At 32.0% G+C, this 144,179-nt stretch overlaps 4 protein-coding genes across 6 annotated transcripts; 3 read left to right on the top strand and 1 right to left on the bottom strand.

The window, feature by feature from the left end:
* Positions 1-7,010: 7,010 nt before the first annotated feature.
* Positions 7,011-62,391, top strand: LOC139518049 (tyrosine-protein kinase RYK-like). Of its 2 annotated transcripts, none has more exons than XM_071309697.1 (15): positions 7,011-7,195; positions 43,510-43,643; positions 45,281-45,380; positions 47,297-47,431; positions 48,297-48,413; positions 50,130-50,292; positions 51,097-51,191; positions 51,964-52,086; positions 52,642-52,734; positions 53,080-53,282; positions 54,038-54,147; positions 55,096-55,255; positions 55,956-56,092; positions 57,757-59,835; positions 60,172-62,391. In XM_071309697.1, the coding sequence occupies exons 1-14, from the start codon at positions 7,084-7,086 to the stop codon at positions 57,866-57,868; spliced, it is 1,794 nt and encodes a 597-aa protein (XP_071165798.1). In that variant the 5' UTR covers positions 7,011-7,083; the 3' UTR covers positions 57,869-59,835; positions 60,172-62,391. The 2 variants fall into 2 exon arrangements, with proteins under 2 accessions (XP_071165798.1, XP_071165799.1); XM_071309698.1 differs by having other exon boundaries at positions 50,130-50,286.
* A 6,785-nt stretch (positions 62,392-69,176) lies between these two features.
* Positions 69,177-75,007, top strand: LOC139518050 (spliceosome-associated protein CWC15 homolog). The gene is made up of 6 exons (XM_071309700.1): positions 69,177-69,282; positions 70,971-71,111; positions 71,974-72,077; positions 72,503-72,594; positions 73,377-73,591; positions 74,309-75,007. Exons 2-6 carry the CDS (start codon positions 70,981-70,983, stop codon positions 74,427-74,429), a joined length of 663 nt encoding a protein of 220 aa, XP_071165801.1. The 5' UTR covers positions 69,177-69,282; positions 70,971-70,980; the 3' UTR covers positions 74,430-75,007.
* Positions 75,008-79,570: 4,563 nt separating this feature from the next.
* Positions 79,571-112,271, bottom strand: LOC139518055 (NF-kappa-B-activating protein-like). Of its 2 annotated transcripts, none has more exons than XM_071309708.1 (9): positions 112,159-112,271; positions 106,101-106,506; positions 105,629-105,712; positions 105,336-105,391; positions 104,883-104,958; positions 101,285-101,406; positions 95,045-95,123; positions 94,021-94,170; positions 79,571-79,795 (listed from the first exon to the last, which is right to left on the bottom strand). In XM_071309708.1, exons 2-9 carry the CDS (start codon positions 106,484-106,486, stop codon positions 79,630-79,632), a joined length of 1,119 nt encoding a protein of 372 aa, XP_071165809.1. In that variant the 5' UTR covers positions 106,487-106,506; positions 112,159-112,271; the 3' UTR covers positions 79,571-79,629. The 2 variants fall into 2 exon arrangements, with proteins under 2 accessions (XP_071165809.1, XP_071165807.1); XM_071309706.1 differs by having other exon boundaries at positions 112,167-112,259.
* A 118-nt stretch (positions 112,272-112,389) lies between these two features.
* On the top strand, positions 112,390-133,949 carry LOC139518054 (X-ray radiation resistance-associated protein 1-like). Its single transcript, XM_071309705.1, has 14 exons — positions 112,390-112,521; positions 118,994-119,205; positions 119,767-119,911; positions 120,470-120,567; positions 122,899-123,044; positions 123,558-123,659; positions 124,001-124,335; positions 125,282-125,496; positions 125,763-125,975; positions 126,698-127,291; positions 128,025-128,178; positions 131,443-131,555; positions 132,103-132,273; positions 132,932-133,949. Exons 1-14 carry the CDS (start codon positions 112,422-112,424, stop codon positions 133,052-133,054), a joined length of 2,721 nt encoding a protein of 906 aa, XP_071165806.1. The 5' UTR covers positions 112,390-112,421; the 3' UTR covers positions 133,055-133,949.
* Positions 133,950-144,179: the final 10,230 nt, after the last annotated feature.

Genomic DNA, 144,179 nt, shown 5'->3' on the forward strand with positions numbered 1-144,179 from the left:
CATGGGTAATACCTCCAATATCGGTTTTTGATTTTTCAACCCCAGTTATGTTTGTAGACGAATTTTAGATGTAGGGCACTCATTATTTTATAAGCATACCAACGAACATTCACACAAAGTCCGACTTATTGTCTTAGACGACTATTTTGTCCATTCTTTGCGAGTTTTGTATATAATCTTAAGAACTACAGAAGAGAGAAGCTTTAAACAGCTAAATGGTTAGCTAATAAGACCTATTGTTGGTAAAAACTGATGGAGATAGATAAAAAAAAAAACCTGTAGACAGCAAGCTATGATAAGCAAACGGAATCTACAAATAAGTCAATATTATCGAATATGTAAGTCGTCTCCTTATAGAATTTATTACATTCCACAATGCGTTTTTATTTATTTTGGCATTTTTGCTATAATCTTGAAAACTACCACATTATCATCAATATAATCTATTATCTAGAGAGGGTATATATATAACACACGGTGTCTGGTCTAGTATTCCAGAACACCAACATACAGGCACTCCTTCTTCTAAGATTGCAAACAGTTGTGGAACAGCGTATCGTTGGTAGAAAGCAGTGGCATCAGACAGTTGGACAGTTTTTTTGTGTCACAGCCAAAAGAACTAATTAGCTAGACACGCCTACAACTTACACAACAGGGACAAAATCATCAGTTTGTCTTATTGTCCATCAACTACTTTTACCAATTCAATTTATTATCGTCATGCTTAGCGTAACCTACAGTCGAAAGACAGAGAGGATACCTACCACTAAACAGTTATATCAGTAATAGAAGATCTATAAATAATTTGAAATGACAGAAAATTCTAATCGACTCGTTTTAGGAGTTCATATATCGATTTGATTCATTTTGGTTTGTATGGCTATAATCTTAAAGACTCTAATACAAATGGAAAATGTTTCGTTCTTAACTGATCTGGAAGATGAGATCTATAAACAATTGAGTTGCGAAAACTGAAAGTGTCAATCGACACCTTATATGCATTAGTGCTATTTTTATCCATTTTTGTTGGAGCTGGGTTGGTTGGTTTTTTTTTTTGCCGTTATTATACGAAAAACAATACATAGTGAGAACCAATAAAACAATCAAAGTACTGAAGTACTGAACATCGGATGACCGCAGGTTCTTGTGGATGGTCAAGCGCATGTCACAGAAACAGATCACATCTCTATACCTGAAACTTGGGTTAATTTACAGAGATATTTTTTTCTGATAGAAGTTCGTGCTTGGATGATGAATAAATGACAGGAAATTCAACCTCACCGTAATAACTATTATATTGTAGTGCAAGAAATCAGTATACCTTGGACTATTATACTTATATAATAATAGTCGTAGAGAATACACTGGTTTGTTGTTATATATATTATTAATATTACGATTGCATGTATATATAATTTTCATCTATTTGTATATGATAATTCTATTCTACTATTATTATAGTGCAGTGCAAGTGCATGGTGGACACTCTTCTGTAAAAAAAAATCAAAGCCTTAAAGGCTGTAAAAGCAATTGCTGCCATGTTAATGTTTTGGGGACTTTTATTTTTCATCTACATATATAAGAATTAAACCTGACAGGACATGGTTGTCTAGTGAAAAGCAAGAAGGTTTTGACTTTATATCAATAAAAAAACTTAAGCAGGAAATCATTTTTAATATGTTTTATATTTCACAAGGAGACAACAAGTTTACCAGGCTAAAGTTGGGGGTAATTATGGATTATCCCCTGGTAGTGTTTGTAACAGGGCAATAATTACTTTTATTTATTTAATTTTAACAATTTTCATAATTAATTTAAATTAACCATTCAGTTAAAACATTTCACCTTTCGAGACGCTAATATTGAAAAATGGGACAGAAATAAAATAACTTACAAGACATAAACATGTAAAAAATAAATATATATTTCAGCTTACTAAAAATATTTTCATAGTGTTACTTTGACATCATTTCTTAAAACTAAGTCCCACACATAATTGTTCATTTGATATGTGTCATCCTCATGCGATACGAGAAGTTTTCATGTCGCTAAATAGTCTTCTTGTCGCTTAATTTATTCTACTTGTCCGTTCTTGACGCTTCTTGTCGTTATTAGTGAGACCGCTATTTTTAGATTACAGGTGGTCATTTACACTACACGTATAATCTGTGTAGTGATTTTTATTTTACGATAAATTTATGAATGAACGATAATTTTATGAATGAACAAGAGCACCTGACCTCTTTCTGAAACACCAATTAAACATATAAAATCGTATTTATTAAGATATAATTCAGTCAAATTTTCACCACTAAATCAACAACTGAAATGATTCCATATTTTGTTGAAAAATCGTACAACCGGAGAACAGAAATCGCAGGTATGAAAATGCACTTTTTTCACTGGTGTTGAAAACCCAAAACTAATTTGACTATAATTTATGAATGACGGAAATTTAAGCGATAACAATACATCGGAGTGACCTCAAGGTCATCCTCTGTAATAATGATACTTTTTTGTAAGAATGGACTATTTATACTCTTAACTTTGTTAAAGACTTGTTCTCATCGTTTGTTCTTAACTTAGTCTGACAATTTATATCAAAATTATATCAAATAATGGCAACAGTGGTATACCGCTGTTCAAAAGTCACAAATCGATTGAGAGAAAACAAATCAGGGTTATACACTTAAACCGAGGGAAACACATCAACTATAAGAGGAAAACGACGAAACAACAGAAACACTGAAGCGAAAAAACAAAAGACAATGCAACATACAACGAACTTTTAGTTAACAACTGCCATATTCCTGGTACAGGATATTTTAAGAAAAAAATGGTGGATTGAATCTGGTTTAAAGGTTAGCCATAAATCTCGAGCTTTATGGCAATGTTAAATACACCGCTAAAATGACAACCTTTCGTTCCAATTTTTTTTTTAGTAAAGGTGACATAATGGTTTATTTTTTCTAATGATAATTTGCGGAGTCTGAATCACAGGCCTTTGTCTATGAAAAAAATATTAGCTGTAGACTTTTAATATAGCACTATTATATCAAATAATATAGGTAAATATCTCAGAGACAGGTGTCTGTGATCTCCATTGATCAGCATTTAATGTGTTCTTACTTACTCTTATGTTGATAAAACTATATATCATATATAGGTTTACATCTATTGATTAAAAAAATCTTTTACACATCTTTTTATTCCAATTCTCTGTTAGTTCTAAATTGGTTTCCATTTGGATTATATTGGTCATTTCAAAATAGATTAAATCTCCAGAAATCTGTGAATTCAGATCTCATCGAATTCTGTATAGCATCTTGTTTCTTTGGATCTATATCAAACCAATCCAGTCTAACAAAAGTGTGCGAAAGATAGCAGCTGTGATTAAGTTCCAATGAGAGTATCTATAGCTAACTATTAAAGCATACCTGCAACTTTTCAAAATGCCCATGGGGGTTTTGCATGCAAGATGGCTGCCAGAGTCCTAAAAAACCTTCAAGGGGGCATTGAAATAAATTTTAATGTTGTTTTTTGGCTTCTTCATACTTTTATAAGGCAAAAGTCATTGTAAAATTAATTGTTTTGTTTAAAATTGTGGACAAAATTACTCTTTCAAAATTTCAATTCGGGAGCCTCCTTGGGGGAAATCCCCCGCAAAGAGTGACAGTTGGCAGGTATGTTAATTTCTTTTTTCCTTTTTGAGTTGCCTCTCTTGTCTCATCTATGCACACTTGCAATGCTCAAAGTTTTGTGTCATGATATCTATAAAATATCTTTTTAGATCAAAGATGATGAAATAAAAAGAATAAAGTATTTGGAGTAAACGTTAATTGGACCAGTAACCTAAGTACCTTAGTTAATCATTGTAGACATACATAACTTAACTACATAAAAGATTGCAAGAGAAATTAAAGTTTAGTTACAACAACAAAATACACCAAAAAGTTTATGTATAGAAACTGACGATATGCTAGATATGATATAACGTGATCTTGCGTCTACTGCTCTCTCAACTGGCCTGACTGGAGAAACCCGGACCTAGGGCAAGTATCCACGTGGCTACATTCATTCATAGAAGTCTGTCACTAATAAAAATCTCGATATTCTTGAGGTACATTTGGCAAATATCGTGTTTTAAGTTTCAAAACTAGACGTACAGAACAGATACAACTAGTTAATTATACCCGATTACAGCAAAGGCAGTCGTTTGTGTAGGCAAACTAACAGAACATAAAAATCTGGTGTATTATATTATAACCCGTCTTCAGCAGAGCTAATAGTTTGTTTGTGCAGTCATCACTAACAGAACAGACAAATCTAGTGTATTATACACCTGTCTACAGCAAAGCTAATAGTTTGTTTGTGCAGTCATCACTAACAGAACAGACAAATCTAGTGTATTATACCCGTCTACAGCAGAGGTAGTCGTTTGTTTGTGCAGTCATCACTAACATAACAGACAAATCTAGTGTATTATAACCCGTCTACAGCAGAGCTAATAGTTTGTTTGTGCAGTCATCACTAACAGAACAGACAAATCTAGTGTATTATAACCCGTCTACAGCAGAGCTAATAGTTTGTTTGTGCAGTCATCACTAACAGAACAGACAAATCTAGTGTATTATACCCGTCTACAGCAGAGGTAGTCGTTTGTACTGTTCACTTTTTGTTTTTTTCCTATTACCTATTATCCTCTTTATGTATGAAGATCTATGAACGAATGTCATGTGTAATTAAAATTATTTACTGTCTTTTGAATGGTATAAGACGTATAACAAAATCTCAACAGAAATATGAATGTTCTACTGCTTTATATGAACAATAATGTTTGTAATTTGCTTTTACACAATATTCTTGGTTTTATTTCAACTCTTTAATTTTACGAAGGCCATCATGAGTTAGCAGACGGCGATATGGACTGTTTCACATACGACGACAGATAGACCAACCAACCAAGGATTTGTATAGTAAGATCCTTGGACCAACCGAATAAGACCTATCACCTGGTCTGTTCTTTCCAGGGCCGTAACTAGCCTCTTTTAATAGTGAGGCAAAATATATTTTTATAATATAAACTTTGGGCGAGGGGTCTGGGGGCCGCTTAAGGCCCCAAGAAGCTCTGAGAAAAATAACGCAAAATCATGCATTCTGAGCGTTTCCCAGACTCTTTCTTGCATTGAAACGGCTTAATTAATTTTTAGATATTTTTTTCGACAATCAGGTCCCAAAGCAAAAACAAAGATTCATTTAATTTAAGACTTCTATGTATTAGAGACAACATTAAAAGACCGATATGTAGGATAAAGCAAAAATCGTAATTCTCATAATTAATACCGTATCGGTCTGTCTGTTCTTGTCTTGTATTGTGATTAGACTTTGGTGATTTTTTTCAACCTAATTAGATTGGATTTTTTTATGACTAGATTTAAAAATAGTGACATTGCAGTATTATACTTTAAGTGCTAGTACTGCTAAAGTGCACACTACTGACTAGGGACCATCTTCACCTTGTTTTACGATCTTTATGGTCTGATTAATGATTCTTAAAAAGTATTGTTGAAGACCATCCGGCAACTATCAAGATGAAGAGCAGGAACACAAGCTTTGACCATTGATCATTTGAATTTTTTCTATGCATTGACTTTGTGTGCGATTATGTTCCCATACTCCTTTATTATCTGTTAAAGGGTCTCAATACGACTTAATGCAAGTTTAACCTTTCAATGTAAAAGGTCAAATATGGCAATACCTTTGTTTTTTTTCTTCAAATTATTTGATACCGGGAAATATGTGACCTTACTTTAATTCAAACCATGTCAGCTATCTTGTTTTATTTACAATAAAACAAACTGTTTTGTATTCTTTGATATCAATTTCAATTGTCCATGCAGAAAGGACAATTTTTTTTTGTGTCCACTGAGTAGCATTGCATGTTCTTAAAATATATTTCTCGCACAATTCTGGACATGCAACATTGCAAAACCACGTTTACAAATGAAAATCAACGCTCAGACTATAGTCATAAAGTAGGACAATAAACAATGATAATTAAATGAACAAAGACAAACCCGGAACACAGAAGTACAAACATTGACAAACAATAGACCATCAACATCCAGGGGATACACCAGAGAGTGAGGAGAACTTGCTTCTTGCAAGACACTTTTCGTGAAAACAATTTGATATATGAAAACAACATTTTTTTTCATTTTTTTTTTTTTTTTTTTTTTTACATGAGGCATTTGCCTCATTTGCCTCAATTTAGTTACGGCCCTGAACTTTCATAAGCAATTCGACGGGTGTATGTGTGGAAGATTATCTGCTTACATTTCCGTGTGACCTGAGATCTGTCTTGGTTTTTGTTGGGTTCGTGTTGACCAGGCTTTGGTTTCTATGTTGTGTTTTGTGTTCTGTTTAAATCGTTTTAATTATTTTTGTTGCAATGTCACTGTCAGTTTGATTTCGATTATTGTGTTTGAAAACAGAATGTCCTTTTTGGTATCTTTTGCCTCCCTGTTTTAAGTTTTGTTTTCAAACTCTAGTCATTTCACATATTTATCTAAATATCCAATGATATTTACTAGATCCAGTTTCATAGTTTACTTACACGACGAGAATTGGTTGTCTTTCTTGTTTGTTTTCGATTTGAAAATTAAAGTGTTTTCTTTTTTTGTAAAGGGGGTGGGGTAGTATTTATAAAGATTTTATTAGTAATTTAATATTTTGCTAATATTTATAATCTATTTTAAGTGCTTTGTGAATAATCTCGCATGCGTTGATTCGTTCAATTCAACAAAAATAAAAAAGTTAATCATAGGTTAAAGGTTTACTCTGATTCAATTATTAGTAAATTCAAAGAGAAACACAGAACATTTCTTTTCATTGACTTCCTCACGTCTTCAAAAAATATTAAACTAACCTTTTTGTTAGAAAAATGCTATACAAAATTACCGAGCACCTGCGATTGGCGGATGTTTCAATGCCGTTCCGTCACACAGTTCTAAATTTAGTTAGTCAGCTAGAAAATGTCAATACACAACAGATCATGTCAGAATAAGTTGAGATTTCAACACAATGTCACCGTTTACGAGTATTCTTACAATTTCTTTAGTGTTAGGATTCTTACCTAAGACGAATTCACATTTGAATTTATATCTGGACCCGAAAGAGACATTACGGTTATTGGGTAAGTTGTTGTTTACTTGGTAGTTTCTTGCAATACACATTTTATTTGTTTATTGTCTGCTACACAGCATGGATGATACACTGATGTTAATTTCTTGAAAAGTTACTTTGTATTGTTTCTGAAAAGAATGTTGAGAAATATTTCAACTTAGAAAAAAAATTAAAATACATTTTGTCAAAACATAAAAATGTAATTCTAGCCTGAAATTTACTAAATATTGTAATATTACCATGATTACTGTGTTATAGTAATCTTAGTTATAGCTTTAGTCATGTTTGTGGCTCATTTTAGTTTTAGAGAAATAGAAAACATTGAATTGTTGTGATATTTTGATTGCTAAATTTCAAACAACAAGTGTTTTGACAAGAATAATTTAAGTAAGATTAGATAAATAAAATATATTATTTTTGATAGGTTTGAAAAAGGCTAATTATACATTATAATAATGATATTAATAATAACAAGGATTTGTATAGTTACTTTACAACTAAAATAAAGAATAAGAATTAAGGAATCATATCATTTTTTCAACCTATTTCGTTCAATAGAATATTTCTAGTATTACAACATCAGAGATTACATCAGATAAATAAATGTACATTGTATTACATCTATTATGTAAGTTTATTTTTATGAAACAAAATTGTATTTTTGTACATATTAAAATTTATAGCTGTAATATTCTAAGATTTCTTTTTTTATTAATACATGTATCTCCTATAAAAAATATATATTTCTAACGACTGAACTAGATGCTGCTCTTACTTGATAAAGTATTAATGGGTCAAATATTTCATTGAAAGTTGTGCTTTTTATTCAAGTTTTCCTTTTGTGCATCTCAAAGTGGAAATGTTACAAAATTGAAAAGAAATTTAAGAAATTTATACATGTCCATTGATGTTCTGGAGTGTAAAAATAAATAATGACTTTTTACATGATATTGAAAAGGCCACAAGAAGCATTGTTTCTTTTGCTAAAAAGGAAGCCTTTTCTTTTAGCAATTAAAGATATATTTATTTATTTATTTATTGGCTTTAAAATTTTGCAAAATATTCATATAAAAGAAACATTCTATCATTTAATTTAAACTCGAAATTTTATAATACTCATGTAATTCCTTTTTATTTCTTAAACCAAATAATGACCATTGCACTATTTTTTATTTTATTTGATTATTTCAATCTAGACAATTCTAATTATTATGATTTTATCATAGAAAAATTCTTGACTACATACATGTAGTACATATATATACTTTAGAACAGTTGGTATATGTGTTGGATATAACATAAAGGTTGGACAGATCAATCCAATTCTATACATTTACTATTGTAATGTTTTTTACCTCAAATTATAGATCTTACACAAAAAGCTTTATCCAAAATGCATGTTAACATCTTTATGTTGGCCATAATTCAAAAGTTTCCTGTTGGGATTATTAAAGTAAAATGAGTTTAGAATTTCCTGCTCACAATTAACCAATCTTCATACAAGTACCTAATAATTTAAAACCTAAGTTATTATGACTACATATTGTCTAAGTGCTTGTAAATTTCTGTTAAATCTTGATCATTAATTTTAGTGTGTGTGGCACCAGCACTTGTATCTGAAAAAAATAACCTATATACCTTTGTATAACATTAAGGTATATAGGTTATTATTTTCAGAGACAAGTGACTGTGGTTTGTATGTGGGAGGATTGAAAGAAAACAAAAATTGCTTTGTTAACAAGAACATTTTTTTTTATTCTTGTTTTATTTATCCAGGTCCTCTTGACTAAATACCTTCCTTTCCAATGATTTTGATATACATGTTTATGATCTAAAGCATTGTTATATAATTTCTAACATTTTATATCTGCACAAAGTCATGTTTATTTTGTGTAGATTGTCATGCACATATTTTTGTTCAGGTGGCAAAACAAGTTATATTTTTATAAATCTTCAAATTTTCACTGATTTATGATTTAAATTTCTGAAATTCCTTTTTAACATATGTATGTTCATGCAAAAAGACAAATAAAATTAAGGGTTTCTGGGAACTAAGATGTATGCTTATGTGAATCTTAAGATACGAATATAGAAAAAAGTGTGAAATTTAGCCCTCTGTCCAGCATGCAGTTTTAGACTTATAGCTAATGTCAGTAAATTAAAAGAGATTATTGAAATTCAATGAATTAATGTCTGATCAGCAACTAAACTTTGTTTAACAAAATCTGAAGATTTTTTTTTGTTAAAACAAATCTGAACTATTTAGGTGATCCAGATTTTGACTTCTGACTAGTCTGATCTCAGAAGAAAAGTCACAATCTGTGTCTGCAATGCTGCAGGCATTTATTTCTGGAAAAAAAACCCAACATATATATACATATATACCTTTATGCGGCATATACAGCAACAACTAAATTCAGAGACAAGTGCCTGTGATGCAACCACTTAGTAACATGTTCTAATGTAGTATTATAACCAAAAATGTACATGTACATCTTTTTGGTTTTATCTTCAGTCCACATGAAGCAATCATTAGTTTCATCACTTAAGTATTGAAATTTTTCTGCAAGGAATCCATGTTCTAAGTATACACCAGAACTGGTACCTGCCACCTCAGGCAAAACATATTGACAAGATAAATGAAAAGTGAACCATATACTTTATATTCAGGTTGCACTATAATAAACAATTCTTCTTCTTCTATTGTTTTTGATGACAGAAAGTGGTCAGATTTTCAACTTTTGCCATTCAATAGACTTAGTTATGCCCTTGATTGATTGGACATAACATTTTGTGTTTTCTTTCTATGAGATAACTTATAAACTTTTCACCTATGCATTTAACATTTTAAAACATTGTTTCAGAAGACAAAATAGAGATTAAGTTTGATATTGTTAATTTTCTCTTCTACAAAACAAGAGTATAAATGGTCCTTGATAGATTGGAAAATGGCACTTTATATAGCTTATGTGCAATAACTGATGATTTTTTCAGCCAATAATTTTCCAATTTGTATATATAAAGTTTTAATAACAAAATGGAGGTCAAGTTTGATATTAACTATTTTCACATGTTCTGCTAAGACAGGACATTTGGTCCTGGATAGATTTGAGCATAGGCACAGAACGTGGCAGGTCAAACAAGCTAGAAAATTCCTCACATTATAATACATCAATTTTATTTGTACTGGCTGCCCTCTTACATTTATCAATGGTTACCTAAAAAAAATAACAGAAAACATAGATTGCTGTCAATTTGACAGTAATTATACAACCGCAAAAATTAAAAAAAATTTGGTCGTATATTGGTATGACATTGGCGTCGTCATCATCGTCGTCTTCGTCCGAGGACATTTGGTTTTCGCACTATAACTTTAGTTTTAGTAAATCTATGAAATTAAAACACACGGTTTATGACCATAAAAGGAAGGTGGGGATTGATTTTGGGAGTTTTGGTCCCAACAGTTTAGGAGTTAGGTGCTTGAAAAAGGGCCCAAATAAGCATTTTTCTTTGTTTTTGCACAATAACTTTAGTATAACTAAATAGAATTTGTAAACAGAAATCTATGAAATTTTAACATAAGGTTTATGACCACAAAAGGAAGGTTTGGATTGATTTTGGGAGTTTTGGTCCCAACAGTTTAGGAATTAGGGGCCAAAAAAAGGTCCCAAATAAGCATTTTCCTTGGTTTTTGCACAATAACTTTAGTATAACTAAATAGAAATCTATGAAATTTTAACAGAAGGTCTATGACCACAAAAGGAAGGTTGGGATTGATTTTGGGAGTTTTGGTCCCAATAGTTTAGAAATTAGGAGCCAAAAGGGTCCCAAATTAAACTTTGTTTGATTTCATCAAAAAATGAATTATTGGGGTTCTTTGATATGCCAAATCTAACCATGTATTTAGATAGCTGCGTCCGCAAATAGTCAAAAAATAACATAAGGACCTAAGAGCTACGGTTCCGCAGCTAGTATTTAGATTCTTGATTTTTGGTCCTGTTTTAAATTGGTCTACATTAAGGTCCAAAGGGTCCAAAATTAAACTGAGTTTGATTTTAACAAAAATTGAATTCTTGGCCTTCTTTGATATGCTGAATCTAAACATATACTTAGATTTTTGATTATGGGCCCAGTTTTCAAGTTGGTCTAAATCAGGGTCCAAAATTAAACTTTGTTTGATTTCAACAAAAATTGAATATATGGGGTTTTTCAATATGCTAAATCTAACTATGTATTTAGATTTTTAATATTTGGGCCGGGTTATCAAATTGGTTCACATTGAGGTCTAAAGGGTCTAAAATTGAACATTATTTGATTTCATCAAAAATTGAATTCTTGGGGTTCTATGATATGCTGAATCTAACCATGTTTTAAGTTTAAGTTCTTAGACCACATTCATTCTGTGTCAGAAACCTATGTTGTGTCAACTATTTAATCACAATCCAAATTCAGAGCTGTACCAAGCTTAAATGTTGTGTCCATACTTGCCCCAACTGTTCAGGGTTCGACCTCTGCGGTTGTATAAAGCTGCGCCCTGCGGAGCATCATTTTTTAAAGTAGACCTATTTCCTATTTATGAATGAAGCTATGATATAGATGTCAATGAGATTGTAACTAAATGACACTACACAATTAAGAAATTAAACATCTAGAGGTCAAATCATACCATGTCAAGAACATTTCTTGAATGAGAAGGTATATTTTGGGTCTTATTATATCATATTAAGTTTTTGTGTTTGTACTTCGAATTGTATTTTCTGATGGATTTAGGAGACTTAAAAAAACATACAATGATTCTTACATAAAAACACTAAATTCTGTATAAATACATTTGAATAAGACAACAACAAAAGAATGGCATATATAGGTATATATACATTATAAGTAAAACAATTCAAGTGATTGTTAAAAAATACTTAATGTATAAATAACTCTTTTGAGCAAAGTTAAGAAGGCTGTTAAATGCTTTTAGTACTTTAGAAACTTGACTTATTTTATAATCATGTCTTTGCCAATAATGTTTTGCATTGCCCCCTTCAGCTGCTGAACTTTAACTTTATTTCACTGAAAACTACCACATGATTTTTTTGGGGAGAAAGGAGCTTCCACTTTTTACATGGAGGTCCCTTTAGTTCTTTCTGTAAAACAGTTTGTGTCATGAGTATGTAGTATAGAGGCCAGGGGGATTTATGAGAATGATATGAATAGTTTATTGCAAGGCATGGCATGGTTATTACTAATATTCATACTGGAATGATGTAAATTACAATGGAATTGATTCACTGAAAGAAAATGAACCTTATATTCTCATTTTTCTGCTGTTATTTGTAAAATTTATGTAATAAGAGATAAAATTTATTGGCAGCATGTTTCAGCTCATAAAAGTTTGCTGTATAACACAAATTTAAGCTGTTTTCCTACATGCTGTAAATTTATTCTTTGTATGCCAACCATTACAATTTGCACTTGCTTGGGAATTTAACTTCATTCAATAAAGATGTACAACATAATTGATATATTTGGGATCATTGGAGAAGCTATCATATGTAGACAATTTTGTTTTCATTTTGGTTAACACTGAACATATGATATTTGTATTGCAAACATGTTGCAGATTGCATTGTCCTCATTCTGTTTTCTGCAATAATCCATTCATAGAAATATATATGTGATTTAAAGGTAACACTCTATCATGCTATATAGCCAATTGTGCTATTTAACTTGTACATTGTACAAAACGTTGTAGAGCTAATCTGCCAAAATTTGTAAGGTTCAGTGGCGGATCCAGGGGGGGGGGGGATTTCTCATGGTTGGAACCCCACTTTTTTTGGACAGTCAATGCATTTGAATGGGGACATGTAGTTGAAACCCCTTCTTTTTCCTGGGTTAGGACCCCCCCCCCCCCCTTTTTAAAATGACTGGATCCGCCCCTGAGGTTTGACTTTCTTTCCTGATATTTTAGTGTTTCATCAAGGCATACTAAATAAATACAACTAAACATTAGGGAGCAGCAAGCTGTAAAAAGGTTGTCTGTTATTAAAGACTAGTGTTCTCCCCAGGATTTTATTGATATGGCTGTGATAATGGCTTGTTTAAAATTTTCAATAAAGGCTAACATATAATCCTAGATTCATTTGATAGAAACCTGTTTTTTTCTCTCAGGAATACAATTCTCCCTTTTTTACTTTTTTAAGGTGGTTGCCTATAAAAAATGCTATTTAACAATTGAAATATTATTTATTTACTTTAAATATGTACTTCTTAGACTGTAAATTGACCTTTAGATATCTTTCTGTTGATTCTCTTGGATGTTGGTTTGCTGTCTCACTGACATAAACCCTTAATCTCCTATTCCTCTCCTGAAAAATTTGAAACTTGATCAATTTTTAGCAGTATTCTGTGTAAATTTCTTCAGTTTCTAGCCCACTTCTAGAACATGTGTATGTACTGAAGATATAGATCTAACTTAATGTATAAATTTGAGGATTTATGAGGGCATGCAGCTACAAGTACAATTATAAAAATTATTAGTCAAACACATTGTTACTGACTAAAAATGAATGAATGAATCTAGATGTATGTTTTTTTGGGGGAATAGTTTTATGAAGGATTTGGTTGATATTCCATGTTCAGTATTGTCTCTGAAAGCAGTCATCTTCTACAACAGAGGCTGGGTGTCTCCTCAACACATAACACATTAGACAGGTCTACCTAGTGATGGGTTTTTAGCGTGCATCTGCTAAACTATTAATAAAACTCATGTGAGAACATGATGTCCATACAATGTATCACACCCCTTTGTAGTATAACTCATGTGACAACAAAATGTCCATATCACCCCCCTTAGTAGTAAAACTCATGTGAGAACATAATGTCCATATCACACCCCCTTAGTAGTATAATTCATGTGAGAACTTAAAACCTCCATATCACACCCCCTCCTTAATAAGTATTATTTGTACATGTTAAGTTGAGTGCTACATGAAAAATGTATTGGACTTTTGATTACAAGCACTATAATTAACCTGTCAGTACCAGAGTTTACAATCATACAATATGTAAAGTGTTCATTTCAATAATCTCAAAGTTTGGATAGCTTTTGTAATCCTTTACATCAATATACCATTTTGTTTGAAAAGATAAACCAAATTTCTGACATGTATTGTTAGTTTATAAGACCAAACATACAAAATCTGTCTTAGAGCTTGTTTATGTAATTAAACCTTCCAATAAATATTTACTTTACAAATTTTAAACCTGATAACCTCAGAAAACCGTTAATAGAAAAGACACATTGAGAGATCAATAAGAGGAAATTATAATTTTGATTGACTTGATTTAAAATTGATAGCTAGTATATTTACAAGTGAAAAAAATCAGCTTATCTCAAACTAAATGAATTGGAAAAAAATATCTATAGCTGAAATCATAGTATATAGCTTTACCATTCTAGCATATAGCATCATGCATGTTAGTGATTTGATTCTGAAATGGCAAAATGTACAACAAAAGTTTTGAAAATTGACCGTCCATTTTATCATTGCAGAAGACAGTTTTTTGGTTACAATTGAGGTTCTTGAAGTGTTTCTCATTTAGCAGACAGAATACGACAATGTCCATTCATGATCTAAGTGGACAGATTTTTCTCATTTAAACAATAAATTCTTCAGACACACTGTAGGCCTTGAATAACATGTAAAGAAATATATCATTGGAAATGAAAACACCTAACTATATATCATGTGATATCTTTTTGTAAATCTTTATATAATGTAAAATAAGTGTTGAATTTTAAACCTGATATATCTTTTGGGCAATTATCAGAAAATGGATCTAAATCTATTAGCCATCAGGTCCATTTCAGTGTTTAACATCAATCTGATCAGCAAAAATTCTAACCCTGAAACAAAAATAAAATTTGCAGACTCTTTAGCATTATTTAATTTTGTAAGAATAAAATCAAATGATGTCTTCTATCTCTAGTGAGCTATTTTACTGATGTAGAATTTTCTGTTGATATTTTATTCTTTATTACATAGTATGATAGGGTTACTGGGCAGAGTGTTCTAAGTTGCTACTACTGTAATCACTAGCCAGTCAACACTTAGGTGAGTTCGAACCCCGCTCATGCGGGTACACTCGACTCCAATCTTTATTGACTAAGATTGTCAGTTTTCCTATCGAAGGTTGAGGTTTTCTCTGGGCACTCCCGCTTCCTCCATTAATAAAAAACTGGCCGCCATGAAATAGCCAAAATGCGGTGCTTAAAAGTGGTGTTAAACACAAAAAATAAAAAAATAAAATCAACTTTTAAAAACAAAGCAATTTTTTTGACAAATTCACAAGCTGATATTGCTCTAATTTCCATAAAATTTTACAGTGCTAATTTCATGATGAGTATAGTACAATGTTTAGCTAGCTATAAAACCAGGTTTATTTCACAAATTTTTGTAACCTTATAAAAGGACAAAGTAAAAATGGATCCTTGTTGCACATGCTAAAACATATTATGTAATTATTTTATAAACTTCACTAAACTTGTATGACAGATTCCCCAAATTTTTAATTATGAAAAGACAGGTGTTAACTCTCAAGTCAGTATCATGTTTTACTGCACTTCAGGGACAAGTTTTTATGCATGTAAAATTATTTCATAATTATTTATTAGGTGAAGATCTAACGTGAAATAATTTTCATATGCAATAAATATTTTTTATAGACAGTAACTTGAACAAAGTCTTGACATAGAAAAACCAATGAAAAGGATTCTAACAAAGGGAGTTAATTTAATACCAAATTATTTTTGACCGTTTTTTTTACAAACTTTTAAAATTTGATACTCAATTTATATTCTGAATTGCATTACAGAGATAAAAGAAGCTTACATTTGCATATTAAATGGTAGCTATTCTATATCATTTTAAAGGATAGCTATTCTATATCATTTTAAAGCATAAGAAACTTGACAAGATACAGATCTTGAAATGAAATAAGTTTTATAGAGTAGATGCAATCTTTTATATAAGATGCATGATCTTGAACAAGTATCTTTTGACAAGATATTTTACAGTTTTTTCCCTATCCTTATGGCAGGTAATACACAGGTGTTTGGAGATATAACTTTAATCTGGTACATTTAGGGTGGTAGTGTGATTAAATAAATAATTACCCCTCTTAAGCATGGCATTTTTGTGTCTTTTTAATGATTATATAAGTTTTCTATATTTTTTTCTATTATACTTTTTTGATAGTTTTGAGATACATATATGTCTTTTTGCAAATTCTATATTGGTATATATATCTTGTTAGAAGACAATACCAGCGATATAATCATATTTTCTGGTATATATCAATTATTTAATTGACAATTTAAGTGATAATTTTGTTCATACATGAGAATGAAAAATGTAGTGATTTTTAAAGAAGAAAGTGACTGACTGAAATTAATAGTTCATTTTAAAAATCTGACGTCATGTCAGATGACCTGTTGTGGAGCCAGGAAAAGTTTACAAGCTATTGAATACTTAGAAAATTGTCAATCTCTAAAGTCGAATAAGAAAACATATGTGTTTTACTACATACTAGGACATTTTTGTATAAAAAGAATAAATGGAAATAAAATAAGTTATCTCAAGCAAAAGGTACAGATAATTAGGTTGAATAGAATGTATTAAAGATTTATAAAAATGGTCGTCATTATTTTGCTATAAAAGTCTAATCATGGGCTACTTATTTTGGTAGATGATCTTTCACAGTTTCCTTGAGAGAGAAAAATTATAAAATTACAGAAACATTTGACAATGAATTATAGGACATTTGGAAACTAATATGATAATTAGCCACTAATTTAGACCATTTTCCTTGAATAAGATATATTTTACATTAGTGGTATAAAGTTAGCAGCTATTATCTTGTCTATGCTGAAGACATCTTGGAACCTTCACTGATACAGCATTAGGAGAAAGGCAATATTGTACTGAATTAATATGAAGTATGATAAAGTTTATTACTTCAGTTTTTAAGTCCAGTTTTATCTATATCATTTATAGGATGAAGAAAGTATGTTTTTATGTAAATTTTCAAATAAGTGCATACATAGACCACAGAAAGCATCCGTAGTTCAACAATCACAAATAAGGCTGTTATTTTTTCGGTTTAATTGTTTCACATTTTGTTCAGCCTTTTATAACTGACTATATACAGTATGGGTTTTACTTTCCAAGGGGGTGTTATTTGGACTCGAGAACTCAACTTTATCAGTCAGAATTTGAACAGAACGTTGACTTTTAACAGTGCTTATTTGTTTTCAAGGGGGAATTTGTATGAACCCCCTGGCTACGGGTATGTTGTAGGATGTACAGTGACCTATAATTACTTAACTCCATGTTAATTGAACTCTGTAGGACAGTTGTCTTGTCAACATATGTTTGTTCTTCATCTGGAAACTTTGTTTAAAACATTCTACATAATTCCTGTTAGGAACAAATAACAGGCTATTATTTGAACTTGGAATTATTATTAATTATGGAATTTGCATAATTTCTTGTGTTTAAAATTTTTGATAAATTCCATGTAATATTTGGTATTATGATCTTTTGAGCGGTTAATAACACTTTCCATACAATGTATTTTGGTTAGATAGTGTTGTGCGCAGCACAGTACATTCTATTGAATAATACTATCTTCTTTGTAATAGAAAGTGTTGTGCGCAGCACAGAACATTTCAGTACAGAATAAACGTGGAATTTTATTGAAAATTTCAATAACAAGAAATCAAGCAAATTCCATGATTAAAAATAATTCCAAGTTCAAATAATAGCCTGTTAAATATTCTATACCCTTTATTCCATTAGGAACAAATGCTTTAATATTTCATACAGGATGCTCTTCATGGTCTTTTTCTTCTCTTGTCAACAATGGTCAAGTGTAGTCCTAGTCAATAAGTTTAAGTCATATTTGGCATGTGGGTACACCAACTCAGATGAGTATTTGTCCATGTAAACTTGTTTTAATGACTTCAGCTTGTGACCTATTGACGATATGTCAACGATTTGGGCGAGTACGTGTAAGCAGTAATTGCTATGTATTATACCCTACAACTGTTATTAGTTAAACATGTTCTGTAGTTATCAATACAATGACATGTTGTTAAATGTACCCAGTTAACTCCGTAGAATTCTATTGCCTTCATGGGGATCACCCGCCATGCTTTCAAAAGTTTAATCTGCGTATCGTTTGCAATCCAATGATTTTTTCATTGATGGCTATTGTTTAACACTGGAGGAATTACACCTGCAAATTTCAAGTTGTAAAATCAGAATATGTATCACATGGATTTATTCACCAGGGATTCCATTAAATATCACCTGTAATGGGGAAAATAAGTGGTGTTTTCTGTAAAATCTAAATCATTTATATTGAAAAAATTGATTCACAATCTATTAATATTTTATTTGACATCTTGTGAAATTAAGATTAAATGCTTTCCAATACAGTAATGATTTCCCATAACCCATGATTTCCTAAGCCAGGCATAAAATGTGCAGTTATACTAGGTAGACAATGGGGAGGATAACGAAGGGGCCAATTCAAGGGGAGTCTTAGAAAGAATTTATCTATGAAAGCTAAACATAAATGATGAAATAGAAGATGAAGAATGGTAAACTGCCTTTACATTATACTGCATTCAGACCAATCAGATTGCCAAATTTGGGGTTATGACCATTACTCAAGTGTTTTCTTCATAAGTTATTCCTGTTAACCCAGCTTCTGTATCCCTGCTAGTCTAGCTACTGTACCAACATTGATATCAACAACTATATCCCTGTGCCTTTAACGGAAATGTTTAATTTAAAACAAAATTCTTTTATAAACTTTACCATCAACCTTTGTTTAGCATTTGATGAAATAAATTAACCAATATTACAATTTTGCAATTTCCCATATACTTTTCTGAAGGCACCATGCTTTACCCTTATGTTTATGTAACAGTGAGAGTCGATTGGTCAATAAGCTCTTTAACACTAATTGGCTTTGGTCAACCAGCATAACTCATTCATAAAAAGGAAGTAGAAACTGGTCTATAAATGATGAACTTTGTATTCATAAAAACAAGAACTCATATAGATTCATCCCAGTTTTTAGAGATACAGCTCACAGGAGATGAGAACATTAACCTTGCAGCATGGTGTTGGTGATTCAGCCACAACATACATGACATAGAGAACCTAAGAAAACCAAATTATATGACTAGTATGAAAACAAGGGTAGTAGGTTCTATATATATGGAAAAAAAAGGATAGTTAAAATTTTTTATGAAATAACACACTACCAAAGATAACATTGAAAGTATAAAGATACGAAAGGGCTGTCTGAGTCTTGACCAGACAGTCATATTTGGTGGGGTTTAGCACATCATTTAGCCATACCCCTCTAAAAATGTCAGTGGCAAACAATAAATTAAAAAAGTTGTCTTTAAAAGCAACACATAGAGGTAAACACTTTGAAAAGTTTATGATTGCATATAAAAAGATTGTGCACTATCAACTTGCCTCTATAAACTAGATACTTTTGATTTTTGTCCCATTTTCATTTCATATCATGTAAATATATAATTATAAGAGTAGAACTGGCAACTTATACTGACTTCAATTTTGTTATCACAGAATTTAACAAAAAGAATTTTAAAATACCAAATTTAAAATATGGGGAAGAAGGAATAGAAAAAGAAGTAAGATAAAATTGTTAAGGACACTCAGTATGTCTGTTAAAATGTCTGGTTAAAGCCTGTTTACACAACTATTTTGCAATATTTATGTAAAAACTTGAGTAGTTTCAATTGTAAATCCCTGATTTCAATCAAATATTTATGCATGCTATCTTCTAAAAATGATTTAAAATTAGACTCTCAAAATCAGAAATCTCAATCAGTTGTGCAAACATCTTTTCATAATTCCTGTCAGTTAAGTTATAAATTAGTTATCATTTTAAGTGAAAATATATGTTTTTGAATTCAGAGGGTTGATAAAAGTTTTAATTACACAAATCTCCTACACAAAAGGTCTTAGAGATACAAAAATGTTTAATATTGTGGTATTATTATGAGATTTTAAGATTTCATAGAATCAAAACATGTCCATTATATTTCTTTTTTTATATCCCTGATGAGTTTAGAAAATTTAGTTTTTTTGGTTGCACCTGGATAGATTGTATTATTTTGAATGAATTATTATTGTAAACATTAAATATAGCTCTTAAATCAGCTGATTAGTTATGAAGCTTTTCAAATAAATCATTCCGTACGTGTATGCATTGGCATTTGTGCACATGGATGACACATTATTAGATTTTATAAATGTTAAACAACTTTAACAATTCTGTTGCAGATCTTTGATTTTCTCTATCCGCGAGTCTCTATCACGTTTAATCACAACTTTTTAAAGTGAGCAACTTTGAAATAGACATTTGAATACTGTAATATTTGTATATTTGAATACTACATCTTTTATTCTAATTTTTTTTTTTTTAGTTTTATTTTGCTTTGTTTTTTTAAAGAGGGGGGGGGGGGGGACTTTGTTGTTGTTGGTGTATTAACCTCATCTCATTTTTTTTTTACCTCAAATTATTTGCAAGTATTTAAGATTTACTGTCTGAAAAATGAGAACTGGCCATTTAACTATCTGGTCAAGCTATTATCTATTTATAAGCATAAAATTGGCAATGAATATTCAACTTGAATTCTTAACCATAGTGATGAAATTATTATTAAATAAACGTGTGAGGAAAACTGCTTTTATATAAATAAAATGTTGAGTTCATTGATGAAGAGGAGAAGTTCATGTCTTACAACACTTATACATAGTAGTTTAGGTAAACATGGAATATCAGGTCTGGGTTAATCGGAGCACTCTTCGCTTCACTTAACTTATTCGTTAAACACATGGTGTATTTGTAATGACGAGGAGGTATTCTTCATCATGGAACATCTTTTTTATCCTACTGACACTTCCACGCCATCTCACATGTCAACATTTTCTACACTTTTTTCCCATTGAATAAAACTGCTGGTATGTTTTTGTATGTCTGTTTAAGTAGTTAGGTGATTTAAATGAGTTAAAAGATTGAGGTGCTCTTCAAAAAAAATTTAAATACATAAAACATAAGTCATAATAGATACTCCTATTAAATGATAAGATGAAAGTAAAGGAGATTTTTGTACATTATTCTATAGCATATATTAAATTAAACTAGTTTACCACAAAATTGAAATAAATTTATTTAGTATGTTTATAATAAGTTATCTCCCCCTAGTAATCTTAAGAAATTTACATTTATTTTATTAATGGACAAAGCCTGACATAGTATAACACAAAGACACATTAACTGTTTAAATATTAACCATCTTTTACCTTCATTTTGTACTGCTGGTTTTGTTGACTGTGATATGATCAGTAAATAATATTATATAATATTACCATGATTTGATCAGTTTTAATCATGAATGTTTTTCTTCCTCCACAATAATACATGTGTGTCTGTAGAACAATACCTCCATTTTAGTTTAAAGATGTTAACTATTTATATGTAATAAAAAGACTACATTCAAATGAATCCATATATTAATCTGATAAAACAACAAATTAAGTAATATAACTTGGCTACTCTCCATTATAATTGCTTATGGTGAAAAAGGGAGAAATTGTTATATTTGATTTCTGGACCTAGATGGAGATTTTTTCATTTTTATTTTATTTTATGAGCTGTTTTGAACAAATTCTCAATGCATTTTTGTAGATTTTTTCAGAAAAACTTTTTTTTCCTTTTTTTTTCAACCTAATGAAGCACTCATACAATTGATCTTGATAGAAGTGTTTTCTTCACCATTGAATCAAAGGTCAAGGATCTTCTGATTACTTTCCATAAATAGAATTATCCCCTTCCATATTTGATAATTCTGGAAATAATTTGATGATATAATAATTATGATTGATTTTTACCCCCTGAATTGATCTCATGAATTTATATTAATGTCCAGATTTGGAAAGAAGTGACTTAATCAGTCTCCTTTATCAGAAAACTAGCAAGGAAATTAAATTTACCAATGTTTTACATTGCTATGGTAACTGTGGAGTTGAAGCATTGTCACTCTTGATTGATAACCAAATTTAATACACCCAATGCAAACATCTGAATGATGAAGATGAATCAAGCAGAGTTGCCTCAACAGGACCTTATAATGTTCAGTTTTGGTTGATTTAATTATGAATAAAATATTAGTTTAGTTGAGAATGAGTGGCATTCACAGTGGAAAGTGAACCTGCATCATTTGCTACAGTCATTTTTCTGGTGTTTAATCCATTTTATTTTCGATTCTTAAATTGTTTTGTACAAGATTATAACAAAACAAACAGCCACATTATGACTAACATGTAAAATGTAATAAAGGACTCTTACTATCATGTTAACTGGAACCAAATTCTGATTTCATTACATTAGTGAGTTGTAGATGATTGAAAATTAGAGAAATATTTTTTTTTCTTCAATTTTTGTATTACACTGAAAAGTGTAGAAATTTAATAATGTATTGAAAGGGTAATGGACTTTTAGAAGATGTGTTTGAGTCATAATTGCAAATGGATTAACATTATGTTGTTTGAAAAGATATTTAATTCGTAGTGCATATCTTTAAGACACTAAATGCAAATTAAAAAATCACCTTGCTTCCTAATCTATCATACTTTGCATAAAATATAAATCAATAAATTTGGAAAGTCTTTTTTGGTGTATGAATTTTTTTTTGTTACAATGTCTACACTAAGGACTATATTTGTAGATGACGAAAATTAAAGGAAGATAACTGTGTTCCCAGGACAATGTATTTTAAATGATAATTAGACATACATTAGTCTATGTCAGCTTTCCATTATTAAGATGTGGTGTGTATAATTCAATGAGACAACTCGCAATCAGAGTCTAAATTATGTACACAATGTAGAAATATAGGATATTTATTCTCCAGCTTTCTGCAAATACCACTTTAAAATATTAAGAGCAACTTTATATAAAATCTTAAAAGCACTTGGTAAAAATGTCAAACGGTTCTTAGGTTCTAATTCCTCAATCTCTAACTAAAATACTTTCATTTTAAAAATAAAGATCGTTTTTCTAGCTATTAATAATATGGTGAATGACTATTATCTCAGTACTGTGACAGTGATTTTAAATTAAAAATTGTTAGATAAATGTTGAAATATTGACACATTTATAAATGAGACTTAAAACTGACACGTTTTGTCCTTTCAAATTGAGCGATATGAGAAGTATGTTTATTTTGTTGGGCATTAGTTGAAGAGAGGGTTTATTGACAAAACTATGTGAAAATTCTTTACATTGTCAGATGATCATAAAGCCATCTTGTAGGAGATCTCTAAATAATCCTTCACAGGATCTTCTTGTTTAAATATGGTTTTATAATGAAACTTTCATTCCATAGGGGACAATATTTTCTGACAGTGATTTAATCAATAGTTAGTCATCACAGTTTTCACAATAGTGTAAGGCTTATGAAAATATAAACTTTACAATTTAAATAACAAATTCTACCCTATGCACAAAAATGACAAACAAAATCTCTTTTGTTAATTTTATTTGATGCATTTTAGTTACTCTGTGAAATATTACTACTACTGGTAACAAAGAAGTAATAAGTTTTCAGTGTTATTGACCTGGTTTGACCTTGTAAACTACAAAGTATCGTCTAGTTTCCTTGTGTTTGTCTATCAATGATCTGTTCTTACTTTTCCATTATATATGATACTTTCCTTTATACAAAATTTTATGTTGTGTTTCTTCTCTTGTTTGGTTGTTGTCTCTTTGGCGTATCTACTTTAGTTCCCCTTTTCGTACATTATCATCTGTGTTATTTCTGAGATATGTTTTTTAAGGTAATTTACGATGTACAATATTGCAGTATACAGTTTGCTATAGAATCATTCTTAGCAACTCTTGACTAATGTTTGCATAATTCAAAATAATAGGTTACAATAAGATTGGTGAAGAATATTGGTTTTTAATAACCATCACCCAAACAGATGCAGTTGAGATGTTAGTTACCTCTAAGTACCGTAATTAAGACACTACTTTGTTCCTAGTCATGACTTCTGGTTCAATATTCATTGGATTGTTTGTTTCTCTTCTTTATAGTTCATATTTATTTAGTTGCAGCAAAATTCTGTCATTCAAATATATCAGTCCTATTTTCGGTATAAAAAAAGAGTTTTTAGATGCAGATGTAATTTTCAATGCTGTTAAGTTAAAATTCATGTACAACATGAAGGTTTCCTCTGTCACTATAAGTAGTTGCAATAGTTGATTCCTGCAGTAATTGGTTTGGCATTTATGACTTTTGGAAAGAATGTTTAAGTGAAGTTTTCATTGCTTAATTCATGAATAGTTTAAGCTTTTCAGGGATGTAATATAGTAAATATTGAAAAGTTGACTTGCACTAGGTTTTGTTATAAATGACTTTGTTGGACTTTTTGATGATTTCCTCTTTGGTTTACTTAAAGTGCTTTCCATACACTTTACATAAAATGATACTTTTTAGAAATGCATATCATACAACAAATAAATCTTTACTGTAAAAAAATATATTAGCAACTTTTAAGAGTACAAAACAAATATAAATAATAGATTTGCATGTTGCTTGCTTTATCTAATCTATTACAGAAAAGAGGGGTTGAGGCTATATCAACAATTCTAATATATGCAAAATGAAAAAAAAATAGAATAACAGTACTGTTCACAGCCCCTATTGATTGTTTGTATGACATTCCCTCCTCAAAATGTCCTAAAAAATACATACTCAGGACCATAAGCTATTGATTAATTTAGATATTTTGAAAATTTTGATTATTTCACAAAATGGAACTAATTTAAATCAGAAATTCATTAAAGTAAGTTTTGCATAATCTCTAAACTTAAACAAAGTTGGAATAATTAATTTTGAACCCTGAAATAGAGGCTGACTTCTGTGTATCCTTTGATTTCACTTAAGATTATTTTTTTCATCTACATTTTTCAAAAAGAAACATATGAAATGATGTTAAATTTCTATTATTTTATAGTTTAAGATACAAAAACCATATGTTGGTATATCTTGGTATAAATCAGGATTCATTAGTCAGGTGTTTGGTTGTTTATAATACAGAAGGTTTTATCATTGTAAGAAATGCCATCTCCTGTTTGTGTTCTGATAACATATTTTCTTATTTCTCTTAAATGTTTTCATTTTGGTTAAATGGATGGATAGTAAAAGAAATAGAATAAACACTTCTCTGATCTCTGGTCTCACAGAAGCTTGTACTGAATGAATTATGATTTTACAACTCCATAGCTGTGAGACGTAAACTTGGTGTGGTTTCCAGTCATTTTATTTTTCCTCACAGAATACAAGTACAAAAAATATAAAAGAGTTGCTTATCAGGAAAGATTAAAAATAAGTTTCCCAACACACTTACAAAATTATTTGGGTAAAACAACTGATATTTGAATGGTTTTACACTAGTAGTTTTTGGGGCCCTTTATAGCTTGTTGTTCAGTGTAAGCCAAAGCTCTGTGTTGAAGGCCATACCTTGACCTATAATGGTTTACTTTTATAAACTTTTATAAATTGTTATTTGGATGGAGAGTTGTCTCATTGGCACTCATACCATATCTTCGTATATTTATGATAGTCTGACTGGTATTAGTTGCCCAACTATTATTTGCAGTATTAATTACACAATATCTGAATATATAGTCAATGATGGTACCCTCCATGCAGATTAATTGTATCACAGTTCAAATGGTAATTTTTGAAATCTCAAGAAGAGATTTTATATGAATTTATAGGGTTAAATATACTTACCATGAAATTACATTTATATTATATAGAATATGTTTGCTTTCACAACATGTTCTCATCGCAATTAACTAGGTGATTAAAAATTACATCCATGAGATGTACTCACCTACGTCATAGTTCACCTGTGTAACATACACTAGCTTTAGTTTTAATTTGTCGTTTAATTGAATAATTTCAATTAAGTGAACAAAAAACTGAATTTATTCCAGGGGTGGTGGTGGATTGTGGTAAGTATATTTAACCCTATAAATTCATATAAAATCTCTTCTTGAGATTTCAAAAATTACCATTTTATATGAATTTGGTTAAATATACTTACCATGAAATTACATTTATATTATATAGAATATTTACTGATTAACAAGCAGTATTTCATTTGGTGGAGGATAAATTCTCTCACACACATACAATTTCAACATATAAAAAATTATGTGAAATTTTTTAAAAAGTAACTCCATTAAATTTTGTAAATACGGATATTAGCAAAAACCGAAATTACTGAATTTATTATACAATGAAGCTATGCTGCATAACTATATGTATCAATGGCAAACTTTGCAGATTGTATAAATACAAGTATGCAAAATTAATAGACTTGATGTAGAGTTGTCTCAATGGCACTCACATGTATATATATACCCCATCTTTCTATATCTGATGAATAAATAATCTGCCGGTCAGTATAGAAATAATTATATTAAAGCTCCTTCATTATGAGCTAAATGTGTTGTAATATTTATGCAACAGTAAATAAGCATTTATTTCTGAATAGGTTGTTCTTGTTGCTTGTACAAATCGACAAGAACTAATCCAACCTTAATTTCATTACTTTCCACTTTGAAACTTAAGTTTATTTGGAAACATTATTACCTTTCTTTAACTTTCCATTGTTTTCTCTATATTAATATAATAACAGATAATATATGATTGCTGTCGTCTTTTGATAACCTGATCAATATCACATCTTTCGAAATAAATTCTTTTCTACTTAATTAAAGAATTATAATCAATTTTCAAATTCAAATTCAAATTTGAATTTGAATTTGAATTTGAATAATCAATTAAAATATACTTTGTAAATAGGTGTCCTTAATACAATCAAAGTTTATTAAAGACTCAAACCAAAGTTGTTTCATGATTATGCTAAATCTGGATTAATCTTTAAACTTTTTTAAAGTTATAGTCCCTGAGAATTTGCTTCTCTGCTAGATATACTACTTTTAATATTTTATAGATTTAGAATAAAATATTTTCATCAAGAGAAGTCTTGTACTATTGTATAATGACAATTCTCTAAACTGACTAAATTTTAAAAAAAATCTGATAAAATTTCTATGAGTGGTAGAACCTTTGAATACAATGTCTACCATTTCAACCATGAACAATATTTTTGTTTTGTATTGGACTACTCAAGTGTAAAAATACAGAAAATGGACAAATCAGTGGAAAAGTTTCAGTATACATGTTTCCATTGATATACTGCTTCCACAGAACATTTGGATGTTGAGCTGAAATAAAGCCATGATTGTTGTCCTTATAAGTCCAAAAAGAATGCTAACAGATGATTTTCTCCAGCTATGAAAAATCTGTCTAAAATAAAATGTTTTGATATTTCTAATTAACATTCACAACGGTTAACTTTCTAGAATATCTTGCCATGTACAGTTCCAAATTTAAAGAAACAAAAATTTGACATAATGAACAACTCTTGTATGTTGCCCTTGACAATTGTTTATATTAATTTCAGAAATTATTTCGCTATCAGAAATACTAAAATGCAACTTTTCAAATATAGTTCTATAGTTGTATTTAAAGAAAAACACTTGTTTGGCAATATGGAAAACACTTGTACCAACTTGCAGTATCCTTAAGTGTTCTTAGTTATTTCAGAAATGGTTTCACTATCAAAAATGCTCATTTTATTTCTGTCTTGGTTCACCTCATCTGAATCCTATACATTCTGATATGATTCAATATATATCAACCAAACAGCTTTTGGTAGTATTTTGTGACTTCAACCCAGTCATTTGGTTAACTTAGTCACTCAGAAGAATTTTGCATTTGTCCCCAGATTTGGCAAAAACAAAATTAATGTGATTTAAATAATCACATCTTTCAAAACAATATTGAATCAAAATTCAAAGTAATTGTTTAAAATAAACACATTTCAATTTTGTGTAGCATATTCTTGCATAAGATACTAACTTTATGCTATATATTTATATTATTCTGGCTGGTAATATGGAAATTGAAAAGTGAATAATTACCATCAATTCCGAGGTTAAAATCACATGCATTCGGAAAACCTTCCTGCATATAGATAATATACAACTTGACTTTGACCAGACTAGATTTTTGTAACTTTATGCTTATAATGAGCAAAAATAAAAATAAACAGTGACATTTTAATATTTAGGTATAATATTAAGAAAATGTCTCGCATTTGATTTGATATAATCATGGAATTATCATACTATATTTTACTTCCATGTACTATTCTTAGACTATTGAAAGCTATTTGCTAACTATTAATCAGTCTTTTAAATAAATTGCTTTTCCTACATTTTGCTGTAAGATTAACTGCTTCTACACTGGTGCTAAAATTTGAGAACCAATTGAAATGTATATATATTATATGTTTATATTGGTACATCATGTGTTACTCCAAAAAAACCTCTTCTTTTTTTCTGCATCTTGTAAAGACTGACTAAATAAAAGGTTTATATAAAGAGCTGTATAATAGATAGTTTCAAATCTTGAGAACTACTTCAATTTCCTAGACCATGTCTAGCATTTTAAATAAATCCTGCATCCACAATGCTTTAAATCTTATTTATTTATTTACCAATATTTTACTAATTTTTTTACAAGATCTAAATTAATGATAATCTTAATTGTTTCTATAAATCAGCATATTTGAGTCCTCTATACTTCAGAATTCTGAATCAATATTTAACTCTAGGAAAAACAATGTGTAGCCATTGCATAAACTGTTGGGTTCTACCAATCTCACAATAAGAATAAAACGGACCCAATGAATGAATCCTTATAGCAGAAAACTTGCCCATCTGTTGGCATTGCTTAGAACACTTAAGATGTAAATTAAGGCATAATTTTCTATCTTTAAAAGAGCATCCAAACTCCTTTTGCTTTCATGATTGGAAGATATATGTATAATTTGACAGTGATTCCCATATAGTGAGGGTAAGATAGTCTCTTAAGTCTTACGTTATCACCTCTTTTTTTTTTCTTTTTTTTTTTTTTTTTTTTTGTACTCAAAACAAAACAGAATTAGTACATATTATATTTAATAAATGCATTGGCAATGTACACTCTGAATTATGTAATCAATATATAAGCCATTACTTTGAATGAGTCTTTGTGAAATGCATCATGGCATCCCCTAAATTCTTTATTCAATAGACAATCTAATGTTTACATAAAAACATATAAAAGCCTTTGTTTCCTTACTGCCGACAAAAACAAACAATTGGTTATAGCAGTTCATACTTATAATATTCATGTTCTTCTTGTCATAAGTAAACTGACCATGAAATTTAATATAAGTAAAAAGAGTTGTCACAAGCTATCAACTGTATTTAGAACAGTGCTCCATTCTTACTGTCTCCATGTCTGTTAGAGCATTGGAGAATTATTTATCAGTAAAAAAAAAAAAAATTAAATATTTACAGCAATTTGCTGTTCTGGAAAAATATTTCAGGCTTCTAAGAATTACTGTCCTGATTTAAACTGGACATATTTAAAAAGAAGTATGCATTGGTATGCTTAAACTACAATCACATTTGTATTGTACTAGATAACAATGTATCATTTTCAGTGTCTTTAATATCTGTCTTGACTATTTCCAGACACTTGTTCAATATATTATCAATATGAGCAAATATGTTAATTCACTAAACTGTTGGTTCATCACAAAAAACAATGTGCAACCAAAGTATTAGCTATGCTTGTGTTGTTTTAAAATATAATAAAAGTAGACATAATGTTCCCTGGGTGGAAGGATGTCTAGAAAAGTCAGATAGACCTGGACTTAAATTCACTAGTCTGATTCTAATTTATTTTATTTGCAACAATCATCCACGTGCAATTCTATGCTCCATAAATATCAATGTGCAATAAATAAATCGTTATGATTTAATTTTATGTAAGATATCAAATCTGTATTTTATTAGAATGAATGCAACTTACAGATTCTAAATCATGCATGTTGTTCTAGTTCCTATGTTTCCTGTATGAAACATGTCAACAGTAATCAAATAGACTTGGGCAAAATCCCTATTCTATTTTAATTAAGTCTATAGTGATCCATTGAGCACGTTTTATTTTCAATAAATATGGTTTATGTTCCCTGAATGGAAGGTTAACCAAATAAACATCATCAGTTATGGGCAAAATCCCTATTCTGATTGTGATGTATTTATCAACTGTTAAAACAGTATCACTGTTGGTCTACGCTCCCTGTATGGAACGTTTTCCAAATAAAACAATCAGAAATGGACAGATTCCCTTTTCTGATTGAAATTTATTGAACCAATTGAGGTTCTAGTCACAATAGTGGTATACGCTCCCATACGGACGTTATCCACATTAAAATAATCAGATCTGGTCAAAATACCTATTCTGATTTAATAGTTATGTGTTTACACAGTCTCGTGTACCAGGTGTACACGTAACAGACTGCAAATTGTAAACAATCGAACCAATTGAGGTTCTAGTGACAATAGTGGTATACGCTCCCATACGGACGTTTTCCACATGAAAAACAATCAGATCTGGTCATAATACCCATTCTGATTTTAATATAGTGAAGTGTTTACACAGTCTCGTGTACAGACTGCAAATTGTAAACAATCGACTTTATGATCCAAACTTTACACTCGACCCGTTTCGTAGCATTGCTCTAATGCAGTGAAAAAATCCGGTCAGCTGAGCGTGAAAAAAGAAATAAACATCCGTTTAAATATATATCTTTTTAAAAACGTAGCACTCACGTAACATGTCCGATTTTGACAGCTAAATTCTGCCTTTCCTCGGACCCGATTTAATGTTTGAAAATGGCGACTAAACAAAGGTCATTTTCTATGTCGTCGTATTTCCAGACTCGTAAGCTGTAAAAATGACGAAAACGTGCACATCAGAAACTTGGCAGAAGCGCTGTATTCTGATTTACATTAAATTAATCGTATATCGATATTCCGAAAACAAATAATGTCTTTTATAAAACATAAGGATTTTCAACAGTAAACTGTTAAAAATCCTTGCCGACGAGAAACATGCGTTCTCTTGAACGCAAAAATTAAAACTAAAGCTAGTGTATGTTACACAGGTGAACTATGACGTAGGTGAGTACATCTCATGGATGTAATTTTTAATCACCTAGTTAATTGCGATGAGAACATGTTGTGAAAGCAAACATATTCTATATAATATAAATGTAATTTCATGGTAAGTATATTTAACCAAATTCATATAAAATTGAAATCTGACCTTTACAATATGCATCATGTTTATTTCACTAGAGGGAGATAACACCATTGGCATTATACATTATTCGGATTTCCTTGGCGATATCATCTGTCATCATCTGCCTTTGTGAAGGGCAACACCTAATGATCTATGCTATTCTTAATCCAGAATCTCCAGTTGTTTCTTGTTATATCAGTATAGGGATGGATCTACAGACCTCGATCAATCCGAGATTGAAGACCAATTAATTAAAAAGTTTACATACATTGATTAAAACAATACTATGGATTATTATTCTTTGGATACCAATATTTATGTGGGACATTTAGGTACAGGTAATCCACGAAGTTGAATTTTCAACAAATACAAATTTTCTGTAGGCTTGTATACCATGTATGCAGACCTTATCAAATCCTGAAATATTTCCAAGAAAAAACAAAACTTTTATCAATCCAAGAAATATTTTTGTAAGCCAAAAATAAATGAACCCACTGTACTAGATAACTATTCTGAAGGTTTACACAAAACATTAGTATGCTATACTTGGTCAGAATAAAACATTTAGATAAAAGTTAGCTACACAACACATTAGTATGCTATACTTGGTCAGAATAAAACATTTAGATAAAAGTTAGCTACACAACACATTAGTATGCTATATTTGGTCAGAATAAAACATTTAGATAAAAGTTAGCTACACAACACATTAGTATGCTATACTTGGTCAGAATAAAACATTTAGATAAAAGTTAGCTACACAACACATTAGTATGCTATACTTGGTCAGAATAAAACATTTAGATAAAAGTTAGCTACACAACACATTAGTATGCTATACTTGGTCAGAATAAAACATTTAGATAAAAGTTAGCTACACAACACATTAGTATGCTATACTTGGTCAGATAAAACATCTAGATAAAAGTTAGCTACACAACACATTAGTATGCTATACTTGGTCAGAATAAAACATTTAGATAAAAGTTAGCTACACAACACATTAGTATGCTATACTTGGTCAGAATAAAACATTTAGATAAAAGTTAGCTACACAACACATTAGTATGCTATACTTGGTCAGAATAAAACATTTAGATAAAAGTTAGCTACACAACACATAAGTATGCTATACTTGGTCAGAATAAAACATTTAGATAAAAGTTAGCTACACAACACATTAGTATGCTATACTTGGTCAGAATAAAACATTTAGATAAAAGTTAGCTACACAACACATTAGTATGCTATACTTGGTCAGAATAAAACATTTAGATAAAAGTTAGCTACACAACACATTAGTATGCTATACTTGGTCAGAATAAAACATTTAGATAAAAGTTAGCTACACAACACATTAGTATGCTATACTTGGTCAGAATAAAACATTTAGATAAAAGTTAGCTACACAACACATTAGTATGCTATACTTGGTCAGAATAAAACATTTAGATAAAAGTTAGCTACACAACACATTAGTATGCTATACTTGCCAGAATAAAACATTTAGATAAAAGTTAGCTACACAACACAATAGTATGCTATACTTGGTCAGAATAAAACATTTAGATAAAAGTTAGCTACACAACACATTAGTATGCTATACTTGGTCAGATAAAACATTTAGATAAAAGTTAGCTACACAACACATTAGTATGCTATACTTGGTCAGATAAAACATCTAGATAAAAGTTAGCTACACAACACATTAGTATGCTATACTTGGTCAGATAAAACATTTATATAAAAGTTAGCTACACAACACATTAGTATGCTATACTTGGTCAGAATAAAACATTTAGATAAAAGTTAGCTACACAACACATTAGTATGCTATACTTGGTCAGATAAAACATCTAGATAAAAGTTAGCAAATTTCTCACAAAGTTGCTTGATCATATGAAAAACTATACTATATGCAATAACAAAAATATGTATAACTATACTGTATACAATAAAAAAAATTATTATGCATTACTTTACTGTATACAATAGAAAAGTTATGTATAACTATACTGTATGCAATAAAAAAAATTATGTACAATGTATAACTATACTGTATACAATAAAAAAGATATGTATAACTATTTTTTAAGACTAGATACAATAAAAAAAATTATGTATAACTATACTAAATACAATAAAAGAAAAATTATGTTTCTGACTAAAAATGTATGAAAAAATCACAAATGTTTTATATAATAAAATTGAGAATGGAAATGGGGAATGTGTCAAAGAGACAACAACCCGACCAAATAAAAAACAACAGCAGAGGGTCACCAACAGGTCTTCAATGTAGCGAGATATAAAATATATAAATATATAAAGTATATAAATATGTTTATACTCTGTAAGAATACATATATTATAATATGTCCAAGATAGTTCACTTCTGAATGAGGTGCATGACTGCCTGAAGAGAGGCAAATATGATCCACACATCTGATTGCATGTTTTGTACTTTTCCTAAGTCTCTCTTTAATAAATGTTATGTTTTGCAAATTATACTTTACATAAAGATAACACTTAATGATATAAAAAGTTTAATGTTCAAGTTTTTGCATTAGTTGTTCAAAAGCAATTAGGATACAAGAGATAAATGGAAGAACTAGGCTTTCATTTAATTGCTGAAAACTAAATACACGTTTGAAACTGTATAGGCCTAATGCCATATCTTAAGTAAAGTTTGAATCTATCTTAGCATTACAAATTACTTCTTAATGTTTTTGACCCAAATAAGGTCATTCTACAATTCCCTCTATAATTACTAAATTTCAATACAAGTTAATGATTGATAGAAAGAGCTTGTAACCTCCATTAAGTACTTGATTTCAACCATTGCCTGACTTTTGTAATTAAAGGGAGTTTATAATCATAAAATGACAAATTTTATTTAAATATTAAGTAAATAATATGTTGAAGTTTATAAATGAATACTTTGTGTGGTGAATTAACAGAATAATAACATGAATAAGATTGTTTTACTTTGATCCCAGGGGTACCTGTATCAGTGAATGTTCACAAACTGGTAACCATATGTTCATTATAGTCAATAAACTTCAATCTTCTTAGTTAAAAATGCAGAGCTCTGACAACCTGTTATGTTCTGATATCTAGAGCTCTGACTATCTGCTATGTTCTGATTTCCAGAGCTCTGGCAACCTGTAATATTCTGATATCCAGAGCTATGACAACCTGCCATGTTTTGATATCCAGAGCTATGACAACCTGCCATGTTTTGATATCCAGATCTCTGACAACCTGCAATGTTCTGATATCCAGAGCTCTGACAACCTGCCATGTTTTGATATCCAGAGCTCTGACAACCAACAATGTTCTGATATCCAGATCTCTGACATCCTGCAATGTTCTGATATCCAGATCTCTGACAGCCTGCAATGTTATCCAGAGCTCTGGCAACCTGCAATGATCTGATATCCAGATCTCTGACAGCCTGCAATGTTCTGATATCCAGATCTCTGACAGCCTGCAATGTACTGATATCCAGAGCTCTGACAACCTGCAATGTTCTGATATCCAGATCTCTGACAGCCTGCAATGTTCTGATATCCAGAGCTTTGACAACCTGCCATGTTCTGATATCCAGAGCTCTGACAACCTGCCATGTTCTGATATCCAGAGGTCTGACAACTTGCAATGTTCTGATGTCCAGATCTCTGACAGCCTGCCCTGTTCTGATATCCAGAGCTCTGACATGCTGCCCTGTTCTAATATCGAGAGCTCTGACAACCTGCCATGTTCTGATTTCCAGATCTCTGACAGCCTGCAATGTTCTGATATCCAGAGCTCTGGCAACCTGCAATGTTCTGATATCCAGATCTCTGACAGCCTGCAATGTTCTGATATCCAGATCTCTGACAGCCTGCAATTGTCTGATATCCAGAGCTCTGACAGCCTGCAATGTTCTGATATCCAGAGCTCTGACAACCTCCAATGTTCTAATATCTAGAGATCTGACAAGCTGCCATGTTCTGATATCCAGATCTCTGACAACTTGCAATGTTCTGATATCCAGAGCTCTGACAACATGCAATGTTCTTATATCTAGAGCTCTGACAATATGCAATGTTCTGATATCTTGAGGTTTGAGGTTTGACTATAATAAGAGTGTAAAGCAGAACATGTCAGGTTGTCAGAGCTCTTGTTCAAAGTGAAATTCATAGTCTATAATCTAAGCAGTTAGCTGACTAGTTTCTCTTGAACAGTCAGACATATGCGTATAAGGTATCTTTTACTTCTTTGAAAAGAAAAATCAACCAACTAGAAAAAATGTATCGGTTCAAACCAAAACACAAGTTCAAAGCATTTAATTAACTGCATTGCCAAAATAACAATGTAACTTAGAAAGTTTATAATAGGAGGAAATCTTTCACTACATCATATGCTTTGCTCATTTTGTGTGGTAAACAGTCAGTATGACTAGACTAGACTTCAACACCTTTCATGTATCACATATGTATAATACTGGTTCTGTTGTTAAAATACTTGTTGATGAATGCAAGAATGTCAATTGTTCTATTGTTTTCTAGTTTGTCTGTTAACAACTTAATTAAGAATACTATGGTTAATTAGCCCACCAGTTTTCTTATAATATAAATAGGATGAATATGATAGTCTGTTAATTAAATTACCACATGATCAAGAGCTTTCATTTCCTTGTCTCAAGTATTTTTTTATATTCTACGATCTGGTGACGTAAGTGGAGGCACTAATGGGTACCAACATTCACTTATACAATTTTTTGTGTTTTTCTGCAATTTTTATGACCATGCTGACTGACAAATATAAAGGAAAGTGAAAGTACATATAAATCAGATAACTTAATATATTTTACCATGTGCATTTTTCATTTGTTATGTAAGGTTTTCATTTCATCAGTTGGTATGTGGTCCGTATTTACCAGTTTCAAATATGTCATCTGCATGTTTTGGAAAAAGCCAATTATTTTTTTGGATGATTGGAACTATCAGCAGTCTTCATTTAAGTTTTCACAATTAAAATTTATGTACAATAAAATGGTAAATAGAAATTGGGAATGTGTCAAACCTAGTGTCAAACACAACAACCCGACCAAAGAGCTGAAGGCCACCATTGGGTCTTCAACATCCCACACCAAGAGTTGGGCTTCAGCTGGCCCCTAAACAAATTTGTACTAGTTCAGTGAAAATGGACGTCACACTAAACTCCAAAACTAGAATTATAATACATACAAGACAAACCAAGGCCACATTTCCAAAAGTCTTGCAGGCAAAACAATAGAGAGTTCATTAATTACCTAAAACAAACTATGACAATGCTGGAAATATTAACAGTTTTCCTTGTTATGTTTTTTTGGTTTCTTTCTTTTTTTTTTTTTTTTCTAACCTCTATAGCTGTTAACTGTGATTGCGTTTAGAAGAACATTGCAAAGCATATTTTAAAATACACAAATTTGAAAGTAAGTTCAGGAATTCACCAAAATTGACCAAAATTTTGTAGTAAAGTCAGATTGTTCAAAACAGTTTTGAACATGAAATATGTATTTCTTAAATGGAAACCACAACTTAAGAAAATTGTAATTTGTTGATAGTATCTTTTTCCATAGTTTTCACCCCTATAATTAATTTTCAACGATATCGTATGTCACATGATCATTGTAGATCAACAGACTAACAACCCATCCTGGACGGAATCATAATTTGTGGTAACACAACACCCTCATGAACTTGGGAGGTACACTTATATATCAATGTCCATTGTTTCCCATCAATATTTTATTTCGGTAAATGGTAGTTAGTCAGGTCTAGGGTATAGAGTTATTTGTATGATTTTTAAAGAAACTTATTCAATTACACATTTTTTTATGTTTGAACACACATGGAAGACAATGTGTTTAGATACCTTGCAATACAAAATGTTTAGGGTGTAGGTTTAGGAATTGTTTTTATTATCAGCGTATCTTTTTAAATTGATTTTAATTGTTTTCTGCAAAGAAATGTCGCATTTGTTAATTTTTGTAATTGAATGATAAGATTTTCTTAATTGTATTTCAAAATTGTCGTGAATACCCAGACTTAAGGGGGAGAGGTTTTTCATATTTTAAAGAAATTTCATATGTGGGAATTTCTCCTTATTTTTATAACACACTAAGGGAGACAATTATGTGCATATGAATTACCTCCCTTACATATTATTAATGCTTGTTCTTAATTTGTATTGGGTTTAACTTCAGTACCCAGTAAAGCTCGACATATGCCAAAAAATTATTACAATAGTTCAAATGTTTCAATTCTATACCAATTCACTTTGGATTTTTATCAAAATGTAGGGATAAGAAGACTTTTTTGCTTTATAATTAAGATGAATATAATCATATGATCTTTTTTTTTCTCGATTATACAAATACAAGATTACATAAGATTAAGTTAGATGATAGACTAATCGTTTGTTTTTGATGGAATGATCTCATGTTAGGGTGCTCCTGGAGTAGGTGATTTGACTGGTAGACACAATACATATTTTCATGTAGCTTGATTGCTGGTTCTAAGTGGGAACATTCATTATTGCTAACTTTTTTATCTAAGGAATGAACATCTGTAATCTTAAAACAGTGGTAGCTTTAACGTCTTCTGCTTTTTCTAATATCTAATGAAATTATTTTAAGCATGTGTTCTATTTGGGGTTTGATAAGGGTCACACAATGCACTTAGCCTTAAAAATATGTAAAATATAAGACATTAAGGAACTATGTCTGTTTTATTATCAGCTGGAGTTCAAAACCATGCCCAAAATGATTTTGCACTTAAATCCCCGATTAAAGTTTGGTCTCAAAACAAGTCCAAAATACTTAGTTTTCTTTTAGATTCACTATCAAACAAGGATACAATACTTAGACGTTTAAAGCTACAAGTAGACAGTAGTTTTATGTCAATTTATTATTTTAAATTTGTTTTGAGATGATGGTCTAGAGAAAGGTCGAAAATGCCCAAATATATTTTACTTTGCTATCATTTGTGGATCTCAAGACAAGTTCAATTGCTTATACTTTTAAATCTGTCTGATATTAGATTGTGGAACATAGACTAGTCCAATTTGTTCTACCAGATAGTGCAGTGCTAATGACTGACACTTGAAAGTTTTCAACCATGCTTTTAGTTTGCATTAAAAGTATCTTGATTAGATTTTTTATGCCTCACCTTTGATAGTAGAGGGGCTATATGTTTTCTGGTCTGTGTGTCCGTCCGTTCGTCCATCAGTCTGTCCGGCTTCAGGTTAAATTTTTGGTCAAGGTAGTTTTTGATGAAGTTGAAGTCCAATCAACTTCAAACTTAGTACACATGTTTCCTATGCTATGATCTTTCTAATTTTAATGCGAAAGTACAGTTTTGACCCCAATTTCATGGTCCACTAAACATAGAAAATGATAGTACGAGTGGGGTATACAAGTACTGGGGACACATTATTGTTATATAATTTTTTGGTACAATTACAGGCTTAATTTTAGTAAATGAAAATATCTTATCAGCTCTAGTTAAAGTCAGCTTTAGATCTAATAATGTCTTTTTGGCTTGTTTAATTTTCTGTTGTATAATAGTTCAATCTGTTGAATTATTGATGTAAACGGCTTCATATTGAATATCATAGCCTTAGTTAGTGAGCTTGTGAATAAGGGTCTAATTAATAACTATATAACTAGAATTTTGAAATATACTGAATTTTCTTTCAAAAAAGGAAATAATTTTTGTGACTTTCATGAGAACCTCAAGGTGTTTTAAGTCCAGAGTATGATCAGTTTCATCAGAGCTTTAATAGTGTTTGCATATTTGGTATTTAATCTTTGTGTCAAAATACATTGTGGTTTAAATATAATTAATGAAATATGATTTATTATAATACAAATGATTATCAGATTAAATATAGCTAAGATCTAATTCAAAACTATTTTAAAGTTTAGATAATTATTGGACACAATATGTTAAGCTATTAATGTTTCATGGTCATTTTGATGTCAAAAAAGAAATGAAGCAGGTTGAAGTGTTTTTGTTTGAAGGAAGTTTTTTAGTTGATAATTTTAGCTTGTATTCCATCATTTTATAAGCAAAGCAAAATAACAGTAAATTCAAATAAATTCCCGATTTCCTAACATAATTTTAAGTACCTGCAATTGGTATGCTTAGAACTTAAGTATGAATTTTTGTAGGTTATAAAATTGAGGGAATAAATGAAAACGACACCAAAAATACTTTTCAGAGGAGGCAAACCTGACAAATATGCCGAATATATTTGATAGCACTAAGGTTTTATTAAAGCTTCAATCGGTGAATTGCCTGGCATTAATTATGATGGTTTTTATTTCTGATATATAAATGATTTATTGGTATGCTTTCTCTTTTATCTTAAACAATACTTCAATATATAAAATAACAATATATAATATGGAATCTTTTCTGCATGACATTATGTAACTTTACTTGTTGACAAAAACAGTATTGTAAGCTTCCTACATAGAACCAAGTATTTCATTATGTCAGCTTTTCAGATAATAGATCATTACTCAGACCTATTGCATAGCAATTAAGATAATTATGTTTCTTTTTGAAAATGTTTTCTTGGCTGTTTTATATTTCTTTAATGGATATTAGGGTAAGTGCACTGAAGTATGCTGCCTTTAGATAATTATAATTCAAAACATGGTGGTCGTACCCCAGGGTTCAATCATGTCAAATTTTGATTTTCATATGCTGAAAATATTTCTTTTTATGTAGATATTTCTTGGTATTTGTACACCTGTATCGATCTGTTACACTGGGTAACATTCATATAAATGTCACTTCTTCACAGAAAATACTTTTTGATTCTTTGAGGTATCTTACTTCTATGAAAGTCATAAAAAAAATTCTATACTAAATCAAATTTGTGGTTAACTTTGAATTGCCAGGAATGATATAAATGTCAAAAATTTATAGAAGAAATCATGGTAGTGCTAAGTCTTCAAAATTGTATGCCCCTTTCATATTCAATGGCAGCATAATAATATATCTTTGCATCTCTTGTAAAATAATTTGAGATTGCCTGTAGCAAATGTTTTGAAATAAGTATGTGTGGTATGAAATTAATCAAAGTCAAAAGCAATCACCACTTGAAAAATTCTACTATACATTTCATAAAATCACTATTTTCTAAATTCTGTTTAAATTATATTTTGTCTAATTAAAATGAAAATATTTTAAAATCTATATCTGCAGTTTCTTGCAATATTTGTTTAATTTATATTCTTTTTAATAAATGAAAATTTAAGATAAATATGTATTGCTGAATAAAAACAAAATAATGGGTAAAAATAGCAGGTATAGGGAGCATTATGACAATATTTACATTCAGATTATTATATACTAAGTAATGACATAGAAATAGTTCATAATGAACATAAAAAGTGGACACAATAATGAATTAAACAGTAAAAGTTTCATCAAAATCTGGCCTCAAATAAGTTTTGGTCAATATATTATAGTGTATGCATATGACATAATGTTATGCAAAGACTATGATAGTGTATTATCATATGTTATGCAAAGACTATGATAGTGTGTTATGCAGAGACTATTATAGTGTATTATCATATGTTATGCAAAGACTATGATAGTGTGTTATGCAAAGACTATGATAGTGTATTATCATATGTTATGCAAAGACTATGATAGTGTGTTATCATATGTTATGCAAAGACTATGATAGTGTGTTATGCAAAGACTATGATAGTGTATTATCATATGTTATGCAAAGACTATGATAGTGTGTTATCATATGTTATGCAAAGACTATGATAGTGTGTTATCATATGTTATGCAAAGACTATGATAGTGTGTTATCATATGTTATGCAAAGACTATGATAGTGTGTTATCATATGTTATGCAAAGACTATGATAGTGTGTTATGCAAAGACTATGATAGTGTATTATCATATGTTATGCAAAGACTATGATAGTGTGTTATCATATGTTATGCAAAGACTATGATAGTGTGTTATCATATGTTATGCAAAGACTATGATAGTGTGTTATGCAGAGACTATTATAGTGTGTTATCATATGTTATGCAAAGACTATGATAGTGTGTTATCATATGTTATGCAAAGACTATGATAGTGTGTTATCATATGTTATGCAAAGACTATGATAGTGTGTTATCATATGTTATGCAAAGACTATGATAGTGTGTTATCATATGTTATGCAAAGACTATGATAGTGTGTTATCATATGTTATGCAAAGACTATGATAGTGTGTTATGCAGAGACTATTATAGTGAATGCATATGACATATTGTTATGCAAAGACTATGATCCACTGAAACACATACGCTATTGACATAATAATATGCATTCACTAAGACACACTGTCACTAATATGCATTAACTATCATGCTTTGATGAACACTGATATACTTTCACAATGACACAAATACTAGTATGTACATAGTATATGCATATCAATGTGTCATGATTAATGCATATAATTGTGTCATAACTTATGCATAATCATTGTGTCATAACTTATGCATAATCATTGTGTCATAATCTATGAATATTAATGTGTCGTTATAGTGTTATGGCGTATGCTAGTCGTTATAGTGTGTAATAGTAAAATTGAGAAAGGAAATGGGGAATGTGTCAAAGCGACAACAACCTGACCAAAGAATAGTGTATGCTAATATGTATTGATATTTGTGTTTATTGCACATTTTGATGAGTTTTGATGAAGATACAAACAATTCTGGATAATTGACAATTGACACTAACTGTATCCATATTGTTTCAACAGTTGTATAATGTGCATAGAAGCAAATAATTATTTGTCCCAGATGATAGCAAAAAAAAACTGTTTTGCAATTATATGACTGTTTATAAAAATGTCATAGGTAATTAGATTTATTATAAATAGGGTCAAAGGTCTAGTATTATGTAACTGTTATAACATGTCAACATATTAATTGCCCTAAATAATGTGTTATGGAGTGGCTTATATAAGTACTTCAGTCTCTCCATCTATTGTTAAATAATTAAACACAGAAGTTTAAAGGTACATAAGGAAAATGAACAAATGGGGATAACTCTGATATGTTATTTGGAAGAACTATAAGGTCTGATGAATACTGGACTCAAGAAACATTTTGATTGTGCTATTTAAGAAATGATTTCTCCTTTTTGTAATTACTGAATTCAACATGAATAACCAATGTGATCTTAAATTTTGATCACAGAGTATGTTCACATAGACACATACCCTATCTAGCTCACCAATCAAATTAAATTTAATAATTTATTTCGATGTAAAATAAATGTGGTTTTTTTTGTGTGACAAATCATAGTGTATTGATTTGTGTGTATAAAAATCATGCTGGTCCATCAAGGGTCATAAATTGGAACAAAAAATCTTCTGTATCCCCTCTGTACACCCTCAGTTGTTGGATTTAAAAAGAATAGTTTTTGTTTCCCTTGTCTTACCTTTTGCTACATTAGAGATATGCCCCTTTACAAAAGGAAATAATTGTTGAATTTTTTGTTTCCATTCTCTAACTTAAGTTTGCCTCAACCAAATGTTATGAAACTTAAACACAACGCTTATTACCACAAAACTCTGATCAAAAACAAGTTTGGGTAGTGTCACTTTTACCGTTTTCAGTTGTGTTCCTTTATAAGGTTATGTGCAAGTGGGGACATCATATGTGTCCTATGATCACATTCCCTATTTATTTTTTATTCTATTATATTTTTCTGTCTTTCATCTCTAGTGTTAAAAACTAAAGCCTTGATGTGATTTCGGGAGTCAAAACATTGATTCTCTTGATAGAAGTTTTCTCTTGGTATGTATTTTTTATCTATATATTGATTGCTAAATTCCATATTTCTAAATATGTTTTGTTTTTTTATTTCAGGTATTAAATCCTCGGAACTTTATTACGTGAGAAATGGAATTATCAATAATTATGCGCTGTCATTTGAAATGCCAATCAACTACGATGTTAAAGAAATTTACTTCACATGGCAGAGCTTACGTCAGACTCCAGCCGTGAGTATTTTAAAGTTTGCAAATAAATGCATCTTTTATTGAACTTGGTTAAGGATTTGCTCAGAATAATCGTAGATGATTTTAAAAATTTGGCACAAAATTTAATTGCTTTTGTTAGTGTTATGAGGATGTTTTCACATCTAAATATATAAAACGTTTGATTTATATATTTAGATGTAAAAACATGTTCAACCCACCATTTTTCATAAAATTGATTTATGAATTTTGAACAGCGGTATACTACTGCCTTTATTGAACAAGTAGTTTGAGCAAATGCTACCAAAAAAAATCCAAATTACATGACACATTGGTTATGATTCTATAATGAATGTTTTCAGATCACAGATAGTTTTGATGAGGTTGACATTCACTTGACCTAATAATGCCCATTTGCAAAAGAAATCTCATGAAATTATATTTCTCTTATGTCAGCCAGCTTAACCTTGATATAATGAGGTGCTATGTGCATATAATTTTGTAATAAACAGTTTGATTATTTTGAAATTTAACCTTTTAGCTAACTCGAATAATTCAAGCCCTTTCCGTGTCCGATTTTCTCCCACACGAAGGCTTGAACTCCTTGTGATCATTGGCCGCGTCGCCTGCTCTCTGTGAGAGAGAGCCAATCAGCAGCGATCAGGATAATGAGTCTGCGCAACTCTCTTGTAATTGTCTTACCAAACACGTGTGTTCAATTAACACAAATCTGATAATAATTAATTAACATCAATTAACATCAGTTTACATCATTTAACATCAATTAACATCCGGAACTCCTCCTTCTTTAGCTGCCAGTTTAAATCAAAATTCCCATATTGCAAAGCGGTGTGAAAATTCCGGTTGACGATCTTGATCGAGGAAGACGTTCAGGCGTTAATGTAGTCTTCGTAGATCAGCGGAATATAACGACTGAATTATTCGGGTTACCTTTTAGCAAGTTTGACCAAGTTTGTGTATACCAAGTTTTGTTAATTAGACAATTGCAAAATTTGTGTTATAGTTTTAGCTTCATGCTATGCCTATCATATGATATAAGTTATATAGCTGAATCTTTGTAAGTAATAGAAATAAGTAGTTTAAGATTCTTAGCTCTTTTCACCATATTATAAAATAGGCTGGAGTTGGAAATTCCCTGTCTTACCGTTTATATGTTCTTAAAAGGGGTTTTGCATTTATGGCGATCTCATAATTGCAAATACCTTAAATTAATAGACAAGTTTGGTCTATGCCACTGCTGGTGGACGTTTCGTCCCCGAGGGTTTCACCAGCCCAGTAGTCAACACTTCGGTGTTGACATGAATATCAATAATGTGGTCATTTTTATAAATTTTCTGTTTTCAAAACTTTGAATTTTTTTGAAAAACTAAAGATTTTCTTATCCCAGCCATAGATTACCTTAGTCGTATTTGGCACAATTTTTTTGAATATTGGATCCTCAATGCTCTCCAACTTTGTACTTGTTTGGCTTTATAAATATTTTGATATGAGCGTCACTGATGAGTCTTATGTAGACGAAATGCACGTCAACTAAATTATTATCCTGGTACCTTTGATGACTAATTAAGCATTTTCCAATTGGAGAATGCCTTAATTATCTAAATTATATTTATTATATATATTTGTTGTATATTTTTTAGATGCTGTTTAGCATGAGATTCAATGTGTCTAATTCAAGAGCCATGTCCCAGCCAAGAGCTAACATCACAAGTGATGGCTATGTACCTAACACATTATCTGGTAAGTCATGTATGGAAGCAGTTTGATAGCTAAAACAAATTTATGTCTAGTAGAAGTGTTACTGTGTTTTGACCTCTTGATGACTTAGTTATTGGTGTTGTTGGGTCGCTTTCTTGTTGAAAACTATATCCCAAATATCTTATTTATTCATATGCATTGTATGACAAATTATATTATAATTGTCTAGATTATATGTTTTGAATTTGTTCTGCTGTGTCAGTTACATTTATACTACCCATTGTTTGTTTTTATTCAAATACTTTCTTTTCTTTCAGTTATGGAAATATTGTTTATTAAAACAGTGTGGAAAGCTTAAAAAATATAATTTCTTTACAGGATTCTTAACCTTGACAAAATTTGTCTTGTACAAAAATGTTGACAAAGCTAAGGAATGTAATAAACAAACTTTCCTCATTTGTGTAAATACTTGGTATTAATTGCTGTTGAAGCATGTCTATGATTGTGGCAATTATACGTTATTATACACTTCAAACTTAGAGACAGTTCTTATGTCATATACAAAATGTATGTAGGTTAAAACTGCACTAATTAACCAGTTTATTGTTTATAACTGTTAGATATCTATGAAAATTCGTGGCAAAAAAATAAAAACATAACTAAACATAAATTAGAATAAAGTATGTTTGTGTTTCCTTGTTTATGCCCCACCTACATCAAAGAAGAACAATTCCTTTCATGAGTGAACTGTAATATATATGCAAAATTATGATTTTCACCCAGATTTCTTAGTTCATTGAATATAAAAATGATATTGAGTGAGAGGGGCATGTTGTCCTATGGTCACTTTTTTCTTTCTTTTTTTCTAACATAGTTTTTTTTACTCATTGATGCTATTTTATAAATCCCTGTTGCTTATTTGGAATTTTATATTCTATGCAATACTACCGATTGAGTGCAAAACTTACTATAAATTATTATACCCCATGCAACGAAGTTGCGGAAGGTATAATGTATTTGACCCGTCCGTCCGTCAGTCCGTCCGTCAGTCCTTCCGTCAATCCGTCCTTCAATCCGTCCGTCCGTCCGTCCGTTCGTCAGTCCTGTTTCTTGTCATCACAACTCCTCTCAAACCACACAACAGAATTTCACGAAACCTTTTCAGATAATAAGGACATACTATGTAGTTGTGCATATCGACCGGAAATTGCGATTCAATTTTTTTTCTAGGAGTTACGCCCCTTTGAACTTATTTACTTTAATGTACTACTGCAACAGTTTGTCATCGCAACTCCTCTCAAACCACACAACAGAATTTCACGAAACCTTTTCAGATAATAAGGACATACTATGTAGTTGTGCATATTGACGGGAAATTGCGATTCAATTTTTTTTCTAGGAGTTACGCCCCTTTGAACTTATTTACTTTATGTACTACTGCAACAGTTTGTCATCGCAACTCCTCTCAAACCACACAATAGAATTTCACGAAATCTTTTTATATAAAAAGGACATATTATGTAGTTGTGCATATCGACGGGAAATTACGATTCAATTTTATTTCTAGGAGTTACGCCCCTTTGAACTTATTTGCTTCAATGTACTACTGCAACAGTTTGTCATCGCAACTCCTCTTAAACTACACAACAGAATTTCATGAAACCTTTTCAGATAATAAGGACATACTATGTAGTTGTGCATATTGACGGGAAATTACGATTCAATTTTATTTCTAGGAGTTACACCCCTTTGAACTTATTTGCTTCAATGTACTTCTGCAACAGTTTGTCATCTCAACTCCTCTGAAAACACACAACAGAATTTCATGAAATTTTGTAGATTATAAGGACATACTATGTAGATGTGTATATTGACAGGAAATTATTATTCAATATTTTTTCTTATACAATTTTTTTTTTCTTCTGCTATTTACAGTTTATTTCTTCTGCTATTTACAGTTTTCAAGGTAGAATTTCCATGTACAGGAAAGATTAGTGGAGAGGTTATAGTCAACATGCAGCTGAATATCAGCATCTTCTCAGCATCAAATCTTACTGTATTAAATTTAGTCAGAAGAAAAATGTGTTTAAAAGGTAAAATATTCTTTAAAAATGAATGCTCAATAGTGTACAAATAAAAAGAAATCATGTAGTATTATAGACTCAATTCTACTCTATATAACTCATCAGGACCTGAATAGAATTTTAGAACCAATTCATCAATTATTGTTGTTAGGAATTTTATACAAAAAAAGTTTTATATTTTATCGATTTACTCCAATCAATATGACAATACTGAAAAAACAAAATAATTTGAGAAACAATATTATATTATGCCTATCCAAAAGATAGAAATCTTCAACAACTATGATATAAAAGTTGCATTTTATTTATTTTTACATGCATCTTTTAAACTGCATGTATTCTTAACTTGAATGTTAGATAAATTAACGACATGTTTTGTCCATCAGCTGTCATAGCCTGATGTCAGATTTAAGTTTGGAAACCGAGCGTCTAATGTTGACATCACTGATTACATCGGTATGGGATAAGACGGGTATCTTAATTAAACGGCAGTGGTGAAATCGTTAACTATCTTCTTTTTTTTTACAGGTTATCTTAATTATAAATCTGTGGGAAAAGCATTAGGTGTATTCTATTATTGACAGCTTTCAAGTTGTTTTGGTCAACTTTGGTTTACACGATTTAATTAATGATGTAGAAATAATAAATACTGAAGTGTGCAGGCAGTGCAGAGGAAATGAATCATAATAATTTATACACATTTTAAGAGGATTTATCTGTTTATTAGTTTTTTTTATGGTAATGATTTGAAATCCAGAATAAGATAGCTAAAATAGTTTTCACGAACTTTTTTTGTATGGCAAGAATTAATCATTTTTAAAAGATAAGATAATTTTTATAATCATCATATTGATATTCTAAAAATTATTTTCAGACAAAGTTCAACAGTCGTTCCTAGATGAAGGCAGTGTACAAGTTGATACTCCAAAAGTTTTCCCTACCCCACCAAACATTTCACATGCAGTCCACAAGGGCATGTCTAATACTCTAGGTAAAGTAAATTATACAGACTGGAGAGAAATATGTACCTACCCAATCAAACTTTTACATAATGTTTACAATATAATCTAATTCTTGAAGTAAAATATAATGTTCAGGCTAAGAAACAGTTCTTAATGAAACAAACATTACAAATACTGTCAGTATGAAATATTACGAAACTCAAAAGTCCAGTATTAGCAAGACCTATAAACTGAAACATATGTAATTTTTGTCGAGCCTGCAACTTTTGTTGCAGAAAGCTCGACATAGGGATAGTGATCCGGCGGCGGCTAACTTCTTAAAAGCTTTATATTTTAGAAGGTGGAAGACCTGGATGCTTCATACTTTGTTTATGGATGCCTCATGTTACGAAGTTTCTGTCAGTCACATGTCAAATGTCCTTGATCTTATTATAAGTAATAGGATAACTATATTTGGTATGTGCGTACCTTGCAAGGTCCTCATGTCCGTCAGACAGTTTTCACTTGACCTCGACCTCATTTCATGGATCAGTGAACAAGGTTAAGTTTTGGTGGTCAAGTCCATATCTCAGATACTATAAGCAATAGGTCTAGTATATTCGGTGTATGGAAGGACTGTAAGGTGTACATGTCCAACTGGCAGGTGTCATATGACCTTGACCTCATTTTCATGGTTCAGTGGTTATAGTTAAGTTTTTGTGTTTTGGTCTGTTTTTCTCATACTTTATGCAATAGATCTACTATATTTGTTGTATGGAATGATTGTAAGATGTACGTGTCTAGCGGGCAGATGTCATCTGACCGTGACCTCATTTTCATGGTTGAGTGGTCAAAGGTAAGTTTTTGAGTTTTGGTCTTTTTATCTAATACTATATGCCATAAGTAAACTATATTTGGTGTATGGAAATATTTTATGATCTATATGTCGGTCGCACAGGTTTTATTTGAGTGTGACCTCATTTTCAAGGTTCATTGCAAAGTGTTAAGTTTTTGTGTTTTGGTCTATTTTTTTTAAGCTATAAGTAATAGGTCAACTATATTTGTTGTATGGAAGCATTGTTAGCTGTACATGTCTGCCTGGCATACTTCATCTGACCTTGACCTCATTTTCATGGTTCATTGGTCTTTGTTTAGTTATCTTGGTTAATGTTAAGTTTATGTGACAGTTGTAATAAAGCTTTATACTTAGGACTATCAACATAATATCAATGTATTAGTAAAGAAGGTGAGACATTTCAGCGTGTGCACTCTTGTTATGATATATGTAGTTTCTTATGTTTATGTATCTCTTGTAGCAGAGCCTAATGTATCTCACATGAATACAAATTGTTAGCAAGGAAAATTCTGGATTGATAGTATTTATACTGAAATACCTTATGTTAAAAACAACCTTGTATTATCTTATTATTTATGAATATATAGGTACGTTTGGTACGTTATATAAAAAAAGGTTTTAGAAAATTGACATCTGTTCTTTTAATTCAGCTGGTACTGTGGATTCATTATAATTCGTTGGATACCAATTTTTGTAAATTTCGTGGGTACAGGTAACCAGGAAATTAAATGTTCAACGAAATTGTAAATTTTCCATTGGCTTCAATGCAGACTTTGGCAAAACCATGTAACTAGATATCCACAAAAGTGTCAGTTTGTCTCTTTCCATGAAAATTAGTACCCAAGAAAATAAAGAATCCACAGTACATAAAATGATGTGTATAATAAATGGGATTTATATGTTTTTACAGATCAGCCACCGTCCAAAGAAACTGCCATGTCAACCCATGTGTTCTATATAGCTGTTGGATGTGCTTGTGGTGTAATCCTCCTCATTGCATTAGCTGTAGCAGTTTATTACCTCAATACACAGAAGAACTCATCCAGGGGATATAACGAAAGAATAAAGTATTAGTATGTCTTATCAAACCTTTGTAACGTGATAGATGTTTTACCCATCATGGGTATTACATCTATGGTAACGTTAATACTTTGTAAAACCTTTCAAAAAAGGAGAGGTGCATAAAGTATTAGTATGTCTGCTCAAGTCTTTGTACCTTTAAAACTTTGTATAAGGTATTCCTTTAGTCCTTTCAAAAAATGGGGGTACATTACTTTCCAGTTTCCTATGAAACTTTCTTTTTTAAAATAAGCTATACATGTACCATGAATGGAGTCCTAGGGTTCTCAGAAGTAATAATTGAAAGAAAAACAATATATGTCTTTTGGGTTAAGAATCATAAGGATTATTTATGTTTTTGCAGTGTAAACTGTACTGTTTACCTACAAGCTTAAGACTTACAACCCTTTTGATTTTCTTATAAGTTTGTGTGTTTATTGACCCTGTTTACACATGACTAAACTTTTTAAAAGAAGAGAGTGTTTTATCCTTTAATGTCCTTCACACTTACAAAATATAGTAAGAAATGTTTATATTTGATATACTGTGGCCATTAGCTGATGGTGTAATGTTAACCTAAACTCTAAAAATGCTTGTTCAACAATACAATCAGAATGTTTCTTCATATTCATTCTTTACAGGGCAAGATTTTTTATTTTTCAAGATCTGTTCGAAAATTGAATGGTTATATATTTTCTACTTTCCATTCTTATTTAAATCAATTCTATTCCATAGTAGTAATGAAGTAGCTGCTCTTATTGTTAAACTCATAATAATATATATTATTGTCACCTTAATTGTTAAATAATATTTTTTAGTGATACCAACAGCAGTTCTCAAGCATTAACCAAGCAACAGAGCCAGTCATTTATCAGACCAGAAACTCCTATGGACAATAGCATTAAAGGTTCAAGTGAGTCATTAACAAGTGATTGTCACTACATTGTCCATCTGTAAACAGGATTTTTATGATAAGAAACCTTTATTAAATTGAACACAATGCTCAATGGTATAAAAAAAAAACTAGTATTGATTTAAAGACTGTCACCCAACTTTATCAAAAAAGAGCAAGAGAAGCACAAACAGAAAAATTGGGTAAGACTTTAAAACTTTGTAAAACTTTAAACTTCTAAATACTGATAAATGCAGGCCAAGTTCTAATTTTGTTACCATTTCGTAGTTATGTCCCTTGAATTTTGTCTCTGAAATGTAAAAATGGTTTACATATGATTACTTAGGTTAGCCTTGGAGTAAGTCTACATCTATTTTCAACATTATCAAATACCATTTTCTATACTAAACAACAAGCAAAACAAACAAACAAACAAAAAGAAACTCCTTTAATGTCTATGCATAAAACTTTTGAATAGTTATTGAAATGAACCAAACTTTTGACTCAACATTGATGGAAACCAAAAATTCTGTGAAAATATTTTTTTTCCAATTTTCATTTTTCCTGAAAAAACACATTTTTACCGTAAACCCTAACCAAAAAATTTACCAAATTCGTAATTGATAAACAGGAATAAAACTTAGATGTTCAATTTTGTAATAGATTGTGTTTCCTAAGACAAATTTCTTTCAATAAATCACAAGGTCATGCATGATTCAATTGTAGAATATTTTTTGATTATTAAACCATGAATTCAATATATTTTACTATTATGAATTTATATGTATTTCAGTAAGAAATTTTTCCTGTGGACCCTCACCAATACCAGAGTTATGTCCCCCTGAGCCGGCTGAAGTTTTAAATGAAATTGCTATTGGCAGAGAAAGAATCTCATTAAAAGAAGTTTTATTGGAAGGTAAAACTTTTAGGAAAGACAAATAATTTCAATGGAAAAAGTAAAATAACAAAAATGCCAAAGGAAATTAAAAATGGAAATTCCCTTACCAAATGGTAAAATCAAAAAACGCAAACACATCAAGCTAATGGAAATTATTATATCTTTTTATTTAGTAGATAAAGTTTAATAAAATGTAGAAACTGTAGAATGAAAAAGAATGGGTATTGGGTTGATGAGACAATGTCATAAAATAAAATAACATATTTAAAGTAACAATGCTTTTATTATTGATCTTCATTTTGATAGAAAGATCTTCAGAGATGAAAGGAAGAGCTCATGCCTTAAAGCAAAATCCTTATTGCCACTTATTGGTACAGAAAAACTAGTCTTTGTTTTGCAACAATAATTAATGAATATTTAGTTAAAGGAAGTTAATGGAAAGATATATTTTACACTTTTAAAGAAAGAAAGAATTGAATCTCACCTGCTGAAAATAAAATTTGAAAAAAAAACTGCCAATAAAAAATTTTGAAAATGAGCTTAATAGATTTATAAATATTGATTTAATTTCAGGAACATTTGGAAGGATATACGAAGGAATATTATTAAGTGATGACCAGAACCAGTTCCCTGTAGATCAAGAAATTATTGTAAAAACTGTCACTGGTAGGAACATTAATATAAAACAATCCAAACCAGAAAAAAAAATGGCTAAAAGTAATCTTTGTTTGGATGAAAAATATCCATTAGAAGAAGTTTGAAATACATTATTCTTTTTAAAAGTTTAAAGTTTATTTATTAGACAGTAAGAGACTTGTTTTAAAGTGATCGTTTTCAGATTGAATTTAATGTTGAAATTCAGTATCTTAGACACCAAAAAGTGTAACCATGATATGGAATTGTAAAAAGAATTTAACATGTTATCACATTAAAAATTTTGTTTTAGTATTTTTTAAGCACTTTTCCCCATTTATTGTGATCATAGAAAGTTAGAATATTTATCAATTTCAGATCAAGCTCGAGAAGACCAAGTACAATTATTTTTATCAGAGAGTTGTATGATGAAGAGTCAAGTGAATACCAATATTTACCCAGTAATAGGTTCATGTATTGGAGATGGACTTCTACCTTACATCATTTATCCCAATACCACGGTGGGCAACCTCAAAAAATTCTTACTTCAGTGCAGAGTCTCAGATACTGGTTCACATTGTGTAAGTAAAAATAATTTAGTTTTTTAAGTCAACATTTTGCTGCTGTTCTGATGAATATTTTATTAACTGCATTTAAATGTATGATATGCCAGTGACCTCAACTGACAATATGCACCCTTGTTTGTTATGTTGACAATATGTTTCTGAGAGTATTGATGTAAATAAATGCTTCCCATTCAAAATTTATTACTATAACCAAAATATTTCATTTAGTTTTAAGAATTGCTGTTTTCCCTCTTAAATTTGAAAATCTAAATCTGTTATAAATTTAGCTTGTGAAATGAGAGGACAGAAGTCCAGCAAGTATCAGTATATTTGTTACGATATTGTTCTATTCTTATCTTCAATAATTGCTCTAGGCATTTAAACATCTTACTGGAAAGGAAAATTTTATACAAGACATTCTATTAAAATGTTGAACAAAATCTTGCAAAAAAAAGAGGTTTAGCCACATATCTCCCACAAAGATGTTGATGTCAGTAGAATATCTTGTTGGATAATGCTTTTGCTAATTTTAGTGAAAATTTAGGGTATAAAAATATTTAATGACACACAAATATCACAATTGAAATCATTGCTTGAAAGCGATACAGGTTTATCATAAAATAGACATACTTTGTGAAGTATTTTGGTAGTTTTGCAATTTCAGAGGCCAAACAGTGTAGGTTATAATGTCCCTTTAGGCAGAAAAACCAAGACTCAAATGTTATGTTGAATAAGTTTGTAATGAAACTGTTATTTATCTTATATTGTAGCCTATGTCAACGCAGCAAATAGTGTTCATGGCATTACAGATAATCAAAGGGATTCAGTTCCTTCACAGGAAAAGAATCATTCATAAAGATATAGCAGCTAGAAATTGTGTGTAAGTTACTTAATCAAAATAACAAATAGTTATATCTTCAGTTTTTCTGACTTTTGAAATACAATATAATTAGTTGACACTTTTGCCCATAAAACAATCAATTATTTTTAGTTATTGAAGTCCTGGAAGATTAATGACATTGCTTATCTGTTCACTGGAATTATAAATATGTTGGAATTCTCTTGATATCCATATTTGAGGTATATCTAAAAATAAACACAAAAAAAAGAAATATCATGGTACTTTCATAGCAGTTTGAGAAATGTAAAATGTTCAAATTTGACTCATTGATGAGAGGTAAACCAATGTACAGGGGATATGTAAATATAATATTAAGAAATATTTGATTCCAATCAATGTAGATTTATCTCCCCTGTTTTACTCTTACTCCATCTTTTGAGGTTAAAAGGAAGTAAATAAAGATGACTGGTGCCACCTAGATTTTACATCCAAGATAATAGGTAGAAGTAAATTTATTTTCTGCTGCCTTGGTAATTAGAAATTAAAATTGAAATAGTGAGAAATGGGTGTTGGCCATTGGTGTAGAAATAGCGAGAAATTTAGAGAAAACTCTCTAAGACAAGCAACATTTTCTGTGCCAAATTAAGCAAGGGGTGTTCTCCATTCATACTATTTGAAAATTCCGGAACCGTTGAGTACCCTTAAAAAATGCCATTTTTCTATCAAAAAAACTGCGGCACCATATTTGTTTGACCATTGCAATTACACCCAAAGGTGTTGATAATTCAGAATTCAAAATGTTTTTTAATGGATCTTTGATAGTGAAAAGGCAGGACCAAATAAGGCTACCATTGTCACCTATGTAAATAATTACTTCCTTGTAACCTAAACAGCTTTTCAAAACAGTACTTATTCATGTATTGATCTTTTATTCGACATACTATCTTTAAATATTCTCCATTATTAACCAATATTGTATATTTATAGGATTGATGGTGATTGTGTTATAAAGATAACAGACAATGCTTTAGCAAGAGATTTGTTCCCCTCAGAATATAACTGTTTGGGAGACAATGAAAATAGACCTGTTAAGTGGTTAGCAGTAGAAGCTATTGTTGAAAGGAGATTCTCATTTCCCAGTGATGTGGTATGTTCCATTTAAATATATTGGTAGTGATGAGAATGATATACAATGATTGTTATAGGCTTCAAAAAAACAAATTCTATTATATTAGAGAAATATATTTTTTCATTTCCTAGTGATGTGGTATGATCCATTCATATGTATTTGTGGTGATGAGAAAGAATACAAGTCTTGTTCTATCTAGGCTTAAAAAAACAAATTCAATAATATTAGATAAATATATGTTGGTGATTTAACTTTCGTAACCTGAACACTTTTTTATCTGACAAGTAAGTTTCACTATACATGAAAATAAAACAAATATAGATTTAACCTCTGAATCAAGTGTGATACATTATTTCTTCACTCAAGACAGTTGAATTTTAAAATTTAACATGCAAGACTTGCTAAACATTTTATATATTAATTTTAATTTTGTACAAGAATCATTGATAGTTTAGCCTCCTTCAAATCAGGCTCTACTGACCATAACCTCATTTTCATGTTTCATTGGTCGAATTTAAGTTTTGAGATACATATTTCTTTGTTGTGGCATGTTATATTTTAATTGAAATATTTCTAGTTTTAGGTTTATAATTTTCTTTTATGTTTTTTGTTGTCTTTTGGTATATTATTTTATGATACATTGTACTTATTTTATGTTTCTAGTGGTCGTTAGTTCTAGCTGTATTGTATATATAATACATTTATTTTATGTTTCTAGTGGTCATTTGCTGTAACAGTATGGGAAATGCTAACTTTAGGCCAGATACCTTATTCAGAAATAGATCCATTTGAAATGGCTGGTTATTTACGGGAAGGATACAGAATAGCCCAACCTATGAACTGTCCTGATGAACTGTAAGTTTTTGTTTGACAAATAAGCAAATTTGCTTCCTTATGCTCCTGAATATTGCCTGAACTTTAAAGAATGTGACCAAGTCATAAAATATGCTCTCATCTTGCTCTGAATCCAAAAATTGGCTGGTATAAAAAAATGTTAAAAGCTTGACATCTCCCAATCCATAGTTACCCATGCTTAGGGAAAAATGTTAAAAATATAATTAAATTATAAAGGTTTTTGTCTAGCCTTTGACTTAAGTTAAAAAAGCGAGAAATAGCGATCCTACATTCCACAAATATTCACTCTGTGGTTAAAGTTTTTGAAATTTAAAAAACTTTCTTAAACTATCCTGGATTTGTACCAAATTTAGACAGAAGCTTGTTTATGATCATAAGATAGTATCCAGAAGTAAATTTGTTAAAAAAAAAATTCCAGTTTTTCCGTATTTATTTAAAAAATAAATATGACGGGTATACCCAGACCACCGTTATTTGGCATCAATGGCGTTCCATACTTTTTGAAGTCCACTTCATGATACTTATTTTAAAAGTTATGTATGTTCCGTTAACCTGAGGCTATCCATCTTCATGTTTCTCATGTATTAGTTGCATTTTGAGGACGAATACGGACTTATAAAATTGAAATTGGCTGAAACTCGGTTTTCTGGAGGGGTGGGCTTCACATCTGTGTCTTACACAGGAAGTTCAGAGGCATAAAACTTGCAAAAATAGTGCAAACCCACGGCCATACAACTACTGATCGTTATTATTATTATTGAAATACGCATAGGAAATGACTACTTCCGGTTTTAGGTCCATTTGAAGTCAAAAATTGACCATCAGGGACAATATAATATGAATCTTCACCAACGCAGATTTCGCCCTAAGATTAAATAAGATTTAAACTCCATGAAAATAAATAAATTAGGTTTTTAGATGAAATTTTCATATTCATGTTTTGTAATTCACTTTTGCAACAAACTGAAATTGGTTTTGATACATTTGTATTTTCATATTTTGGAATTAATTTATATATTCTTACTCCACACTGGAATAAGTGCAACAAGGAAATAATAATTTTCAAATAAGATAGATAATTATAGATTATTGTTGGTCATCTGAATAAGATCGATTTTTTCGCTTGAGCCGGTACAGCGAAAGTGAGATAAGCAATCAAATTGAAATGACCAATGATAATCAGTCTATTGCTATATGACAACATTGTTAATTTTATTAACAACATCACATGCACCTTAGTTTCTTCCAATTAGGAGATAACTGTATTGTATTTTAAGCTCCGACGGCATCAATTGGGGATTTGATGGTGGCAAATTAAGTTTACTGGCGACGCGTTAGCGGAGACGGGTATATGCGACCATCAAATCCCAAATTGATGCCGTCGAAGCTTAAAATACAATATTGTTATCTCCATTCTAATGAAACTGACAGAAAACAACGTTAAAACATGTATTTAAAATCTGTCATATGCCGTCATAATTGTCAATTGATGCCATGTAAGAAAGTTACGTTATCCAATCAAAATGAACGTTACAAACGTTGTTGCATTAGAATTATTTTTCATATCACTCTACTGTCCTGAGAAAGGAAATTTACAGTCAGTAAGATCAATTGTAAAATTTCGTAAGAAATAGTGATGATGAAATTTACATCTTTTGTTTTAGATTCACTGTGCTATCTTATTGTTGGAATACAAACCCTGATGACAGACCAAAGTTTTCACAGTTACTTATTTGTTTACAAGACTTCTATACGGCACTCGGGAGATATGTCTGATGTAAACAACTGTGTGTTGCTGAGTAACATCATTCTGATCGGAGACACTAAACAATATTCTGAAATGTTCAAACAGATTTCCAGATCAGCAAAACCGTATTGAAAGAAAAAGTATATGTGAAGGAGGAATGTAAAAGTGACAAATATTATCAATTGTGAAATCCTGTATTTATACTAAATATATCCCAAACATCAGTAATATGATTGAGGGTGTTTGACAAGAGTATTTTACTCACAATGCCAAAGACTATGAAATAGAATTATAATAATAATCAACAACGATCAGACAATACCCTGTCTCATCATCATTAATATATGTTCATCATGTCTTTGATAACTTGTGAAAATGTGTTTTACAAGAAAAGTTGGTTTGTTTTATGCTCAGGAAATGTGTAAGACAGGTAGTTTAGCTAGATGTTACGTTACCCAGTCTATATTACAATGGATAATTGTATTGTATATTATGGATCATATATACTACTTCGTAAGAAGGATACAAATACTTGATATCAGTACAATACATTAAAGGTAATAAGAGGGCAGGTCAACATGAAGGCAATTACGATAAACCAGACCAGAGATGCAAAGAGCAGTTGTATAGAAAAATAGTGATATAAGGAAAATGACTAATAAATAGCTTTTTTTCTACATGTTCCTTGTGTCTTGGATGTCTTGCAAAAACAAAATTGCTTACAAAGAGTTCAATATCGTACATCTGTTAACTTTGTATTATTCTTTAAATAAGTCCTGAAAATCATGGTTTATTTAGTTAGGAACATTTTATATTTCTCAACAACATTCATGAATAACTTGAATGTAATAACTTAATTTTATAAGTCAGATAGGTTCCAGAATGGCAATGGGCTAATGCAATATTGTAATTACATAGCTACTGTATATACATTTTTATATTTTAAATTGAAAAAGATATGTGGATTTAAGAGATTTCAACTACTTAATTTAAAGATTTTTGTTTTTAATATACTTTTTGTATTGCATCAGGAGTATGAATTACAGAATATGACGGCTGTTCTATAGATAAATGTATTGGCAATCAGAGGGCAGTTTTTATTTCAAATCACAATTTATAGCATTTCAGTAACTTGTTTTCAATTCTAAGTATTTCTTTAATTTATTATTCATCACTTTCTCTGAGATAAGTTTACAGCCTTTTAGCTTGTGTATGTTTAGCATGAAATAGTATAAACAACAAAATAATTATTTATTTTTATTTAAATCTCAGTTATACAATGATTAGGGGTGAATAATAGTGTAAAACATTAAAATTAAGGGGGGGGGGGGGTATATTTGTACTACATGGTGATAAAATGTCTACTTACTTTGTACTCAATTTAAAAATTCCTGCAGATTATTTGGAACTGTGAAAATGAATTAAGCTTCTTTAACTGATTTAGATTTGAGAAAGTTGTTTGCCATGGAAATTAAAATGTGTTTGTATAATTTGTTGTTTGTGCCAAATTAGATATCATTGTAGAAAAAGTTCATGTGTATATTTTTTATTAATCATAATTACATAAAAGTTTGTTTATATATATTATTTACATTTTTTTTCATATCATTTGTGCCATATATTGAATTGAAATGTTCATTTCATAATTGTGATAGTAACCAATTATTTGTTTATTGAAAGACATGCTTTAATGGAGTAAAGATTGTGTTGTTTATCCTCTTTTATTTGTACTTAATATGAAATATAAATTGTTTATGTGTATCATCTTAGATGAAAGGGTCTAAGTCTATCCGAAAATATTCTTCTTGTAAACTGTCTATTATTGTTTTAAAATAAACTTCAATTGTTTGGTTTAATTTGATTGGATCACTAATAAGAAGGTGCTCTGGAGGGGTGCTCAAAATGTTGTAGGATTCAACCAGTACATACATACATATGAAGGTGTGAAATTGTTATAATATGACAGTTTGTATGTACACAAATAAATGTGAGAACCGTTTAGTAATAAGTTTACTGTATTTATAGACTATGGTTGATCATCTCAACGAGATTGATTTTCTTGCTTGAGCCAGGACAGCGAAAGCGAGAAAGGCAATCGAGTTGAGATGATCAATGATAATCTGTTTATAGCTATTTTACCTATGATGACGTTGTCAATTTCATGTCAATTTCGTTAGCAACGCCATGTGCCTGCTTAGTTTCTAGCGATAATTTTCCATCTCAAGCGGCCATGTGCCTGCTTAGTTTCTAGCGATAATTTTCCATCTCAAGCGAGTAGAATGATGTGAAAAATTATCACAAAAAAAGATCAAAGGAAAAATGCACAAAATAGCGATAATTAATTTTATCACCAGAAAGGTGTCAAAGACTAGAACTGTAAAACAAATTATCTCTTGAAATTAAGACTAGACTTAAAATATTTGTCTTTTCTACTTACACTATAATATTATTATATAAGGAGACTTTTATATAAGGTCAAACATTTGTGATATCCTATTAAAGTTGATATGGCTGCTACTAAGTAATAATAAGTGCTAGAAAATCCTATTAAAATGTGATTTGTACTAAGACAAGGGTTAGGATATGTAGGACTCTATTTTATCAATAAAATTGTATATGATTCTAATAGGTTATCAACTCTTTGTTTACTTACTTCAAATAAAAGAAATCATGATTGTTTTGACTTGTGAAAAGATGAGAACATGAAAGCTGTCAACTATAGGTTGCATTTCTGTAAATATTGACAATGCATTTTTCCATAGGAACTCCCTTTATGGCTAAAACTGTAACACTTTTACTATGAAGTTTTGAAAAAATCATATCCTAGAATGGAAAGTTCATACGGTATGCATTTCTATTTTTTTCATAGTTTGAAATAAAGGGCTGTGCAGCATATTTTCAACATTTATATGCCCCAAACTTCTAAGAATTTAAACTAACACTAAATTGCTTAAATCTTAACTACCCCTATCTGGACTGTAGGGTTACCACAGATTTAAATATAAACAATATTCATATGTATAATTACTGGTAAGATTCCCAAGATATGTCTCTATGAGATGCAACCTACAGATCAGAACTGAGAACCATTATGTAAACAAAATTAATTATCTATGAATATTCTATTTCTCCCCAAAAGAGGCATTGTTTGATAAGCAGCTTTATTTACAAAGTGCAACCTATATGGACCAGCAGATATGCAAGTTTTCAATTATTTTATCAGTCAAAGGATAAATTAATTAACATTGAACAATCAGTGTGATATTGTTTGGACATCTCTTTGAAATATATATGTACTTTTATTTGCTGTTGCATGTAACAGTAATTGGAAAAAGTTTATTTGGCACTGTAAAATCTTAAGAATGATTTAAGAGGGTATTAAATTTTAATTTGATTCCAGTGTAATGTTGATTCATTTATTTTTGTGGGTATCAATTTTCGTGGATTGCTGAAAACCTGCATTTTCTGGGATATTTGATTTTGTGGTTTTGCCCTCAATCTCTACATTAAAGCCTATTGAAAATTAATTATTCGTTGACCATTTGAATTTGTGGTTAACCTGTATCAACTTTACCCACGAAAATTGGTATCCAACGAATAATACTGAATCCACAGTATATGCTTGTCTGGTTTGTGAAATACATTTTTATATTATTTGTACTTTTTGTACTTTAAATATTGACTGTGGTTGGTCACTTATTTCTATCCTTTTCATTTAATGTTATATCAGCAGAGATAATAAAAGATTCATACTTGACTTTTTAAATATCGGCTGTTTTATTATCCATAGATCTTGGTATATGCCAGAGGACTTTAGCCCGAGGGTAAATAGCAATCAAATGATAATAACAGGGTAGATATGGAAGAGTCAGGAGTTTTATTTGTTTATTTATCATTTATTTGTGTGTATCTAGGATGATATTTTTTTGAGGAATTAATTTTAAACACAATGAAAACAAAGAGAAAGTTCTGAAATCTTTTAATAAAATTATAAGAGGATTTCTTTCAATGTAAATAGTCACGCTATTTCCTAATACATAATTTTGTATAATGATCTGATTCTGAAACAAAACACCCATTTTGGAATGTTTTCCTGCTCCACCATAATGCAGAATAACATTGTTCACAGATCAGAGACTTGACATCATATACAGATAACAGAAGTGGCGTCATAACTAAATAGTGTTGTTCTTTTTAATAGGGCAAAATTAAATGTAATCAATCCTGTGGTCCGTCGTCTATCAAAATATTACTAGGCCATTTTTGTTGGTTTGACGTATGCAAAACAGTTTTAAACTGCAGAGAGTTTTAACAAATATGTGATAATCATGATTTCTATCCTATGGATTTAATTTTTATTTAAATAGATGTATGACATTTTGAAAGTGTTTTCATTGATATCTGTGCTGAATGACATTTTGTTTCACAAAGCTTTGGAGCAGTGTGTTGATTTATAGTTTTATAAAAGTGTCATGAAGCTTCGTATACTAACTATGTTTTGTTTTATAATATCATTGTACTTGCAGTATTAAATAAATAAATTTATCAGAAAGAGACAGTTTATTTTTGTAGATTAGATAACAGGTGTTGTACTTATGCATGCCAATGTAGTAGTTGTCTGTTTGCTGCTGAATGACATAAAATACTGCTAATTCAATATTCATAGTGACCTTAAAGGTTTGTAATCTCTGATTGGTTCATGAGGACTGAAAAAACAAATGTACGCAAGTTCAAATGTATTGTACTACATGTGTGACAGAAACTTATTTTGGGCATATTTCAAGAGATAAATATATTCATTGATAAGAGCCTTGTCTGCACATATCCTTTCCATCAATATCTCAAGATATTATTGTTTACATTAAACTGATTCCTCCCCCCCCCCTCCCACTTTGACTGGATGAAATCAAGAGAGAATACACTAAGTGTGACTTATAATTGGGCCAAAGACTAGGATTGACCACTTCAATATGACCACTTAAGACTAGGATTGAGCATTTCAATGTGACCACTATAAACTAGGATTGAGCACTTCAATGTGACCACTTAAGACTAGGATTGAGCACTTCAATGTGACCACTATAAACTATGATTGAGCATTTCAATATGACCACTTAAGACTAGGATTGAGCATTTCAATATGACCACTTAAGACTAGGATTGAGCACTTCAATATGACCACTTAAGACTAGGATTGAGCACCTCAATATGACCACTTAAGACTAGGATTGAGCATTTCAATATGACCACTTAAGACTAGGATTGAGCATTTCAATATGACCACTATAGACTATGATTGAGCACTTCAATATGACCACTTAAGACTAGGATTGAGCACTTCAATGTGACCACTATAGACTATGATTGAGCACTTCAATGTATCCACTATAAACTATGATTGAGCATAACAATATGACCACTTAAGACTAGGATTGAGCATTTCAATGTGACCACTATAAACTATGATTGAGCATGTCAATATGACCACTATAAACTATGATTGAGCATGTCAATGTGACCACTATAAACTATGATTGAGCATTTCAATGTGACCACTATAAACTATGATTGAGCATGTCAATATGACCACTATAAACTATGATTGAGCATGTCAATATGACCACTATAAACTATGATTGAGCACTTCAATGTGACCACTATAAACTATGATTGAGCATTTCAATATGACCACTTAAGACTAGGATTGAGCACTTCAATATGACCACTTAAGACTAGGATTGAGCACTTCAATGTGACCACTTAAGACTAGGATTGAGCACTTCAATGTGACCACTATAAACTATGATTGAGCATTTCAATATGACCACTTAAGACTAGGATTGAGCATTTCAATATGACCACTTAAGACTAGGATTGAGCACTTCAATATGACCACTTAAGACTAGGATTGAGCACCTCAATATGACCACTTAAGACTAGGATTGAGCATTTCAATATGACCACTTAAGACTAGGATTGAGCATTTCAATATGACCACTATAGACTATGATTGAGCACTTCAATATGACCACTTAAGACTAGGATTGAGCACTTCAATGTGACCACTATAGACTATGATTGAGCACTTCAATGTATCCACTATAAACTATGATTGAGCATAACAATATGACCACTTAAGACTAGGATTGAGCATTTCAATGTGACCACTATAAACTATGATTGAGCATGTCAATATGACCACTATAAACTATGATTGAGCATGTCAATGTGACCACTATAAACTATGATTGAGCATTTCAATGTGACCACTATAAACTATGATTGAGCATGTCAATATGACCACTATAAACTATGATTGAGCATGTCAATATGACCACTATAAACTATGATTGAGCACTTCAATGTGACCACTATAAACTATGATTGAGCATTTCAATATGACCACTTAAGACTAGGATTGAGCACTTCAATATGACCACTTAAGACTAGGATTGAGCACTTCAATGTGACCACTATAAACTATGATTGAGCATTTCAATATGACCACTTAAGACTAGGATTGAGCACTTCAATATGACCACTTAAGACTAGGATTGAACACTTCAATGTGACCACTATAAACTAGGATTGAGCATTTCAATGAGACCACAATAGACTATGATTGAGCACTTCAATATGACCACTTAAGACTATGATTGAACATTTCAATATGACCACTTAAATAAGACTATGATTGAACATTTCAATATGACCACTTAAGACTATGATTGAACATTTCAATGAGACCCTATAAACTATGATTTAGCATTTTAATGAGACTACTATAAACTATGATTGAACATTACAATGTGGTCACTATATACTATGATGGAGCATGTCAATGTGACCACAATATACTATGATTGAGCATTTCAATGTGACCACTATAAACTTCGATTGAGCATTACAATGTGACCCTATAAACTATGATCGTGCATTCCAATGTGGCCAATAAAAAGTACTTGAACATTACAATGTGGTCACTACAGACTATGATTGAACATTTCACTCTGATCATTTAAGACTATGATTCAGCATTCAAATGAGACCAGTATAAACTACGATTGAGCATTTCAATGTGACCACTATAGACTATGATTGAGCATTTCAATGTGACCACAATAGTCTATGATTGGGTATTCAATGTGGTCACTATTATAATTATGATTTATCATTTTAATGTGACCACTATATACTATGTTTGAGCGTTTCAATGTGGCCAGTATAGACTATGATTGAGCATTTCAATGTGACCACTATAAACTATGATTGAGCATTTCAATGTGACCACTATACACTACGATTGAGCATTTCAATGTCGCTACTATAGACTATGATTGAGCATTACAATGTGACCACTATACTCTATGATTGAGCATTTCAATGTGACCACTATAAACTATGATTGAGCATTTCAATGAGACCACAATAGACTATGATTGAGCATTTCAATGTGTCCAGTATAGACTATGATTGAGCGTTTCAATGTGGCCACTATAGACTATGATTGAGCATGTCAATATGACCACAATACACTACGATTGAGCATTTCAATGTGACCACTATAAACTATGATTGAACATTACAATATGACCACTATAAACTACGATTGAGCATTTCAATGTGTCCACCATACACTACGATTGTAGCCATTGAAGACTATGATTGAGCATTTCAATGAGACCACTATAAACTATGATTGAGCATTTCAATGTGTCCAGTATAGACTATGATTGAGCATTTCAATGTGGTCACTATAGACTATGATTGAACATTACAATATGACCACTATAAACTGCGATTGAGCATTTCAATGTGTCCACCATACACTACGATTGTAGCCATTGAAGACTATGATTGAGCATTTCAATGAGACCACTATAAACTATGATTGAGCATTTCAATGTGTCAAGTATAGACTATAATTGAGCATTTCAATGTGTCCAGTATAGACTATGATTGTGCATTACAATATGACCACTTTAAACTACGATTGAGCATTTCAATGTGACCACTATACACTACGATTGAGCATTTCAATGTCGCCACTATAGAATATGATTGAGCATTACAATGTGACAACTATACACTATGATTGAGCATTTCAATATGACCACTATAAACTATGATTGAGCATTTCAATGAGACCACAATAGACTATGATTAAGCATTTCAATGTGTCCAGTATAGACTATGATTGAGCGTTTCAATGTGGCCACTATAGATTATTATTGAGCATGTCAATATGACCACTATAAACTAGGATTTAGCATTTCAATGTGACCACTATACACTACGATTAAGCATTTCAAAGTGACCACTATAAACTATGATTGAGCATTTTAATGTGACCACTATACACTACGATTGAGCATTACAATGTGACCACTATAAACTATGATTGAGTATTTCAATGTAGCCATTGAAGACTATGATTGAGCATTACAATGTGACCACAGAAGACTATGATTGAGCATTTCAATGTGACCACTATAAACTATGATTGAGAATTTCAATAAGACCACAATAGACTATGATTGATCATTTCAATGTGACCACTATAAACTATAATTGAGCATGTCAATGCGACCACTATAAACTACGATTGAGTATTTCAATGTGACCACTATAGACTATGATTGAGCATGTCAATGTGACCATTATAAACTACGATTGAGCATTTTAATGTGACCACTATACACTACTATTGAGCATTTCAATGTGACCACTATAAACTATGATTGAGCATTTTTAATGTGACCACTATACACTACGATTGAGCATTTCAATGTGACCACTATAAACTATGATTGAGCATTACAATGTGACCACTATAAACTATGATTGAGTATTTCAATGTAGCTATTGAAGACTATGATTGATCATTACAATGTGACCATTGAAGAATATGATTGAACATTACAATGTGACCACTATAATCTACTATTGAGCATTTCAATGAGACCACTTTAAACTATGATTGAGCTTTTCAATGAGACCACAATAGACTACGATTGAGCATTTCAATGTGACCATTGAAGACTATGATTGAGCATTACAATGCAGGGGCGGATCCAGCCATTTTAAAAAAGGGGGGGGGGGGGTCCCAACCCAGATTAAAGGGGGGGGGGGGGGGGGGGTTCCAGCTATATGCTCCCATTCAAATGCATTGATCGGCCAAAAAAAGGGGGGGTTCCAACCCCCGGACCCCCCCCCCCTTCTGGATCCGCGCCTGCAATGTGACACTACTATTGAGCATTTCAATGTGACCACTATACACTACAATTAAGCATTTCAATGAGACCACTATAAACTATGATTGAGCATTTCAATGAGACCACAATAGACTACGATTGAGCATTTCAATGTGACCATTGAAGACTATGATTGAGCATTACAATGTGTCCACAGAAGACTATGATTGGGCATTTCAATGTGACCACTATAAACTATGATTGAGCATTTCAATAAGACCACAATAGACTATGATTGAGCATTTCAATGTGACCATTAAAGACTATGATTGAGCATTACAATGTGACCACAGAAGACTATGATTGAGCATTTTAATGTGACCACTATAAACCATGATTGAGCATTTCAATAAGACCACAATAGACTACGATTGAGCATTTCAATGTGACCACTATAGACTATGATTGAGCATGTCAATGTGACCACTATAAACTACGATGATTGAGCATTTCAATGTGACCACTATACACTACGATTGAGCATTTCACTGTGACCACTATAGACTATGATTGAGCATTTCACTGTGACCACTATAGACTATGATTGAGCATGTCAATGTGACCACTATAAACTACGATGATTGAGCATTTCAATGTGACCACTATACACTACGATTGAGCATTTCACTGTGACCACTATAGACTATGATTGAGCATGTCAATGTGACCACTATAAACTTCGATTGAGCATTTCAATGTGACCAGTATACACTACGATTGAGCATTTCAATGTGACCACTATAAACTATGATTGAGCATTTTAATGTGACCACTATACACTACGATTGAGCATTTCAATGTGACCACTATAAACTATAATTGAGCATTACAATGTGACCACTATAAACTATGATTGAGCATTTCAATGTAGCCACTGAACACTATGATTGAGCATTACAATGTGACCACTATACACTACGATTTAGCATTTCAATGTGACCACTATACACTACGATTGAGAATTTCAATGAGACCACAATAGACTATTATTGAGCATTTCAATGTTGCCACTATAGACTATGATTGAGCGTTTCAATGTGGCCACTATAGGCTATTATTGATCGTTTCAATGTGGCAACTATAGACTATGATTGAACATTTTGATGTGACCACTATAGACTATGAGATAGCATTTCAAGGTGGCCCCTGGAGACTAGGATTGGGCAATTCAGTGTGACCACTATAGACTATGTTTTTGTGGCCCTTTTTGGTATCTTCTCCTCTTCTTTTTTTTCTTTCTAAGAGTGTGTATATATGAGGAAACTGTCACGATATGTTTAAGACATATCGTGACAGTTTCCTCATATATACAGAGCATATATCATTCATAAATTGTGCTCTCTATATATGAGGAAACTGTCACGATATGTTTAAGGCATATCGTGACAGTTTCCTCATATATACAGAGCATGTATGATTCATAAATTGTTTTAAAAATATTGTCCTTCTAGTCGTCCTCTTTTAGGATAAGGACATACTTGGCAGGTATACATTTTTGTTATGTTTAAAAACCCTGTCGATTTTAACCCAGCATCACACGTGTGTCTGATTTCAGTGCCGGGTATTCAAGTTCAATTTAAGTTCCCAGCTATCACTATAGAGAACATGGTCTTTCGTTATTTATTGGCATATTAGGTCATAGTTATGCGTTGGTCTACGTGAACAGAGCAGTCTCCTGTGTTAATTCTTGTTATTAAATTTAAAAGCATCTATCTTTTTTAAAGGTTTGAGATTGTCAGTGTTTCTCACAATCAAAATATTTCAATGTGTCAAATTCATACAATAAATGCTAAGTATCACTTAAATTCTTCATAAATATACAATATTATTTCTCATTGGTATATGAAAAAATTACGAATATGATCTCATGTCAGGGAAAATATGAAACATAATGTACTTCAACTTTTTACCATTTTCATCAACAATTTTTTGGAGACGGAATAATATTGAGAACTTCTATATAATTATGATTAAAATTAAAATTGAAATTTTGTGAAACAAACAAACAAATAAATGATAAAGATTTGAAACAGACGTTTTACGAATATAATGAGGCGTGCCCGGATAACAATACTCATCTTAGGTTTTTCTATCGTTTCCTAAATTCTCAGTAATTAATCTCCCTTCATTTGGCCATAATGTTTTGATGTGAGCTCGTCGAAATTATCTGTTATACAAAATCCATCAAGGTTTGTTATAAAAAGAAAGACCAAAATTATTCTGTAGTATATGTGGCATCATTATGGATGAGAATTTTCTTCCAGAGTGACGAGTTCTAATAATTATCTGATTCAGTGTGGCACCTTCTATAATAATTTATAAACCACAACCAGACACAGCTGCACGCACTTGTTTCTATAAATAATGACAATATGTATAACAGAAGCTATTACCTAGGTTGTTAGGGTTGTTGTTTCTTTGAAAGATTAGTCAAATTCCTTCCTATTGTCTGCAAATTGTAAAAAAAAGATATCAAAGGGCTAGTCCAAATAATTATGCCTTGTAGGGCTTTTTGATAAAAAAAAAATTTAAAAATTGGACGCCTTCAAAATAAAAAATAGCCATAATTGTTTGGACTACATAAGAGCTACAGTTCTGCAGCTAAATTTACACCATACACATGATACATGTACACCTAGTCGCTATTTGTCCGCCATTACTGGACATTACAAAGGTTCCAATAAAATATCTGATGTTATAATGGTAAAGTGATTGTTGTATGACGTCAAAAGGTCAAGCGGCACATATTCTCACGTCAACTGACTAAGATTTCCAAGTAGCGATAAGGGGTATTCACCAATCTTGAGTTTTTAATGAATGAGCTACTCCTGTTACCCAAGGGCAGTTGACATAAACACTGCCATTGAACATTTGATTCTTTCTGTGAAGTAATAACTTAAACATTGTGACTCAAGTTCAGGGGTGGATCCAGGATTATCGAAAGGAGTGGCGAAGTATCTAAAGTTCCTCAAATCAAATGTTCTGTACCATAGACTTTAAGTCTATCTAAAGCTTACTGTCTTGGGATCATTATTCAGCTATGTTATTAAAAGGCTTGGGCGTGTAGGGCTATATATGCTTCCGTAGGTAAATAATATAGCTGATTAGCTGTATACTTTTTTTCCCTCTGAGTGTAATAGCATATTTACTTTCTGTTTGGTGGAATTGTGAAATAGAAGTCCATGACTCCATATCCATTCTTGCTTAATCTTTTGTCGCTTTGAAGGTGTCGTGCTTGTCATCCTCGGCCTAAGCAATGTGTTACTATAATTTGAATTTCAAAATGACTGGGTGACATTTTTTCCACACTGGTCAACTCCACCGTAGCGAATTGACATTATCAATAATAAATTACAGTAATTACGATCGAAAAATATCTGAATATGTAAAGAATTGTCGCATAAAAATTAAAATACAGGGGAAATTGTAAAGTTCACGAAGTCTAGTTTGATTAACAGTCATTTTACACCAAAAAAAGTGCAAGCCTTCTTCGCCCCCCTCTGGATCCGCCACTGAAGTTTGCTGTGCACAAATTCAAAAGTCGTATATACATCTCTACAAACACTGATACATTTAAATGACAAGAATTAAAATTTTGTGACAAGTAGACAAATTTGGTGACAAGAAAGTTTATATTCTATTAAATCAAATTAATGTTAATAATGTGGGTTCAGCTGGCTAGTATACATGTAATAGAAAGAGGAAAAACACAAGTGCAAGGAAACAATGATGTCATAGAATATACTGAAAAGCAAACCATACATTTGTACATGTAATGCTTAACCTGAATGTTAGGAAATCATATGGTCATACATTTTAGTCTCTAAGATGCACTCTTCAACATCTGGAATTAATTCAGTTGTTTAAATTTTGCCAGATAATTTGCAATGACTACAGCAGCAAGGCCTACTTTTGAACCAGCTAGGGGTGGTAGAGGTAAAAATGAAGGTGACCTTAGTGCACTGTCAAAGCAGTACTCCAGCAGAGATTTACCATCACACACAAAACTAAAATACAGGTATATATATTTGTAAAAATTAACAAAAATTGTAATTATAAAAAACAATTAATGGTACAAATGTAATAGTACATGTATGTTTATTTGTAATACTTTCAGAAATAGAGAGAGGCAAAATTTACAAACAACAATACCAATTTTTTTATTAAATTCATCTTACAGTTTCAGCTCTTTTCTTCGATATTGCAAATATGTTGAAGTTGTGCACCTGCTATGATGGAATTCAATAATTGATTGAGCACTTTTCCTCATTTTTCTAGACTTTTTTTTAAGAAATCATTTAAATCCTTGTAATTTCTTCTCATTTTTCCAGACTTTGGAACTTCATTCAAAGTAGTGATAGTTTGCAAACCCATTGATGTTGTCATGTTCACCTTTCATTATGAGCTCAGCTGTTTGAAGATTTTCACCAATTTTGTTTCATATATTTCCATATATTTGAATCTTCATTACATACCATTTTTAATTGTTAAAGAAACAATTAGTACAACCCAACCATTTGAGCCTTTGATCCAATTTCTAAGTAAAAAATACTTTTACAAATCTTCAAAAGTAGGTTTCCTGGTAAGGGGCAACAAATAACCAAGAAAACTAAATAAATTTACTTTTACAGAAGTTTTGGGACTCTCTAATATGTTTAACAATTTAATGACTATAAAACAATATTAACGTAAAAAAAAGATATTTCTGGCATATTATTACTTCATGTATTCCTTAACTTCAATTTATCCTAACAATCTTGTAGCTTGCTTTAATTATTTTGAGAATCCTTTTGTTTCCTAAATTATATATTACGCAAAATCAAGGTCATAATATACACCAATACATCAATCATGATAACTAAGTTATCCTTGTTTTTTAGACAAGAAGGTCAGGGTACCAGTGAAGAATTGAGAAGCCGTGACTTCAGACGTGATCTTGACGATAGAGAAAAGAATGTCAGAGAAAAAAGGGACAGAAATAGAGGTGAATTTCTATTAATATCTTTGAAGTTTTAATCCCAGATGGTTAATACGTTTTATGAGGTAGAAATAAAAAATGACCAAAATTGATTATTGATTTCTGATCTACCAGTACAAATAACTTCTGTATAATCTACTAATATATAGAAATACATGTAACTGTCAAAAAACAATTTGTAAAACAAATCATGTCCTGATCAGTAAAAAACAACTACCAATACATAAAATTCTACAAAATATCTACCAATACAATCACTACATTAAGACACATTTACCAATACAAAATGTGTGTGTAAAAAATATCTGCCAATACAAATCATTTCTGTCCAACAAAAACTTAAAGATGAATTTGTTTTAAAAAGAAGCCTTTTACAAATATTAATTCCTTTTTTGTGTCTATCATGATTTTCAATTTCCATTTTGTTGTAGAATCTGGCAGCAGTAGCAGTAGCAGTAAGAGACAAAGATTAGAACAGATACCAGCCTCTAATCTGGATGCAGATGACCCCATAGATGATGATGTAGGTGTAGATTACAGGACTTAGAAGTTAAAGACAATAGGACTACATGTTATAATACATGTATAGCAATGAGTGTTCAAAAATGGACTTTTATTTTTTTTGCATTTATTTTGAAGGGGAGAATGTTATGTCAATTTGCATGAAATAGTTTTTCCTGCTTCTCTTACTCTATTTGATGCCATTAAAATCCAATCAGCCATTTTGTCTTGATAGTTTGAAGTCACATGTTATGGTTGGTTGTGCTTGAAAATTGTGTAACAGAACAGATACTGCCATAGAAATGTGCATTTTAATATCACAAAATTAGTGGACATAGCTTATCTATGTCTCAAAATCATTGTGGTCTAAGTACTAGTTTACACTCTGATACAAACTATTCTTGTAAATATGATAATAATTAAGAAGACTTTACAGTGAGGCAATAGGATCTAGTGTAAATTTTGAGACTTATAAATATATACCTTTTACACCACTGTCCTATGTTTTGAGAGGATTGGTGCCTTCAAACTAGCACACCAACACATTCTGTATGTGCCTGTCCCAAGTCAGTAGCCTGAAGTTCAGTCAACTTCAGTGGTTATCTAAGTTCATGTCTGTCATATTTGTTTTTTACAAATTGTTTTGTTACAACCTAGGCTGTCCGTTTTCTTCATGTTGGAGCCTTTTAAAGTTATTGGCTTTTCTCAATGTTGAAGGTACAGATTTCTATGGTTGCTTACATTCACTTCATTTAAAGAAAATGCAACAAATATTTAAATCTATATTTTGATATTTTATAATAGGATGACGATGATTCGTCTGATGATGAAGATGATGCTGCTGAATTAATGGCTGAATTACAAAAGATTAAAAAAGAAAGAGCAAACGAAAAGGTTCGACTGGATGTGGAGAGAAAAGCTGAGGAAGAGAGAATCAGAACAGAGAACATTTTAAAAGGAAATCCTCTCCTTAATAAAGATAAAGACAAAGTTGGTGGAAACTTTAATGTTAAAAGGAGGTAAGATTGTCATACAGAAATTGCATATAGCTACAGTCAGTATATTTCATATAAAGTTGTTCTGTATGCTGACAGGAACATCTGTATACAATAGTAATTGGAAATTGGATTAAAAAAAACTCAGGGTAAAATAATATATACTTTTTGTACTGAATTCACATACCAATCATATTGACACATAGTTCTGATAACATAGACATCAATACAGAGGGGCTGAGTGGTCCAACTAGTTACTACACTGTAATCACTAGCAAGTCAACACTTAGCTTGTGAGTATGAGCTCCGCTAGTGTAGGTACAATCAATTTCAATCTTAATTGACTAGGATTGTTAGTTTTCCTAATGAAGGTGGGTAGTTTACTTCAGTCACTCCAGCTTTCTCCAGCAATAAAAACTAACCGCCACGAAATAGCCCAAAAGTGGTGCTTAAAAGTGGCATCAAATCACAGAAAATCAAATTGAAATTTAGACATCATTACAAAAATTACCGTGTTTAAAAGAAGGTAAAGTTTGTTTATGTGACTCTTTATTTGATACATCAGAACACATCAACTTCATTTATACTAGCTGACCTATTAAGTTCAACAATGGTTACCTTCAAAATACAAAATACTAAGTTTTCTTCCAATTTAATTTACCAGTTCATCTGGTGTTACTACATTTAAACTTTAAATTGATATGAAACTACCAACATTGATAACATATGTATTGTTTGTAGATGGGATGATGATGTTGTGTTCAAGAACTGTGCAAAAGGAGAGGAGAAGAAGTCAGCATTCATAAACGATACACTTAGATCTGAATTTCATAAAAAGTTCATGGAGAAATATATAAAATAGTACAAGTGTTAAATCTTATATTTTATTGTGCAGATGTACACTTGAATATGTGTGAGCTCTTACAGAGAATAATAAAGGAAGACCATCCTTAAAATAGGTTTTCTAATCTAAACCTCTATTTTCCCAGTTGATTGGTAGGAAGGGCTGCTTTTTTTTAATCAGTTACAAATTAGATGATACAGAAATCTATAGATACCACTTACAAATGATATTTTAACTTGTTTACATTAATGGGAAAATTTTTATTGTCTTAAAATCTTAAAAGATTTGTGTCTCCATTTATTTCTCATACCATTGTCAGTCATTCAAATTTGTCCAAGGGAACAAATTAATAGTATTTGAATTTGATTATTTTTCATTTCTTTTTTTTTTTTAATATATCTTGTTAGGAAATCTTCAGATGTATACACTTTATTGTTCATAAAAGAAAACATTGTCTTTTTTTCCTGTTTTAAATATAAATCACCAGATCATTCATGTATCAATAAGTTTCACAAATCTTCATTATAAATATGTATTTCTGTTTGTGAATACTGATGTAAATATACATGTATGTAAATAAAATAGTTTTTTGTAAATTGTTTTTGTTTTTGTTTAATTGTAAACTGTAAGTATGACCTTAGATTTTGACAGATGTTTTGGTTATGATTTTAGTAATATATTGAAAAAGGTCTTTCCCACTGTGCAAGGCCCTCATGGTTAGTCAAAGTTGTTTAAAAATATATATTTTATAATAGTATAAAAAGATGTGGTATGAGTGCCAATGAGACAACTCTCCATCCAATTTGTAAAAGAAAACCAATATAGGTCAAAGTATGGTCTTCAACACAGAGCCTTGTCTTACTCTGAACAGCAAACTATAAAGGGCCCCAAAAATTACTAGTGTACAACCATTCAGATGGGAATACCAACAGTCTAATCTATATAAAAAACAAGAAACACTTATGAACCACATCAGCAATCGACAACTCCTGAACATCAGATTCCTGACATAAGACAGGTGCAAACAAATGCAGCGGGTTTAAAAGTTTGAATAGGCACCAACCTTCACATAGGGTTTACTACTAATATTTATGTTGAACTACATTGAAAGTTGACAAAAAAGATTTCAACCTTGTTATTTGTACAGTACAGGTATAAGTTCCGAAGTAGCCAAACTTCAAAATGTCTAACCTGCTTTATTGATTATGAATGAATGTGAAAAGTCTTTGAGATCAAGGTGTAACCAACACTTTCTGTTGATCAGTGAACCGTGAAATTGAGGTCAAGATCCAGTAAATCTTGTCAGATAAGCACATTCTTCTTGGTTTCAGTAACTGTTAACAGTATTCAAGAAAATTAAGTCCTAGCAAGGTGTAATCTTCCAACAGTAACAGTGATTGTAAACTTACTACTTAAAGTTACAGTGAAACTGATATAATGAGGATCATTTCACAATGACCTATGAAACATGAAATTAAGGCCAGATGACACGGTCAAACAGACAGAACACCTTACAATTATTCTGACCTTTTACTTTTAAAATACCTGACAAAATAACTGAATCAGCAAAACTTTAGTTGATTAATGAAACATGAAAATGAGGTAAAGAAAAGTATATAAGTGAAAAATTTTGGGACATGTATTACACCTGAAAAGGATTTTATAAAAAAATAAATAACTGAAATATTGATAAATTACAAAAAAAGAGTAAAGTACACCTCAAAATCATTAAATATAGTTGACGGTATACACAGTATTTGAAAATCTGACCAAAGTGTGGAAGCTAATGGTATATATATATATATATATTTAGCTATTAAGATGAGACCACTGTGAGAATGATGTCTTTGCTTCAAAAACCAGATGCTCCGCAGGGCACAGCTTTATATGATGGCATAGGTCGAACCGTGAACGGTTGGGGCAATTCTGTTCACTAATTTTAAAAGTTCCCAGTTCTTTTCAAAACTTCAAGCACCAATATCTCCACTGTGACATCATAAATGTCTGAAACAAAATAATTATAAATCCTGGGGAAATGACTACAGATGCTTCTGTTTGAGTTCAAAAATAAATCACCAAAACAACTATTAGATATTAATGCAGCTGTATTTTGGGCACAGTTCCCAAATTGAAAAAAACATACCACAATAAAAATTAGAGACTTTATAAAAGTGCAGAAGGTCAAATGTTTGAACCAATAAAATAAGAATACTAGTAGATAATCTATATTTGTGGTCGTAGCTGAACTGTAGGAAACCTATATGGTATAACAGAAAAGAACTCTAGCAGTGCTCCTGCTGGTCAAGTCAATATTTTTATGATTACTATTTTTCACCACTATATTGATAAAATTCAGAAGACTATTGACAATTGGTTTTACACTACAGTAATTCAGTATCATTTTGAATTCTACAACACCCAAGAAATTCATAGAGTTGTCCCCTAACCTCATTTAGAACTTTCTGCTTGATCCTTACTATTCCAGGTCTTAGGTCTTTTAATGTACCTAACTCAAGCCAGGAGCCTGTAGTTCAGTGGTTGTCTGCGGTTCATATCTGTCATATTTTGTTTCATAAATTGTTATAAATAAGGCCATCAGTTTTATCAATTAAAAATGTTTCATATTTTTCAAGTCAATGCCTTCTATAGTTGACTATAAGGTATGAGTTTTCTCATTGTTGAAGGCCTTAAAGTTGCCTATAATGGTTTACATTCACTTCATTTGAACTTTGGTAGATACTAGTAGTTATGTCATTGGAAATAATACCACATCTCCTTTAGTTTTATATTAATAAAATTTATTTAAAAAGTGAATCTATCTGTTCTGAAAAACCATTACAAGTACTTTTTTAAAATTGGAGTTATCTTTCTTTGTTCACAATAGTTGAATCAACCTACTTTTAACCATGTGAACAAAGGTAGATCTTCTCAATTACAAACATGCTATGATTTGCATGTATATTACAATGTGTTGCTTTTAGTGAATGCAATATTTAACCTACAATGTTCACAAGCACATTGGTTTTAAGCAGTTGCAGAACCTTGAAAATGAAGGACAAATATTATGTATTGGAGTTACCATCCTTTGATCATAATTGTATGTCACTAGTTTATCTTATTTGTAAATGCACCCACTGATGTGATACAGCTCTGAATTTGGATTGTGATCAAATTTTTGACATTACATGTTTTTTTTTACACAAAACAAAAGTCAAGATTTTACAAATCAATTAAAGATTTCTTCTTCAAACTTTTTAAATCTAAAATTAAATAGTTGACACAGCATAGGTTTCTGACACAGAATGAATGTGGTCTAATGAACTTAAAATATTTTTTTTGCCTTTGAGCAATTCACTATGCTGTTGAATATTAATCCTCTCAAAAAAATGTTTGAAGAAATTTTCTTTTTATTTATGAAATCTGAAATGAGAAAAATTTAAACCCCCCCTTTTTTTTCCACATCCCTGTTTCCCTTTTTCCAAAACTGATATCAATTCAAATTTCTAATGGAGTTTGCAACAATAACTACTCTTTTAAATACATCATAAAATATTAAAATGTAAAATAAAGTGCTTGTTATCACTGAATGGTAAAGATTGGTTGGTAGTAAAAGTGAATATACATTGTTTATTGTATAAAACAATAAAAAAAACTTCATCAGCAACATTTTATATTGGCAAATTTCCAATGAAGTTATTTACATAAAGTTATTGGCAAATAAAAATAGAAAATGACATCATAGTCATGTCTGGCAAATGTCCAACATACAATATCTAAAAACATTTTAGATAAGATAAGGAAAAAAAGCTTCATCAGCAACATTTTATATTGGCAAATTTCCAATGAAGTTATTTACATAAAGTTATTGGCAAATAAAAATAGAAAATGACATCATAGTCATGTCTGGCAAATTTCCAACATATATTATCAACTTCTATTCTATACAAAGAAAGATAACTCCAATTGAAAATTAATTGCTATTGCACAATATTGTGCAATTAGATATTTCTTGCTATTGTGCAATACTGTGCAATTGAAAATTTCTTGCTATTGCACAATACTTGAAATGGAATCCTGATTTGGACCAACTTGAAAACTGGGCCCATAATCAAAAATCAAAGTACATATTTAGATAAAGCATATCAAATAAGCCCAAGAATTTAATTTTTGTTAAAATCAAACTTAGTTTAATTTTGGACCCTTTGGACCTTAATGTAGACCATTTGAAAACTGGACCAAAAATTAAGAATCTACATACACAGTTAGATTTGGCATATCAAAGAACCCATTTATTCAATTTTTGATGAACAAAGTTTAATTTTGGACCCCATTTGGACCAACTTGAAAACTAGGCCAATAATTAAAAATCTAAGTACATTTCTAAATTCAGCATATCAAACAACCCCCAGGATTCAATTTTTGTTAAAATCAAACTAAGTTTAATTTTGGACCCTTTGGACCTTAATGTAGACCAATTTGAAAACGGGACCAAAAATTTAAGAATCTGCATACACATTTAGATTTGGCATACCAAAGAACCCCAATTATTCAATTTTTGATGAAATCAAACAAAGTTTAATTTGGACCCTTTGGGCCCTTTATTCCTAAACTGTTGGGACCAAAACTCCCAAAATCAATACCAACCTTCCTTTTATGGTCATAAACCTTGTGTTTAAATTTCATAGATTTCTATTTACTTAAACTAAAGTTATTGTGCGAAAACCAAGAATAATGCTTATTTGGGCCCTTTTTTTGCCCCTAATTCCTAAACTGTTGGAACCAAAACTCCCAAAATCAATCCCAACCTTTCTTTTGTGATTATAAACCTTGTGTCAAAATTTCATAGATTTCTATTAACTTAAACTAAAGTTATAGTGCGAAAACCAAGAAAATGCTTATTTGGGCCCTTTTTGGCCCCTTATTCCTAAAATGTTGGGACCAAAACTCCCAAAATCAATCCCAACCTTCCTTTTGTGGTCATAAACCTTATGTTAAAATTTCATAGATTTCTATTCACTTTTACTAAAGTTAGAGTGCGAAAACTAAAAGTATTCGGACGACGACGACGACGACGCCGACGCCAACGTGATAGCAATATACGACGAAATTTTTTTCAAATTTTGCGGTCGTATAAAAAGGTGAAGAAACAACAATACATGTAATAAATCATATTTAATTTAATGTAATTCTAATATGTACAATATCATCAATATTTGCATTAATCTTTCTTTGTCCTTTTATGAACCATTTCTTTAAATTGGGATAGAATCTTTATCTCTCTCTTTGACCTTTCTTCATGATTAAATGTAGCTAAAGCTCTCTTCTCGTCAGCACTGTAAATCTGGTTTTCTTTACGTAAACGAACAGCTTCCATTCTCCGATGTCTGGAAATAAAAAAATCAGATAAATAACATTTGTCTTCTTTAATTTTAAATGTCCAGTAAACAGAATCTCACTATTTAAGAAACCACTTTAAATAATAAATCATTGTACAGATTCAAAATAAGCATTTGAAGACAACACATCTACACTTTTATGATGCCAAAGAGCAAGCCATACAATCTGCATGCTTTCAGAAATCAATGTAAGTCAAAAATCAATCCCAACCTTCCTTTATATGTGGTATTGAACCTTCTTATTAAATTTCAAAGAGATCCATTCACAGAAACTAAAGTTATTGTCCGGAAAACCAAATGTGTCTTGGGATGACGCAGACAAAATTACCATTATACGATCCCAAATTTTTTTTGCGGTCGTATAAAAAAAAACAAGCAAAATTACACATTTTTTTTTTTAAAGGTAAATCATGTTTTATTAATAGTTTTTCACATTTGTTAGTGGATACATCAAATACCAGTACCTTATCCCGGCCTCGTTATCCGTTAGTAGTATATAATAAATTTTGTTAGTACTTGTTAGTTCAACTAATTGTCTAGTCAATTACAAAAAATACAATACATGTATAAGCATATATAATTGCAAATCATTCACATTTATAATTAATTTTGTTCCATATTTGACCTTTACTTTTACATCCTCATTATTGGATACAATCTACCTGACACATATTGCTCGTTTAGAAAAATCGTGCATGTGTCTTAGTGTGATCAAATAATCGTAACCTGACATGATTGAAGGATAATATAGTTCATGCGTTAATCTTTTCGCTTTTGGATTATTATCAAAAGGTAAGATATTATATGTTTATTATTATCAAAATATGAATTTATTGTCTTTCCCCATAATATGTACCTTATTGTGTTTTGATTTAAAGTTTTAGAATAGGTGTAATTTAAGGGGTTTTCTTTACGGCCGCTGAGGTGTCAATTTTTATTTTGCATATGTAGTATTTCATTTTAAAGATACTTGAATGATTATTTTCTACGTTATGTTTCGAGACTATATATGAATATTATGTTTACATATTTTATAATCTAACAGTATAAAGAAATTTTTGAAATTTGCGAATTAGATTACTTTTACGTTTTTTTAACACATCTATTAACTTCAAAATATAATTCAAATTCTCTTTTGAAGATGTTGTATATGTCAGCGGATTTTGTTCTTTGTTCCGACGTGTAAAATGATTTGTAAATTGAGAAACCTATCAACGTTATAATAAGATTTATGTCATTATAATGTTGGTCTCCTATTTTATATCAAAAGACTATATCTATTAACTCATTCGCCCCTAAGAGATTTCTGGAAAATCAGGCATTTCCGAAAATTTGCAATCATATGCAAATTATATGCAAATTAGCAGACTCTTGATGCTGTAACTGCTGCTCATCTATTAAACTATGTATTGCAATTTGGGGGCGAATGGCATGGGTGGGGGATGGGGTGGGAGGTGGAAGATTTTCTCGTGGGTTTGAACCCACCCCCACTGAAAACTGGTCATTTTCCGTCTATTTCCGATTTTAAAACGACCTTGAGAGGTGAACATTGACCAGACTGTGTTTCTTTGTCATTCAAGTATTACCCTATAGTTACAGCAGTCCATGCATGCTAACTGGGAGTATATGGGACTTAAGCGTCAAGTCAGGTCTGCCTAAATGTCCGTTTTTACAGATTTTTGACAAAACGGTGACCTAGGTTTTACAGACTAGATTCCTATTGGCCATATTATACCTCTTTGTGTTTCTATACCACCTATGCATGAATTTACGATAATAGTTTATACCTACAATGACTACCAGTTAAGTAGTGGCCATCAAAAGATGCCAACCCCCACCTGATTTTGGCTACTTTCCACGTTTTTCCGATTTTAAACTCTTAAACGGCTTTCAACGTGCCATATTTTCACAAACAGACGTCTGAGAAGAGTTTATGGACCATGAACTGCTTGGTTGAAGTCCCTGCTATCATGACAGTTCAGGTGGGGCAGTTCAAATCAAAGAGCTGATAGCTCTGAAGTGGAAGAAGGTGAATAAAAGGTAACTTGAATTACAATAAAAGCAGCCCCACTTACCCAGGCTGCTTTGTTCCATTATCGTTAAAATGTATTTTTTTTCTTCAAACAAGAAAAGGTCATAAGTACATGGATTTCCCATCCGTACAATCATTTTCTATGTTCAGTTGACTATGAAAATTAGGTAAAATCTTTAATTTGGCAGTAATTAACGAAGATCATATCAAGAGGAACACATGTGTACTAAGTTTCAAGTTGATTGGATTTCAACTTCATCAAAAACTACCTCGACCATAAACTTTATAACCATAAGCAGGACGGACGGACAGACTAGAAAACATATTGCCCATAAATGGAGCATAAAAATAGTAAGACTTGTTACATACCTGCCAACTTTTGAAAGTTCCCATATGGGTTTTTACTGCACAACAATTTTAAAGGTTACAATTTTTAGCGACGTATTTTGCAAGATCTGGATTGTCTAGAAAAAGTGTCATATTTGTATGATGAACTTACATGCCTTTTCCTTAAGTCTGTTTGCATGATTCTAGTTATATATTAAATCGGTAGAAAAAATATACATGAAGCTAGCAGACCAGGGTTTATTTTCCAGATTAAGAATATTAGATGCTTGTTGAAATTTCCAATTTTGAATTATGCACAAAGATGGACCTTTAACAGGTTGGGAACAACACTCCAAATGAGGGTAACCTAACTGGAAGATCATCACAACCCACTGTAAAAAATGAACACAAAATAGAATTTTTCAATAAAATGCTGAAAATAGGCTTTAAAGTATTAAAATGCATTGCAAAAAACAAATATTTCATTAAATAAATTTAAGTAGAATATTCCTATGATATTCCTTTTCATATTGGATACAAATTTTATTGAGTCTACTGCAGACACTTTGTAGTCAAAGTGTTTCAACTGAGGTACTACACAGGCGTCATTATGGAGTAAAGGGGGTGGCGTCAAAAAGCGTCATTATGGAGGAAAGGGTTAAGTACTGAATGGTCAAAACATCATGTTTTTTTATCGACATAAATTTTGTCATAAATGTAACCAAATGATGTAGAAATTGTGTTTTTTCTTCAAATTTCCATCAAATTGTAATGTTTATAGTTCCATTATTGCCTCTCTATTTGAATAAAGTAAAATAATAAGAAGAATCTGTTTCTTGTTTTGTTTTGTTTTGTTTTTGACAAATGATTGTTCACTGCTAGCAAATGAATCATTATATTTATATATCTTATCTGTATATATTTTTGTTCATGTCTTCATCTCCTTATCATTTGTAAATGTATAGACAAATAAGAAAGAAATAAGCTCCACATGTATATTTGCAACATCGTAAATTAATTAAAAAAACATTCTGTTGTAAACAAAATTATGATATAAACTTCAATTTAATCCTTGAAAGGAGGTCTGGATTGCTAAATTATTTATAAATTTTAATTTTTTTATTTGTCCAAAATCATTTAAATTCATTTAATCAACATCCTTTTATGATTATTTGATTAAAATATTAATCATTTATAGTCTTTTTACAATTTACATTTTTAAAAGCAAAATAACTGAAAACAGGATAAAACAAAGGGAAGTAACAAAAAAGTATTTCATTATTCCCAATACACATCGTTTTGATAACACAACGGCAGTTAGCCGGAGGTAAACATCGTTGATTACCAGTATGTTTGACACCCAAGCTGTCAAGTGAAGCCATATAATTATACATCTTCTTTGATGTTCAGGTAAAATTTAACACAGGTGTTAATTACACCCGTACAGTAGTAAGAAATGATCAAATATGGCGTCTGAAAAATTTCATACACGGGAGTTTTTTCTCCTAAACGGGAGGTTCACATGTATGTTACGAAGGGCATCTAATTCACATGACAAAGGAAAACCATGAATAAGTAAAGTTGATAGTATTCACACATTAAGCACTAAACAATGGTGGAAAACCATAAAAAATTTGATCGGACTACCAAACAAAAAATCAACATATCCAACTTTAATTTTCAATAACCAATATATAGAAAGTGATTACGACAAGGCTACATATTTTAACGATTATTTCTGCGCTCAGTCTTCTGTTGATGATTCACATAATGTATTACCAATATTAGAAAATGATGAAATTAATAAACTAGAGGAACTGGTTATTAGTGAGCAGGATGTTGAAGATGTACTTTTGAATCTTGATATTTCAAAAGCTACAGGGCCTGATTTAATCAGTCCAAGACTCCTGAGGGCGGCAGCAACTGTCTTGAAGTATCCATTTACAAAACTTTTTAATCTATCCCTCTTAACAGGGAGGTTTCCAGATGTGTGGAAACTAGCAAATGTTATACCTGTTTATAAAAACAAAGGTGGCCCAGAATTTTTACTTAATTATAGACCTATATCTTTGCTGTCTAACATTGGTAACACAGAGGTGAAAGAATACTCGATCTTATCTTAACAAATGCACCAAACATAAAAAATAAACTGGAATTAATGCCACCTATTGGTAATGCAGATCATGACATCGTATTCACTGAATGTTCAATATCTCTGAAAAGGAACAAAAAACCAGCAAGACAAATTTGCCAATTCAAAAAAGCAAACTGGGAAAACATTAAATCAGACATACAAGTACTAGAAGGAAAGATTAAAACTATATACAATACAAGTAACACCAATGAACTTTGGCAAACATTCAAAGAAGACCTTATAAAGACAATCAGTACTAACATACCACAAAAACAAATAACACATAAAATGAAATTGCCTTGGATCACAGACCAACTAAGAATCAAAATAAATAAAACTAAACGTCTGCACAAAAAATCAAAGAAAAATCATCATCTGCAAATTAGATACAAACACATGGAAAAAACATTGCAGGCAGATATGCGTTCAGCCTATTGGCATTATATTGAAAACATGATCCTAGACCTCCCAATTGAAGAACTTGGAACCACCAACAAAAAGAACACACCAAAAAACTTGTTCTCATATATCAAGAGCATGAGAAATGATAATTCAGGTGTAGCTGCACTAAAAAAGGATGGATTGCTCGTAACAAACACCAAAGATAAGGCAAACATCCTCAACCAGCAATTTCAAAAGGCATTCTCTACTGAATCATCTGCAGATCCAATACCAGTAAAAAACTTATCATCACATCCACAAATGAATGAAATTAAAATATCAGAAAAGGGCGTCAACAAACTTCTTCACAACATTAATCCGAATAAAGCCACAGGCCCTGATGAACTATGTGGGAAGGTATTAAAGGAAATGAAAGATCATCTCAGTCCTATCATCACACTCATCTTTCAAAAATCTATCAACACTCATAAAATACCTACAGACTGGAAACATGCAAATGTCTGTCCTGCATTCAAAAAAGGCGACAAAAACAATGCCATAAATTACAGGCCAATTTCACTAACATGTATACTTTGCAAAATAATGGAGCATATCATAGCTAGTCAAGTAATGGAACATCTTGAAAAAAACAATATTTTATATGATTTACAACATGGCTTCCGATCAAAACGCTCTTGTGAGACACAACTATTATCTTTCATTCAGGACCTTGCAAGAGACAACAATATTAACATACAAACTGATGTCGTTGTGATGGACTTTGCCAAAGCTTTTGACAAAGTCCCTCACAAAAGATTACTTTACAAATTAAAATACTACGGCATAGACAATAATACCTTGGAATGGATTGGTGACTTTTTACACAACCGTACACAAACAGTCATGCTAGATGGAGAACAATCAGAAAAAATTGGGGTAACATCTGGGGTGCCACAAGGCACTGTCCTTGGCCCAATTTTATTCCTCATTTACATAAACGATTTCCCAGAATATTTACATCACAGCACCTTAAGATTATTTGCCGATGACAGCATCATCTATAGAAACATCAAAAACACAGATGATGCTGCCAAACTACAACAGGATTTAAATTCAGCGGCACAATGGGAAAAAGACTGGTTAATGTCATTCCATCCAGACAAATGTTCCATACTAAGAATTACACAAAAAAAGAAACCAGTCAACCATGACTACATCCTGCATGGTCACATCCTCCAAACTGAAACAGCTACAAAATATTTAGGCATAACCATCCAATCTGATCTAAAATGGAATAAACACATCAATAACGTAACAGCTAATGCAAACAGACAACTGAATTTTCTCAAACGTAACCTTAAAGTTTCATCCCAAAAAATCAAAGAAAGGGCATACATGTCATTAGTTAGACCTAAGCTTGAGTACAGTTCTTGCGTCTGGGACCCTCACACCAAAAGTCAAATCAACCAAATTGAGATGGTCCAACGCAGAGCTGCTCGCTACACATGTAATAAATATCACAATACCAGCTCTGTCTCAAACATGCTTGATCACCTACAATGGCCTACATTAGAACTGAGACGTATACAAACAAGACTAGTGGTATTCTATAAGATCATACACCAACACATAGCAATTTACCCTAAAGATCTTCTAGTTAAATCAGACAGTAGAACAAGATATAAACATACAAACCACTTTAAACAAATTCAAACAAATAAAGATTCATACAAGTTTTCATTTTATCCACATACAATAGTACAATGGAACCTACTTCCTACATCAGCAATCCTTTGTACAACAGTCGACGGCTTCAAAGAGCAGATTTCTATATCTGCTCTTTCACAAATATTCTAAAAAATGCATAACATGTACATAGTTTTAACAAGAAATATACATAGGATAACAATCCACAAAAAAAAAAAATTAATTAAATCACTGTTATATTTTTACTTTATTTATTTTCTAAGCACCAATGCAATGTAACGTAATATTACTGCAAATTTATTTATTTTTAATTGTAAATAAGCCACGCATGCAACGGCACGTAATAGTCAAAGTTGTGACTGAGTGCGGAAATATGAAGATAGATAGACAATGGAGAGATGCATTTTTAAATACCTTTTTAACTTTATTATTACAAATTCTTTATTAACAAAATTCCAGTCTGGTTTCATCCCTGGTGATTCGACAGTAAACCAACTACTATGTATTATTAACGATTTTGGTAAAGCATTAGATGAAGGGAAAGAGGTCAGGGTAATTTTCTGCGACATTAGTCGAGCTTTCGACCGAGTTTGGCATAAAGGCTTACTATATAAGCTTAGAAAAATAGGAATTAATGGTAACTTGTTACTTTGGTTTGAAAGCTATTTAAACTCAAGAAGGCAACAGGTTGTCATTGGTGGAGAAACGTCCAATAACGAACATGTCTCAGCTGGGGTACCCCAAGGGTCTATCTTGGGTCCTATTTTATTTCTCATTTATATAAATGACATAGTCAATGACATCGAATGTGATATAAAACTTTTTGCTGATGACACCTCAATTTATATAGTGGTTGATAACGAATATGAAGCGGCAGAAAAGCTAAATAAAGATATTGAGAAAATACATAATTGGTCTAAGCAATGGCTTGTCAATTTCAACCCTAACAAAACAGAAATAATGACCATTTCAAAGAGGCATCATAAACCCCACCACCCGCCAGTGTATATGAATAATAATATCATAAAAGAAGTTGAGTCGCACAAGCATTTAGGGGTAATTATAAATGAAGATGGAAGCTGGAACAATCATGTAAAAATGATTATTGATAAGGCTATTCCTAGATTAGCATTATTTCGAAAGTTAAAGTTTAAACTTAAAAGGAAACATTTAGAAACTATTTATTTATCTTTCATACGCCCAGTCTTAGAATATGGGGACATTGTCTGGGATAACATACCTAATTATTTAAAAACATCTCTGGAAAACTTACAACTAGAAGCAGCAAGAATCGTTACAGGTGGTACTAAGGTAACATCGAGACAGTTGCTGTACGATGAAACCGGTTGGGAAACTCTCCAGTCTCGGCGTGATAAACATAAGTTATTAAAATTTCATCAAATGTTTCACGGAGATTGTCCTGATTATCTTTCTGTTTTAGTTCCAAATCAGAGACTAGATCTACACGACCACAGGACTAGGGGGTCTTCAAATTTACAAACTGTATTATGCAGAACAAGCTATTATCAAAAGTCATTTCTACCAGTCGTAGTAAACCTTTGGAACAATATTCCTGACGACATTCGTCTAAACCAATCAAAATCGGGTTTTAAAACTTATCTTTCTCAAAATATTAATAAAATACCATTATATTTTCACTTCGGCTGTAGAAGAGAACAGATATGCTTAGCAAGACTAAGGCTCCAGAGTAGTGTTCTAAGGGACCATCTATTTAAAAAAAATCTAATCGAGAACTCACTGTGTTCCTGTGGTCGAGTAGAAACTACCTCTCATTATTTCTTCAAATGTCCAAAATATAATGAAATTCGAAGGGATACTATCGGGACGATCTCTTGTTCTAATCTTAAGATTATTTTATATGGGGATAGTCTAAAAGCTGACGAGGACAATATGCAAATATTTCATAAAGTTTCTGAATACATTAATAAAACAAAAGGTTTTGAAAGTTAATCTAGTACGTGTATATATATATTATATATTTAGACTTTTTTTTTTAAATATGATGTTAAATCGAGTGGATGACCCGGTGTAGTTGGTTGTGGTCGGACGTGTGTGTTGGTTCCAGTGACTGTCTAGAAAAGTAAATAAGAGTTGACTGTTTCTTGTTTTTTTTTATTTTTTTTCTTTTTTTTTCTCACTTTTTATTTTTTTCCTTTATTTTATTTGTTGTATTTTTTTATTTTTTGTGTGTGTGTGTTTATTTATTCAATGTATCATATGCTACCATAAAATGAATATACTGTTGGCACGTAATATTGTATGCTAAATAGATGTTTTTTTGTTTTTTTAGGGAGACGGATTTATAAAAGTTTTTCCAAACTTGTTTCCGAATCCCATATTTGTACTTTATGTAACATTGTAATATTTGTCTTGAAATTGTTTATTAATAAATATTGTTTAAGGTGGTATGGGAGTCTAAAATAAAAATGATAAAATTTGTTCATACTTTGCCAAAATGTAGTATCTATTGATATATGTTGAAAAATATAATAAAAATGATAGGTCACCATGCATTTTCTCAAGCTACAGGGCGTGACAAAATGACAAATTTTGTATGGATTATACAGGAAAAAACACCATTTTGTAATTAGAAACTAAACAAAATGATAGAATTGTTAAATACTTAAGGAAAAGATAGCTTTCAGACAATGCTTTGAGAATATCAAAAGAAAAGATAGGGTCACCGTACGTTTTTTTGGCTAAAATACAAAATAGGAAAATTCCATGTAGAATCCTTCAGAAAATGCACTGTTTTAGAGTTACCTCCCCTTAAAATGCCAATTTAATTTCTTTTTAAAGCAACCAAAAATAAACAATATTTGCAAAAATATTAATATTGATAAGTTATATTCTTATAAATTGGTTCTTTTAAATGAAAATTCACATTAAATATCTGCATTCCTGCATCAAATTTTGCTAACTCTATAGAAAATCTGGACCTTTGGTTCTCTGTTTTTTACAATCCAAGATGGAGGAAGACACCCATACCACCTTAAACTAAAACCATGAATAAAGACAACACTTTATATATCCTTTTTATTTATATAAAAACAAAATCTTCTTGTCTGCAGGATTGCAAATTCGTAACTTCAAGGGCGAACTTGTAAACAGGGCGAGTTGTCCCGATACCAAATTCACACATGCGTAATACAAATATCTACAGTTAAAACATCCTGTTACAAGTAAACAAATAACGTTCATGTGGATGAGATGAAATCTTATAATTTACATAAATAAAAGGGTCATATTTACGATAGTGATTGTTTTACAATCATAATTTACAAATTAAATGATTCAGATACCTAATCATGTGTAACCAGATGCTCCGCAGGGCGTAGCTTTATACGACTGCAGAGGTTGAACCCTGAACGGTTGGGGCAAGTATGGACACAACATTCAAGCTGGATTCAGCTCTAAATTTGGATTGTGATTAAATAGTTGACACAGCATAGGTTTCTGACACAGAATGAATGTGTTCTAATGAACTTAAAATTTTTGTTTTCTCTTAGAGCAATTCACTATGCTGTTGAATATTAATCCTCTCAAAAAAATATTTGAAGAAATTTTCTTTTTAACCGGATTTTTGTGACAAAAATGTCGGTTATTGATTTGGGGATGTACGGCTGGCGGGCGGTCGGGCGGGCGGAAATCAAATGTTGTCCGTGCATTAACTCATGAACCGTTCAACCAAAGCTTTTAAAATTTTAATATGTTGTTACTGACAACTAAATGAAGGTCAAGTTCAATAATGGCGATTTTGACTTTTACCGTTCAGGAGTTATGGTTCTTGAAAGATTGAAAAATGGAGTTTCCAGTCGTGTCCCTGCATTTACACATGAACTGTTATACCTAAGCTTTCCAAATTTTAATATGTTGTTACTGATGACAAAATGGAGATCAAGTCCAATAATGGCGATTTTGACTTTTACCGTTCAGGAGTTATGGTTCTTGAAAGATTGAAAAATGGAGTTTCCAGTCGTGTCCGTGCATTTACGCATGAACTGTTCTACCTAAGCTTCCCAAATTTTAATATGTTGTTACTGATGACAAAATGGAGATCAAGTCCAATAATGGCGATTTTGACTTTTACCGTTCAGGAGTTATGGTTCTTGAAAGATTGAAAAATGGAGTTTCCAGTCGTGTCCGTGCATTTACGCATGAACTGTTCTACCTAAGCTTCCCAAATTTTAATATGTTGTTACTGATGACAAAATGGAGGTCAAGTTTAATAATGACGATTTTGACTTTTACCGTTCAGGAGTTATGGTTCTTGAAAGATTGAAAAATGGTGTTTCCAGTCGTGTTCGTGCATTTACGCATGAACTGTTTTACCAAAGCTTCCCAAATTTTAATATGTTGTTACTGATGACAAAATAGAGGTCAAGTTCAATAATGACGATTTTGACTTTTACCGTTCAGGAGTTATGGTTCTTGAAAGATTGAAAAATGGTGTTTCCAGTCGTGTCCGTGCATTTTCTCATGAACCATTCAACCAAAGCTTTTGAAATTTTTATATGTTGTTACTGATGGCAAATTAGAGGTCAAGTTCAATAATGACGATTTTGACTTTTACCGTTCAGGAGTTATGGTTCTTGAAAGATTGTGAAATGGCGTTTCCATTCACGTTGTTGCATTTACCCATGAACCATTCAATCTAAGCTTTTCAAATTTTAAGATGTTGATACTGATGACAAAATGGAGGTCAAATTTGATATTGACGATTTTCACTTTCACCATTCATCAGTAATGGTTCTTGTGATATTGCCAGGACACAAATAAATATTAATAAATCCGGTTTGCTGTCGTTGTGACAGCCTCTTGTTTATTTATGAAATTTCAAATGAGAAAAATTGAACCCAATTTTTTTAATCACATCCCCCTTTCCCTTATTACAAAACTAATCTCAATCAAAATTTCTAATGGAGTTTGCAACAATAACTACTCATTTAAATACATCATAAAATATTAAGATGTAAAAAAACTGCTTGTTATCACTGAATGGTAAAGATTATTTTAATTTATCAGTTGGTAGTAAAAAGTGAATATACATTGTATATTGTATATAACAAAGATTTAAGTTGATTCTGGACAAAGAAAGATAACTCCAATTAAAAAAAAATCTTGCTATTGCACAATATTTTGCAATTAGACATTTCTTGCTTACTATTCTGGACAAAGAAAGATAACTCTAATTAAAAAAAAAATTGCTATTTCACAATATTGTGCAATTAGATATTTCTTGCCATTGCGCAATACTGTGCAATTGAAAAGACTTGCTATTGCACAATACTTAATATAATAATTTTAGATCCTGATTTGGACCAACTTGAAAACTGGGCCCATAATAAAAAATCTAAGTACATTTTTAGATTCAGCATATCAAAGAACCCCAAGATTTCAATTTTTGTTAAAATCAGACTAAGTTAAATTTTGGACCCTTTGGACTTTAGTGTAGACCAATTTGAAAACAGGACCAAAAATGAAGAATCTACATGCATACACAGTTAGATTTGGTATATCAAAGAACCCCATTTATTCAATTTTTGATGAAATCAAACAAAGTTTAATTTTGGACCCCGATTTGGACCAACTTGAAAACTGGGCCAATAATCAAGAATCTAAGTACATTTTTAGATTCAGCATATCAAAGAACCTAACTGATTCATTTTTTGTCAAAATCAAACTAAGTTTAATTTTGAACCCTTTGGACCTTAATGTAGACCAATTTGAAAACGGGACCAAAAGTTAAGAATCTACATACACAGTCATGACAGTTAGATTCGGCATATCAAAGAACCCAAATTATTCAATTTTGATGAAATCAAACAAAGTTTAATTTTGGACTCTTTGGGCCCCTTATTCTGTTGGGACCAAAACTCCCAAAATCAATACCAACTTTCCTTTTATGGTCATAAACCTTGTGTTTAAATTTCATAGATTTCTATTTACTTATACTAACGTTATGGTGCAAAAACCAAGAAAAATGCTTATTTGGGTCCCTTTTTGGCCCCTAATTCCTAAACTGTTGGGACCTAAACTCCCAAAATCAATACCAACCTTCCTTTTGTAGTCATTAACATTGTGTTTAAATTTCATTGATTTCTATTTACTTAAACTAAAGTTATTGTGCGAAAACCATGAATAATGCCTATTTGGGCCCTTTTTGGCCCCTAATTCCTAAACTGTTGAAACCAAAACTCCCAAAATCAATACCAACCTTCCTTTTGTGGTCATAAACCTTGTGTTAAAATTTCATAGATTTCCATTTACTTTTACTAAAGTTAGAGTGCGAAAACTAAAAGTATTCGGACGACGACGACGACGACGCCAACGTGATAGCAATATACGACGAAAAATTTTTCAAATTTTGCGGTCGTATAAAAATCGGTGTCAGGAATCTTAAGTTGTTTTGAAATTGTAATACACGAAATGAATGCGGCATACGGAGACTCAATGCCAATGGTCAGCCCCTTAAGTCTTCAGAAGACTTGACGTCTTCTTCCACTAAAAAGGTATGGAGGGTCATACGGGCCATCAAAGAATGGTTGTCGCCATGAAGCATATAGGCGTCATTGGGGGTTAATGGGTTAAGTTTATCTTCTTACAGAAGTTTATGATATTCATTTTTTCTGTTATTTTATTCCACAAGTCTTTTAAAAATTCACAATCGATAAAAAAATGTTGATAACTGTCTGTGCATTTGCATAAAGCACACTCTGACGTATTAGATATTTCCCATTTGAAAAGATTTTCTGTGTTCGGCAATATATAGCTAAATAATTTCCATTTATAAACTTTAAGTTTGTTTGTGTATATTTCTTTGTTTGTAAATGATAAGGATTGTCTAATTTGTAATGGTTTTACGCCTAATATTCTTTGCCATTTTATTATTCCAATGTTTGGAGTTATTTTGTTTTTTATAAAGTATTGATAGTTGATTTTTTTATTAAGATCTGCTTAATTTATTTCTGTTTCATTCATTCTGATTATTTTTTCCTTAATACTAACTCGGGTTTTAACAGATTTATTTGTTTTCAGGATATCTATCTAACATTTTGGAATAGCTTTTTTTAGTATTGATAGTTCGGCTATCCATTTGTGTTTTATTTCTAACTTACGCAGTATTGTCTTTTTGATTTGACCGTTTTTGTCAATAATTTCATTAATATGGATTATATTGTTTTTGATCCAATTTAGCATCAATAATGGTTTATTTTTTATTTTTATGTTTTTATTACCCCATATAATTTCTTTGGGTATTTCTCTGAAGTTAGTGGGTGAGTTAGTTTGACCTCCACCTTTCCGTTTCCAGCATTTTACAATATCCAGATAAATTTCTAGTAATTCAGTTGTAATTTTAAGGGGTTTTAAGTTTTTAAGTTCTAAATTCATTTTGAAGATAAGGAAGTTTTTTCCGTATTTATCAAAAAAGAATCTCCGAATAATTGACCAATTTTCATGTTTTGATTCCATTAATCTTGATACCCATTTAATTTTAAGTGTATTAAAGTAGCTGTCGATATCTATCTTATTGAGTCCTCCTGTACTGTAATCTGCTATGAGAGTTGACCTTTTTAATTTTGCAAAATTACACATAACAGAATAATTTACCTGCTTCCACTCATCACATATCCAGTTTCTTCAAATATTTTAATTTCATCACTGGTAAGACCAATTTCTCCTCTCCTAGGAATCCTCTTTCCTTCTGCTATGTAGGCAGCCATTGCAGCTCCCTCTCCTGGTAACAAAGCTTTACCATAACTATAAAGAAAAGGAATATACACTTAGAATACCGTATATCTGACCCAGAACCTTTGTCTGCTTTATATACGGTAGTTAGAAAGAGTGCTACCACTTGTATTACTCTAAATTACTAGTCATCATACTGTATTATACCTAATACAAGCAAGAATGAATTACTTTTTGAGTGTGTACCTTCAGTTGTGAGTAAATTCAGCATAACCTACAATGGATGTGCCATCAACAAACAATTGTACAGATTTCCTTTGATTCTTTTATAATCTTATGGTAACAAGATAGGGACAAGTCTATAGAGGACCATCAATATATTATTCCAGTAAATTTTTGGTTGGAATATGCCTGGTTGTTTCAATTGAAAATGTAAATGGTTTAACCACAATGTCACATCCACTGCAATTGAACATTGGTGGATAGTTGTCTCTATATTGAGAACTTAACAGGTTGGTACTGAGTGTTTAAAGGATTCAAGTATTTCAACAAGTTGAATTTGTAAGCTATTGCTAACAAATGATACCCTTGCTTTCAGTATTCGAAAACACATTACACATTAAAGTGACAGAATAACAAACATATACCAGTAAATCCCTTACTTTTAGAGCTAGATTTATTTTGTTTATAATTTTATTTCAATAGTGATCTTATTATTAAAATAAGATAATGTGGATTCATTTATGTTTGTGGGTACCAATTTTCGTGGATTAAGGAAAACTTACATGTTTTCTTGGATATTTTATTTTATGGTTTTGCAGAAGTCTGCATACAATCCTATGGAAATTTGTGATTTACCTGTACACACGAAATCCACGAAAAATTGGTATTCAACGAATAATAATGAACATATAGTATTTAATATTTGTTCCTAAGCAATACTTACTCTACTTTAGTTTGTAGTCCTCCTTTGTCTGTCTGTGGTTGTGGGCCTATTGAATCCTCATCATTAACATCTGTCGATTCTGTTCACAAAAAAAAGATAACATTTATTACTGTTTTATTTGTTTCACTTTCAATAAATTAAAATCAGTCACATGAAAAAAACATGTATACAATGTTTTCCTGAAAATATTGATCTTAACTTGACATAAGGAAGTAAAAAGTTGTTTTCTTCATACATTCATTACTTTTTCAACCCACAAAAATCTATGAATATTTTCAATTTAGCAAAAAATAAGACAAATTCACTTGTACATGTATTTCAAAAGAAAAACAAACAATGGGGTGCAGTCTTATTTATGTATATTCCACTTCTTTGTTTTCATGTTTATAACCTTAGGAAAAATAACCTATTAGTCTAATTAAAAAAGATACTGATGGAATGATCAACATTCATAACTTGTATTGAAACTGCCAAATTACGGGAAAAAACAAAATTAAAGTACTGAAGTACTGAACATCAGATGACTGCAAGTTCTTGTGGTTGGTCACAAGTACTTGTTTCAGAAAAAAAAATCACATCTCTAAACCTGAAAGTGAGGTTAATTATAGAGATACATTTTATTCTGAGACAAGTTTGTGTGTTGATGATAGATAAATGACATGGGAATTCAACCTTACCCTAATAACTATTATATTGCAGTGATACAAATCATTAAACTCTAGTTTGTTGTTATATATTTAATTAATATTTGTAAATAACAGTTACATATATATATAATTTTGATCCACATCGGAAGACCTGTCCATCTTATCCCTGATGACTACAAGCTTACTTTTTTCTACCCACAAGACCTGTCCATCTTATCCCTGATGACTACAAACTTACTTTTTTCTACCCACAAGACCTGTCCATCTTATCCCTGATGACTACAAGCTTACTTTTTTCTACCCACAAGACCTGTCCATCTTATCCCTGATGACTACAAACTTACTTTTTTCTACCCACAAGACCTGTCCATCTTATCCCTGATGACTACAAGCTTACTTTTTTCTACCCACAAGACCTGTCTATCTTATCCCTGATGACTACAAACTTACTTTTTTCTACCCAAAAGACCTGACCATCTTATCCCTGATGACTACAAACTGACTTTTTTCTACCCACAAGACCTGACCATCTTATCCCTGATGACTACAAACTGACTTTTTTCTACCCACAAGACCTGACCATCTTATCCCTGATGACTACAAACTTACTTTTTTCTACCCACAAGACCTGTCTATCTTATCCCTGATGTCTACAAACTTACTTTTTTCTGAAAAACAAGACCTGTCCATCTTATCCCTGATAACTTCAAGCTTACTTTTTTTCTACCCACAAGACCTGTCCATCTTATCCCTGATGTCTACAAACTTACTTTTTTCTACCCACAAGACCTGACCATCTTATCCCTGATGACTACAAACTTACTTTATTCTACCCACAAGACCTATCCATCTTATCCCTGATGACTACAAGCTTACTTTTTTCTACCCACAAGACCTGTCCATCTTATCCCTGATGACCACAAACTGACTTTTTTCTACCCACAAGACCTATCCATCTTATCCCTGATGACTACTAACTTACTTTTTTCTACCCACAAGACCTGACCATCTTATCCCTGATGACCACAAACTTACTTTTTTCTACCCACAAGACCTGTCCATCTTATCCCTGATGACTACTAACTTACTTTTTTCTACCCACAAGACCTGACCATCTTATCCCTGATGTCTACATGCTTACTTTTTTCTACCCACAAGACCTGACCATCTTATCCCTGATGACCACAAACTTACTTTTTTCTACCCACAAGACCTGTCCATCTTATCCCTGATGACTACTAACTTACTTTTTTCTACCCACAAGACCTGTCCATCTTATCCCTGATGTCTACATGCTTACTTTTTTCTACCCACAAGACCTGACCATCTTATCCCTGATGACCACAAACTTACTTTTTTCTACCCACAAGACCTGTCCATCTTATCCCTGATGACTACAAACTTACTTTTTTCTACCCACAAGACCTGTCTATCTTATCCCTGATGTCTACAAACTCACTTTTTTCTACCCACAAGACCTGACCATCTTATCCCTGATGTCTAAAAACTTACTTTTTTCTGAAAAACAAGACCTGTCCATCTTATCCCTGATAACTTCAAGCTTACTTTTTTCTACCCACAAATCCTGACCATCTTCTCCCTGATGACTACAAGCTTACTTTTTTCTACCCACAAGACCTGACCATCTTCTCCCTGATGACTGCAAACTTACTTTTTTCTACCCACAAGACCTGACCATCTTATTCCTGATGACCACAAACTTACTTTTTTCTACCCACAAGACCTGTTCATCTTATCCCTGATGACTACAAACTTACTTTTTTCTACCCACAAGACCTGACCATCTTCTCCCTGATGACTACAAACTTACTTTTTTCTACCCACAAGACCTGACCATCTTCTCCCTGATGACCACAAACTTACTTTTTTCTACCCACAAGACCTGACCATCTTCTCCCTGATGACTACAAACTTACTTTTTTCTACCCACAAGACCTGACCATCTTATCCCTGATGACTACAAACTTACTTTTTTCTACCCACAAGACCTGACCATCTTATCCCTGATGACTACAAACTTACTTTTTTCTACCCAGAAGACCTGACCATCTTATCCCTGATGACTACTAACTTACTTTTTTCTACCCACAAGACCTGTCCATCTTATCCCTGATGTCTACATGCTTACTTTTTTCTACCCACAAGACCTGACCATCTTATCCCTGATGACCACAAACTTACTTTTTTCTACCCACAAGACCTGTCCATCTTATCCCTGATGACTACAAACTTACTTTTTTCTACCCACAAGACCTGTCTATCTTATCCCTGATGTCTACAAACTCACTTTTTTCTACCCACAAGACCTGTCCATCTTATCCCTGATGACTACAAGCTTACTTTTTTCTACCTACAAAACCTGACCATCTTATCCCTGATGACTGCAAACTTACTTTTTTCTACCCACAAGACCTGACCATCTTATCCCTGATGACTACTAACTTACTTTTTTCTACCCACAAGACCTGTCCATCTTATCCCTGATGACTACATGCTTACTTTTTTCTACCCACAAGACCTGTCCATCTTATCCCTGATAACTTCAAGCTTACTTTTTTCTACCCACAAGACCTGACCATCTTATCCCTGATGACTACAAACTTACTTTTTTCTACCCACAAGACCTGACCATCTTATCCCTGATGACTACAAACTTACTTTTTTCTACCCAGAAGACCTGACCATCTTATCCCTGATGACTACTAACTTACTTTTTTCTACCCACAAGACCTGTCCATCTTATCCCTGATGTCTACATGCTTACTTTTTTCTACCCACAAGACCTGACCATCTTATCCCTGATGACCACAAACTTACTTTTTTCTACCCACAAGACCTGTCCATCTTATCCCTGATGACTACAAACTTACTTTTTTCTACCCACAAGACCTGTCTATCTTATCCCTGATGTCTACAAACTCACTTTTTTCTACCCACAAGACCTGTCCATCTTATCCCTGATGACTACAAGCTTACTTTTTTCTACCTACAAAACCTGACCATCTTATCCCTGATGACTGCAAACTTACTTTTTTCTACCCACAAATCCTGACCATCTTCTCCCTGATGACTACAAGCTTACTTTTTTCTACCCACAAGACCTGACCATCTTATCCCTGATGACTACAAACTTACTTTTTTCTACCCACAAGACCTGTCCATCTTATCCCTGATAACTTCAAGCTTACTTTTTTCTACCCACAAGACCTGACCATCTTATCCCTGATGACTACAAACTTACTTTTTTCTACCCACAAGACCTGACCATCTTATCCCTGATGACTACAAACTTACTTTTTTCTACCCAGAAGACCTGACCATCTTATCCCTGATGACTACTAACTTACTTTTTTCTACCCACAAGACCTGTCCATCTTATCCCTGATGTCTACATGCTTACTTTTTTCTACCCACAAGACCTGACCATCTTATCCCTGATGACCACAAACTTACTTTTTTCTACCCACAAGACCTGTCCATCTTATCCCTGATGACTACAAACTTACTTTTTTCTACCCACAAGACCTGTCTATCTTATCCCTGATGTCTACAAACTCACTTTTTTCTACCCACAAGACCTGTCCATCTTATCCCTGATGACTACAAGCTTACTTTTTTCTACCTACAAAACCTGACCATCTTATCCCTGATGACTGCAAACTTACTTTTTTCTACCCACAAATCCTGACCATCTTCTCCCTGATGACTACAAGCTTACTTTTTTCTACCCACAAGACCTGACCATCTTCTCCCTGATGACTGCAAACTTACTTTTTTCTACCCACAAGACCTGACCATCTTATCCCTGATGACCACAAACTTACTTTTTTCTACCCACAAGACCTGTTCATCTTATCCCTGATGACTACAAACTTACTTTTTTCTACCCACAAGACCTGACCATCTTCTCCCTGATGACTACAAACTTACTTTTTTCTACCCACAAGACCTGACCATCTTCTCCCTGATGACCACAAACTTACTTTTTTCTACCCACAAGACCTGACCATCTTCTCCCTGATGACTACAAACTTACTTTTTTCTACCCACAAGACCTGACCATCTTATCCCTGATGACTACAAACTTACTTTTTTCTACCCACAAGACCTGACCATCTTATCCCTGATGACTACAAACTTACTTTTTTCTACCCAGAAGACCTGACCATCTTATCCCTGATGACTACTAACTTACTTTTTTCTACCCACAAGACCTGTCCATCTTATCCCTGATGTCTACATGCTTACTTTTTTCTACCCACAAGACCTGACCATCTTATCCCTGATGACCACAAACTTACTTTTTTCTACCCACAAGACCTGTCCATCTTATCCCTGATGACTACAAACTTACTTTTTTCTACCCACAAGACCTGTCTATCTTATCCCTGATGTCTACAAACTCACTTTTTTCTACCCACAAGACCTGTCCATCTTATCCCTGATGACTACAAGCTTACTTTTTTCTACCTACAAAACCTGACCATCTTATCCCTGATGACTGCAAACTTACTTTTTTCTACCCACAAGACCTGACCATCTTATCCCTGATGACTACTAACTTACTTTTTTCTACCCACAAGACCTGTCCATCTTATCCCTGATGACTACATGCTTACTTTTTTCTACCCACAAGACCTGTCCATCTTATCCCTGATGACTACAAACTTACTTTTTTCTACCCACAAGACCTGTCCATCTTATCCCTGATGACTACAAGCTTACTTTTTTCTACCTACAAAACCTGACCATCTTATCCCTGATGACTGCAAACTTACTTTTTTCTACCCACAAGACCTGTCCATCTTATCCCTGACGACTACAAACTTACTTTTTTCTACCCACAAGACCTGTCCATCTTATCCCTGATAACTTCAAGCTTACTTTTTTCTACCCACAAGACCTGACCATCTTCTCCCTGATGACTACAAGCTTACTTTTTTCTACCCACAAGACCTGACCATCTTCTCCCTGATGACTGCAAACTTACTTTTTTCTACCCACAAGACCTGACCATCTTATCCCTGATGACCACAAACTTACTTTTTTCTACCCACAAGACCTGTTCATCTTATCCCTGATGACTACAAACTTACTTTTTTCTACCCACAAGACCTGACCATCTTCTCCCTGATGACTACAAACTTACTTTTTTCTACCCACAAGACCTGACCATCTTCTCCCTGATGACCACAAACTTACTTTTTTCTACCCACAAGACCTGACCATCTTCTCCCTGATGACTACAAACTTACTTTTTTCTACCCACAAGACCTGACCATCTTATCCCTGATGACTACAAACTTACTTTTTTCTACCCACAAGACCTGACCATCTTATCCCTGATGACTACAAACTTACTTTTTTCTACCCAGAAGACCTGATCATCTTATCCCTGATGACTGCAAACTTACTTTTTTCTACCCACAAGACCTGACCATCTTATCCTTGATGACTACAAACTTACTTTTTTCTACCCACAAGACCTGACCATCTATCCCTGATGACTACAAACTTACTTTGTTCTACCCACAAGACCTGACCATCTTATCCCTGATGACTACAAACTTACTTTTTTCTACCCACAAGACCTGTCCATCTTCTTCTTCCTCTCCACTACTCTCTGATTCAGAACTGTCTGTTACAGCCTTTTTCTTTTTCTTCTTTTTACTTTTCTTCTTAGATTTCTTTGACCTTTTATTATTCATAAAAAAAAAATACAATATTACTCTTTGTTTATCTAAATAGAAATCTTAATAATAGTGCATTCTCAACCCTAGAATTATGTGTCAAATCCTAATAATGGTGCATTCTCAACCTTAGAATTATGTGTCAAATCCTAATAATGGTGCATTCTCAACCCTAGAATTATGTGTCAAATCCTAATAATGGTGCATTCTCAACCTTAGAATTATGTGTCAAATCCTAATAATGGTGCATTCTCAACCCTAGAATTATGTGTCAAATCCTAATAATGGTGCATTCTCAACCTTAGAATTATGTGTCAAATCCTAATAATGGTGCATTCTCAACCCTAGAATTATGTGTCAAATCCTAATAATGGTGCATTCTCAACCTTAGAATTATGTGTCAAATCCTAATAATGGTGCATTCTCAACCCTAGAATTATGTGTCAAATCCTAATAATGGTGCATTCTCAACCTTAGAATTATGTGTCAAATCCTAATAATGGTGCATTCTCAACCCTAGAATTATGTGTCAAATCCTAATAATGGTGCATTCTCAACCCTAGAATTATGTGTCAAATCCTAATAATGGTGCATTCTCAACCCTAGAATTATGTGTCAAATCCTAATAATGGTGCATTCTCAACCTTAGAATTATGTGTCAAATCCTAATAATGGTGCATTCTCAACCCTAGAATTATGTGTCAAATCCTAATAATGGTGCATTCTCAACCCTAGAATTATGTGTCAAATCCTAATAATGGTGCATTCTCAACCTTAGAATTATGTGTCAAATCCTAATAATGGTGCATTCTCAACCTTAGAATTATGTGTCAAATCCTAATAATGGTGCATTCTCAACCCTAGAATTATGTGTCAAATCCTAATAATGGTGCATTCTCAACCTTAGAATTATGTGTCAAATCCTAATAATGGTGCATTCTCAACCTTAGAATTATGTGTCAAATCCTAATAATGGTGCATTCTCAACCCTAGAATTATGTGTCAAATCCTAATAATGGTGCATTCTCAACCCTAGAATTATGTGTCAAATCCTAATAATGGTGCATTTGTAACAAAAAATTTGTTCCGGCGTGACATTTGTTCCAGCGGAACAAATTTCATAGGAAATATGTTCCACTGGAACTTATGTCACAGAAAATATGTTCCAGCACTATAAAATTTGTTCCGGAACTAATTTTTTAACCAAGTGTGAAATAAGTTCCGGAACAAAAATCACAGCACCATGAGTTTTGTTCCAATATTAAAATTTAAAAAAAAAAGTGAAATAAGTTCTTTTGATATTAGTTTTAACATGTTTAAACGAAGGTATTTTATATGAATCAATGAAAATGTTCTGCTCGAAACTTATTTCACAGAAAATAAGTTCTGTGCTTGCATGGGGTACATTTGCAATTGAAGGAATGACTGTAGGATGAAGATAAGAAAATGATGCGATGATAATGTATCTGTGTTTTATGGTTTATGTGGTATTCAACCTCCTTGTTTCCTAATGATCTGTCATGGGTGTTCTAATCATACATGTACTTAGCTATGATAATTGCACATTTTTAAAAGAATGTGTCTTTTGTTTCTTTATGTCTTTTAATATAATTGATCAGTCACTTTGTCCTTTTCAAAAAGTACAAATGTTCATCTTTAACTATAATACTTTTTTTCGGAGTGACTTTTATTATTATTTCTTATTCTACTCTTTCCTGGCTCATAAGGTCCATTTTTAGTGTTATTAATTGAGCATGTTATTAAAATTTTGCTTTACTCCACATGATCCAATTGGATGTTTACACTTTTGTTTTATTACATTATCAATATAATACATGTTTTTTATAATGACTTTAAACTCACTGATGACAAGTGCTCAGTATATAAGATAACTTGTTTAACCAGTGGAACATATTTCACAGACAAGGAACTTATTTCACCAGGTAAGGAACAAATTTCACAAATCCAGAACTTATTTCACCAGGTAAGGAACAAATCTCACAACATGCACAAACATGGAACTTATTTCACTACGTAAGGAACAAATTTCACCAACCCAGAAATTATTTCACCAAGTAAAGTGTGGAACTTATTTCATAAAGATGGAACAAATTATATAGAAATTGTCTGTGAAAAAAGTTCTCCCAGAACATATTTCCTGTGAAATTAGTTCCACTGGAACTTTTTTCACAGGAACAAATTTTGGCTCACACATTCTCAACCTTAGAATTATGTGTCAAATCCTAATAATGGTGCATTCTCAACCCTAGAATTATGTGTCAAATCCTAATAATGGTGCATTCTCAACCCTAGAATTATGTGTCAAATTTGGAATGCAGCTTAATAATACTTTTGGTTACTGTAAAATCTATTTCTCTTATTCTATGGCAATTTAACCCTTCTTTACCAATTGTCTGAAATGCTTTGATCAATGTGTGGTTGTTGATGATCACAGTACATTTTTTTATATGACTGTTTTATCAATCAGTTCAAAAGATGAATAGAATTGCTAAATAAAGCAACTGTATGTAGTATACTGCTGTTCAAAAAAATAGTTCTACCCGCAGAAATTATTTCTCAAGTTGTTGAATATTGCTTATAATTATGTAGTTCATTAAATGTCCTTGATTGGAAGCATTCTTTTTATATTGGTTTTTTTTCTCACTTTGTTTTGTTTATGATCATTTATAGAGAAACAGATTTTTTTTCCCCTCTTTTTGGTCAGGTTATTCCAATTTATAACTGAGGGAGGGTATGAGTTATCTTTTAATGAGACTAAACAGTGTCAGTACACCATATACTTATATTACAGTGTCAGTACACCATATACTTATATTGTGGATTCATAGACTGAACAGTGTCAGTACACCATATACTTATATTACAGTGTTAGTACACCATATACTTATATTGTGGATTCAGTATTCTTTGTTGGATCTAATTTTTGTGGAATTAGTTGGTACAGGTGAACCATGAGTTAAATGTACAATGACGACAAATTTTCTAAAGGCTTGTATGCAGACTTTTGCAAAACCTCGAAATTAAATATCCACGATTATGTAAAGTTTCCTTGATCCCTGAAAATTGGTACAAATGTACCAACATAAATAAATTAATCTACAGTAATGCTTCCAAAAATACAGCTGTGATGTAATATGGATGTGTTATCACCAACCTGTGAAAACAATGTGGTGTTCCAACCTCCCTTTACATTTGTTCCTGGGGTAGTCCTTATAAGAGAATTGAATAGGCTGAGGTCAATTGATGCTTAATTAGATGGTGTCAAGACTGAAATATGCATCAAATGCTGATACACTGTAAATAATCTATTCACTGGTATTGCAACCTTTGGAATTTGTATATATGTTTAGAATGATATATACCAAACATGAGAATTTAAGTCAAATCGGTGCTCATGAATATGACGCCTAATGCCCCTTTAATGCATATCTACATAATTATTAATAAAATAAAACATACCTTGAACTCTTTTTCTTATGCTTTTTGTGTTTACTTTTCTTTTTCTTTGACTTTTTGTGTTTCTTTCTATTATCTCCTGAAAATATAAAGCAGTTAAATATGAGATCATGCAGACAAACAGTATTTTGTTTACATTATAATTCTTTATAGTGAAATCAAATTATATTATAAAGTTTATGGGAAGAAGATTTGTTTTCCTTTTCAACATATGCATGTATATGCAAAAGATCTCTTTACAGTATTGAGAAATAAAGTGTTATCAAAAATGATAAGTTTCAAAGATCTGGGTTGAAGACTGAAGGAGTTGATTACACAAAACAGATCATCATTTCCCACCACAGAACCCATTCATCCACTCCTCCTACTATACACTGATATATATGATTCTTGAAATTTATTACTTTTGTCTGTTGCATGTTTGAACAAATAATCTAAACACGACATAATGATTACCTGAAGACGATGACTCTGATCCAGATGATGCTTCTCCATCTCCCGACGACTCTGACCTATTAAATATAAAGTAATCAGTTATTTACTTTTTTTTTAAGACTATCCTTATCGATTGTTACAATTTAACCTTAAATGATTAATGACATCACATTTTAAAGATTTCATAAACATATTATTTATAAATCTAAATATGTGTCAAAAAATCTACAAAAGACACTGTCATGACTGTTTATAATATAAACACAAAATAAATTTTCACATACAGAAATTTGTTATCTCCTATTTACACTTACTCAGAATGTAATGCATGTTCTGGTGAGTTTCCCCAACATTCAGGAGCACCTCCAGCTCCAATCTTCTCTCTTTCATATCGTCTCCTAAAATGGTAACACAATTATGATCAAAATGTATTGCTTTTTTTAAATAACAATGGAATATATGAAATTTAGCATGATATTACCAAATACTAACAAAGGCATTTGCCTTCATCCCCCTTTTGAAAATTTGAAACTAAAAATCTTAATAAGTAAAGGATATAATGAAGAAATCAATCTTACAAAAAACAGTAAAGAATCCTGGTTAGGGTAGCATAATTATCACTGTTAAATAGCACATGTCAAACAAGTACTTATAAAATGTGTTAAAGGTAAACTATAGCAGCCAATAAACATTGGATTTACATGAACATGTATAAGAATTAAAACAAAAAAGTATTACTAATTTAGTATCAGGTGATACAAAAACAAGACTTGAATTCATCAATACCTGTCAAAGAAATCAGGAAGTTGATTACTACTGTGTCCATGCTGATTGTAACTTTTGTTATTGTGGTGAAATGATGTACCATTCGCTCTTGAATGTTCATGTGATCCATATTTTGACATATTCTCTCTTGAATGTTCATGTGATCCATATTTTGACATATTCTCTCTTGAATGTTCATGCATATGTGATCCATATTTTGACATGTGATGTTTTGGAGATGGGCTTTTAGATCTAGCATACTGTCTCAGAGGTGATCTAGACCTGGATTTCTTGCGATTATGATACCGTTCCTCATCCCTTTGAGAGTGTTTGCTTCCCCTTTCATGATGGGAATGTCTTCCATGTCTTTTATCATTGTCTGGACTGGAGGATCTACTATGAACCATAACTGTACTTGCATTCAGATCTATAAACAGAAAATATTTCTTTCACATTAGACTGATAGTTGAGGGGGAGGACAGGGGTAAGGGAGACAGGGAGAAAGGGGGTAGGAGAAAGGAGAAAGGGGGTAGAAGAAAGGAGAAAGGGGGTGGGAGAAAGGAGAAAGGGGGTAGGAGAAAGGAGAGGAAGGCTGGGAGAAAGGAGAAAAAGTTGGAGAAAGGAGAAAAAATAAAATATCTCTCCTTTTAAAAAATTTTCTAATATTTCAAGAAAAAATATCTCAAAAGGAGATGTTTAATTCTAATGGGAGAAAGGAGAACGGGGTAGGAGAAAGGAGAAGAGGGGTGGGAGAAGGGAGAAGGGTACCCCCTGTCCTCCCCCTCCAGTGATATTGTTGGCTTTTTTCAAAACTACCTGTACCCTTTTTTATTGGGAAAATATGCGTCATTTTCATCAAATTGGGAAATTTAAAATATACCATGAATTTGACTGAAACTTCAATATACAGACCCATTTTCACAAGTCAAACCCTGCTATAAAATAAGACCCCATTTTATCAGTGATGATACATAAATAGACCCTCAAATCTGCACCTATAGTCATTTTAGGCATGAAAAATCTTTAAATGAGTGTTTTCAGTTTGTATTCATGTACAATTACTATTGAGACTGCACTAATTGGGAAAAAAATTGTCTTTTTGGGAATAATTTAAGCCATTTTTTTCTTCAAATTGGGATTCTTCTCCAGGGGAAAAAGCCTGTATTCTCCACTAATTTAAGGCAAACAATATCACTGCCCTCATAGTTGTTATAATAAAGGTTTAGGAGATATTGTCCTTACAATTAGAGTCATACATATTATTCATTAATATTACTTTTACTGTTAACCAACTTTTTTTGTGATATACATTTTACGTGACTCTGTACTTATGTATCACGTCATACTTTGAACCACACTATTATTTTATTTATTATTATTACTTTAACTGCTAAGTCAGTGTTTGTTATATCTATTTTGCGTGACTGTATTTATGCATCCCGACATACTTTGAACGACAAAATTATTTCATGTCTACCTGTGCAAATTTCAAACGCGCAATTTTACACCAGTACCCATACCCTCCTTCCTTGATGGGTGCATTTTACATAGACAAATATAATCGTATAATATAATCAAAATGAGGATGTTAATTTGATGTATGCCTTTTTGTGCTTCTTCGTTACATTTGTTGTTTTTATAGTGATTAAGATGATAACACAATGTTGACTGCTGTACCCCTATTTTTGACATTTTTACCTATTATGTCTGTTTGTTTTGTTCACGCATCGGTGACTATATAATGGAATTTGATGCGACTGTCATACAAGTGAGAGGTTTAGCTAGCTATAAAACCAGGTTCAATCCACCATTTTCTACATTTGAAAATGCCTGTACCAAGTCAGGAATATGACAGTTCTTGTCCATTCGTTTTTGATGCGTTTTGTTATTTGATTTTGCCATGTGATTATGGACTTTCCGAATTGATTTTCCTCTGAGTTCAGTATTTTTGTGATTTTACTTTATACATGTCATATATGTATAAGAAATTAGTGTTTTCAGAATTCCTGTTGATGCATCTAATTTATAACAGGCTTAATAAAGTTATGAAATAATAAAGTAAAGAGCTTATTAATATACTGTAAATTCAGAAATTATGGCGATGTTTATATTATTGCGAAAATTGCAACAGGATTATATTGGCAATAATTTTAACTTGCATTTTGAAATTATTTTTGTGAATTAAACAGGATTGTTGTCGATATCGCAAAAAATAAAAATTTCGTTTTCAGTATATAAAGTCAATTCAATCGCAATTTGTCCGTGAATACTGGATATCACACAGGTTCCCGTAAAATTTTGATGTCATAAAACAAAATATCTGACACCACAAAGGAAAAGTGATTGTTGTTGACGTCAAAAGTTAAAGCGGCCGGGTCAGCCGGGTCAAGGATTTATAGTAAGATCTCTTACTATACAAATCCTTGGCCGGGTTTAGCGAATAAGAGGGGGGATAGGACCTTTATCGAGACTCCGGGATCGGGTGTTTTACGTTTGCGATTTCGGGATGTCGGGATTTACTTTATTTAAATTCAGGACATCTGGATTTCGTGTTTTCAGGACCCCTCCTATCCCCCCTCGAATAAGGTGTATCTTGATACCCCGTGGCTTTGAAAACACCCAATAAACAGTAAATCAATAAAAAAAAATATATAAATGAGTGTTGAACCTGTATTTGAATGTAAATATTTCGAGAAGAAATAAAGTATTATTATTCTTACATGTGTAATAGATGTGCCTTGATGTGCCTAGGTTAATTCCCCTTAATTTGGACAGATTAATTATTTAGTATTTAAATGTTTATTTTAAGTTAAATTTGATTTAAACATAGTAAGATAAAAGTTAGGATTATTTATTTAACTGTTTCATTGTTTAACTTTTGATGCTTTTATCATGTTTTAAGAATATTCATTTATTTAACTTTTCTTCAGTACCTTTTATGTTAAAGTTCTCCTGATTAATGACACGTTTAGGATATCATTTGATATTCAGTCGGAGTCGGCCTTGCACAAGCCTCCAAAAACTCGCCGGAACTAATATTAGTTCTAATCGAGTCTAGAGTTAGCCACCACTTGGTGCAGTTCGCCAGAGTTAGTCACCCCTTTTGGTGCAATTTTACTACTTTAAAACACAACGCGAAGCAAATTTACTTTATTTTACTTAAAAGACTAACTCTGGGAACACTCTATTTTCATTTTTACATTTGAAATTACTTTATTTTTGAACTCCATTTAAGAAAGTTTTCTGACTCCTGTTTTATCCGACTTTGTTTAATGCAATTATTGTACATTTGTGAATAAAATATAGTTTTCATTTGATTAATTGTTTGTTGTTCAGCCATAATCTGATATCAGGTATCCCGATGGTCGAATAGGGACGAAGTACTGGCCACTACACGTCCCGGGAGGTGTCGTCACCGACCCCCTCCGTTACAAATGGTGCCGTGACCAGGATACCTGATCCCTCAGTTTTGGTATGAATATTTTTATTGCATCTATTTTTGATATTGTTTAAATTTTTGATTTTCAAAATGATAAAGTTTGAACAGAAACCTTGTACTTTTGATGGTGTTAGTGCCGATGTACAAGATTATTTTATTCAATTTGAAGCAGTTAGTCTTTGGAATAACTGGAATTTATCTGAAATGGCTCTTCAGTTAGTAATAAACTTAAGAGAAGAAGCACGAACTATTTTACGTCTTCCTACTCCAACTCAGTTGCAAAGCTATGATTTTTTGAAAAGTTTACTTTTTCAACGCTTTAATCCTAAGGAAAGGATAGCATTTTATAAATTTCAACTGAATAGTTGTTTAATTTTGTCAGATGAATCTGTGTTCGATTTTGGACATAGATTCAAACTTTTATGTCATCGTGCATATCCAGATAATTTTCAAAGTATGCAAACTTATTTTATGGATCTTTTTATTGGAAAGTTAGAGAAGGAAATGGGAAAGTTTGTCCATTTTAAGCATCCTGAAACTTTTGACGATGCTATATTTTTGGCTACAGAATTTGAGTCTTTTAATTTGACAATTGAATCTGTTGAATGTGAAATTGAGGAAAGTGAAGAAAGTTTAGATTTTAGTTGTTTGAAGTCTGGTTTTGATCAAATTGTCAAAGTTCTTAAAAAGCTGGTTTATAAGAAGTTTAAAGTTAAAACATGTTTCAATTGTTCGGTTGTTGGACATATCAGAGCTAATTGTCCCAATAAAGTTTGTAAAAGTGTCAATTCTGTTCATGTTGAACCAGAAAAACCAGTTTCTACTGCAGTTCATAAGAAAAAGAAAAAATCATGCAAAGTTGTCAACAAAGTTCAAAGTTTATTTCCATCTGATTTGCCAAGCTGTTTATCTGATTATTTGATTTCTAGCACGGATGAGTTTTCTTGTTTGAAGGATAAGCCAGTTAAAGTTTTCATATAGTATGTTTTATGAGTTTTAGTTTGTTTATTTAGTATTTTACTTATTTTGTCAGTTTATATTATTGTTTAGTAGATATGGTTTCAAAGTTTTCATTGGATTTGTTGTTTTTCTTGGTCACGTTAATGAGCCGGTTTTGCTATCTAAACCAACCTCAAAAACGTTGTTTGATTTGATTGTGTTTTCTTTAGATGTTGGTTTGTTTAGATTGTGGCTCAGTTTCTTGTTTTAATAGGTTTATTTATGAGTTTGCTCATTTATTTGGATTTTTAACCTTTCTGAACAAGTTTTATTGTTTTAAATTTGTTTAGTTTGGTTATGGTTTTCCTTTTGTGACTTTTATAAGTCATGGCAGAAATCTATTGAGTGGCAGAAAGTTTATGTGTGAAGACAACCACCTGATAAAGTAAGCAGTTCTTGTTATCAAGAGCACCTTTCTTACTTTTTGTACAACGTTTGAACTTTGATCATCTTGAACCCGGAATCACATGTTATACGTGATTCCGTGAGATCTACAATGGTGGACTAAACCTGGTACAACGATGGACTTTTTGAACCCGAAAACACACGTTTAAAGTGTTTGCGTGAGAACAACAATTGGTGGACTATACCTGGTACAACTTGGACTATGCAGATTATCCGTATTAACATTCCGTTTCCGTTTGAATCTAGAACTGTGTTTTATTGACTGCTGTATAACTGTGTTCGTTTACATTTATATTCTATGGACCGTACTTTATAATTTGTGTTTACCATCTATTCCTGGACGTTTATACTGTGTGGAACTTTTCCTATGGTTGGACCGTGTGATTATTTGACATTTTTGTGACATTTATTGACATTTTTTGTGCATTGATTTATATTGTTTATTGGTTTTTTTACCACATCTATTTTAAATAGTTCTGTTCCCAAATATTAATTTCTTTAATATTTGTCCTAAGGGGGGAGGATTGTAATAGATGTGCCTTGATGTGCCTAGGTTAATTCCCCTTAATTTGGACAGATTAATTATTTAGTATTTAAATGTTTATTTTAAGTTAAATTTGATTTAAACATAGTAAGATAAAAGTTAGGATTATTTATTTAACTGTTTCATTGTTTAACTTTTGATGCTTTTATCATGTTTTAAGAATATTCATTTATTTAACTTTTCTTCAGTACCTTTTATGTTAAAGTTCTCCTGATTAATGACACGTTTAGGATATCATTTGATATTCAGTCGGAGTCGGCCTTGCACAAGCCTCCAAAAACTCGCCGGAACTAATATTAGTACTAATCGAGTCTAGAGTTAGCCACCACTTGGTGCAGTTCGCCAGAGTTAGTCACCCCTTTTGGTGCAATTTTACTACTTTAAAACACAACGCGAAGCAAATTTACTTTATTTTACTTAAAAGACTAACTCTGGGAACACTCTATTTTCATTTTTACATTTGAAATTACTTTATTTTTGAACTCCATTTAAGAAAGTTTTCTGACTCCTGTTTTATCCGACTTTGTTTAATGCAATTATTGTACATTTGTGAATAAAATATAGTTTTCATTTGATTAATTGTTTGTTGTTCAGCCATAATCTGATATCAGGTATCCCGATGGTCGAATAGGGACGAAGTACTGGCCACTACACGTCCCGGGAGGTGTCGTCACCGACCCCCTCCGTTACACATGTATACCTGAAAATCACGATGTTCCAAACTGCTTCTTGTTTACATTTTCAGCTAAAACGTCTGTGCAACGTAGACGATTAGTGTCGTAAAAATGTTTGGATATGAAATTAAAGTTTGAAATAAATTTGATTCCTTTTTTATTAAAATCATACTATCTTAAATTATATTATATTGAAATGGTTTTCGTGAAAATAAATAAAAAAAATGTTTTGATAAAAACCGTATAAACGAGACTTGTCGTTTCCGTAGAGACGTTTCAAAATGGCGTCGGCCCCTTGGGTAAAATATGATGATGGGACTTCAGATGGGTTTTCAGCCAATTGTTTTCCTGTTCGAAGTCTTGTCAGACATCCAGATGATGGTAAACAAGAAATATTCATTTTATGAATACAATTTATTCTCTTACGACGAGTAATGTCCACAAATAATAGATTGAAATAGGCCCTAAGTCTATCAAATCCTTTCAGACTCTGTTTAGTTTTACTCCATAGACTAATACCGGGCATAGACCATAGACCAGTCAACATACACACGAATCTCGGGTTGTCCATAAATAATAGAAGCCATATCCTTATCAAATTCTTTCAGTCTTTAACTCTTTAATCGACTTTCATATGAGGCAAGCATTATCTGAGAAAGGGGACAAAGTCGGTATAAATTATTTTTTAATAATCAAGACTAAATGATTACCATGTACTTCTTAAATTATTAAAACACCCTTTACCCAATGCTAAAGCCCAAATATGGTTATATCATCAGGTCACATGATTACCGTATAATGTTGAAAAGTTTACCGTAACTTTAGTCTTTAGTAAGTGTCCCAAATGACACTGTAAACACTTGTGTACGTTTCCTCTTTTGTAGTTTCTTCACATATGTAATGTTCACTCATGTACTTAATTGAAATTGTGGCTGCTGCTTAAAAAATTTTGACTTAATTTTGATATAGATTTATAGTGTTTTTTGCTGTATAGTGTTTTTGAATCTACCAGACTCCTTTAAATAATTTTCCAGATGGCACAATATCTCATTTCGATTGTCTCTATTAATTTCTTCTTCATCGATTCCTAATAAGGTGTCTAAATCCATGTGTATATTTCCTGTAATGAAGTAAATAGATGTTCTCATCCTCTCTCTAGCCTCCTCATAGTTAGAACAATGTAAAAGGTAGTGTTCTACAGTTTCTGGCTCTCCACAGGAACAGTTTTTGTCTGATGATGGTATAATTTTGGATTTATAATCATTTAGATCACAATAACCTGTTCTCAAACTAGAAGTAATTGAAAACGACCATTTGGATGGTAAATCTTTTGGTATTTTCTGACAGACTTTTTGATGATAGTTGTAATAATTTCTGCCACGTTGACTTGATTCCCATTGGTTTTGCCATTTTCTTAAAACACTTTCTCTTGCTGCACGTTTTATATCCTGCCTGGTTACTTCTGATGGTTCTTCTATTTTTTCAGCTTCTTTAGCTCCTTTTTTGGAAAGAAAGTTTACTGTAACATGTACATTAGCTAAATATAGATAACTGTAACCATGGAAAATCCCACTGAATGGATAATTGAACCTTTTTAGATATCAACAAGATACTTATTTATCCACTGGATAACTTTGATCCGCCGGTTCGCTCTGAAATGCCGGTTAAATCTCAACCACTGGTTAACTCAACCGCCGGTTAAACAAACCGCCAGTTAAATCTGAACTGCTGGATAACTCAACCGCCGGTTACCATATCTATATAAATAGGGTGCAAACATTAATCCATCATTCTGCCTCTGATGAAGGTCCTTTTCGGACCGAAACCGGTCAGGCTATAAAACATCACCAGGCGCTGTTAATTATGTGTATTGGTATATATACTATATTTTTATGCTTTTACATTTTTCTCACTGATACACATAGTTAATATGGCTTCTACTAACGAAAGCTCCATTTGGAGCTAATGTGTTTAGAGACTACTTATGTCAGTACACCTTTCCTATATTGCCTATTGATTTTTCACTGACATAGGAGCTCTAAGCGTAAGCCTAGCGATTACCTGAAATTGATGTATATATGTAATACCTACATTACAAACTTAAGGTGTTGAAAACTTCTTAACACTGAGGATTAATATTTGTCTACCTTTGATCCTAAAATGAGTACTAAAGGCTTAAATGAAGCATTCTCAATAAGAACCCCCCCCCCCCCCCCCCCCCCCCTAACCAAATTTTGTTTGGTTAGGGGGGGTAATAGTTTTGACTTGATGTTTTGGCGTATCACAAGCTAAAACGTCAAGACTGCATGACTACCATGAAATACTATTATTAAACTTGATATTTAGGTGTATCATAAGCCAAAGATCAAGACTGCATGACAACCATGAATTACTATTTCAGGACTTGATATTCAGGTGTATCATAAGCCTGAGATCAAGACTGCATGACTACTAGGAAGTACTATTTCAAGACTTGATATTTAGGTGTATCATAAGCCAAATATCAAGATCACATGACTACCATGACATACTATTCCAAGACTTGATATTTAGGTGTATCATAAGCCAAAGATCAAGACTAAATGATTACCATGTACTTCTTAAATTATTAAAACACCCTTTACCCAATGCTAAAGCCCAAATATGGTTATATCATCAGGTCACATGATTACCGTATAATGTTGAAAAGTTTACCGTAACATGTAAAGAAAGTTTACTGTAACATGTACATTAGCTAAATATAGATAACTGTAACCATGGAAAATCCCACTGAATGGATAATTGAACCTTTTTAGATATCAACAAGATACTTATTTATCCACTGGATAACTTTGATCCGCCGGTTCGCTCTGAAATGCCGGTTAAATCTCAACCACTGGTTAACTCAACCGCCGGTTAAACAAACCGCCAGTTAAATCTGAACTGCTGGATAACTCAACCGCCGGTTACCATATCTATATAAATAGGGTGCAAACATTAATCCATCATTCTGCCTCTGATGAAGGTCCTTTTCGGACCGAAACCGGTCAGGCTATAAAACATCACCAGGCGCTGTTAATTATGTGTATTGGTATATATACTATATTTTTATTTTTTAATAATCAACTTTTAAATTTAAAATCTGTTAAAAAAGAAACAGAAATACCGAAACAATTACTACGTTGTTCCTGTTGTTAGTCGTGACGTAAAAGTGATGTCATTTTTAATGTAAACAAAGATTCATCAAAAACAACAAATTTACGGGAAACTATTTTGTATTACGGAAACAATATGATGCTCCTTTCAGTATTTTACAAGTTTTGTAACAAAGGGGACTGGAAGAAAGAAAGAGATGTCTGTGCAAATGCGGGGAAATAAAAAAGTTAAAGATTTTGAGTTCATTAAGCCAAATAAAAATATATGTGTGGTTCCAGTAACCCTACCTACCCTACTCTTCTTCTTCTTTTTCTTCCAGGTAAGGAACCAAATTCAAAGTTTTAATGTATGAGGTCCCGCGAAAACTAATGCAATGTCGGACAACACAGAAAGTTTTCTCTAGGCTATTTACAAGATAAAACGTTCTCTCTCTATATATATACAATTAAAACTACCGTATTTATTCTATTTAAAGCCCCCTTCTAATTAACGCCCCCTACCGAAAATCGTGCATTCAGAACTTTTGACTTCTAATAAACGCCCCCATTTTGTAGTTAAAAAAATAAAATTGAAACTTATCCATTACAATATTGTTAAGACATCGACCCGGTCACTCAGAAACATGAAACGAAAAAAATCAATTATGCCCATGTTTTAATCCACTCTGATAATCCAACACAGTGTGAACAAGTTACAAAAATAGATCTGTCAGTTACACAGTACGCTGTTGGAATTATGTTCCATTGATGTGCACGCTTGTTCATTCGTAAATTTAAACAAATTATTTGATGAGGTCACATTTATAGATTATGGAGACAATAAGAAACATGTGTATGTTACTATAGTCTGTTTCAACAAAATTCAGGTAAAGGCCAATGAAGTAAGGTACAAATTCGTTTCTCTAATTGACGCCCCCCTTTCGGAAATTGTCTTCGCCCCCGGGGCGTTTATTAGAATAAATACGGTATGTACAGGATGTTAGTCTACATTTTAGCAGAGCATGCCTTCAGGGCAGCTCTGAATCCATCAACTGTGTCAGCTGATGTTGCTGATGTTGGCAGTTGGTCCAGTCTCTAATGGTCCTTGGAAAAATGATTGTCAGAAGGCGTCTGTTGTGGCCCTTTTTTGGAAGAAGCGGTTTTTACCTCTAGTCCGGCTATCGTTTGGCATCAGATATTGGTGCCTATCTATGTCTATCAGATCATGTTGGATTTTAACAGTGTACGAATCACATCGGTTAACTTGAGTATGCGAGTTTGCACCATGTATCTATCTTTTTTTTTGCGTTGAAGCTCATTTGCCACTTATCTTCCCAATCTTCTAATGATGTGAGATCTTTCTGTAGTAGGTCACTTTCTGCTTGGTTACTGATAGTTCGATAGAGGAGGATACTCTAGATTTGTTAAAATAGTCTCTTAAATAGCCTACCCTAAAGATTTTTTTTCCATTTTTCATTAAGCGCTGTGAAAGTCAGAATGTTGCTCCCATATAGACTCAATGTAAAAATAAAACATAAAATTAAAAAAAATCCCTACCTACATGTACCTACCCTATTATTTTAAAAGATGTAACTGGAACCACACATACTTTTTATTTGGCCTTAGTAGAATGAAAATCTTGGATATATATTATTTTTTTCATTTTCTTTTTTTATTTTTCTACCGTAATAGGGGACTTTGTAACCTTATAAACAAATCTTGAACTATTTGTATGAATGAATTCGGGCCCCTGTTGGTCTGGTGATAATCGACATAAACAACACCATCAAAATATTAGTTCTTACTGTGTAGTAACATAATAACAATTGTTATTATACATTACAATACAATACAATACAATATCTTTATTTTCCAAATTAAAGGGCCCATTAAGAGCATAACATTAATTACAACATGACATAAACATTACAGACTGAGAGTGATTAAAGAAACATAAAATAATAATTCAAATGTATGAGGAAAGGACCAGTGGTCAAGGGGAGATAATTTTGATATCTATTAAAGTATTTAAGTTAACTAATTTTCTGATTTTCTAAGTTGCAGGCCTTTATCGAGGTATGCACATAAAATAGATAAAAATCTGCTATCTTCATTAATCATGATTCATGAAAAAAGATCTTTTCTGTTTAAATTATCTAATATAATCAGTCATATCTCTTCTGAGGTTATTGTAAAGAGGGCATTCTACATTACATATATATAACAAACAATTCTATTGGGTTACACATTATCACGTGACGGAATAATTCAGGTAATTTTTCTTAAATTGCAAGGAAAGACGAATTACCCTTAAAATTTACATAACCCTAATATTCACTGGTGAATAACCTAGTGAGTTTCTAGATTTGTACATGAGTTATCTCCCATGAACATGATGTCACGTACAGACATAAAAAAACCAAAATGGCAGTGTTCACGTTACACTGGAAGCCCATCGAGAGACAAACAAATTAGGCTTTGGACATGTATCTAGTGCCAGAAGCCTATGATATCTCTTATAAATGGTCCTTTTCAGGGCCATCAATATTTTACAAAAAAATTCTTCCTTTGTTCACCCAGCTGTACCTTTGAGAAATTCTAGAACACAAAAGTATTTTCAAACGTCAGCTTTTGTTTTGTTACTAAAGTCGTAAAGATAAGTGTTTAAAAGTGCCCTTCCACTGTTAGTTTGGTACATGTATAATAAAACAATTGTGGTCTCATAGAATCGATGAATATCCAATATTGTTAAGCCTTAAAAGTTATTTCCTTTCGGGCTGCTCCCTCAGTGAAATAACCTTCTTGTGTTGACAATTTTGGATATTAATCTTTTCAACAGGCTATAATTGTATAATGTGACATTGGATTAGGAAATTAATGAGAATGTGCAGAAATTAAAAAGTTGTCTATATTGTTAGAAATTCCACCCATTCAGTAACTCCACCGTTCTAATTACTCCAACTATTTACTTCGATCCTTGTGCCTCTCTTCTGAAAATATTTAGTCTGCTATATTCTTTTACCTTTAAAGAAAACCATTTGTTTATGTCACAGTCTGAAATCAAAGGTAGACAATACAATTTAAAAAAACTATGGAAAGCCAAACATTTTTTTTTATGTTCGCCCGAATCCCCCTTGAAAACAAATAAGCACTGTTAAAATCAATGTTCTGTTCGAAATTGTGACTGTTAAAGTCGAGGTCGTGAGTACAAATAACTCCACCTTGAAAATTCCTGGCTACAGGCCTGCTTCCGAAGTGCTAATTTTTAACCTTTTTCAACTGGACCAAATCACTACGATACTTTAAAATTCATGACCCAAATTATTTGACAGTGTCATTTCATCCCTTGACTTGCTGTTTGAGGCATAAAACTTAAAGAAATACATTTGGAAGGGGTATACAAAAAATTGGCAAGTAACACACTGTTCACACTAGGGACTACATTCGTGGACAACGAAAATCAAGGGATGACAAATTGTACATGTGGTCTCAGACCTTTGGTCCAGCAATGCATGAATCACTTAACTGGATCAAACCAATTTTTACTGGTCATAACTGCATGCCTATAAATTTTGTCATTGCTAAAGCTTCATTGAGTGGAATATAACAAAACAGTAGTCATATGAATGAGGCTTGATTTGATTGTTCATTCTAATCTCCTTCTGAATAAAACCACATAAGGTAAAGGCCCAATATTTGATGAACACTATATATATATATATTATTATGTTTATTTATAGTCAGTGGTGCATGGCTGTTTGAACAAAAAGCAGAGCAAAGAAGAAGATTTAAGGCTGTGCTTTGTACAAAGCCAAAAACATATGCACAGATAAAAGAAGAAAGAAAACGATCAGACCGAGAAGGCACATCCTTTAATCCTGCTGAAATTCCAAACTTGGATGAGGATGAAGAAGAACAGCTGGAGGCACCAGCATTGGATGGTTTCTTCTTGGTATACATTTCACATTTTATTGTCACAATAATATATAATCATAAAAGAATCAAATTAAAATTATTATCAGTGTTTTGGTCACCTGTTCAAGTTTTCTTGTTTAAATCGTTGATTATTATTATTAATTGAATATCATTTTTTTGATTGTGTAATAATGCATGTTCAAAGTATTTTATTGTTTACATATTAATTTTTAGGATACTCCTTGTATTACCATTAAAGTATGATTGGTTAGGAAAATGCATTACAAAACACAACTGATATATATAAAAATAAAGAGACGTGATATGATTGATATTTACCAGAATTCAATTAAAGTGGATGTCTAAGCAATTATAGACAACCCTATGGCCTTCAATAATAAGAAAAACTCCAACATGAAAAATGTCAAGCAATTCAATTGGAAAAAATAACAGCGGAATTAGATAAAGATTCCACAAGAGAGAAACAGCAGAATTATATATAGATATATGTGTACATTGTAAACCTACTTTGATAAACCAATGTGTCAGTACTTGCTATAAATGTTGATATGCTATCCAATAATTCTGTATCTTTTAGATGAGACATTGTTGTGTTGAAGACCCTTCAGATTTATGTTCTGTCAACATAGCTGGAAAAGAATTGTCAGAATTCAAAGAGGAAGATTTTGCACTTTTCGATAATGTTGCATATGTGAATGCTTCTGAAAATTATCTCCCTTTTGGTAATTATTTTTTTAAGAAATTAATCTATTGAATGTGAATTACTTTCGTCATTATATGCCCTTCACAACAATAAACTTTTGGTCATTTGTGTGTATGTCTTAGCACATCCTTTAATATCTCAATGCTGACAAAACTATAATTACAGAAGGTTTTTATTGTAATAGGACTTCAATGTTGAATGTTCCCACAATTGGAACAAAAATAGTTTACACAATTATTGGGCCCATAAGGATAAACTTCTGATTTTGAAAACAATCCGATTTCTTGTGTTAGAATTATTAAACGTTAATCATTTAAAAGCATTTGACAACTAGTTTTCTATCACTTATCTTTATGAAATTTTCAACAAATCTTCAGGTTGATAGAAATAGATGACTGATGTTTATTTTCTATTTTAAGATTATTCAAATATTCAGTTTGTACAATAATACAAATCATAAAAATTTTCTTTTGTGAGATCAATGATTCTGAGTTCCTAATTTTATAAATTGTAATGATAATTTGTCAGTATTTTCACATTCTGTTACTTGTACTTAAAGTTGACTGTATACTTTCAGAGGCGTTTAGAGGTTTTCCAATAATCAGAGAACTAGAGATTCCACTGAATGGCCTCAGGAGTATAAGATTATCTCCAGGGGATTATCCTACCTTAGAGGTAAAAACTTTATTTAGTGTAAACTATAAAGTCGTAGGAATATAAGATTAAAGATTCACAGATATAGACAATAAAAGGCAATATTCAAATAATAATTTAATTAGAGACAAAGATCTGCCATCAACACTCGATTCTAAAAAGAAAATCAAAACAATGATAAAACATTTAAAAAAAGATATGACATATATCACTTATATATATTATATATATAAGCAAATTTACAGATCTAACATTGTTGGGTTGATGTTTAGACAAGTTGTATATACATAATGTACACAGCCATGTATCTATCACCATCACTGCTGGTGATCCCATGGATAAATCTGTTGTGGAGTTGTCACTGGCTCAGACGTACTTATATAGACGAGTTGTATATATATACATACATAAAAATTAGATACCATCTTCATGCCTTATATATCATGTACTGCAGTACGCCGCTAGATTAAAACTGATGTGGAAAGGTACCACACGGCCAGTGAAAGCTCTTTTTTAGAGAGCCCAGGTGGTCGTGTGGTCTAGCGGGACGGCTGCAGTGCAGGCGATTTGGTGTCACGATATCACAGTAGCATGGGTTCGAATCCCGGCGAGGAAAGAACTAAAAATTTGCGAAAGCAAATTTACAGATCTAACATTGTTGGGTTGATGTTTAGACGAGTTGTATATACATTATGTACACAGCCATGTATCACCATCATAGATGGCGATCCGATGGATACATCTGTTGTAGGGTTGTCACTGACTCAGACGTACATACATATATATATATATACAACTTGTCTAAACATCAACCCAACAATGCTAGATCTGTAAATTTGCTTTGGCAAATTTTTTGTTCTTCCCTGGCCGGGATTCGAACCCATGCTACTGAGATATCGTGACACCAAATCGCCTGCACTGTAGCCCTCCCGCTCAGGCGCGTAGCTCCCTATACGCCAACACGCAGTTGCGTGCACATCAATTCGGCATGCAAAAAAAAAAATGACAAAATAAAATTTATAAATTAAATGTTTGAAGGAAACACATATATGTAATCGCTTTTTTAAATGATGTAATGTCATTTAATAACGGCATTTGGTTTCAAAATTAAAGTTTTATTGGAGATGAAAAGACAAACAGTAACTTGCATCTATTACAAGATTTGAATTTGTTATACTCTAGTAGTTTCGGGGCACATTTTACAGAGTACGGTTTCACTGTTTGGACTGCGATGTACCAATTGACATTATATTTATCATTACCCTTCGATATCGTTGAAAGTATACCAGGGCAAAGTGTTCGACAGACTACCAGAGCCAAACCCCCCAGCAAACTCGCTAAAACAGTATTGGAAAGTCTCATTATATTTTGCGTTCATAGACCACATGATAATGGAACTGGAGTCGCGTCTGATATCATCAGGAAATCGCTTCTATGCGCATTATCTGCTTCCTTGTGTTGTCGGTAATGCAACAAACGAACGAATCTCTGCATTGTTTGAGACGTACGAAACTGGCCTGGCATATAATTTGTCAAATGCAATCGGGAGGTCGCTCGATGGCGAACACGAGTGCTACCGCGGAGAGATCGTTCAGTGTACTACATCTGTTGAAAACATATGTATGATTAACCATGAACAACTACAGCTAGGTTATTATCGCTAGCATTACTGCATTAAATTCATCGGGATTTCAGTGTGAATATTGACAAAGTAATAGAGACGTTCCCAAGAGCAGATTTTTGAACAATTTTGAGTAAATTCTGTATCACAAAAATGTGTTGCTTAAATATTCAATTAATTATGCTTTACTCTATTCAGAAGTCAAGATTTCTAAATAGTTTTGCATTCATGAATGGTTTATAAGTCCTATGTACATCACAACATGTAGCTCCTCTTTTAACCGTTCAATGACCGAAAACCGAAAACAAATAAAATGTTTGCATAAAAGTTTCCCAAAATTTTCCCGGTAGTTGCTTGCAGATCGTTTCTTTCTAGCTACGCCCCTGCCGCTAGACCACACGACCACCTGGGATTCAAAAATAAAGCTTTTGGTGGCCGTGTGTCACCTTTCCTCGTCAGTTTTAATCTAGCGTCGTACTACAGTACATGATATATAAGGCATGGAGATGTTATTGTGGCCGTGTATTACCATGACAAGGTTCTGACTTTTATAAGCATGTGAACTCATTTTCTTGTGAGATCTCAACCCTCGTCCTGTCACTCCATATTTTATCTCGAACAAAATGTACCTTGTTGCATTAAGGAAAGAAATGTATATTTATAAACATTGACAGTGTAGTAGGTATTGAAGACTACATGTTCTGATTTGATTTTGCTTTTTTTTGTTACAGATTGTAGATATCTCTTATAACAACCTTTCCCATGAAGATATACTGTCACTGGGTACATTACCTAACCTTAAAGTCTTACATCTGACGGGTAATAATTTCCGATCCTTACCACCAGATATGGCATTACCCTTCCAGGACAGTACAAGGTATATAAATGTAAAACTGTGGGTTTTTTAACACCTTTGTTATAAAATGTAACCAAAAATTCTAGATATTATTAGTTACAGTGTGCCAGTGACCTTATACAATATATATGGGGTCAGTTAATTCCATATGGGGTGAGAGCGAAGTAGATTTCAGTTATACAATGAGACGACTCTTCAGTTCTTGATATTGAGGTGCATTTTGACAAAACACAGAAATTATATTTTTGACAGAAAAGCTGCATTTCAGTCAAAAAATAAAATGGAAGATGTGATTCTATTTTTTCCGACAATAAATGGAAATATATTAGACAGTATTTTGACTTCCGACTACTGCAAACTTTTTATCTTTAAACTACATGAGAGTGTAAAAGGTGTATACACTCTCATACCCATGTAGTTATTTGGAAGTTAATGAGAAATTGTTTTTGAGGCAAGATATATTAATGTATCAAGACTTGAAGGAGATTCCAAGTAAACAGATTTATTATTTGTCACAATTTTCTAATTTCATAGTAAAAGAAAGATTCCACGTTTCCGTAACTTAGAGATACTGATGCTGGATGATAACAAACTGTGTTATGTTGCCTTATTTGCTGCTCTAGCTGGTCTAAGAAGGTAAGTTGCTTCATTATCTAGGAAATTGAGGGCTTTTCAGTTCACTGTATTGTACTCTTTTTTTTTTTAAGAGCATTTTTAACACCAAACTTAATTCATGTATTCAAGTTATAGATTTTAAATGTCTATAGGGCGAAAGGTTGGAACTGAGTAATATCTGAGAGTGATGTTTGCTGTTGATCTGAAAATTGAAATTGCTTAATATTAATTGATGTGTTTTCAGTAAGTCAGCTTTTAACTAAATCCTTTCCTTGGAGTTTGGTATTTTTGTTATTATACTTTTTTATTGTATACTTTGGAAATGTAACAACAACAATTTATATATTATTTTGTACTTTTAGACTTAGACATCTTAATTTAGAGAAAAATGAAATATTTTATGTTCCACAACTGAAATCAGTAGAGGGAAGTATGGTTGTGAGTGAAGATGATTCAGGTGAAAAGCGAAAAAAATCCGGCAAGAAAACATCAAGAACACCGAGATCTAGTCGACACAATCGTAGAAAGTCGGACCACACATCAGAAACTTTACCTACTGTTCTATCAGAACCTGGCGTTCCAGTGAATACAGAGGCTTCAATTCCTGTTCCGGCTAATTCAGAGGTTGTCTCAAATTCCAATGACAACCCAGATACAGAGGTTAAGGCTGACATTGATGTGAAAGAAGTTAAAAAAGGTAATTCTAAGAGTATGTGAAATACTGTTTGATGTTCACTTTACCTTTACTATTCTTTTATATTTTAGTTTCTGTATAAAATCACATAAACTATTTAGATTGGGGGTTCAGACTTTCTGATTTTCTATCCACAAATTATGTAATAAAATGATATGAAGTTAATACATAATTCATTTTTTTCAGTAGAATCCAAAAAGTCTTAGATATATAGTTTAAAAGTATAAAAGTGTCAAAATAATTTAAACTTCTTAACAACCAAACTCTGCAAAAACAGAATTGTTCATGTTTTTCTTACAAACATCAATGGAAATGATCCCAGCAATAACATATAATTGTTTAAACAAAATCTTGTGGTCTAAATTTTGAGAAATAGCAATTTATAGTGAAAATATAAAAAAAAAGATGTGGAATGATTGCCAATGAGACAACTATCCACAAAAGACCAAAATGACACAGACATTAACAACTATAGGTCACTGTACGGCCTTCAACAATGAGCAAAGCCCATACCGCATAGTCAGCTATAATAGGCCCCGATAAGACAATGTAAAACAATTCAAACGAGAAAACTAACGGCCTTATTTATTTTAAAAATTGAACGAAAAAACAAATATGTAAGACATAAACAAACGACAACCACTGAATTACAGGCTCCTGACTTGGGACAGGCACATACATAAATAATGTGGCGGGGTTAAACATATTAGCGGGATCCCAACCCTCCCCCATAACCTGGGACAGTGGTATAACAGTACAACATAAGAACGAACTATAAAAATCAGTTGAAAAAGGCTTAACTCATCAAATGGACAAAAATACAAGTCGACGTGGCCGGGTAAAACTGTTTTTTAGCTGCATATTAAATGTGTTCTAATGATATTTAGACACTTTTAAACTATGGCATGAATGAATATTGGTAGTAATTTTATTTTAACATTTTTTCCAGAAGAGCCAGCAATAGATTTAAATGAAGAGTTTGAAGACTTCTCTAAAACCTTGGCAGACTTGGATATAGATACAGACTTGCCAACAGAACTTGAGACTGAATTTTCAGCTGATGGATCCAAAAATCCTATTGTGGACAAGTTTGGGCAGGACCCTAAAGGACCACCATTACCTCCCTTCCCAGAACTTAGATATCTTAATTTGTCTTATAATTTGGTAATCTATTATCTATTTAGAATTATACACACATACAATAAAGTAGTATAAAGTTGTAGTTTTAAGAAGTCAAGAAAAGATATGCATGTGTCATTTGGTTTCTTTTTTTCTTTTTAAGGCAATACTAAAAGGATTTAATTGCAACGCATGCAGGATTTTATCTCTGGCTCTCTTCAGCGTTAGAATCTTCATATTTTTCCATGTAGCAAGTTGATAATTACCTTAAGTCAAGGTATTAGAAGATATATTGTCTGTTAATGTTTTAGATTGCAGAGGAAGAGGCATTATTATCTATAGCAGCTTGGCCGATGTTGTCAGAACTGCTGATAGCAAATAATCCTCTGACAACAGAGAAAAGTGGTGACCCTCCTTTACTCAAACGATTCTTACAAGATAGACTGGGGATACAACTTGTCAGGAAAAAGGAGACAGAAACAGGAAAGCCAACTATTGAAGTCCCTGCCAGAAAGTCAAGAAAAGTAGGAAATTAGATAAAACAGAACCTATAGTTAAAAAAGCACCTGTTTAGTGGTCAGGGGAATAATTTTATTGGGATTTTATACATAACATTACTGTTGTTCATATTCTGATCCAATTCTATATGTTCACTTTGAGCACACACACTTCTGAATAATCCTCTTTGAAATTCCATTTTTCACAAGTTTATAATAACTCTCAAGATAATAAATATAGCACAAACTTTTGTCTGCAGACCTTCCAAATTTCATAGAGAATAATAAAGAAATTTTACTGTTGATATCTTGTTTGTAACTTGATTGAGTTGGCTGCCTTCAGTTACATATCAAAAATAATGAGAAATAGAATGGAAAATATCTGGTTTTCTAATTTTGAAAAGCCTGGTTTATATTTGGACATTCTTATAAACTTATGTTGAGAAAGAAAAAGAGAGATAAGTTTTTAGGTCCCAAAACATTTTATACAAGGAAGTTATTTAAGGTCAAAGGAGTACTGGAAAAACCTCTCATCATTTGAAAATCTTGTATGCATGGTTTCACTAAAGAAATTTCTTATTCTTAACAAAAAGTTATAAGCTTGCATTATGTTGTACAATTAGATCTTTAGAAAATAGGCATAATCAGTTTTTAATTGACTTTTTGAGATTTTACTCATGTCTATGCAAACTGGTGTACTAATTCAAATTTTTTTTTAAAATAATTTAGTTTAATGTTGTAATTTACAGGTTTCAAGTAGAGTTCCAAAGATTCCTAGGGTATCAGTAGAAGAGAGGCTCATGCTTGAAGCTCCACCTAGACCACCATCAGTTCCTAAACCATCACATATGAAAGCCCTTCCACCAATACCGCCAGCTAATAATAAAAATGGTCACCATTCAGGAGAAAATAATATACCATCTAGTCCTGTCTATCAGCGTGCATTTTCAGAACAATCTGAGGAAGTTCCTAGTTCACCTGTGTATAAAAGACAATTTTCTGAGGAATCTGGAGGAGTTCCTGATTCTGCTGCATATAGACGAGTTCACTCACAAACACCTGAATCAATACCAGGAGAAAGTGATTACAAGAGAAGAGTATCTGAAGAATCAGGAGGAATTCCTGAATCTTCTAATTACAGGAGAGCTCATTCTGTAACCCCTCAAAATATTCCTGGAGAATCCGATTACAAAAGACAATTTTCACCTCAAGAGCAAACATCTGATAATAAACGACCACACTCAGCAGGAGCAATGCCACAACAGAAGGAACCTGATGATAAACCAGAATCAAAGTCAGCATGGTCAGAAGCACAGCCTGATCAAGCTTTCTTTATGACTCAGGTAAAGCCCAGTTACTTTTGAAAGTTTTCTCTTCATATTATAAATTTTATGTTGACTTCTTAGTGCAAGATCTAGAAATCCATGAATTTATTTTCATTACAATTTAGAAAGAAAAAAATATTTAGATTTTAGTTGCAATTATAAACTTAATCAGGGTCACAAAATATTGTTAATAAATAAATTTTATAATATTGAATGTAGGGTATAATGTTTTTGAACAGTCTGTCTGTCAGTCCTGTTCTTGTAATCTCAACTCCTCTGAAACCACACAACGGAATTTCATGAATCTTTGTAGATGATAATGAAATGATAGGGCAGGAAATTATGGTACAATTCTTTTTTTAGGAGTTATGCCCCTTTGAATTTATACTTAGAATAACAGTCATCGCAACTCCTCTGAAACCAAAGAACAGAATATCATGAAACTTTGTAGATAATAAGGACCTTCTATGTACATGTGCATGTCCACACAAAAAAGTTATCAGTTGACTATTGTATGAGTTTTTAGTCTTTAAACTTAGAAATCTGTTTAGATTTGTTTTTGTATTGGGAGGAGGGGGTATGTAAGGGTGTTCTCAAAGGATTCTTGAATTTAATTAATGCTAAAATATAAGTAGTTGCTAATGATTAGATGGTACATTTGTTATAGAATTAATTGAATTGATTGAAGGCAGTTATGTAACATAAGAAACAAATTTTATAAAATTATATGTTTAAATGCATTTGATTGTAGGTTGATGACACGGAGGAAGCAAAGACTACAAAATCAATACCAAAAAAAGAAAAAAACAAACAAGGCAAATCCAAACCAAAACTGGATGATAAATATAAAGGCTATGAAATTCTTCTTGATTTCGAAGAGGATCCTCATTTTATGGATCCAAAAGGTAACAAGTTTCTATCACAATGCTGAGAAAAATCATTATATTGAATATTCTACAAAATAAAAACAACACAATCAACATTTTTTCTTCATATCACGTAAGATCAATAAGCTTAGATAAAAGTCTTACATTGTGTAAGCATTTACTTTCTCCTGAAATTAGGGAATAATTGATTTTTTAATTTCAAATTCTGAGCACTAAAAATGAACAACAATTAAAAATCTGCATCAACCAGCTGATACCATTTTAGATTTAAATACTTGGACCTAAAGTGGTATTATTCCAACATGATTTCCTTATTTACAATACTTGAATGTGATTGGTCTATTACAATTTATGTCCTTAAAATACCCTTGGAAAGACAATGTTATCATTGTTAATGATGTGTAAAGTGGGCCATTGATCATACAAACACTACATATTAGTCCGACTGACATTGTTTCAGTTTGTAAGTGTATCAGCCCAGTTTACACATCAAAAGTGTCAAGATAAAATGTTTTGAATCCTGTAGTATTTGCTTTTTATACGCCCGTCAAAATTTTGACAGGACGTATTATGGTATACAAATATCCGGTGTTTGTGCGTCCGTCCGTCTGTCTGTCTGTCCGTCTGTCCGGTGTAAACATGTCACACTGTAACTTGAGAACGACTTATCCAAATTTCATGAAACTTAATATAGTTGTTTCTTATGATGGTCAAATGATCTGTATACTTTTTGGTGAAAATAAGATTAAGCTTTTTGAGTTACGGCACTTTATAACTAAAACAGGGGTGTGTTTTTTTCACATGTCACACTGTATCTCAAAAACGATTCTTGATTATGACCTAAAACTTTAAACACTTCTTAGTTATATTAATCTCAATATCTGTATACTTTTTGGTGATGATTCAAAATTTCATTTTTGAGTTGTTGAGTATTTTGTAAAAAAGGGGGAGTTTTTTTTTACATGTCGCGCCATATCTCAAAAACTATTTATGATTATTGCTTAAAACTTTACACATGTCTTTGTTATATTAATCTCAATATCTGTATACTTTTTGGTGATGATTCAAAGTTTCATTTTTGAGTTATTAGTATTTTGTAAAAAAGGGGGAGGGTTTATTTTACATGTTGTGCCGTATCTCAAAAACGATTTATGATTATTGCTTAAAACTTTACACACTTCTTTGATATATTAATCTAAAGATCTGTATACTTTTTGGTTTTGATTCAAAATTTTATTTTGGTAAAATTTAGTTTTTGTAAAAAAAAACAGGGTGGGGGGTTTCACATGTCCCGCCGTGTCTATAAAACAATATATGGTTATTGCTTTAAACTTTCTCATAAACTATTTATGATTATTGCATAAGACTTCCACATAAGACGTCGGGCGTATCATGCGCTCATGGCGCAGCTGTTTATTTGAAATGTGAATATTGTCATTATTTTACAAGTAGACATGTCATTTTGTCTTACAAATTATAGTTGGTATTCTTGTTTTTTCATAATTGCATATATATCTTGTAACCAGTTGTAATGTTGTATAAATTATAATTTGTACAGATGTTTTGTATAAGTTATCAGTGTTTTGTGAACAGCTTAAGACAAATGGATGATGCAAGCACACAGTCTTTTGTTTTGCATATTTCTGTCAAATTTTCACAACTACAAGATACAGTCTAATACTGAGCATTGATGCACACACATTATAAGATTTTATGGATAAAATTTTGGTATACGGTGAAAAATAAACATTAAATTTAAACCATTCAGGTATTCTCATTTCCAGCTTGAGGACAAAGAGAATAGCACTAAATGTTAGGTTGATATATGTGTATTTGAATTTAAGACATTAAACTGGTACATTTTAGAAGATAAACTTATATCACCTGGTGCAAGGAGGTATGTTCAAAAAAACTTATAATTTTTACAAAAACCCGGTACAAAATTTAATTTGTTCAAACTTACATCTTGTGCAAAATATATATGTGTTTTATTTCCATGATCTTGTTTGGTAAAAATATTATATTAACAAGAGGCTGTCACAACGACAGCAAACCGGATTTATTTACATTTATTTGTGTCCTGGCAATATCACAAGAACCATTACTGATGAATGGTGAAAGTGAAAATCATCAGTATCAAATTTGACCTCCATATTGTCATCAGTATCAACATTTTGAAATAATAATATTTGAAAAGCTTAGATTGAATGGTTCATGAGTAAATGCAACAACGTGAATGGAAACGCCATTTTACGATCTTTCAAGAACCATAACTCCTGAACAGTAAAAGTCAAAATCGTCATTATGGAACTTGACCTCTATTTTGTCATCAGTAACAACATATTAAAATTTCAAAAGCTTTGGATGAATGGTTCATGAGAAAATGCACGGACACGACGGGAAACACCATTTTTCAATCTTTCAAGAGCCATAACTCATGAACGGTAAAAGTCAAAATCGTCATTATTGAACTTGACCTCCATTTTGTCATCAGTAACAGCATATTAAAATTTCAGAAGCTTTGGTAGAACAATTCATGCATAAATGCACGGACACGACTGGAAACTCCATTTTTCAATCTTTCAAGAACCATAACTCCTGAACGGTAAAGGTCAAAATCGTCATTATTGAACTTGACCTCCATTCTGTCCTCAGTAACAACATATTAAAATTTGGGAAGCTTTGGTAAAACAGTTCATGAGTAAATGCACGGACACGACTGAAAACTCCATTTTTCAATCTTTCAAGAACCATAACTCCTGAACGGTAAAAGTCAAAATCGCCATTATTGAACTTGACCTCCGTATAGTTGTCAATAATAACATATTAAAATTTTAAATGCTTTGGTTGAACGGTTCATGAGTTAATGCACGGACAACATTTGATTGCCGCCTTTCAAGAACCATAACTCCTGAACGGTAAAAGTCAAAATCGCCATTATTAAACTTGACCTTCGTATAGTTGTCAGTAATAACATATTAAAATTTTAAAAGCTTTGGTTGAACGGTTCATGAGTTAATGCACAGACAACATTTGATTGCCGCCCGCCCGCCCGCCCGGCCGCCCGACCGCCCGGCCGCCCGACCGCCCGGCCGCCCGACCGCCCGGCCGCCCGCCGTACATCCCCAAATCAATAACCGACATTTTTGTCACAAAAATCCGGTTAAAAATCATCTTATGTGAGTAAGATTTGCTATAAGTGGACTATTCATAAAGACCAATACGGTGAACAATTGCATGTCACCATAAAGTCATCAAGGTTGTTTTTCTTTATTTCATCAGATATGCAAGGCAATGTTAAGGCTTTAAAGTTTGCACTAGGACATGAACTTGTATATAGGGATGCAGCAGCCAGATTGGATCGCATAGAAAAATCAGTTGAACCGTATAAAAAGGTAAGAAAATATTATTTGAAATTCTTAATTTTTAGCCATCACTTGGGTAGTGAATTATGTTGTTGCTTGACTGTTGTTGCTGTGTATGTACGTTTTCAGTTAAAAGATTTTATATGCTTTTTTTTATATGGTACAATACATTTGTTGTGTCAAATGTAGTCATTTTGTATTAGCACTAAGTATCAATTTTATTTTTTCTGTAAACCAATAAAAAAAAAATGAAAATGAAACCGTTAGATATTCAGATTATTTTTAATATATACAATGAAAACTATTAAAACTGAACACTGACTAAATAAGAAACTGGTATACATCAGGACATATTTGAATATATATTTGGATATTTTTGAATCATTGGAAATTGATGCCAGTCTACTCAGAAGATATAAAACTTTTTTTTTTTAATCAAGACTAAAACCACCTAGATGAACTTTGGTAAGGAAGATACAGGATATAAATGGCCATCATATATGACTTCGATTGTGAGAAATCATATAAAGTGTGCCTTACTTAAACTGTAATGATGATGAATTTAATTATTTTATAGTGGGAGATGCCACCAAAGGTACAGAGGAAGACTAGGGGAGAGAGAGTGGATTCTGTGCTTACCAAGCTTAAACACCGTGAAACTGTAGATGAAGCCAACCTTAGCAATGTATTGAAGGATACTCGTTCTAAGAGAAAACAGTTCCCCGAGGCACAGACTCTACTGGCTGAGGTTTGTAGCAGTTTTATACCCAACTCCTATTTATAATATAATCTCTCAAAAGAAATAACAACACAAATTGCGTTTCTGTCTACTTTTTCTATTCATATAATACCAGTTATATTATTGTTCTTTTTTTCTCTTGAGACATGAAATGAAATATGCAGCAGTTCTCGAAAATAGTATGTCAAATGTGGCAACTTGAGAATCTTCTAGCCCTGTGTCTCTAGTTAAGGTAACAGTTTGTAGATTAACAGGTTTTAAGGTGTTTTTTGGAGGATTACTTCAGAAATTTATATTTTTGAAGGCTGAGTTCCTATTGTTCTAGTTATTGTACCCATTGAAACCCTTTTTCACAAGAATTTAGTTGCTTGACAAGGTGACTTGTATACAGTCACACTTTTTATTTGTTAAAGTTTCTGAACAGAGCAACATAAGATCTATGGATATATTATAAATCATCACTTTTTTTTCAATTTTCCACTGTATATATGTGTCTGGTAAAAGCAATGTTTGAATTGTTTGTAACAAATCAAATAGAATTCTTTTTTCCAGATTCTACAATTTCTATTTGTCATCGTCTTGGTTTTTTTTACAACATTTAGGCCATATAAATAACAGTATAAATGTCTTAATTACTGAAAGAAGTTAAATGTCTTTATACTTTTAGATTCAGAAAAGATACAACACAGTGAGGGTTAATTCAATGAAGGAAGCCAGAGAGGTCAAAAAGGTCATGACAGGAACAGCTCATGATTTATCTAAGAAAGCAGAGATATTAAAAGCAACATAGAACTTTTAAGTTGATATTGTTTAACTCTTGTAAGTGAGAAAGGACATCAGTATCATTGTAAAAATAGATAAAGACATTAGCTTTACACGATACAAGACTATAGCTTGCATAAGATTTCAATGGAAAGAAGTATATTTTGAAATATTAAGCCTTCTCCTTCTTTCAACTTTCCTGTGTCAACATTTGATGTCCCTTATTCAACTATCATATGATATTGTCAGTGTTTAATTCTAGAAACAGATTAGCTGCATTGCTTTTATTGTGGTCTAGAAATAAATGATTTTCAAGGATTCTTAGTTAAAAGAAATCATGTCAAGGAGTGTCATGTCAAGGAGTGCAAATGCTTTCCTGTAGTCTTATTTCAATAAAAAAAAATATGATACCACTAGAGTCAAACAGTTGATATTTAAAAAAAAGAATTTATCAGCTGAAATGTTGTGTTTGCTCCTATAATTTAATAAATACTTACAGTTTAGATTCATTTAATTCTTGGATGTTAAAATTCCAAGAAAATTCAGTAATACTACAGAACATAAAGCTTTTGTGGGGCACTGATCTTAAACATGCTTTGTATAAAAAGGAAAACCAATAAGTAGTAAGAGATATGCTCAAAAATGAATTGCTTTATTCATATTTAAATTTAATATTACAATTTCTACTTTTTCACCCAGAAGAGATATATTGAACGTTTACTCTGCATATTGCCAGATTATAATGTTCATATTTTGCATAAGATAAAAATTGTGACATTTTGTATTGTTGTGCATGTACAATTTTGTAAAAACCAGGCTGTGATAAATGATACAATTTAAAGTGTATTCTGTATGTATGTAAAGTTGTTCAAGTTCCACAGATGTGAGTGCTTTTTATTGTTAAATAAATGTATACAAACCTATAGCAGTTTTTTCATGAGAATTATTTAAAGCAGAACAACTGAAGGAGTCAGATTTTATAATAACTCTTTTTCCAGTACGTTTGTTTTCATCCCCTTGCTACATCTGATCCTTCCCAATAACAAAAACATGCAACAGTTAGATTGCTTACATTTCAATATTGGTTGGACACAAGAAAACAAATATAAACTTTGTTTAAATGTAAAAAAAGTTTCCCAATTTTATTAGTGACTTTTCCTTTTCTTAGTCTTAGATTCATGTCAAGAATTTCAACTTTCTTTGCTATCAAAGAAGTTTCTAAATCAAGTCTACATACTCACTTGATTTGTATCATTGTGAACAGATATGGTAAAAATCCCACGGTTTGTGACCACCAAGTGTTAGAAGTCCTATTTCCACGCCTGGTAAACCATCTAATCTCAACCAAATGGTTGAGACGGAAAAAAGTATTCTGGCACTTCCTGTTGAGCTTTTCTGGTTCAAAATATTGAAAATAAACACAGGATAGGTCGAATTTTCGTCGATTTACTGAAAATCTACGACTTTTTTGTAAAATCGGAGAATGTCATGCCATAGTTGAATCATAATTGTAACTAAATATGTCTCTTCTTGGTTTAAAATATTTTAAATTGAAGTCACAATCACTTTTCTCCTACGGATTATAATGTTTACATTCTTTAAATCCGATAGAACTGCTATGATATTAATGACTTAGCAAGAAAATATGTCAATTATTTGTGTGGTTTTTTTTTTTTTAGGCTTTACGATAACCACGTCTGTAAATTGCCCAAATATTTTGTTGTCAAGCCTACTCTGAGCAGAAAAAAAAAAAAAAAATATAAATGGTTGAGATATAAAGGTATTGGTTGAGTCTTTCTGTCACAATGTTGAGACTTTCTGGTTACGTTGTACTATTCGAATTTACCTTTTTTTTTTACGGTTAACCAGATTCATGTTTTCATGATTTGGATGAATTCGATTCGATTCCTAACAGACATTAAAATCTATTTAATGCCGAAAATGCGTACATTTTATATAAAGAAATAAAATAGTTAAAGACTAAACAATTGAACAGGACCCCTTTTCTAGGTTTATTTTTTCGTACTGTTAACACATTATTTCAGGTAAAAGGTGGTGATAATTAAATATGAGTAAAAGATGTCATGTTTGTCATTGTAATACTTCTCACAAAAAAAATATGATTCGATTTTAAAATTGCTTTGTAAGTATTATAAGTGACGTCCATCTTAGTGTAACCACAGGTGTTGTATTGTATTGAAATAATTAAAACTTAGATGTTTGTTCACAACTGCATTCGGGGCAAATCCTAGTCCGTGATCGCACTACGATCTCTAAAAAAAATAGAATGAAATTCAAAACAGTGTAGCTGTGGCCATTGATTGACACATTAAAATCATCCATTGACTGGGACAATTTAGGTGAACGTTTGTATGTAACGACCAATGCTCACTATGTACTTTTCAAAGACACTTAAACTATGGGGTTACCAAAGGTTCTCAACACCTAAATAAAGTAATTCGAAAAATTAATCAGGAATAACAAGATATTTTGATTTATATCAATTATATAAATCAAAACACAAAGGTTATTCCTGATTAATTTTTTGAATTATTTTATAATTAAAGGTGTTAAGAAACCTTTGGTGACCCCACAGTTTAAATGTCTATCGTAGGTACGTCGTGAACAGTGGTCGTTACAGACAAACGTTCACGTAAATTGTCCCAGTCAATGGATGATTTTAATGTGTCAATCAATGGCCACAGCTACACTGTTTTGAATTTCATTCTAATGCTATTAGCGATCGTAGTGCAGTATGGTAATGTTACGGTCTTGATGAGGTCTTGGTATTCGTGTTGAGAGTAGCCAACTTTAATTTAAACATGTTCAAAACAGTCGTGATGCGTTCATGGCGAAATCAGGTCGCAGTTCTGTGCTAGTCATAGATTTTTTTAGCCGTGGAACTGTCAGGATCAGTTCCAGGTTGAACTGTGTAAATCAGTTCTAGGTAGAATTTACCAATGACCAAATCAGTTCTTGGTTAGAACTGTTCTAAGCTAGAACTGTGTTAAAAGTGTCAGGAGATAGTTTCACATGTGTCCGCTAGAACAGTTCTCCTTCAGATTATGACAGTTAGAGGTAATCTCCATTGTATGTACATCTCCTTTGCAATTATCTATTTTAAATAAGAATAACTTTGATGAAATGAATGAATTTAATGATTATCCATTTCTGAATATTAATTCAGTTTTCTTTTTAAATATTTTAAAACTGGATTCGACGTAGCTAAATTGTGGGAGATAATTAGTTTGAACTCTGGCCTGGTCAACTTAAATTCTAAAAAAAAAAATTGTGTGTGTCTATGCTAAGCATGCGATATCTGCTAAAAACTGTGGTCACACCTTACCAGATAGCTTGAACGAACGCCGAAAGGATAAACAAAAGTTTTACATTTACAAATGGAAACTAACGGCCTTATTAATAATTTTAAAAACGAACGAAAAACATATATGTTACACATAAAAAAATAAATAAATTCTAGCCCTGGAGATGTCAATTACAACATTATTGACGTTAAAGATTCTGTGCAAAACTGCATGTCAAACGCTATCTCCAGCGTTAGAACTTTTAATTGGGATCCCTCTAACATGTTTAACCCCGCCACATTATTTATGTATGTGCCTGTCCCAAATCAGGAGCCTGTAATTCAGTGGTTGTCGTTTGTTTATGTGTTAGGGAGCTACCATTTGATTTATATATGGGGGGGGGGGGGGGGATGAAAAATTTTGTTCTGCATTTTTTTTTAGTTGTAATCTCTGTCCTGCCTTTTTATTTTTCACTCTATTCGGTCCTGCCTTTTTTTTTTATTAGTTTATCCTGACTTTTTTTACCTAAATTGTCATCCTGCCTTTTTTTTTGCAAAGTGTCTCATCCTGCCTTTTTTTTTACTCAAACTCCTGTCCTGCCTATTTTTTTTCTAATTTCATCCTAGCCCCCCCCCCCCCCCCCCCCTAAAAATCAAATGGTAGCTCCCTTACATATTGAATCATATTTGTTTTTTATTATTATTTTTTTAAAATAAGGCCTTTAGTTTTCTGTTTAAATTGTTTTACATTGTCATATCGAGGCCTTGTATAGCTGACTATGCGGTATGGGCTTTGCTCATTGTTGAAGGCCGTACGGTGACCTATGGTTGTTAATGTCTGTGTCATGTTGGTCTCTTATGGACAGTTGTCCCATTGGCAGTCATACAACATCTTCCTTTTTATAGTTGAAGATTTCATTCACCAGAAGATCTCAACATTGTTCCAGAATATCTCAACCGATACCAGAAAATCTCAACATGACATACTTTATAACATATTTTGCATAATGAAATTATATTAGTAAAGAAAAAGAACAAACTATAATTTTATGTTTATAATGTTTTAGAAAAATACTAATTTACTGATATGTATGCTAGTTTATCAATGATATCACTGTCATTTTGTCAATAGCTGACTGCACTGGCCACATTTACCTGCTAGAGAAAAGTCATTACGGTGTCATTTTAAATCCTATTCATTTGTGTTATACACGAGACAAACTGTAATTCAAATATCTCTGGCATGACATTCTCCGATTTTACAAAAAAACGCATTGATTTTCAGTAAATTGACGAAAAGTCGACCTACCCTGTGTTTATTTTGAATATTTTGAACCAGAAAAGCTCAACAGGAAGTGCCAGAATACTTTTTTCCGTCTCAACATTTGGTTGAGATTAGATGGTTTACCAGGCGTGATTTCCATAAAAAAATATTCTGATTCACCAAATGAATTTGAGTTATCACTGTTTATTCTAAAGAAAAATATGAAAAATTATCCATGCCAGAAAACTCGGAGGCTTCTAATTTGTATGCAAGACATGTTTTGTCATCAAGATTCATCAGTTAAATGTAATTAGCTGTAGATGTATAATAGTGGACAATAGGCGATTTAAACTGTAACTGAGTGAACTATCAAGTGATACCCAGGTGTTTGTATATTTTGCCTTCTGCAGACATTCACATCAACAGGTCGAGAACTCTAGATTTTCTGACGTCAGTATATATTTGCATAGTAATTTCCAAAACACAAGGCCAATATGGCCTTGAAAAACTGACCAATCGACTCAATGAACTTCAATGCATTGTGGGCTACTACGAGTAAACTACTACTTAAAACACGTGGAATTAGTGGGAAAACAGTCAATTAATATATCGTCTGGGACTCTCATTACCAAAGTTATTATTCTGCAAATATGTTTAATGTAAAATATATAACGTAATCTTCAATTTGCATGCTCAGTTAAAAAAAATATTGTTTATTGGCTTCACGATTCGACTTTCTTTTTCGCCTTGCAAAAGTAGTTGAACCGGTTTTGTGCATTGTTATGAATTAAACCTGCATTAATTTCACGACATGACACAGTGAAATATCCAATGAAGTGACCACTGTCCAGTAAGAAAATCATTTGAGCTCTTTCAAACCTGTATAATGTCATTGCAAAATCATTTCTGCCTAGAAAAACACGAAACTTTCATTGAAACACTTCTTTCTGTACTGAATGTGTATTTTTTTTATCAGGACCTGAACTAATAGTAAGAACATCATAATATTCAGTATGCTAAAAAGAAGTGTTATGAAAGCGGCAGGGGAGGGTCCAGCCATTTTAAAAAGGGGGGTCCTAACCCTGGACAAAAGGGGAGGGGGTCCAACTACATTTCCTCATCCAAATGCACTGATTGTCCAAAAAAAAAGGAGGTCCATCCCCCGGAACCCCCGCCCCCTGGATCCGCCACTGAGCGGGTACGGTATAATAGCTCAATACATTTTTTTATAGTTTCATCCATCGATACACCGTTTGTTGCTAATTTTATCACAAAATATACCTCAGAGGTCTTTTATCGTTCGGCTGCTGTCCTGTTGACATGTAAAATATCTCCAATATTAAAAGTCTCTGGATCATAGTGGGTGCCATATTACCTATTATTTTTTTTTCTAAAACGTGCTTTGTATATAGAAATAGGAAGATGAGGTATGAGTGCCAAATGAGACATCTTTCCAACAAAGACATAATTTAATAAAGTAAGCAGTCATAGGTCCAATGCTGAAAAGTAAGCTATTAATGACCCAAAAATTACTTGTGTAAAACAATCCAAATTATAAAAAAAAACAAAAAAAACGGCCCAATTAAATATATAAAAGGACAAGAAATCTATCCCATCAAAAATTATATTGTATAGGAGCCTGTATTTCAGTGGTCGTCGTTTGTTTATGTGTTACATATTTGTTTTTCGTTCATTTTTTTTTTATATAGTTAAGGCCGTTAGTTTTCTCGTTTGAATTGTTTTACATTGTCATATCGGGGACTTTTATAGCTGACTATGCGGTATAGGCTTTGCTAATTGTTGGAGGCCGTACGGTGATCTATAAATGTTAATTTCTGTGTCATTTTGGTCTCTTGTGGACAGCTGTCTCATTGGCAACCATACCACATCTTCTTTTTTTATTATAGATCCAACGCTGCAATTTTCAAAAAACATATCAAATGTTCCACCTTGTCGCACATACATATGGATAAAATCATTACAGCTTATTTCCTAATGCATGTGGAGCAAAACCTTGGTTAGTTTGCTTGCTTTGTTTGTATATTGTACAAAATATAAAATATACAAGTTAAACTATGCCTATATATATGTATTGTTAAAAGATGTCAATCTTATTTTCAAAGCTTGTATAAACAACTATACAAACAAAGCAAGCAAGCCAACCAAAGTTTTACTTTGCAGGTTTAAGAAATCAGCTGTAGTGATTTTATTCAGTTTGGCAAATGTCCGAGCCCGTTAAAAACGAACAAACTGAAACTACAGTTGCTGACTTCACTACCTTCAAAAAAAAAAGGGAACAGTTTGGAAGTCCCATATACTGAAATGTGACCAACAAAAATACTTATAGATTTTGTTAACACTGCCATGTATGTAAATATTTCTTCGCCTTTTTTACGAACACAAAATTCAAGGACAGCAGTAAGTTTGTCTCATGGGTAATTGTGTTTTTTCGCTGTTGTTTCGTTGCTTCTGGTGGACAAATACATGAAATCTCTGTGCCATCGTCAAACATGTAAATGGCTATATATCGGGTAATTCAAACCCTTTTTTCTTCGCATAGAAACAACTCTTCGTTAATCTGAGCATAGAAGTAATACTTTATATAACGAACTATAAATGAGGATACACAAAATGAAAAACTAAGCGAAATTGTGAATCCCGCATTGCACGAAAAAATGTGTTGTATTTCAGTAGATAACACGTGTTCTTGGTTGATTGTAAACACGTAGTACTTAGTCCATCATGCATTGTGACTCATTTAGTGGATTGGTCAAAAACCTAGGTAAAAATAAATTGCGTCACATGTAAATAAACAATTACTTGTGCGAGAACATCAGTATGCTAATTTATGCATTTCCATATAAGGTAGTGGTCCCGACCTGATCAAGGCCAGGTAAGATTTTCAACATTCTGAATAATAAAATGCATATGACTTTCATATATCTACATGTAGATCAAGCCATGCCTTTAAACTTTTCTACATGCACTTGTTTGTCTGTACTCATGATAGATTTTGTGATATATACATTGAACATATTTGTAAACGGAATGTGCATCTTGTGCAGAAAATTTGTTCCTTAATTGTTGATATTATGTATAGCTGCCAAGTATATGAAACAAACTTCATGAGTTTTCTATGTATTTTTTTTTAATATATTGAGCGATTTATTTTCTGATGTAATGGGTTTTGTATTGGATTGCTTTTACTGATAAATTCCTCATGTGTAAGTTCAGAAGACTGTCTTGTCACAAAACCATGTTGGCACAATGTTTTCCGAAGTTCCAGTTTTTGAATCAACTAGGGGAAATATTTGCCCATTGCAAGTGCAGTGAAAGAGGGGCGAAAGATACTAGAGGGACAGTCAAATCATAGATAAAAAAAATAAACTGACAACGCCATGGCTAAAAAAGAAAGAGACAAACAAACAAATAATAGTACACAAGACACAACATAGAAAACTAAAGACTAAGCAACACGAACCCAAATAAAAACTGGGAGTGAACTCAGGTGCTCTGGACGGGTAAACAAATCCTACTCCACATTTGGCACCGGTCATAAGGGAGGTTTAATAACTTCTTTGCTAGCAGCAACCCTCTATCAAGGAAATCATGATAGGAAATACAAGCGCTGGAATATCGTATTAATTCGGAGATATTTTCTCCGTATGCAAGCCTTCTGGAATGTTGCTACATAGAAATGGAAAGTTCACAATTGGGAAGCTGAAATCATCTCTTTTGTCATAAAGTTTTGTTTTCAACCGACCCTCATTGTCAATTTCTAGGTGTAAGTCAAGATATGTGCAGACTTAACTTTATCTGTTGTATCCTTTATCTCTAGTTCGATTGGATAGATACGTTCAACATCGTCACCAAATTTTGAATTATTTAGTGAGAGAACATCATCTATTAAGCGGAAAGTAAAGTTTAAGGATTTGCTAACTTCTTATCTTTCTTCCTAAAAAGTTCCTGAACGAAGTCAGCCTAATAAAGAAATATGTCGGCAAGAAGATGGGGGCACAAATTGGTTCCTATTGGAATGTCGACAGTCAGTTGAAAACACGTCCTCCAAACGTAAAAAATATGTTGTCAATCTAGAAATCAAGCATCTTGATAATGTCAGTTTCAGAGAATTTTTAGTTTGAATCAGAGTATTTCTTTACAAAGTAGGATTTATCCCTCCCCAAGACAAGTAACTTGTTTCTACGTTGGCCATTCTTTTTTTTTATGAAACAATACAATACCAACTCTTTCAATTTGTCTTTTAGTTTGGAATGGGGAATACTTGTGTTAAGTATAGAAACATCAAATGTTTTAATGCTATTGCAAGATAAGAGTCTTAGATTGCATGTACTATTACAGAGTGACTATATATAGATTTTCAAATTATGTCCTGAACAAGAACTTTAGAAGTACGTCAAGTGTAGTGTGAAACATTCTCTTCCTCAGTTCACATCTAAGTAATTTATGTAAGGAAAGCCAACAGAGTGTACCAGTGTTCAAATGTCATTAATCGATTGAGAGAAAACGAATTCATGTTACAAATTTAAACCAAGGGAAACGCATCAACTTTAAGAGGAAAATAAATAAACAACACGAACACTAAAATGCAACAAAATCAAACGCCAACATACGTAGAAACGAACTATTTGATAACAACTGCCATATTCCTGACTTGGTAAAGGACATTGTAAGAAAACAATGGTAGATTGAACCTAGTTTAATGGCTAACCAAACATCCCGCTTTAAAACAATGTTATAAAGATCGTTGAAATGACAACACTACGTGACAGAAATACAACACAAAGACGCAAGAACATTCACCACAGAGAAACCAATTATGTTATTTCGTGGATAATCATTGTAATGCATGTCAACTGGTTTTTGAAGAGTGCCTTTGGAAAACACCATAGAGACATTAAAGTTTTTAAAATGTGCATCTGGTGCAAACATAATGCACTGTTAATATTAAAGACTAATGGATTACTATAAAATTAGGAGATAAGTGATTGCCAATCAGACAACAATTCATCCGAGACCAATTGATGTTCTATTAGATGTTCACAACTAAAGGTCGCCGTGCATTGCAATTTTCATATTCTATAGAAATATATACAATTGTTAAATTGACACCACTTGTAATTTCTAATGTTGAATGCTATTAAAAGGAAAATTATTAAGACATTTATTTGGGTCATTAATGCTCTTCAACGTTGTAAATGTTTGGCTTTATAACTATGTTGATCTGAGCGTCACTGATGAGTCTTATTTAGACGAAACGCGCGTCTGGCGTATTAAATTATAAGCATGGTACATTTGATAACTATTCCAAATAAGTGACATAGTCATTTATCATTATGAAGGCAGATGAAAAAGGGAGCTGAATTTTTTTTTTTTTTTTATTACAGCACTGTCATTTTTTAACCTTTGATAACTATTGACTCCACTGGATCTATGCCACTGCCAGTGGACGTTTCGTCCCCGATGGTAACACGAGCACTTCAGTGTTAACATGAATATCAATTATATGGTAATTTTATTAATTTCCTGTTTACAAAAGTATGAATTTTTCGAAATACTAAGGAATTTTGTATCCCAGGCACAGATGATCTTAACCGTATTTAAAACAACTTTTTAGAAAATTGGGTCCTCAATGCTCTTCAATTTTGCATTTGTATGGTTTTACAACTATTTTGATCTGAGCGTCACTGATGAGTCTTACATATGTAGACGAAACTGGCGTCTGGCGTATTAAATTATAAGCCTAGTACCTATTTTAATTCTAGAGAATTAAGTTATAAAATTTACAAGTGAATAAAAATAAACTCATCATAGATACCAGGAATAAAATTTAATATCTACGCCAAACGCTCGTTTCGTCTACAAAAGACTCATTAGTGACGCTCGAATCAAAAATGTTATAAAAGGCCAAATAAAGTACGAAGTTGAAGAGCATTGAGGACCAAAAATTCCTAAAAAGTTTTGCCAAATACAGCTAAGATAATCTATTCCTGAGGTAGAAAAGCCTTAGTTTTTCAAAAATTCAAAGTTTTGTTAACAGTTAATTTATAATTATGAACATATCAATGATAACTCAAGTCAACACAGAAGTGCTGACTACTGGGCTGGTGATACCCTCCAGCAGTGGCATCGACCCAGTGGTTGCAAATAAACTCATCATAGATACTAGTACCATGAATAAAATTTAATATTTACGCCAGACGCGCGTTTCGTCTACAAAAGACTCATCAGTGACGCTCGAATCAAAAATGTTATAAAAGGCCAAATAAAGTACGAAGTTGAAGAGCATTGTGGACCAAAAATTACTAAAAGTTTTGCCAAATACCGCTAAGGTAATCTATTCCTGAGGTAGAAAAGCCTTAGTTCTTTTTCAAAAATTCAAAAGGACTTAACATTGTATTTAGCGAAGAACTTTTGAATGCTGAAAACATAGCCCTACAAGAACAATTCAGGATATGGAAAAAGTCAAAACATGGAATAGGGTAATTTCAGGACTTCCGTGGTCTGTTTATTGTTCCATGATCATCAGAAACATTTGACTCATCCGATAGTTCCGCAATAAAGCAG

The sequence above is a fragment of the Mytilus edulis genome, chromosome 3, assembly GCF_963676685.1.
Source record: "Mytilus edulis chromosome 3, xbMytEdul2.2, whole genome shotgun sequence".
NCBI classification, from domain to species: domain Eukaryota; kingdom Metazoa; phylum Mollusca; class Bivalvia; order Mytilida; family Mytilidae; genus Mytilus; species Mytilus edulis.

Coding starts and splice junctions, on each gene's coding strand:
- LOC139518049 (XM_071309697.1), top strand. CDS start 7,084: ATGTCACCGTTTACGAGTATTCTTACAATTTCTTTAGTGTTAGGATTC. Junction 52,087..52,641: donor AAAAGAAGTTTTATTGGAAG/GTAAAACTTTTA, acceptor ATTTAATTTCAG/GAACATTTGGAAGGATATAC. Junction 52,735..53,079: donor TATTGTAAAAACTGTCACTG/GTAGGAACATTA, acceptor TATCAATTTCAG/ATCAAGCTCGAGAAGACCAA.
- LOC139518050 (XM_071309700.1), top strand. CDS start 70,981: ATGACTACAGCAGCAAGGCCTACTTTTGAACCAGCTAGGGGTGGTAGA. Junction 72,078..72,502: donor AAAAAGGGACAGAAATAGAG/GTGAATTTCTAT, acceptor ATTTTGTTGTAG/AATCTGGCAGCAGTAGCAGT. Junction 73,592..74,308: donor AACTTTAATGTTAAAAGGAG/GTAAGATTGTCA, acceptor TATTGTTTGTAG/ATGGGATGATGATGTTGTGT.
- LOC139518055 (XM_071309708.1), bottom strand. CDS start 106,486: ATGGTTCATAGTAGATCCTCCAGTCCAGACAATGATAAAAGACATGGA. Junction 105,392..105,628: donor GAACATGCATTACATTCTGA/GTAAGTGTAAAT, acceptor TATATTTAATAG/GTCAGAGTCGTCGGGAGATG. Junction 79,796..94,020: donor TATGTGATGAGTGGAAGCAG/GTAAATTATTCT, acceptor TTTTATTTCCAG/ACATCGGAGAATGGAAGCTG.
- LOC139518054 (XM_071309705.1), top strand. CDS start 112,422: ATGGCGTCGGCCCCTTGGGTAAAATATGATGATGGGACTTCAGATGGG. Junction 112,522..118,993: donor TGTCAGACATCCAGATGATG/GTAAACAAGAAA, acceptor GTTTATTTATAG/TCAGTGGTGCATGGCTGTTT. Junction 125,497..125,762: donor TTAATTTGTCTTATAATTTG/GTAATCTATTAT, acceptor TTAATGTTTTAG/ATTGCAGAGGAAGAGGCATT.